Source organism: Myxocyprinus asiaticus, chromosome 49 (assembly GCF_019703515.2).
Source record: "Myxocyprinus asiaticus isolate MX2 ecotype Aquarium Trade chromosome 49, UBuf_Myxa_2, whole genome shotgun sequence".
Classification (NCBI taxonomy): Eukaryota; Metazoa; Chordata; class Actinopteri; order Cypriniformes; family Catostomidae; genus Myxocyprinus; species Myxocyprinus asiaticus.
In genome coordinates this window covers 10,231,222-10,375,400 of record NC_059392.1, presented here as the reverse complement: position 1 = coordinate 10,375,400, position 144,179 = coordinate 10,231,222, and the positions used below count along the sequence as shown (strand labels likewise).

The 144,179-nt window shown below is 37.1% G+C and overlaps 6 protein-coding genes and 1 long non-coding RNA gene across 14 annotated transcripts; 3 read left to right on the top strand and 4 right to left on the bottom strand.

Annotated features, from left to right (window-relative positions):
* Positions 1-5,506: 5,506 nt before the first annotated feature.
* Positions 5,507-50,906, bottom strand: LOC127438591 (uncharacterized). Of its 3 annotated transcripts, none has more exons than XR_007896768.1 (5): positions 50,675-50,906; positions 39,289-39,354; positions 29,073-29,571; positions 24,383-25,451; positions 5,507-5,960 (listed from the first exon to the last, which is right to left on the bottom strand). It is a non-coding gene; the product is annotated as an uncharacterized LOC127438591 (long non-coding RNA). The 3 variants fall into 3 exon arrangements; XR_007896767.1 differs by lacking the exon at positions 50,675-50,906 and adding an exon at positions 45,193-45,465; XR_007896769.1 differs by lacking the exon at positions 50,675-50,906 and adding an exon at positions 43,841-43,956.
* Positions 50,907-59,929: 9,023 nt separating this feature from the next.
* Positions 59,930-71,592, top strand: tmem161a (transmembrane protein 161A). The gene is made up of 12 exons (XM_051694023.1): positions 59,930-60,044; positions 65,407-65,510; positions 65,598-65,681; positions 65,795-65,892; positions 65,998-66,154; positions 66,310-66,461; positions 66,604-66,664; positions 66,755-66,898; positions 66,985-67,098; positions 67,197-67,371; positions 67,965-68,061; positions 70,406-71,592. Exons 1-12 carry the CDS (start codon positions 60,042-60,044, stop codon positions 70,699-70,701), a joined length of 1,485 nt encoding a protein of 494 aa, XP_051549983.1. The 5' UTR covers positions 59,930-60,041; the 3' UTR covers positions 70,702-71,592.
* Positions 71,593-83,640: 12,048 nt separating this feature from the next.
* mef2b (myocyte enhancer factor 2b) lies at positions 83,641-111,572 on the bottom strand. 4 transcript variants are annotated; one of them, XM_051694096.1, is made up of 10 exons: positions 111,479-111,546; positions 107,218-107,470; positions 100,169-100,259; positions 94,423-94,626; positions 92,108-92,236; positions 91,718-91,904; positions 88,112-88,275; positions 84,688-84,784; positions 84,422-84,524; positions 83,641-84,173 (listed from the first exon to the last, which is right to left on the bottom strand). In XM_051694096.1, exons 3-10 carry the CDS (start codon positions 100,220-100,222, stop codon positions 83,867-83,869), a joined length of 1,245 nt encoding a protein of 414 aa, XP_051550056.1. In that variant the 5' UTR covers positions 100,223-100,259; positions 107,218-107,470; positions 111,479-111,546; the 3' UTR covers positions 83,641-83,866. The 4 variants fall into 4 exon arrangements, with proteins under 4 accessions (XP_051550056.1, XP_051550054.1, XP_051550057.1 ...); XM_051694094.1 differs by lacking the exon at positions 107,218-107,470 and having other exon boundaries at positions 111,479-111,572; XM_051694097.1 differs by lacking the exon at positions 107,218-107,470 and having other exon boundaries at positions 88,130-88,275; positions 111,479-111,572.
* A 6,326-nt stretch (positions 111,573-117,898) lies between these two features.
* On the top strand, positions 117,899-122,159 carry tmem221 (transmembrane protein 221). The gene is made up of 3 exons (XM_051693624.1): positions 117,899-118,279; positions 119,206-119,291; positions 120,295-122,159. The coding sequence occupies exons 1-3, from the start codon at positions 117,990-117,992 to the stop codon at positions 120,786-120,788; spliced, it is 870 nt and encodes a 289-aa protein (XP_051549584.1). The 5' UTR covers positions 117,899-117,989; the 3' UTR covers positions 120,789-122,159.
* On the bottom strand, positions 119,382-125,423 carry borcs8 (BLOC-1 related complex subunit 8). Of its 2 annotated transcripts, XM_051693628.1 has the most exons (6): positions 125,260-125,423; positions 124,875-124,987; positions 124,559-124,623; positions 122,623-122,730; positions 122,167-122,252; positions 119,382-120,180 (listed from the first exon to the last, which is right to left on the bottom strand). In XM_051693628.1, the coding sequence occupies exons 1-5, from the start codon at positions 125,294-125,296 to the stop codon at positions 122,189-122,191; spliced, it is 387 nt and encodes a 128-aa protein (XP_051549588.1). In that variant the 5' UTR covers positions 125,297-125,423; the 3' UTR covers positions 119,382-120,180; positions 122,167-122,188. The 2 variants fall into 2 exon arrangements, with proteins under 2 accessions (XP_051549588.1, XP_051549589.1); XM_051693629.1 differs by lacking the exon at positions 122,167-122,252.
* A 157-nt stretch (positions 125,424-125,580) lies between these two features.
* Positions 125,581-130,868, top strand: LOC127438218 (DNA-binding protein RFXANK-like). 2 transcript variants are annotated; one of them, XM_051693625.1, is made up of 8 exons: positions 125,583-125,702; positions 125,837-125,945; positions 129,268-129,333; positions 129,945-130,045; positions 130,126-130,251; positions 130,380-130,446; positions 130,528-130,608; positions 130,717-130,868. In XM_051693625.1, exons 2-8 carry the CDS (start codon positions 125,852-125,854, stop codon positions 130,785-130,787), a joined length of 606 nt encoding a protein of 201 aa, XP_051549585.1. In that variant the 5' UTR covers positions 125,583-125,702; positions 125,837-125,851; the 3' UTR covers positions 130,788-130,868. The 2 variants fall into 2 exon arrangements, with proteins under 2 accessions (XP_051549586.1, XP_051549585.1); XM_051693626.1 differs by lacking the exon at positions 129,945-130,045 and having other exon boundaries at positions 125,581-125,702; positions 130,112-130,251.
* Positions 130,869-131,010: 142 nt separating this feature from the next.
* nr2c2ap (nuclear receptor 2C2-associated protein) lies at positions 131,011-134,633 on the bottom strand. Its single transcript, XM_051693627.1, has 5 exons — positions 132,671-134,633; positions 132,437-132,527; positions 132,239-132,344; positions 131,451-131,518; positions 131,011-131,219 (listed from the first exon to the last, which is right to left on the bottom strand). The coding sequence occupies exons 1-5, from the start codon at positions 132,706-132,708 to the stop codon at positions 131,097-131,099; spliced, it is 426 nt and encodes a 141-aa protein (XP_051549587.1). The 5' UTR covers positions 132,709-134,633; the 3' UTR covers positions 131,011-131,096.
* Positions 134,634-144,179: the final 9,546 nt, after the last annotated feature.

Sequence of the window (144,179 nt, the reverse complement as noted above, 5' to 3'; positions counted from 1 at the left end):
TATGATTTGAAAAATAAACTACACATAATTGAAGCCACCAAATAGAGTGACCCTTCCTGTACAATGTGAAAATGATAGACTGAGTTTCTAGAAAATGCACTGCTGTTGAATTCAAACAGTCAGCTAGTACTTGATGTATTAAAAAGACACAGGCGAACAGAATAAAATGAAAGAACCAAAATAAGGTTTTATTTAAAATAATAATAATAATAATAAAAAAACAGTAAAGTACTGTTTTTTTAGTCCACAAAAGGTAGATGTTTCTTATAGTCAAAACTGAAATATGTTCTCTTCATGAATAGCAATAATTGAAACTATACGATGAAACTATAATTGAATCATACATTTAAATGTCAAAATATCTCTATATGTAAGCATTAGTAAATACATTAGGTATCGTGAATTAACAATGAACAATATTTTTTCAGCATTTGCATAGACCTTACATTGTTAGATCATGCTACTTCATAATGCATGAACTAATGCTTACATATACAACTTTCATTAGTTTACCAAGAGTAAAAAGTGCTGTAAAAGTATTGTTTTGTTCATTTTTGTTCGTGTTAACTAATGTTAATGAATACAACCTTATTGTAAAGTGTTCCCATCTGATATTTTCAAGGTTTCATTCCAGATGAAAGTAAATTAAATATTTATTATCATCAATTTAAGGGTGGTCTAAATACAACATTTTCCTTACATCTTCCCTACATTAATTATCATTTGCACTGTTGGTACAGTCAAAGAAAGGTTAATTGAATTTCTTCCAATTTATTAGAAATGGTGTTTCCTTGTGTTGTGCAGAAATAAAAACTAGTTACTAATATATTTCTACCACCTCTGTATTGACATGCTATAGTGATCAGATCTCTCAGAAATACATGGGTGTCCCCCAACTGCATTATGAAGAGAGCTATACAGAAACATGTATGTATATGAACCCAGGGGGTGCGGGGTCTGACTGGTTTTGCATTTAAAAAGACGGGGTCCTGTGAAAGTTCTGCTCCCTGTGTGTGAATTCAATGGCTCCACCATGGTTAGCATGACAAACTGCTCTTCAAGTTCACAGAGTAACCTCCTCCATCCCCATACACACACACACACACACACACACACACAAACACTCCCTGTTGACCCCCTCCTCAAGTCTATTTCAGGCAAGTCAAAGGGCATCTTACTTCTCACATTCTTATGCATTTTAATAATGTGAACTGGTTAGGATGAAATCTTTTTTAAGATAATAGGTTTGTTTGAACAGAATTTTTAAATATTGTTTTTGAATGAACAAAAGAGGCACCTTATATGACAATGCATATAGAAATTGCTCTGCAACACCAGATATCCATTTATAAAAATGGAATGTGTATTGTGAATCTTTTTTTTTTTTTTCAGCTTACTGTTGTTGTCATCAAGGTATATTTCAAAATACTACTTTAAAATATGCAGATGTTATTATCATAATATAATATAATATATAGTCCACTTCCACTCCAGATCCTCTAAATAATTGTCTTATATTTAATGGTTTTCATAGGTCGAAGTTTGCATGACCACTCTGTCTATTATTGTTTTAATATTTATAATTATTGTTATTATATAATTATTTTTAAATATTTACATATTTTTCCTGGTGTATACAGTACATGATGCATTCAGTTAATATTTCATATTTTAATAATTTCAGCCAAATTTCACATCCCATTTCACCTTATTTTTTTAGATGTGTATGCCAAGACTGGCACCTTTATTTAATTTAATTTATTGTAAATAATATTTTTTTTCTTTTTCTTTCAGTTGTTTAGATTTTAATTTAAAATGATGTAATAATAGGAATAATAATCATCAAAAGTTCATTAAACAACCACGCAGATGTGATTAACACAATGACCACAACAAAAATGTAATAATAGAATTTTAACAGTAAATGTGATTTGTTTCAAGTTTTGAGTAATTTCAGGTGTGTTTACTGTATGTTAAGGCTTATTAGAAAGAAATATTTTATAATTTTAAAACATAAGATAACACATAAGATAATAAATGTATTATTATTATTATTTACAGTCAACCTTAATTTGAAAAATAAAGCATGTTTAATTCAAAAATCTTAATGGAAACATTTTTGTTTGAAAACATTTGTAACACTTTACAATAAGGTTGTGGTCATTAACATGATTAACATGAACTGATACTGAACAATACTTCAACAGCACTTATTAATCTTGATATTTGTTAATTTCAACATAATATATATATATATATATATATTTTTTTTTTAATGAAATGTTGTATATGTTCACATTAGTTAATGTATTATGAACTAACATGAACAAAGGTATTTTAATAAATAGCCAACATAGATGAGTAAATGCTATAAAAAGTCCTTGTTCATTGTTTGTTCATGATATTTAATGCATTTACTTAATTATATTAATATTAATATAAATACAACCATATTGTAAAGTGTTACAGAGAAATTATGTGCTACAATTACTTGTTAAAAATGTGTAATCATTGACAAAAATAAAAAATAAAAAATAAAAAATAACCTCTGAATTCAAAGTAATATAACAGAACAAATGGGAATATGTTACAATTAGTCAATTTAACCATTTTACAATGAAAATCATTTTTGTAATATATTTACAGGATCTTTACAGGATATTTTTGCAGGTAAATGCACATTCTGTCAAGTATGTATATTCTACTTTCCATTCATTACACAAATGAATACCAATTAAGAATCAATTAATATTACACTTTTTACTCTTTGTGTTCATGTTTTATTGTACAGTGTTGCTTTTTGTAGACACGACTAAACAATGACTTTTCTTTCCTTTTATGTTATAAGAACACTGAACGCATCACAACCGCACCAACAGCTAGACACTCTAGCAAGAGGATGCATGAATTCATGGCCACATTCCCTCCTCACCTCTCATGGCAAAGACAATGAACGTCTTGGCAGACCACCAAGAGCTGTTTAAAAGGAGCTGCTCGGCCAGAGTTTGAGCCCTGTCTTTGGGAAGAGGAGGGGGTGAACAGGGAGGGCGAGAGCTGCCACCCTAATCTCTAAGAAAGAGGCTTGTTGTGTGTGGGTTTATCCCGTTGAGAGTAAGGGAATCTACCATGCTCACTAAGCATGTATATCAGACCATCTCATGGCTCACTGGACGCTCCATGGGTGGCCCCTCCAGGTCAATACCACCCTAGTCTCTGCCGGACCAGCCCAGAATGGGATAATCTCTCCCTTTCGCTTTCTTTCAGGACAAAGTCTGGCCTCCTGGTGGCTGGGTCACGGCCCTGATCCCAGGTCAGGTAGTGTGAGCGTGAGGCTGGATGACCGGGAGGACTGGAAAGGGTTTTGAGATCGCTTGAGCTGACAGTTAAAGGAAAACAATAGGAAGTGGGATTGCCACCAAAGAGGGCTGATGTTTGTGTGTGTGGGTCAGGTTTTGCCCACATTTCTCCACAATGATAGGAAAATTTTAAATCAACTACATGAGGCCAATGTTCCCCACAAGGAAAACGGCTTAAAGGAATATTTCGGGTTCAATACAAGTGAAGCTCAATCAACAGCATTTGTGGCATATGTTGCATTTTGTTGATTACAACAAGAAATAATTTAGACTCATCCCTCCTTTTCTTAAAAAAAAAAAGCTAATATCTGGGTTACAGTGAGGCACTTACAATGGAAGTAAATGGGACAAATCTGTAAACATTAAAATACTCACTGCTTCAAAAGTATAGCCACAAGACGTAAACAACATGTGTGTTAACATGATTTTAGTGTGATAAAATTGCTTACTAACCTTTTCTGTGTAAAGCTTTATCCAATTTTACAGCTTCATTGGCATGACGATGTAATGTCAACAAATCCCAAAACGGCTGTAAAAATTATGATTTAAACAACTTTACAGCTCAAATAATACATTAGTTTCAACAGAAGAATTAATGTAAGTGCTTTTAGAAAATTATAAACTTCGCATTTCTGCCTTTTAATCCTCAAAAAATAAAAACTCTTTTTTTTTTTTTTAAAGAAAGGAGGGATGAGTGGAAAAACATTTTTGTGGTAATCAGCATTTTGCCACAAATGCTGTCGATTGAGCCTAACTTGTATTGAACCCAGACTATTCCTTTAATAAACATCCTAATAATGTTTTATGAAAATGTAAAATGCAAAAAGGTATAAGGTTAGGGGACAGAAAATATGATTAGCTCAGTATAAAAACAATAGAAGTCAAAAGAAAAGTCCCCAACCATGACAGAAAAACAAATGTGTGTTTGTGTGTGTGTACTTCTCAGTTCTCAGATAATGAACACTTTGTGGCCATGCAAAATTTCCCTTTTTCTTCCCTATTACAGGTACAACCGATATAAAAAACGTCACCATTTATTTTTAATTGAATAAAAAATACACCAAAAACAATGGAAGTTCTTTTTCAGCATTTATTCAAACACTTATTAATTGTTTTTACAAGGCAATAAGGCAGCCATAGTTTACAACAGTAAACAAAAATTTGTTCAATTGAATATTATTAACCTCATGACAAGTAATAAAATTATGAGATGGCAAAATCGTAAGAAAAATACGACTTTTGCTCCCAACAATGATAATAGGATTTTTCCAAAGCTTAACCCCTAACCAAAACCTAAACCTAATAATTAAATCTAACCCCTTACCCAAACCATAAACATGACCATAACTTTAATAGGAAAATCCTTGTTGTGTATCATGGAAGAAAACATGGGGTTTGGAACGAGTCAAAGAAAGCGAATAGGATTGATTGGTCTAGAAGTCGTAGCTTTTCGTACCAGGCCAAGTCGTACAATATCTTACGGTTTTGCCATCTCATACAAATTATTACTAGTTGTCATGAGACTATGTTGATATTATTGTCATTTTCTTACAAGGTAAAATACAAGTAAATAATTACAATTTTTAAGTCGCTATCATTAAATTGTCAGTTTCAGTTAATGGAATTAAATACTTAACTTACCTTTTAATTGTCCAAAAATACTTACCTAATAGATGAGGTCCGAAAAAAAAGAAAGAAAGAAAAAAAAGAACATAACAATCAAGCAATAGCTAAAAAGCAATTATATACAGTCAATTAATAAAGAAAAACAAGGAAAGAAAGAAAGAAAAGAAAAACAGAAAGAAAGAAAGAATGAGAAGAAACAAGGAAGAAAAAAAGGAAAAGAAAGAAAAAGAAAGAAGGAAAAGAAAAGAATGAAAAGAAAAGAAAGAAGGAAAAGAAAGAAAGAGAATAAAAAAGGAAAGAAAAGAAAGAAAAATAAAAAAGAAAGAAAGAAGGAAAAAGAAAGAATAAAAAAGAAAAAGTAAGAAAGAGAAGAAAGAAGGAAAAGAAAGAAAAGAAAAAGAAAAATAAAGAAAGAGAAGGAAAAGAAAGAGAAGGAAAGAAAAGAAAAAAGAATAAAGAAAGAAAAATAAAAAAGAAAGAAGCAAAAGAAAGAAAGAAAAAGAGAGAAAGATGAAAAGACAGGAAAAGAAAGAAAGAAGGAAAAGAAAAGAAAAAAGAATAAAGAAAAATAAAAAGAAAGAAGCAAAAGAAAGGGAAAAGAAAGAAAGAAGGAAGGAAAAGACAGGAAAAGAAAAAGAAAGAAGCGAAATAAATGGAAAAGAAAGAAAGAAGGAAGGAAGGAAAAGACAGGAAAAGAAAGAAAGAAAGAAAGAAAGAAAGAAAGAAGTAAAAGAAAGAAAAAGAAAGAAAGAAGGAAAAGAAAAAGAAAAACAGAAAGAAGGAAAAGAAAGAAAAACAGAAAGAAGGAAAAGAAAGAAAAAGAAAGAAAGAGAAAGAAAGAAGCAAAAGAAAGAAAAAGAAAGAAAGAAAGAAAGAAAGAAAGAAAGAAAGAAAGTTCTCTGAATGGTCTGTGATGGTCCTGGGTTAAAGGAACAACTCGTTCAGCTTTGGTCGGCATCACTTGCGTTCTTAAAGAACCTGAAAGAACACAAAAAACATGACAGAATTAGTGACACTTTAGAGGCAAAGTAGATTTTAGCAGAGATTAAGGAATTTAAGACATGGGTCTTTAAAACGTAATATTTCACTGCCTTTCACTGTACACAGTCTGAATGAGGTGTGGCTTGAGCACAGAGGCGGACGGGAAAGGGAGGGGGGTTTAGAATTGACTGACAGCACACGGATGCTGGGATGATCAACATCACGTGTGTGGCGATGACCTGCTCGTATGTGTTACCCCTATGCCATAGCATATACATGTGTGTGTGTGTGTGTGTGTGTGTGTGTGTGTATGTGTGTGTGTGTCTGAGTGTGTGTTTACCAGCAGGCAGGTTGAAGGGGCAGGGAAGCAGACTTTATCAGCCATGATGTCTGACCCCGAGCCTAAAGCCATACAGGGGTCAGGGGAAGCACTGTCTGGGCACTGGATTTGACCCCTAGGCTGTGGGTGTGGGGGTGCTTGTTGGTTCCAGCCTAGGCTCTTTAATATAACCTCTGGGGATTCAGGTGCAGACAGCTCAACGACTGACCCTGCTTAATCATCAGTGCGCAACTTCTTGTACGTCTGCTTGGTCATGGTACAAGCTCTGGCGAAGGGCTACGGCGTGATGTAAATTAAATGTGGCTGCCAGAATGTCTCTGCGCCTATTTTTAGTGACACTTCCGACTCCAATAGCAAAATAACACAGTGAACGCAAAAAGAATTTGGTCTCTGTTGTATAAAAACTCCACTGTTTGAGTGATTGAGTGCAGTACATCAAATATACGTACCTGCAAACATGTAAACAGTGTATCTCTGAAGAACATGTACTGTAGTATAAGGCCACTTAATTTCACTATGTTTACACCTCTCATCCACACTAGAACAGCATTTTCCACCACCGAAAATGGAGCGGAAACGCTCAAGATCACAGCATACTTTGGAAAATATGACATTAGGTAACTGAAAATGGAGATCTCAAACGAAAACAGATTATTGTGGATGTGGCCTGAGATTCATCAAATTGAACTAAAAACAAGCAAGACATTGTCCATTACTGTACAATTGCACATGTGTGACAGAATGTATAAAACGTCAATAAAAGCAACCCATCTTTTTCCTGCGGTACAAGATCTTAAAAGCCGCAGACAATGGTTGAAGCAAACCAAAGACGAAAATATATTTATGACAACAGAGTAACATACAGTATCGGTTTCATTTTATACAATTTTCGCAAACTAATACACAAAGAAATAAATAAAAACTTTTTAAAAAATGGCTAAAAAAAAGTATTTGGCTGGAACACTGCTATTTAATAAAAATTTGCAAGCTAAGACAATTTGCGAGACTTAAATGTGAAACATGAAAAGTTTTAAACCAACCATACAAAAAAACTTGAATGCTGAACGCGTCCTTGCACAATAAAAAGCTAGATGCAGCGCCACAAACTCAGGTGTCTTGAGACACATTTTTATTTCTTTTTTTATCCCCCTTTTCTCCCAATTTGAATGCCCAATTCCCACTACTTAGTAGGTCCTCGTAGTGGCACGGTTACTCACCTCAATCCGGGTGGTGTAGGACAAGTCTCAGTTGCCTCGGCTACTACATATCACAGAGAGCGAGAACCACTAATCACGACCACGAGGAGGTTACCCCATGTGACTCTACCATCTCTAGCATCCGGGCCAATTTGTTTGCTTAGGAGACTTGGCTGGAGTCACTCAGCACACCCTGGATTCGAGCTCGTGACTCCAGGAGTGGTAGTCAGCATCAATACTCGCTGAGCTACCCAGGCCCCCCCTTGAGACACATTTTTAACATCAGAAGTTCTTTTTAACTTGACACGGTGTACAAAAAATGTGGTGTTCCTTGTGCTAAAAAAACTTGACACAGCACCACAAACACAGTTCTCTAGAGACAAGTTCTTCTTAACTTGACACACATGTAAAAAACGCTGCGTTGGACTATAAACAAACAGTGGATCACTTAGCTATAGCATGATGCTAGGCTAGCAACTGTAGGGAGCGTGTTGGACTATAAACAAACAAATGATTAGCTAGCTAGCATAATGCTAGGCTAGCAATCGTAGGGAGCATGTTAGAGTATAAACAAACAGTGGATCAGCTAGCTAGTATGATGCTAGGCTAGCAACCGTAGGGAGCATGTTGGACTATAAATAAACAGTGGATCAACTAGCTAGCATGTTGCTAGGCTAGAAAACATAAGGAGCTTGTTGGACTATAAACAAACAGTGGATCAGCTAGCTAGCATGATTTTAGGCTAGCGACCGTAAGGAGTGTGTTGGACAATAAACAAACAGTGGATCAGATAGCTAACATGATGTTAGGCTAGCAACCATAGGAAATGTGTTGGACTATAAACAAACAGTGGATCAGCTAGCTAGCATGATGCTCGGCTATCAGTCATAGGGAGTGTGTTGAACTATAAACAAACAGTGGATCAGCTAGCTAGCATGATGATATGCTAGCAACTGTAGGGAGCGAGATATACTACAAACAAACAGTGGATCAGCTAGCTAGCATGATGCTAGGCTAGCAACCGTAAGGAGCATGTTGGACTATAAACAAACAGTGGATCAGCTAACTAGTATGATACTAGGCTAGCAACCACAGGAAGCATGCTGGACTATAAACAAACAGTGGACAAGCTAGCTAAAATTATGCTAGGCTAGCAATCATAGGGAGTGTTATGGCTTATAAACAAACAGTGGATCAGCTTGCTAGCATGATGCTAGGCTAGCAACCATAGGGAGCGTGTTGGACTATAAAAAACAGTGGATCAGCTAGCTAGCATGATGCTAGGCTAGCAACCATAAGGAGAATTTGGACTATAAACAAACAATGGATCAGCTTGATAACATGATGCTAGGCTAGCAAACGTAGGAAGCGTGTTGGACTATAAACAATCAGTGGATCAGCTAGCTAACATGATGCTAGACTAGCAACCGTAGGGAGCGTGTTGGACTATAAGCAAACAAATGATCAGCTAGCTAGCATGATGCTAGGTTAGCAACTGTAAGGAACATTTTGGACTATAAACAAACAGTGGATCAGCTAGCTAGCATGATTCTAGGCTAGCAACTGTAGGAAGCCTGTTGGACTATAAACAAACAGTGGATCAGCTAGCTAGCATATTGCTAGGCTAGCAACCATTGGGAGCATTGTGGATTGTAAACAAATAGTGGATCAGCTAACTAGCATGATGCTAGATTAGCAACTGTAGGGTGCGTTTTGGACTATAAACAAGCAGTGGATCAGCTAGCTAGCATGATGCTAGGCTAGCAACCGTAGGAAGTGTGTTGGACTATAAACAATCAGTGGATCAGCTAGCTAACATGATGCTAGACTAGCAACCATAGGGAGCGTGTTGGACTATAAACAAACAAATGATCAGCTAGCTAGCATGATGCTTGGCTATCAATCGTAGGTAGTGTGTTGGACTATAAAAAAAAACAGTGGGTCAGCTAACTAGCATGATACTAGGCTAGCAACCATAGGAAGCAAGTTGAACTATAAACAAACAGTGGATCAGCTAGCTAGCATTATGCTAGGCTAGCAACCGTTGGGAGCATGTTGGACTATAAACAAACAGTGGATCAGCTAGCTAGCATGATGCTATGTTAGCAACTGTAAGGAGCATTTTGGACTATAAACAAACAGTGGATCAGCTAGCTAGCATATTGCTAGGCTAGCAATCATAGGGAGCATTGTGGATTATAAACAAACAGTGGATCAGCTAACTAGCATGATGCTAAGTTAGCAACCGTAGGGTGCATTTTGGACTATAACAAACAGTGGATCAGCTTGCTAGCATGATGTTAGGCTAGCAACTGTAGTAAGCATGTTGGACTATAAACAAACAGTGGATCTGCTAGCTAGCATTATGCTAGACTAGCAACCGTAGGGAGCATGTTGGACTATAAACAAACAAATGATTAGCTAGCTAGCATTATGCTAGGGTTGCAACCATAGGGAACGTTGTGGATTATAAACAAATAGTGGATCAGATAGCTAGCATGATGCTAGGCTAGCAACCATAGGGAGCGAGTTGGACTATAAACAAACAGTGGATCAGATAGTTAGCATGATGCTAGGCTAGCAACCGTAGGGAGTATGTTGGACTAAAAACAAACAGTGGATCAGATAACTATCATGATACTAGGCTAGCAACCGTAGGAAGCGAGTTGGACTATAAACAAACAGTGGATCAGATAGCTAGCATGATGCTAGGCTAGCAACCGTAGGGAGTATGTTGGACTAAAAACAAACAGTATTGAGTGGTGGTGCTGTAGTGGGCAAAGCACATGGACTGGTAATCAGAAGGTTGCTGGTTTAATCCCCACAGCCACCACCATTGTGTCCTTGAGCAAGACACATAACTCCAGGTTGCTCCGGGGGGATTGTCCCTGTAATAAGTGCACTGTAAGTCACTTTGGATAAAAGTGTCTGCCAAATGCATAAATGTAAATGTAAACAGTGGATCAGCTAACTAGCATGATATTAGGTTAGCAACTGTAGGAAGCATGTTGGACTATAAACAAACAGTGGATCAGCTAGCTAGCATTATGCTAGGCTAGCAACCATAGGCAACATTGTGGATTATAAACAAACAGAGGATCAGCTATCTAGCATTATGCTAGGCTAGTAACCACAGGGAGTGTTGTGGATTATAAACAAACAGTGGATCAGCTAGCTAGCATGATGCCAGGCTAGCAACCGTAGGGAGCGTGTTGGACTATAAACAAACAGTGGATTAGCTAACTAGCATGATATTAGGCTAGCAACCATAGGAAGCATGTTGGACTATAAACAAACAGTGGATCAGCTAGCTAGCATGATGCTAGACTGGCAACCGTAGGGAGCATGTTGGACTATACACAAACAAATGATCAGATAGCTAGCATGATGCTAGGCTAGCAACCGTAAGGAGCTTGTTGGGATGAGACATTACCCCATCGCTTGCTGTTGGGAGACAGATCTAATGTGCTCAGTGTTTGGCTAGGGTGGGGGTGGTTGGGGTGCCGGAATTGCCTGTCTGGGACCCCCCTCAATAGAAGCCGTCAAAGAGAGAGCGAACGTGCCTACGACCCAGGCAGGGGGGCATATTTTTTATATTTGTAGAGGGGGCGCTGGTGGCTAGTCCTTCATTCAGACAGTCCTGTCTGATGTACCATTAAGATTTGAGCCCAGGACCAGAGGGTGAGGAGGGGGAGAGTTGGTTAACCCCCCTGGTAGACTTCTGCTACAGCCCCTGGGTCCTATTATTTGAGGCAAGCTGTTGGCTGCATACTAATTCTGCATCACTCAGTCATGAATTGGGGCTCGACGAAGAGCACAGTGTTTGAAATAAAAGCGGCGCAGAAGGGAGATACTGTATAGAAGGATAGTAGCATATGCTTGCTAAAGATTAAGACAAAAATGGGGTTTTACAGTTTTGTTCAGTTAAACCAGCTTGCTAACTGGTTAGTTGCAGCATTCTGAAGGAAAGGGGGAGGAGCTAGGAATCATGCAGCTAATGCCATTTCCACACTAATCTGTTTTCTTTTGAAAACTCTGTTTTCAGATTCCTAATGACATAGTTTTACAAAGTATGTGGCAATAAAGAGAGCGTTTCCTAAACGCTCTTAATTGCATTTTCAAACAAAAACCTACTAGTGTGGATGTGACCCAAGATGAACTGCGTGGTGAATGGTAGTTTTTCATTTTCATTTTATTTTGACCTTTTTGCCACTTAGGGCTAGAGAGAAAGGAAAATGTTGGACAAAGGATGGAAAATGGCATTGGGGCATGTTGTGAGCCAAACATGAACTTGGTCGCCCACATGAGCACCACAGTTTAATGTGTCAGGGCATACACAAACGACTAGGTCACATTCTAGTATTCCTTTTTTAATTTTTTTTTATTAGTTTTAGTTTTTGTTTAAACATGGCACAAGTTCCTTCCAAATCATTTTAATTGTACAATATTTAATTTGAATGATATATGTATTTAAAAAAAAAAAAAAAAAGTTTAATATGCAGTATATAAATGTAAAAAGTGTAATTTTTTATTAATATTTAAAATATTTTTACATATTTTTTTATTAATATAAAACACTTTATATTTCTAAAATATAAAAAAACATTTTATACTTATGTATTTAGTATTTTACATATTGTATGTATTTTATGATATGTGTTTAGATAATATGGTTATTGTAAAGGCTGCCTTCTAATGATATTATCATGGTGAGCACAAGCTATGTGTTGTTGAAGACTAAAAGAATGGCTTTTCTGTGGCCTTTCTCTGGAATCTGACCCAAGCTTAAGAGTATTTTACTTTATCCCTGTGTTGACCACAGTTTGGGGTGACTGTCATAGCCGGCCTATTTTTTCCTCCTAGCCTAGAGTTTTGTGTCCAACTAACAAAGATGTTGGTCGAAATCTTACATTACATTGGAATAGATGCCATTGGATCACAGTGTGCTTGAATCAGGTTATTCTGCTGGGCTATAAATTACCATGACCAGGGTGTGAATGGGAGACATCTGACAAGGCCAGTGGAGAAAAGGACCCAGTCCCCAAAGGGGCCATTCTTCCCATAAAGGGGGGCTCATACAGGGCTTTGTTCCCCTGTTTAACTCTTCTTTATGGACTCAGCAAAACAAACTTGAACCCTCATCCTTACAGCCAGAACAAAGAAGAAAAAGGAAAAGATAGATAGATAGATAGAGAGAGAGAGAGAGAGAGAGAGAGAGAGAGAGAGAGAGAGCACAACAAGAAGAAAAAACAGACACAAAAATGCATTCAGTGTGAACAGCCCTTAAGACTTCCCTAGAGTTGCCAGGTTTGCAGTGGAGCATTTACCTCCTGTGTTGCAGTAATAAGTGTCCTCTTATTTAGGATCTGAAGGTGACAAATAATACAACCTTAATTTAAAATGTACTTGATCACTTTTTTCTTTTTTTGCACCCACAAAACCTTTTGTTATGAACTGGTACTTATGATACTGTACCTTGTTTTAATTTCCGTGCTACTAGATTCACCAAACATTTACAGTATATTTATATGCATTTATATGGCTGTTTTCAAAATGGTTTCTGAACAGATAGTCCCGCCCCAAAATGCACACCACTGGTTGAGCAAATGTTGCTATTCTAAACCGATTGGGATTACACTTTTGGGGGAAATCAACCAACAAATGGTTTACTTATAGCTGTCTCTTCATATAAAGCTGGGATAGGAGAAAGTGTTTAACATCACAAATATTACACAGCTTTTAACCCTGTGCAAACCCATGTACACATGTGTGGACTTTGTATTTTGGCTTCGCTATTCGCATTGCATTATTTAAATTCATATAAACCGACTGATCTCAGTTCAGAAGACTCTGGGCTGTCAGTAAAGGCTTAAACTTCCGATGCACTGAGTCATGTGACAAAACAACATGCTGCCGACCACAGCGGAGTTTGTCTTTGGGAAAAACGCCAACAAAACTACATCTAGTAAGAAACCTCATTACATTTTTACATCAAAATCTGTTTGAGTAAAAAGATTAAAGTCTGTAGTTTCATCCGATATGCCATTTTTTAAATTTGAGCGATTTATATCGAAACGCCATGCTGCTAAACACAATGCACACTAATGTGTACTTTGGCTACATGTTTTCCTTAGAAATCCAATATTTACTGTGCATTATCACATGGAGAATCAATGGGTTCATCCAAAAGCTTAAGAATTTTGCTTACAGAGGCTTTATATGGAGTTTGGATAAAAATAAGGTGCATTACGAACTGTTCTAAGACCAGTGCAGATGGACAGACAGCACACTGGAGGTTAAGTCATTCACTGAATAGGGAGCAAGGAAGCATCCTATGATGCATTCACTGCTAAAATCTAATCAAAAGTTCAGTTTCAGGCTGCAGATGATGTTTGGACCACTCGACATGTTTAGCAGATGTGGGACAATGGTAATCAGTACATAGATTCAGAATTTATAATGTATCATTTTATTTTAACATCGTTGGCAGTGACTGGATGATGCTGGCCTTAATTATGCTAATTTCTGATGTAATGTCTGTAACGTCTCAAAAACATTAATAACCAACACTCCTGGAAACATAATTAACAATTTGATTAAAAAAATCGGACTTTCTATGGTATTATTTAAAATTTCACAACTTAGTCCCGTTATCCACATATGTTACCATCAATTTTTAGAAAAACGATTTGCTCTAGAAACATTTTTTTTTTTTGCATGTTTATTAGGTGCTACTAGTTACAAATCAAAAAGGGAAATGAAAAATGCACACAGCAGTCACCCTCGGTCTCAGGAGGTTAAAGACAGCTAAAATATAAAATACATGTATAATGGTATATTTTACTGCAATTAAGATAACCAACAACGTTTTAGTTTATTGCATATCTAAACTACACTATCATGTTCACATCTCCCAGTCTCTGAATATCAGACACAATCAAAACAAGCACTCATAAATTCTCATTTCAGTCATAAAATGGAGTTCGAGATATTTTGATTCCGCTGCTGCCAGACACAGTTGAATGAAAATGAAGCAAATGACCATAAACTTGGGGCGAATGGTGACCACGATGTTCTAGGAGACAGAGCATTGCAAATAGTCATGGCCACATGACATCACTCTCTTCTGTGCTTAAAGTCCACAGCTGCCTTTTGAGCACACAGTAAGTCACAGAGTACCCTCCCTCTTCCGTCTCCCTCAACCGACAGCAAGAGGACCCCTGGATACTTTCTTTAGACTGTCTGCAATGTGCCTGACTGAAATGCAAAATATCTGGGGATAACGGGGTTGACGTATCGGGACGCAAACATAAAAATGCATTATTCACTGTGGATTACAGAGCATTAAATGAATCTAATTACCTTCAGTTCCAATTTATGGAGGTTTAAGTGACCTGATCTGGCAACACAGCAATTTTCTTCTCATTATCTAACACCGGAATGTGTCTCATTTTTACAGACACCTTTATTCTGGTACACAAGATCCAGTGAAGCTGGTGGTCTCCCTTTATGTCTTCATCTGAATACATTTACATGCAAATTGTGCTACGAGGGCAGACACTAAGCACCGTTGAGAATTTGCCGAGCAAGAAAAATCATAATGTGTGAGCGGATCAGACACCGTCTCGACTGAATCAACCATTTATTTACCACAGTGTCACGATCCTACCATAATCGCATCATTTCATAATCATAACAGAGAGTTCCAGATGGGAAAAGAGCAACTAAACAGGACAGGATATGGAGAATGCAGTAGAATATAATAGAACGCTTAAGTCATTCGATTTTCATTGAAGAATAAACACAGATTTATGCTTGCATGTGGAATGTATCCACACACATAAACACATTTTACACAGTGCAAGTTCATATATGCACATACACACAGAACCCCACACAAATGCATACAAGGACATATTAGTGGTTAATTAATAAAGGGTTTTCAACATCTCATACCAGTGCTGATACTTAGAATTCAGGGTGGCTGACAGGTGAAATAATGACAAAATACACAAATAAATAATTGGATATATTGCATAATATACCGATGAGCCAAAACATTATGACCAATCACAGGTGAAGCGAATAACGTTGCTCATCTCCTAACAAGGCCACATGCCAAGGTCTGGGTAGACTAGATGGTAAGCAAACAATCAGTTCTCATAGTCAACATGTTGGAATGGAGGAGAAATGGGCAGGAGTAAAGACCTGAGCAACTTTGACAAGGGACAAATTGTTATGGCCAGATGACTGGGTCAGAGCATCTGAAATGGCAAGGCTTGTGGGGTGCTACTGGTCAGCAGTGGTGAGCACCTACCTACTGACAGTGGTCCGAGGAGTGACAAACCACAAACCTGAGACAGGGTGTTGGGCATCCAAGGCTCATCGATGCGCAAGGGAAACGAAGGCTATCCCGTCTGGTCCGAACTGACAGAAGGTCTACTGTGGCACAAGTCACAGAAAATTTAAAGGATGGTTACGGGAGGAATGTGTCACAACACACAGTGCATCACACCCTGTTGCGTATAGGACTGCGTAGACGTAGACTAGTCAGAGTGCCCATGATGACCCCTTCCACCATCGAAAGCACCTACAATGGGCACGCAAGCGTCGGAACTGGACCTTGGAGCAGTGTAAGAATGTCACCTGGTCTGATGAGTACCATTTTTTTTACATCACATGGACGGCCATGTACGTGTGCGCCGTTTACCTGGGGAAGTGATGGCACCAGGATGCACTGTGGGAAGACGATAAGCCGGTGGAGGGAGTGTGATGCTCTGGTCAATGTTCTGCTGGGAAACCCTAGGTCCGGCCATTCATGTGGACGTCAGTTTGACACGTGCCACCTACCTAAACATTGCTGCAGCCCAGGTACACCCCTTCATGGCAATGGTATTCATCATCAGGGAATATTGTTATATTTTTGTCTATTGTCAGAGCTATCACTATATTTTGACACAGTTATTGGCAGATGTATCAGCCTGGCCAATCTATCCCTAATTAAAATGCTTAAATAGATATTGATAACTTAGTATTCTGCTCGTCTATTAATAAGAATTTTTAAGGAAAATTACAAAAAAGATTATTTCAGTAGTTTTTGATGCTGTTATCCTTAATTGTTTATATTTAAGAATTTAGTGCCATTTAACTTAAGCTATTTAACTTTTAACTTGTGCTATTTATGCATTTAACTTAAGCTTTCAGCTTAATTAGCTAGACATAACACTTTATAATAAGGTTGTATTTGTTAACATTATTTAACACAATAGTTACATCTTGCTTAATGTAAATTTATACATATACTAATACATTTTTACATTAAAAGTTGTATTTGTTAATGCAATATGATGTATGATTTATAAACGCAATATTAACAAACAATGAACAATAGTTTATTTGTAAATTAGCATTTACCAAGATTCTGATTCTGTGAATTCTATAACAAATCATAATTCGTTGTTAGTTCATGATACCTAATCCATTAGCTAAAATTAACAAATAGAACCTTATTAAAAATGTTACCCAAATAACTTGAATTTATAACTGAAAATAGCTAGAACTTTTTAGAAAATACATACATTATTGGGCCTACAAACCACAGGTATTGGATTCTATAAGGAACAATTTGTGATACAATTAATGTCGCACACAAAGTATGGTTCAATCAGTGATTAGTTCAACAGAACAAATGAACATGAGGGACTGAGGGGGTCAGTGAGGAGAAGGTGAAGCCCCAGAGGCTAGCGAGTGTCAACCCCAGCTGGGCGGACATTTTGTTGACATGCTGATACGGATTTAAGCAGTAGGTGGGTGGGTGTGCATATGTGTGTGTGTGCTAGGTGAGAGAATGAGCCAGAAAGGGGGGAAGGATTGCAAGAGGCTCACAACAGTGGCGTTTCTAAGCTTGATTTCAACACGAGCTGAGATGATTAGTGGGAATGGGGGAGCTCTCTGAGAAAGATGGGAATGGTTCCATTGAGATGCTGGTGTGGGGGTTGGTGGAGGTGTGGGCTTTTTCAGCTGAGCTAATGAAGCATAGGTGAAGATGAATAATAGAATCTTCCAAAGAGTGGGCTGGTGTCTTCGTCCGCTTGGAAACTTGGTTTCTTTGGAAAGACATGTTGAGAGCATGAAAAGCCCTCCTCTTAAAGGGATATAATTGTTTACACTGCAGGAGTCGGACAGTGGGAACAAATGTGGCATATAGCGACGGCGCAGATGAATACGAAACTGCATTCGGGCGAAAAGATGTTTCCATTGGACACAAGTTATTCATTTTTGCCTTGCTACTGATGGTTTAAATAAATGGTTGTGGACTTGGGTCAGTAAAATCTTGCACATGACCATGATAATGAACTGAAAAGTGAAGTGTATAATTTCTGCATCACCAAAATTCCAAAAATAATGATCGTCTCCAAACGCGTTTCTGGAAAACTCCCATCATCTGTCATTGGTTGACAGATAGATTGACAGACTCACGCCACTGGTTGAGCCACTGTTTCTATGTCGGCCTGGTCGGGATTCTCAAAACAATGTTAGAGTTGAAATAGCCAGAGTGTTTACATTTTTGGTGAAATCAACCGACTAATGGCTTACTTATATTTGTCTTTGCATATTAAGCTCGAATAGGAGAAAGTATCGACATCAAAAAAATTATACATATCAGGTTTAACATATGAAACAATTTTAACAAAAACATAGCAGCTACGGCTATGTACACATTAATCCTGATACATTTGAAAACAGCATTTTTTATTTGTATTTTTTATTTTTTTTTTGCATGCCCAATTCCCACTGCTTACTAGGTCGTCGTGGTGGTGCAGTTACTCACCTCAATCCGGGTGGCAGAGGACAAGTCTCAGTTGCCTCTGTTTCTGAGATAGTCAGTCCGCGCATCTTGTAACGTGGCTCGCCGTGCATGACACCGCAGAGATTCATAGCATGTGGAGGCTCATGCTATTCTCCGCAATCCACGCACAAATTACCACGCGCCCCATTGAAAGAGAGAACCACTAATCGCGACCATGAGGAGGTTACCCCATGTGACTCTACCCTCGAAAACGGTGTTTTTGTTTTCAAAATGCTCTCCGTCCACTCGTCCACACTGAAATGTATGAAAACTGTTAATTCCCATGTATAGTCTGAAACGCCACTGTCCTTGTGTTCTGTCGCCGGACAGCAATTCCGAATAAACTACTCGTCACCTTTGAAGGAATATGATGTATAGGTTGTACAAAGTAACATTTATCTTTAACAACGCTATCAAAATGAATAACAACTCAACTCAAAAAACAGGCACAACAATGCCGCTACAACATGTTTTGTGCCGCCATCTTGATTGTTTTGTGTTGAATGGATCACATGACTGCATCACATGACAACAAATATGTCATCGTTTTCAGATATCTCCATTTCCCCTGTCCAAACTACAACGCAGAGAAGGCGTTTTCAAATTTATCCACTTGGGAGAGCAGTTTCGAAAAGCTACATTTTCGCTATCAGAAACGCAGTCTCAGTGTGGATGGAAGGCAAAAATGTAGAGAAAAAGATACATTTTCAAAAGAAAACGTGGACGTGGCCTAAGACTTCCCTAGAGTTGCCAGGTTTGCAGTGGAGCATTTACATCCTGTGTCGCAGTAATAAGTTTCCTCTTATTTGCTAATCAAATACGTTTCAGGGCTACGTGTGACCATACAACAACCCCCCTGTCCTTGACCTCTAGGGTCTTTCCTTACCTGCTGCTGAATAGAGCAGCTGTGCCGTCTAGCCAGCGTATGACTGAATATTTTACACTTTAGCCAGTTCTCATGCTCAACAGAGACATTATAGTCTTTGCTAGTGTGAGTAATATTTACTTTGTTTATTGTACTGTGGCGGCCATTATCTGATGTCTCGCAATATCTCTCCTCATTTAGTCATATATGCAATCTTAATAGCAGGATCTGAGGGCGACAAAGAACACAGCCTTAATTTGAAGTTTACTTGTTCGAAACCTTGCCCTTAACATTATACTTCCTGTCTACATCTATCCATAACCTATACCCCGACAAAACCAATTGCTACGGAACGCTACTTTCTCATTCCCTGCCTCTTTCTCTCTGTCTGTCTATCTTGTTCCACGTCTCCTTTCACTTCTCGCCGTGTGGACAGACCCGAGCTGGACTGAACATTTTGAGCGGGTGGGGGTGCAGTTTGGGGGCATTTTCATTACAGTCAAATCTCAGGTCCGGCTCTTCAACGTGGCCTGTGCCACCGAGCTGACAGTTTAATCATACAAACAGCACTCCATTCCCATTTCCCCCTCTCTCCTTCACACAGTCCACTCCTCGCTTCATAATTCTATGCCCCACACAGTCTGCACGCAGCATTGTGTTATGGGGGCTTAAAAATGACATAATCAGTGACTTGGATAAATGCCTGTTTTCCCTCCAACTGTAATCAGCCGCAGTTGACGCTAGCAGATTTTTAAAGGGCTAGTGCCTCCCTCCCCCCAGTGATTCTTAAAACATTCTTTCTCTACTCAATAAATGAATCAAGTTGTGTAGATTTAACAAAATTTGAAGCTTTTTGATAATGAAAACATATTACAGAAAGAGTCACATGTTAACTAATCAGCTTTAAATAACACATACAGTGAGCAATACTGAACATCTTTTGGTAAATCTTGTTGGTTTATTTATTTTTCGCTATGGGATAAAAGTCACATTTTTGTACAAGCCAACGATTTCATAAAATTTTGCCATGAAATACAGAGTTATCGTGCAAAACAAAAAAAAATTATGTTTAAAATATTATAAAACACATAATTCTATATTTATATACAGTATATATTATTAATATTATATATATATATATATATATATATATATATATATATATATATATATATATTAATAATATAAATAATATTCTGATACTATGCATGCCACTGGAGATATATGGATGTTCAATGGGATATATGTGCGTATCATGGACACGTATTTTAGTAACCATAAATGCATTAGAAGTCTTCCGTAGATTCAAGATTTCGTTAGAAGTCTTTAGCCAAGCAGGTCACTTGTCAGATCACAGGAGGAACAAAATCAAATCAAATAAAAAATAAAAAAAACCTGCATATCACCCTTGCAGAACTGAGCAATGCCAATAAATGCTTTTAGCAACTATTACTTCTGTGGGTGGACCATATTCAATCAATAACCAAGCAAATAAAAGCAGCGGGCACTCAGAGCACAGAAACCCCCTCATAACGGGGAGAGACGCCACTAAGGCACGGCGAACATTAAAACATTAAACATGTAAGCCGGTCACTACACAGTGGGGCACTAAAACAGACTCCTATGATGCTACAGCACTAGTGGAATGTTAAAGCGGACTGTGTTTCTTCAAAAAAGCTTTCTGTTGATAGGTTGATGATATTGTCGTTTTTATATTTTGATGGAGTGCTAGAGCCAGTATACCAACCATTTGAGATAGTTTGGTTCAGTTATTAAGCTTTAAGACTTTAAGGCCTTCAAGGTACTGTAGAAGTGTAAAAGGTTTACAAGCTGACATGTAAGACAGCCAGAAGAGGTGAGATTTCTTATTGTGAGAACAACTGTAAGCCCACCAACGGTTACTAGAAACAGTAAAAAAGGTCTAGCTTTTATAATTTCATTTTAACACCCTAAAATGTTATATTTTTAGCATATTTGCTGAATTACTTTAATAAATATCATTAAAAAAATTCACTCTTAGGAAACTGCCATTTGCGCCTGAAAATTTATTTAATTTAAAAATGTTATTGCTGAAATGAAATGTTACTGAGAAATTATAGTTTCCCACCATAGATATTGGGGTAACACAATTAGAAAATGTGTCCCCCTACAATATTTACATTAGTGGTCGAAAAACATGGGGTTGTCAATGGCCAGTTCTTAAACTTTTCCCCCAAACATACAGTAATTATGTGGTTACAGCCAATAATTATTTATGGTTACTAATCCTAAGAATAACTTAAAACCCATTACTAAATTTACAAACTGAGGGACCATTTTCCAGAATGGGGGGGGGGGGGGCACACCTGGGCACACCAAATGTGTCTTTACAATGAATAATACGGGTGGGGGCCCATCCATAAAAATTCAAGACATCACAAGGCTAATCACGGCAAAAACAACAGCTTGTGACACCTAAATATCATGCCGTCCACCATTGCTTAACACCTGTTCAGAAGGGGTGGTAGGTTAACATAAAATGTGACCTTCGTTCTGTCACCTAATGGGCAGAACAATTGGCCCATCCTCCCTTCCTTTCCTTTCCCGCCTTTGCAGGCTACTAACAGGATTTACTGTACTCCCTGCCTAGCTTTGTGTTGAATTATGCATAATTGCGCTAGTGTACTCACACACATGGCTAGGAGTGTGATTAGCATAAAAGCTTTTTTGTTTTTCCTTTTTTTCCAGCTGGGAAGGGGTATTTTTGTGTTTTGCAGAGAATTTAAATGGCACAAAATTTGTGGCGTGAGAGAGAGAGGGACAGAGAGAGAGAGTGTGTGTATTTGTTTAGGGGGGCCATGGGGTGTGGTAGCCTTGCTAGCGTGTCAGGCTATATATAATTTTGTCTTGCTAGGCTAAAACATACGGGTTCCTCATCTGTTGTAAATATGCAAATACAGAACAAACACAGACTGGCTGACCCAGACGTATGACTCAGCTGCTAATATGTGCTTTAGACATGAACTGTAGTTGTCCAGACAGATGCGAAACCCCAAACCCCCCCACCCCCACCCATCCCAAAATATAACTGCCCTCACATTCTAATTTAAACCACTTCATCCTGCCTGCACAACATTTTTTACCTATGAACTACAAATGATGACCAATGAGAGTAACTGCTGTTCTAGACAGCTAACAGCACTGTTAGCCACTCTCATTAGCATCCAATATGTTAGTATAAAAAAAAATGCACGGGCGGTATGACCGAAACCTTATGGTATGAGCAAAAGTGGCATATGTCATGATAAGGTCACTTTGTACAAAAACAGCTTCAAATTAAGTATTACGTAACACTTGAATAAAAAACAAGTTACCAAAAGAGTTAACAGATTAAAAGTAGACTTGAAACAAGTCTTAAATTTTAAAAATCAGTTATTGTCGGCTCGGAAACTTCTCACTACGCAACCGTAAATAAATAAGCTTCATGTTTGCCCTAACAACACCAATATGCTAACTTAAAAAAAATACATAAAAATAAAATAAAATAAAATAAAAAACAGGCAAATCAAAACAAGTAGCTGATCTACAATTCAACGAGTCTGAGATCCATTTCCGCTATCATTATAAATAAAAATGATAAGGGTTAGAAACTAGGCAGTTTTAACTGCTACAATGATTTCAAGAACAATCGTTCTGAGATATTCAGGACTTCTTTGTGTAAACAGCACATTTAGTGTATATCTTAACTAAATTAAACTAATCAATTAAAGGAATAGTTCACCAAAAACATGAAAATTCTGTCATAATTTTAATCAAGTTGTTCCCAACCCGTAGGACTTTCTTTTTTCTGTGGAACAAAAAAGGAGAGATGTTAGGTAGAATGACAGCTTCAGTCACCATTCACTTAATTGTATGGAAAAAACATGCAGTGAAAGTGAATGTGACTGCCAAATCTAACATTCTGCATTACATGTCCTTTTATGTTACACGGTAGAAAGAAACTAAATTTGGCTCTGAACAACTCTCTCATTAACCCAACTATAAAAAGAAAAGCAAAGATATTGTCCACGGACTCACTCAGGCTAACTGCCTAAGCCCCATTCAGATCTTCAGCTTCACCAACATGATTGTAATAAAACAAGTGTGAAGTTTTGTATTGTAAGGAAGAACACAATGTTGCACGCCGAGCGATTGTGTGAAGGGCGCGGACTGTCGGGTCCCACGGCACAGCAGTGCACCAGGGCCTACTGTGAGGAGTGCTGCGCATGCTAATGAGGTCATTATGGGAAACTGTCTGGACCTGGGCCCTGTGAGAGAGGGATTTATGTGGCAGACCCTAGCTAGACTACCCAGTCGCAGATGTCACAGATGTCACAGGCATCAGATGCCTTGTGTGTATTAACGCCATATTTTTCTCCCATTTCAAATGACAGAACGTTGCCATGGCTTTACATTAAGAGGGACAGACTGTAAAAGGATACAAATGATAAAGGAAATGTGCGCATATGCTGTGCATGTTTAAAGGCAGGGACACGGCATGAATTACAGCTTGTGTGCTTTTTGTGCAGTTGCCCTGACCAATAACTGCAAGGAAAATAAGCATATGCAAATGCAATTATCCGGAATCTGCATATTCGCCCTTGATTAGGCAAATGGGCTGAGTTTAAGGCGCCACCATTTTGGCGGGGAGACAGCTGGCAAGCAGTGGCGGCCATTTTGTCGGAGACACTGCCCATCGGAGACGAGACAGCATTGCATGCATCTATATGTTTACAATGGCAATCTGGCACTTAAGTAACATGGGCATCATGTTCATTTGCAAGCCTATGCATAACACAATATAAATCATGAAATTGGACAACCCAGCCCTGCTGAAAAGACCAGAATTTTCATGCTGGTCCACACTGGTTTATGCTGGTTAGTGTTGATTTGGTGCTGGTCTATGTGGTGGACAAACATTGCATTGTTATTCACCAGCAAAACTTGTGAAGATGGTCAACCAGCATTCTATTTCTAGTTGCTAGTTAAGAAGCCTGATAGGGATACCAGCACACCAGTATCCCATGGACGGGGACCAGCATCCAAAGCACAACATATTCAGTAGGAAGTTTATCCAAGCAGCTAGACAAGCAAATGCAAAGCTGACGTTAATTAACTCATGCATAAAATATTACCAAAATCCTTCCTTACCTAATTCACTTCTTTTTTGAAAGGGTTACTCCATTTCCAATGGGCATCCACAGATACGGGAACTATCTTCTGCAACCAGCATGCAATGAAACCAATATCCTTGCATTCATCCATTTTTGAGTTGTCTGCATCTTGTTTCATGGACATTTCAGAGTCTTCCACACCCCAAGCGGATCTTGGGCCTTGCAGGCGATAGCAACTTTTGTGGCACTTGCTCAAGAGGACTAATCAGGAGACTTTTCAACCTCTGAGCTCTATGAATCACTTGCATTGTCCTTCCCTTGGTCTGCAATGTTGTTAATACCCATCAAATGCCATGGTCAGGGGTAAAAACCGTTATGAAGTACCAAGCAAAGGTGAGTGCCAAGCCCTTCCCTACAAATCAAGGCAAAGTCCTTTTCCAAGCTCTCGAACGTTGGTGATTAGTTAAAAAAATCATCTGGAAAAGGTAAAAAAAAAACGATTCAAACTGTTCTCTCATCCTCTTGATTTATTGTAAAAGAGATCTCCATCAAGCACTCATTCAAACAGTCAGGGGGAATGTGCACTCATGGTGAAAAAGGAATCAAAGACAGGGGAAAAAAGACCTTTGACATTCTTTTTCTATTCGTTCTCCGAATTTTATCAAGTGATGCCGGGTCTGGAAAGGCCCTCTGGTAGAACCACACATAAACTCACTGTTGCATGAAGAGCAGCAAGACTCTTGGCCCTCTCTTTAGCTGATGTGAGTTGACTGAAATTGGGTTGAGGAAGAGAAAGCTGAGTACATGGGCTCCCATGGCTCCATGGCTGGAGGCAGTGTTGGGCGACCCCTGGCAGCATCTCTCCTCAGTATTGATTTCTCTCCCTCCTCGCTGCAGAGGAGTCGGTAGCCGGCGGGAAAAGCGAGCTGCCTCGGCTGCCCACACTGATGCTCCCTGGCTGGCCCCTGCCGTCTTTCAGAGACCCGAAGATGGAGAGTTGGGACCGATGGAAGAGAGCCCATGGCGGTCCGCAGCTGCATTCACCTGCTCCGGGTTGACTCCTCCACCACCATCGCAACTCCCACTCTCCACTCGTCTTACGCCTTCTGCCAAAACAACAACGCAAGAGAGGGAAAACAACTTTAGCGTAACTTTCGGTATTCTGCCCGTTGCAGATGTTAATCCACGCTTTGATCAGGGAGATGTGCAAGGTGAATGTTTTGACATCTGCTCTCAGTTAGTAATGTGAACTTTCTAACCTTGGAATAAAAAAAGCTGAGGCAGGAGATTTTTTGAGTTAAGGATGTCAGGCTGAAAGAAACTGTCTGCCAAGTGCACTTAGAGCCCCTGTGCTGATGCTTCGCCCATATATTGTAAGAAACTTGGCCTTTAAACAGGCTTTTTTTTACATTGATGATAAGTTAGCTACAACGCCTGTAACACCACAGACAAGGGGACATTTTTCTTGCTTCTGTGTTACCTGAAATTATTTAAATGATTTCAGACACCTGTTGTCATGCAAATTAGTTAAAAAGTACAATCCTTTATAGAGTCTCCGACTCATTGTGCATTTAAACCGTGAACATTTTTAGCCAAACCCAGGGTTCCCACACCTATTGACTAATGCATTTCCATGACTTCCAGTTGTGTGTGATTACTTGCTAAGAATTTTACCAAGATTGGCACAACAAGCAACTTATATATCCAGGTTTTTCATGACCGGGGGGGGGGCCTTTAAACCACCCAAAACATTTGGATTTTTCCAGTTGCTAAAACTACAACTTACTATTTTAAAATGTGGAGAAAACCAATAAAATGCTTTTTGCGTGTTGCAAAGAGGAGAAAGTTGGGTCTCAAAATGATGTTGGTTTAAAGTAGGTTAAGTGACAACAAAATGGGGGACTGAACTGGGGTTGGGGGGTAGGGTGCAACTGTGGGGGCGAGCTGCATGTCTCAGAAACAATAATACTATTCATTGGGTCCAGACATGGGTGTTAACACCCCTCTGGCAGCACACAATGGGGCTCCCTGGCATTGAGACAGCCTCGCTGATATTGTTAGTTCAGGGCAGCGTTTGGCTGGCCGCGAGAGAAAGCGTCGACATTGTGCCGGGCCAGCAGGACGAGTGGAGGGAGGTGAAAGGCGAAGAAAGGGAGAACAGTGTATCTGTCAGCTTGAAGGGAGAGGGCAGGGGAAAAAGGGGGCTTGGAAGGGAATGGAAGGGGAGCTGGGTCACTCCATGGCATTGGACTTGTGAAAAAGAATAGAACAAACCCTAAAAAGAAGAAGGGAGTGAGAAAAAGATTGCACTATAAATATTATTGAAGGGGGGATGGAGATGGGGAAGGAGGCGGAGGGGACCAAAGGGGTCCAGGCAGAATCGGGGACGAAGGCTGCGGCTAGGGAGCCGCTTTCGTTGTTTAGATGGATTTCATGCCTGCCATAGTTACAAAGCACAGGGGAACAATGAAACTGTGTGGCAATGGAGAAAAAAAGAGAACGTATTCAGGGAGCTTACAAGCGAGAGCGTGAGAGAAAACGAGGGAGGAAAACAGGGAGGGCGCTGCTGCAGTCGCCTCATGGTCGAGATCAGGTACGGCTCTGACATCCAAGTACCGCGAGATATACATCTTGCCAGCTTCCCCCATCTCTCCTGTGTCCACGTGTGGAGCGAGAGAGAAAAGAGGGGAGGAAAGGAGGAGGGAGGTGACGAAAAAGGAGATGGGGTGATTTTTTAAAAACTATCAGTGGGCAAATTAAAGGGACAGTTCACCCAAAAATCACAATTTGTCATTTACCCGCCCTCTTGTCGTTCCAAACTTGTATGACTTTATGTCTTCCATGGAACACAAAAGGAGATGTTAGGCCACAGTCACCAATCACATTCATTACGGAAAGAGGATGCTATGAAAGTGTATGGTGATTGAGACTGTCAGTTCCTCCCAGTCCGTCTCCTTTTGTTAGAAAACCTCAGAATTAAACACTGTGCTTAAATTGAGCTTTATAATTTAAAAATATTGAATATGGGTGAAAAGCTAGAGGACCCCAGAACTATTGCTTAACAAACTGTACTAAAGGAAAAAATACCAAAGCATTGCCTCTTAATTGTACAAGAGCAAGCCCAAGCAATCTGTGAGTTCCTACCTGATTTTGCACATCAGAAAATCTTTGCAAAACCTGCAATCTGATTCTTCATGCATACAATAATGCAACTTCGACCAAAACTAAAAAACAAAAACAAAAAAACAAATGCACAACTAAATGGCACCAGTTCTGTCCATAAACAAATAATGCACAAATAGACACTCATACAGGAGCACACACACACATTTGCTAAAGAACACTAGTTTCAAGTGATCTTCTCTCTCAGCACAACACAAATCCTGCTTTTCAAGAACACTACTTTATGAAACGCTACTGTTTGTTTCCCATCTGGTTAACACCAAGCATTTGTTCCCATGGCAACCTCACCTCCTCTTCCGTCTCAGACTGGCAGAGGGTCAGCGGAGGCGTGGCCCTGCTGAGGACACACACCCCTCCATCTCACTGCAGCCAGCGGAGGAGAAACACATCCTCAATCCCATTCAAAGCCCTCATGTGAATTTGATCCAGTTATCCAGTTAAAATTACATCTTTAAATTTAGATGCATTTTACTGCAACTATGCATTTTACTGCATAAAACATTGGGCATTTTCAGGTAAACAATTTAACATTTTGAATTTAGGCAATAAGGTACAAAAGGTTGAGCTAAACTGTGAATATAGTCATGGATAATGGGAGTTGTTGGGAAATAACAAAATAAAAATATAAAGTAAAAAACATTAAAAAAAAATATTAAAATAAATTTAAATAAAAACTCTTATTTATTAAGCACACTCATTTGGGGAATGTTCCAGGTTCAGTACAAGTTAAGTTCAATCGACAGCATTTGTGGCATAATGTTGATTACTGTGGAAAATAATTTCGACTCGTCCCTTGTTTATTAAAAAAAGCAAAAATCGTGGTTACAGTAAGAGTAGTGAATGAGGCCAGTCCATAAATGATACACACTGTTTTAAATGTATAGCCACAAGATGTAAACATTATACATGTTATCATGATTTTAGTGTGATAAAATCTCTGTTCTACATTATTTTAGTCATATAAAAATCGTTTACCAGGTTTACAGGGTTTACCGGGGTTACGTCATCATGACAGTGTACTTATAATATTAGAAATAACTGTACTCATATAAGGTTAGTAAGTGATTTAACACACTAAAATCCTATAACAATGTATAATGTTTATGTATTGTTGATATGCATTTGAAACAGTGTGTATTTTAGCATTTATGGATTGCCGCATTCACTTCTATTGTAAGTGCCTTACTGTATCTGCAGTTTTTTTATTTTATTTTTTTTAAACAAACGAGAGACAAGTCGATATTATTTCTGTGGTAATCAACATTAGGCCACAATTGCTGTCGATTGAGCTTAACTTGCATTGAACCTGGGACATTCCTTTAAATGTCACCCTTCCACTAGGAGATGTAGATAGACACTGTCTTGTCCAATCAGTGTCCAGGACCAGAACTCCATTTTATAATTTATCATAATACTGAAATTCAACAATACTGTTGACCCATCATGTCTGACATAATCTCCACATCACAAATGCTGCAGCACTGCTACAACAGATCACAGTACAGTACACAGTCGGCTAAAGACAAGCTGTGGGCATCACTCACTCTGATAACAGGCTGCATTACTGGGACAAGATGTTTGATGTAGGGGTCAGATATCCCCTCATCGTTGCAACATAGATCACAGCTCCAACCAGCGCTGACTCTGGCTTTTCTAACTCCACACTTGAGACCACAGGGGAGCTGTTCCGTAACGCACATCAGTGTGGGTCTCCTTGCCACTGCTGTTTCATCTCCACGGACCATCTCCGAGGCCGACATGAATAAGTAAACACACACACGAGCTGAGCCATTGGCTTTGATGTACCGGGTGCCATTAGCAGTTAGCCGGGCTGGATGAAGGGTGCTTGCTAGATGGTAGGCTTATGCATCTCTGTGGCCTGTGGGCAGGTCCATTGTCCTGGTGGAGGGGATTACACTGGTGGGAGAGTGGCAGGACAATGTGACCCTCCTGAGAAGGAGGGGCACCAGGATTCCCTGCCATTGAGCAGGGTGGTTAACTTCTCACTTACTCAATTACCTAAGCTGAGAAGGGGTGGTGGACCTGTAAGGAAGAGAAAGATTATAAACACCTGAGTGAGAGGGAGAGAAAGAAGTTGGACTGCAAGATAAGAACAACCTAGTCTCAGAATGAACGTTACTATAATTAAATTTTTGCAAACTGAATTTTATGTGCCGCTTTCTACATTTTGCTGCAGTTTCCTGGTGAAATTAACACTAGAGGCGCTACAACAACTGTGTGTTTTACTCACTTTCACACAAATCACAGGTACCATGCCTGTTTATAACTTTATAAACACAAAATTTCGCTCTATTACTCACATACTGCAATGTTATTATATCAAAACACTTTTACTGTAACGCATCATTTAAAAAACTATACATTAATGCTTGTATAACAGACCCACCAACATTTACATGCTTCGTCCAACATGATTAACTCCCGTGGTAGCTCACCTGATAGTGTTGGACTTTGGCATTGGAGACCCAGCTTCTAGACTAACCAAGGACACTTGGAGTGAAACTAAAGCAAAAGTGCCATAGAAGCGGCACGAAATTATGTGGTTTCTTCAAAACATTTGCTTTATATGTTGAATTTGCTTTTAAAACACTTGTCAATCGGTTAGGTTTAGGTTAAAGTTTTAGATTAGAGAGGGACGTTTTACTCATTAAAACATCCATCTAATATTCACCTTAAGAACCTTGTCTGATTACAACATCATTTAATTCGCTTTGGGCGCCCCCCGCTGGACATTTCACTGGGAAACTGCAGCTAAACGTGTTTTTGGTTTGCAAAAATTTTGCCATTGTCACGTAAATTTCACGAGATCAGGCTGGATTTGAAACAGTGTAGATTCAAACTGACATAAGGGAGGCTGAAGAAAGTCCAAAATCCCAATTGAAAGTTAAGGTGAAGTGGGTTGTTTCTGCATTAACGTAATTGCAAACATTTTCAAGTTTTCAAACAGGTTTCCTGAACACTCCCCTCTTTGCCATTGGTCGAACAAAATAGAAAGTCCTATCCTTAAAGTGTAAGAAGAGGGAAGGCTAAGGTAAAATCACTTCAAGGAAAGAACACTTCAAGAACAAAATGTGCCTTAGAACAGACCCTTGAGACACTCCCATAGAAAAAAGCCTTAAAAGTATCTTTAAGGACAACAGAGCCAACATGAAACAGACATGGACATGAAGCTTCGGCCACAGAGCATGTTAAATCTCAGAAATCTTGGCCAACAGGCCAGACTATGTGACTGCTGTGTGTAAAGACATTCGAGAGCGGAGGAGCTAGCTTAAGACTCTTTATGGCCCTCAGTTGAGTTCTCTTACACCCACCACCCTCATTGACTGACTATCCAGGCTCTCTGTTAGCGTTATTGATCTTGACAAGGAGCTTTTCTGTACCTACACTCTAACATAGCCTAGTCACATGTGTCTTCTCTCCAACCCCTTTATCTTGCTCATCAAGGTTAAAGAACTCTCCAGAAAAGAAGGAAAAGAAGGCTATGGTGGTACTCAAGGTGTGTGGTGGTTGAAAGAAGGAGGGGGGTTTGTCACAGTGATCTTATCTGTCTTCATGAAAGTGACCACCTCGGGGTTCCACTGTAACAGAAGCTAATAAAAAAAAAAGGATGAGCCCTTCGAGATGTCCTGTCCCATCTTCTTGTTTCAATAGGAAATGTTTCCATACAGGAAAGAAAGCTGTGCTCATTGCAACAATTTCTTGGCATCGTTGCACAAATAAAAAATTTGCATTCACACCTCCTCGCTAGCAGGTTCAGAACACTTTCTCTTTAATTGAAATGCATCTGATCTATTACGCCGGCCAGGCACTCAACAAAAGGCTATTCTGGGCCCTGGGAAGCTTGCTACAACCCCACGCCGAATTAACATGCTGTACGTTTCCCTCATTGTGCTGGGTGATTGCCCCAATGCATCTTCTCGCTCAGCTAATTAAGTGAGTCTCTTCTTTGTCTTGCTGTACACTAAGAGCCTCTGAATAGGAGAGAGAGAAAGGCAAAGAGAGGGATTGCCTGCGCCTGTGCTTGTTTATCAAAAGAATGGGGCTTATTGCAGTACAAATGTGCCATAAAGGAGTGTAAATGGCACAAGGTGGGTGGGGAGAGGCTGAAAAACTGTGACACAGTGGCAGAGTTTGTAATACGCCTTTAACAAGATGGCACCTTCTATTGAAGACAAATCCAGGGGAGAGGCAAGGTCTTTATTCACTAATGGACTGCATGTATAGGGCCATAAACGTGTATTCAGGCGGGTGAGTTGTATGGCACGGCAAAAAACAAACATGCAATTAAAACTAATGAGCATTTTATGGGATTTTAAACAAAAAGGCACACAACTTAAAATGGTTGCTCCTCTCATTTTTTTTTTTTTTTTTTTATGAAACATTCCAGAAATATGTACATCCACAATTAATTTTCAGAGCATTTCTCCTCAGTAATACATATTTCAACATATATGTAGACATTTAGATAGACCAAATTTTCTCTGAATTTAAGGCAATGCATTTTCATGTGCACCATATGGGCCATAACCACTATAGACATTGAGGGAGGCACATCCCCACAATATTGTTTTCAAGAACACTACTTTATGAAACGCTACTGTATTCATATTGTCGACCAATGTGCTTTTCAAATGTTGATTGTAAAATTATTTCATTTCAGAATCAGAATCAGAATTATCTTTATTGCCAAGTATGCTTACACATACAAGGGATTTGTCTTGGTGACAGAAGCTTCCAGTGCACAAACAATACAACAACAAGACTATTCAAAAAATAGAATAAAAATAAAAAGTTAATAGAAAATATAAGTATATATAGAAATACACAATAAGACCATATATATATATATATATATATATATATATATATATATATATATATATATATATATATATATATATATATATATATATATATATGTCTAAATCTGTTATATTTGGTATCGCAAATCAATAATGGTTATATCCATAGCACCATAAACCTCTATGGAAAGAGCCCCTCTACAGTAGTTTCTTGGAGAGTGGTTGTGTGTTCTCGCCTTCACCTTTCCTCTCTCTATTGTATAAAGTTGCTGTTTTTCACCATTAGCCCAAAGCAGGCAGTCTTACATATGCTATATTTCAGCCTTCACTTCACTTGAGCCTATACTTCTGCTATATTTCAGAGATTCGTAATTTGACAAAATCTTCCCAAAATCCTCTACTATGGTACACAAGCAAAAAATGCTGGCTTTATCGACTTCCTCTTTCTGCTAAGATTTGAATAAGGCTACAAACAAAATAGAACGGCTTCAAAATGAACAGAGTAATCTGATTCTGACTGCATTTAAATCAATATGATGATCTATCTATCTATCTATCTATCTATGATCAAAATATATGACAAAATAAATATATATGCCAATATTTGGGCCACAGACACATCTCTGAACAGTAGGTGTGCCCAAACTCCTACCGGCTAACTTGTTACTTCGCAGAATCTTAGACTGTTGGTCTAGAACTAGACAATGGCCTCAATGTGACCGAAATTAGTGTCAGGGTCTTTCTTGCTGCCCACCCTACCTCTGTCTGAAGGTGGCTGTGTGTACACAAGAGTGCAGGTCTGTCTGTGTGCACACACCAAATAAATGAGTTGTGTGTATGCATTGTTTGAGTACACAGCCCCAGTGTATATATTAGCAAAGTGACTTGACCCTGGCAGACTCAGGCCACTGTTTTACCCATTGCTGGGTCGTGGGAAAAAGGGGAGACCTCCTTTCACAGCTGCTCTGGCTGTTGCATTGAACCAATGGAGGTGCGGACCCTGCCGCCCCCCTCCCCATCAGTCCCATTCACATCGCAGACTGCTGCCTTTTCATAACGTTCCCCCTAAACTGCGCTCCCCCCACCCCCCCCCCCCATCTTCTTAAATACACTTCCCTATTGAAGCAGTGTTTTGCATGGTAATGTCATAGAGGCATTACTCAGCTTGACTAGCTATTCTCTTCTTGAGTAAATCAACCACACGTCGCCAGTAGACAGTTGCCACTTTAAGCAATCCACTGTAAGAAAACTTTGCCTTTAATTAGCTTTTAATACAAAGTAATATCAATCAATTTTCTCCATCAGGCGAAAAACATAAATATAGACTTTAATTTATGTTATCATATACTGTACGTAATAGCACTACCAGCACCCCTCAACCTCATTATCTGCATTCATTGAAAGAGATTTATTTCCTATCAAGATGCATAATGCAGGGGGTATAATACAAATGAACGTACAAGTGAATGTACAAATGAATAGAAGCTATGGAACCTCGTTTATAAATTCAAATCTCTAAAGAATTTTAGCTTCTTTTTCAAAGGACCAGAGGCTTTCAAGCAAATGAAAATTATCACAAGTAATACATCTACAGTTTGGTTTGGATCAATGCCTTCTATACAACGTTTAGCAAGCCTGAGAAAACCACTGCATAAATCTCATAATAAACTGTTGCTTAGAAACTTTCAGCCAGCTGAGAACATTTCAATCACAAAAGAAATCAAAGTTTATGATGCTGAAATTCTATTAATGAACACATAATTGTAATGCTAATATAACCAGTACAATCAGCATAGACACAATTAGTGGTCTACCAATATATATATTTTTAATGGCTGATACCGATATACAGTATACATGATATAATGATAGCAAAAAACATGTACGCAAAATTGCTGAAATTAAATGCACATTTTTTACAAGATGTACGCAAAAGTACTCTAAATATATTGGAACATTTTCATTCTCCTTTGATAAAGCTGTCTGTAGTATTCAAAATGACAAAATAGAAACTAACACATCTAAGAAATCAATCTAGGGGTCACAGTTATCAGCCAATGTCGATAATTGCAAGATGAAGAAAAACCAGCCGATTAATCAACTTGGCCAATGTCTATCACTAAAAAGAATGTCCTCTAACTATCAAGATATTCTAGACCAAATTAGTCCCATTACAACTTGTAATGTACATGGCTCGTACAAAAAGGTGTGACTTTTAGACCAACCAATCAGATTTTAAAGTCGATATAAAACAGGGATACAATTTTAGAAAGGAAACGCCTGTGAACACATTTGGCTACTCATTTTATATTTAATTATGCAATACAAATGACTGTTGTATGTAAATAACCTGTAATACACTTCCCTCATCTCATTTCAAACCCAATGTTTTCCTTATTTCGTGGTACACAAACGTTATTGTTCTATTAAAATCATGGTTAGGTTTAGGTTAGGAGTTAAACTTCGATTTGTTTGATTATTTTTCTCTATGGAAGTACAATTTAGATTTCATAAGATTCCGTCATCTTGTACCATTTTTTACAACTGGTCATGAGACTAGGTTGACTGGACTTGATTAAGAGCACTAGCAAGGGGGAATTTCTGTATTTTTTACCCCACGTTTATCCATAAACAGTGAGCTGATATGAACCATAGTTCTAATTCCGCAGATACAAGTCTGGAGTATACAAGTTCTAACTGAATATCAATAATTCCTGATACATTTTCGAAGCAATGCACTAACAGCACAATCTTCTGTTGCATTTACAAATGTAATGGTGCAAGTCAACAGACAGCACATCTTGTTATTCAGTCCTATAGATTTTTGTGTGCATGTGTGTGTGTGTGTGTCGCAGAAAATGTGTTTATGTATGCTGCCTCATCGCTCTCCTACGTGCATTATATTGAGTTCCTCTATCAATGTGGGGGCTCGTCCGGGTATGGCGAGAGGCAGCAAAAGCACTGGATGAGGGTGAAAGGTGGCTAGCTGGTATGGAGAGGGGGGGCTCATAGCCAAAGGGTGCTAAGTCCCCTCTGATCCTCAGTTTTTAATTCTTCAATTCAATTCTTCCTCTGGGCGATCGTGATCTAGAACTAGGCCAATGTCACAGACTTTTCTAACATAAAGGAAGGTAAAAAAAGACTCTCCCTCTCTTTTCCACCACTTTCGCTTTCTCTGACAAGCTTCTTCTCACTCAAGGATTTGTTGTGACTTTAGATGGTCTTCCGCTTCACTGTTAGCTTGTTAGCATAGTCACATGGTTCCAGCGCAGTACAGAGTGCAACAGTCTGGTTCCGGAAGTAAATATCCCATTTATTTTTTCCCTAGGCTAAATTATTTTTAACGATAATTTATAAACCTTTAATGACAGACTTACCTTGAGCTTCGAGGTTGTTAATCGATGGTATATGCTTCTGTATAAGCCATTAGTCCGTGTTGTTTCAACTTACTTTTTTATATATCGTGTTTAATAGCAGAATTCCTGTTGAAGACCTACACTACTAACAAGCTTTGCAGCGACCGCCAACTCCCATGACACATGGTGAATGACGAAATCGAGTAGGTCCGACACTCTCAAACAATTTATTTATTTGAAAATAAATATATTGCTTCGATACTTATAATCATCGACTTCAAATCAATAGTTTTATATTTTTCCATAGTTTTTCATTCGATTACGTCATTAGCAAAGCTTCATGGGATTGTAGTTTATGCCCTCATGAAAGACCTTATGTATGCAGTCTTGTATCTCTGTGTTTTTGTACGATTTTCAAATACTTTTTTGCATCATAGCGTGATTCGCTTCGGAGTTAGTTGGTTCAGTTCATCGCTTAGAACACTTTTACGAAGGATTCTATGAAATCCCTATGGAAATTATAAATGGGAAAATTACTTCCGGAACCGTGATGGCTGAAAAAGTGGGCTCGTACTGTTGTGCTCTATTAGTGTAGAATGCTGCTTAATGGCTAACAACCAGCCTAGATCAAGTCAGATTCCTTGTGATGTAATAGTAATCTCTTTGTCAGAAAGACCTCTAACACTCCTACTATAAAACTTAAAAGCTAAAGAGCATTTCAGGGAAGTACTCTGAAAGCACAAAGACTTCCACACTCTATGTATTATGTATTTTCTCAGTATGATACAATATGAAATTATATGAACTGTAGTGCTGCTTACATGGACTGCTTTCTGACTTGCTCCACACTGCCTTCACAAGAGTGCCATAAAATGAGGCTACTTTCTTACTTCTGTGCCGGTGTTAGCACTCTGAATACACTGCGTGGGAGAGAGTATGTGAGTTTGAGAATTTCGTGTTAAAGCAAGAGGAGAAAGAAAAAAAGGTGCTCATTTCTTTTTCAATCTGTGTTTCACAATGCATGTGTGCCTGGAGAATTGCAGCTAAAGTTCACATGGGGGAGGGAAGGTACCTGCCCCCATCTTGCAAAACCCACTAGAGTCGGGAAGGGGGGGCTGGAAAAAGACTGAATGAAAAAAGTGCCATTGAACTCTGACTTGAAATTGTGAAGGGAGAGAAAGAGAGAGGGGTTTGAGTCTGAAGAGGGTTAGAGAGAGGGCTTTAGATGGGGGGATGGAGGGAGCGATGTAGGAGAGAGAGGAAAAAGAGTGAGGGAGGGAAGGGAATTAGGAAGGTGAAGGACTGAACCACCCTCATAGCCTTTCCACATGAGCACACCTTATATACACACACAGCACCAGAACTTCTGCAATATTTTAAAGGGATAAGAGTCTGAACAAAAGAATTAAATATAGATCACACAAACGGCCTTCCCATCTCTTGTCTGGCAACAGTGTGGAAACAAATTGGATCAGAGCATTATATGGAAAGGAGTAAGCGAGGGAATGAGTAATGGGCTATACTGTCATGATTAGGGTTGGGTAAGTAAAAAAGTAATCCACTACAAATGAATAATTACTTCTCTAAAAATTGTAATCAGATTATTTTACTGTCTAAATTAATTTCCAATTAATAATTATTTTATTTGAAGTTACTTTCTAAAACACTTTTCACAGAAAAGGTTGTTTTTCCACTTTTTTTTTCATTCCTTCAGCTGTCACAGAAACTTAAAGGATAGTTCACCCAAAAATGAAAATTCTCTAATCATTTACTCACCCTCATGCCATCCCAGATGTTTATGATTTTCTTTCTTCTGCTGAACACAAACGAAAATTTTTAGAAGAATATCTCAGCTCTGTAAGTGCTGAATATCTAAGTGAATGGTGACCAAAAATGTGAAGCTCCAAAAAGCACATAAAGGCTGCATAATAGCAATTCATAAGACTCCAGTGGTTTAATCCATGTCTTCTAAAGCGATCCAATAAATTTTGGGTAAGAACAGATCAAAATATAACTAGATTTTTACTATGAATCTTGACATCAGCAGTCTCCTTCGCTATCATGATTTCAATCTTGATAACATTTCCTAGTGCCATGTAGCACTCTGCACATGTGTCAAGCACTAGGAAGTGTAATCAAGCTTGAAATTATGATCATGCCTTGAGACTGCAAAGGCAAGATGTACAGTGAAAATTAGTACATTTTTGGCCTGTTCTTGATTGGATCGCTTCAGAAGACATAGATTTCACCACTTTATGCTGCCTTTATATGCTTTTTGGAGCACCATTCAAAGTTTTGGTCACCATTCACTTGCATTGTATGGACCTACAGAGCAGCTATTTTCTTCTAAAAATGTCAGTTTGTGTTCTGCAGAAGAAAGTAAGTCATACACATCTGGGATGGCACGAGCGTGAGTAAATAATACGAGAATTTTTATTTTGGGTGAACTATCCCTTTAAACAGATGTACATAAGCACATGTGTATTGTCCATACATATTACTGTTGTAGAAATGTGTAACCCGAGTAATGTACTTAAAGGTAATTATCTTATATGAAAATCAGTAACTGTAATCTGATTACAAGAATTTAAAATGTAATGTGCTACACTAATTTTGACCTAAATACAGTAACAAAATACTTTGTAATCAAATTACACCCAACACTGGTAACGATCATAAAGATACTGATCTCACTTTTTATGGTTCAAAACAGTTATAAACGAATATGACCAAAGCAACCTATAAATATTTAATTGGATCCTATTCAATGTCAATATAATCTTGACCAACCGTTTTCAACTTTAATGTGGTCTTATACTATAAGAATTTTAGACATTTTAATATTGTATTATATTGTATTGTATTGTATTGTAAATTAAACTAAACAAAAATCCAAGAAGAAAATTTCAACTCTGGAGATGGACAAAAAAGCAGTAAAACTGTATTAGATCTTAGCTGGCCACCTTCCTGATTCAGAATACCAATTACAGTGCATCCCAGCGTCTGTCTTCTTGTTCCAGGGTAACACACAAACATAAATTTGGAAATGAACATGTAAGCCTTTGCCTTGCAGGATACTGCTCGGACTGGAGTCATGTGACATACAAGTCTGCTTTACTCCTTACCACCAATGAGCAAGGGCAAACACTGTTGCCATAGTAATCCCTCCTATATTTGCTACCCAGTATTTTGGGGGGTAAAAAGAAACCTGTTTTTATGTCAGAGAAAGCCCTGAACAATTTCACACCAAAATTGTTAATACAAATCCTAAATATAAACACTATATCCAAGCACAAAATGTTCCTGCTTCATATACCCTTACTTTCTCAAAACAAATATGGTTATTCATTATTAAGGTTTAACAAGCACCTACATACTGTATGTTCAGAATTTGTACATGAATACTTAATTGTTAGTGCATACACAGAACAACCATCTTCTACAGGTCATGCAATGGAGGACTAACAGATAGAGAACCTGTTACTTATCTGACTGTTTAACAGGTCTGCATGCAACCACATGCAGAGTAAAAATCAAGGTTAAGAGCGCATGACAATGCCTTAGGGGTCCACAACACTCACCTGACCTCTGTGGTCATTTGATTGCCGTGTTTTATTATTCACTTGCAGCATCGAAGTCTCCAGTACCTGCAAAAAACAGATAACTGGATCTTACTATATTCAACACAAATTAAAGTTTAAATACTCAGAAATACCCATACAAGTATAGCATTAGGCTATATAACTTCTGCTAGCTTTGGCTGTTTGATGCATGATGCTGTTATAATTTTATTTTATAATCTGGTTGAATTTCACTGATCTTTCATTTTTGTGAGGCCCATAAATTATCATACATAGTGCAACTATAAATAGGTAACTAATTTTAAAACACTATTTTTTATATGCATACTGCATGAACTAAATGAACTTAAAAGGCCATCTGAAGTCAAGTTCAACAGCACTTCTTTAGTCATGAAGATTCAGAACATAAAATGACAATTATGCAAGACTCAAAAACACAACATAAAGGCATTAACAGAATAGAACTGAAATTCACAGCTTGTTATGCAAGAGGATCCCATATAAATCTTCTTACATAACCTCTAAAAACCAGTGCTGGTTTTAAATGTTTGTGATCCCTGGATTAATAAACTATGTAATTCTCGAGAAAAAAAATAAATAAAAAAATACATGAAAATGAAAATTCTCACATTGTATATAGGGAAAACAAATAGTTCAATGTTGCCATAAATTAGAAACGATTAATGTAATATGAGAAGCAAATAATTTACTAGATGGATGACTATTTGAATTTCGATATGAAAAAATAACTTTCTTGCCTGCTTCCTTCAATCAAAAGCTATCAGCTTTATAGAAGCTATATTTTAATACACCCATACATATACAAATGCATATATATCTTTTATTTTGAATGATACGTTTGACATGTTTTACTCACGCGGAAATATAACGTGAATTTTGAAGATTTGCGGCTTTGGAGCGCAAACAAAACTTTAGAGAGACGAACTAGTAACATAAAAAGAGCATGTTATTAGCTGTTCCTGTTATTATACTCTTACACGTGTATGACAACTCATAGGAATAAGTTGTTTATTTGTTTTCAAAAATTAAAGCGTCTTAAAACTTCTTACACGATGCTAACAGAATAAATATGTTAAAGTCATTGATATTTTCGCCAACTCTTCGGCTGTGTGTCAAAATCTAGTGAGCTACCTACTTAGACGGCGTTTTTAGGTAACACAAGCGCGCTATGAATCAGCTGAGAGTTTTTGGCGGGAGTCGGATAACCGTTTTGGGCATCAGTGGGTGTCTAGGTCGGTAGCTCGGTAGGTTTTGAAACACAACCGTCGTGTTGTTTATTTAACGGCAAGTAAATGGACGAAATATTTCGTGCAATACTGAGGAAAAAAAAAAAGAAAAGAAAGAAAAAGGGCGCTAAAAAAGTACAGAAAAATTAGGCTAGGCTATATATGGCCTATATGATTATCAGTTAGCAAACAGTCGGTTAAAGCTAAAAATAAAAAATAATAAATAAATAAATAAATAAATAAATAACACTATCGCTTTAAGAAGAAGAAAAAAAAAAGAGGTACCAAAAACATTTATTTTAATATGAAGAAAAGGGCGAAAGAGGTCTTTTTAGGCTTTTCTCTGTGTGAACGTAAGCTTCTAAGCTTATGCTTTGCGTAGACATTTAAATTTTTCTCATTATTATCCTATTAGACAACGTGCAATATTTTAATACGACGTTTTACCAAGGCCCTAAACAGCCTCATTCATCGTGACTAATATTCAGCCTCAGATATTGAGATTTAATAAAAATAAAATAAAATAAAATAAAAAAACTTTAAAATATGTTCTCATGCTGCATTAGGCTGCACTGAGCCCTGCCCATGTAAGAGTCCAAATAAAGGATGATTTTCGTTCCCTTTTCATTGCTTGGATCAGAGGCCGTTGCTAAGATACCACTCTGAGAATTCATAAGTTCAGAGGAGAAATGATTGACATTTTCTTTTTGAAGTAAAAATGAAAACTGAATAATAATAGAGAAAAAGTCCCGTTTTATTGTGAATTACAGTACCTGTTTGAAGCCTAATCTGTTTGAATGAAATTCATGACAGCAGAGTGCAAACAAAATTAGACAAAAGGTTAAATATACAGTAGTGATTTATATGTGCTTTAAAAATAGATCTTGTCATGCACAAACTTCAATTTTAATATTTTAATACAGTTGCATACAACTCCTCTATACTATTATTGTCACTTTTGTGCTTTCTAAAGGCTCAACCACTGCTGCAGTTAAAATGCATTAGAGATGTCAACATTAGAGAAACAAAGAGGTGTTAAATTTGACAAAAATGACTGGTCTATTATATTACTAATATTGACTAATTGGATTTGCTCACAGAAAGAAGATGATTCTAAAGAAGCAGTTTTTTTTCCAAATGAAGGAGTGATTAGTGGGCAAAACAAATACATTTTATTAGCACTTTTTTTAATGTGAATTAACCGTGGCATATAGTTTAGACAAAACTGAAGCTGAAACACCCTCAAAAGCCACTTTGCCATTCTCTAACAATCCTTAGAGAATGAAAATGCAACAGTAGCAAATTTTGAGGCCTCCATAAATGGTAAAACCCTGAATCTTGACATAATATCAGGGATGCAAAGTCCTGAAACACACACACTATATATATATATATATATATATATATATATATATATACACTGTATCTGTACTATTTATTGTTGAATAAATATGAAAAATCTGTCCTCTCATAGACATGGTCAGGGCATTATCAGAACAAAATATAGGCAATATATAAAAAACGAATTTGTAACATTTTGGACGCATTTAAATATCCCCCCCAAACCCCCTCTGTGGCACCCTTTTCGCACATATTTTTAATCTGGAGTGAAATTGAGATGCAGAGTTGGTTACATTTCATTCAGATTAGTATTAGAAGTAGACAATGGCAGTGCTGCATATGCCAGGTGCTAAGACAAGACTCCATCTGCTGGGGCCCCTAAAGCAGGACCAGACACATATTAATGTGGGAAAATGTCTGAGACAGGCCTCTTGCTGCACCTCAGACTCTATTTGTGTCATGCATCTATTACACGTCTGTGCCCACCATCATAAATTTCAACATCTGATGATTTGTGTGAGACAAACAATAAAGGTGGACATGGAACTGAAGCGATCAGCAATTACAGACACTATTAGAGGTGAAGGCAGTGATGTTACTGATGCTAAAAATGTGTGTGTGTGTGTGTATATATATATATATATATATATATATATATATATATATATATATATATATATATATATATAAAATTGAATGCATTTAGCAAATGTTCCATTTTGTGCAAAATCTCAGGGAATACTGACACCAAAATGTTTAAAAAAAGAATATGCATATGGAGATTTTTATGTTCGCCCTTATTGGGTCAAAGAAGAGCATACTAGACATAAATAAAAGTGTTTCTAGGCTATTTAGAGAATGAATAGATTGTAAAGATCTAAATGTATCACACACAGAAGCTAATGTCTCGAATTCATTTACCTACAGTATTCATCATCACACTCCAGGATCAAAAGTGACCATGTATGATGTAGTGCTGAGACTGGGATTAATGAAAATATTACTTAAAAAAACTACAATAGATAAGCCTACACAAACAGGCCTAAAAAAATAAGGGGCCTATGTAGTCTACTAAAGTCTATTCCACTAAGAGTCATAAGTATAGCCTGTTTAAAATAGCATGATGTCATAAATGATGTCCTATTGACCATCAAAATTTAGAACAGCAGAACAATTCTAAAAACTAAAAAGCATATTTTAAACAAAGACACATTCTGTCAATCATTCTAAAATGACAGGTGTACAAAAAAAGAGAAAACATTCTATAGGTTACATTCTACAATAAACAATACACACGCATTATTGCCTAATGGCAGTACAATAAGACACAAAGAGTGTCGAACCACACACACACACACACACACACACACACACACACACACACATCTAAGGTTTGACTACGCGTTCCCATATTATATGACGACCACGTGACCCACAAGATCCGACCAATCGGTTGCAGCACCTCCATTAACCGAATCCTGTAATCCCGAATTCATACATCAACACCATCACGTCTATGATGGAATGTTGCCCGACACAAACACACTTCAAAGTATGAACACAAGTATCTTTCCGCCTTCATATCACTTCGGAAGCGGAGGAACTGTCCGCGTCTGAACGCTTACTGCCAACGTACTAAGGGGTCGTTCACACAGAACGCATTTTGAACGCTCGTCCGGGTTGTTTCCACTGACATGCCTGTTTTTTTTGCGTTTTGTAGATGCCGCATCAAGTTAAAAAAAGACACCTGCGTTCTCTTCTATTCGTTGCGCTGCGACTATATATTTTTAGCGTATGAACACGTTCGGTGTGAACGGCCCCTAACGCGTCCTTATATGTAGCTTGAGGCAGATTCCAGCATGAACGACAATAGCGATGTTTAAAATCCATTTCGTCCACATAAGATATTCCAAGTCATCCAGACCACTGAAAACCATTGCTACAGCGCGAACACGCATGCCTACCGGACTGGATGCTCTTTGAAGCGGACATCGCCGTCTCCTCCATACCCCTGCGCTCCATCCTCCGGCTTTCCCATTCAAAGCGATCCGAAGATTTTGGAATTAGTTTATACTTTCGGTTCTCTAGCTTTATGATATCACATAAACTCATACAGCTAGATAACCAAAGAGAAAAACTAACCCGTGTCTCTTAAAGGGACCGCCGCGTACGCCAGATGCTGCTTCTGTTGTGGTCACATGGAGCTATTGCATTCGCTGGTGCTTGTGCAGTTCCGATACAGTCTTATTCTTTCACTCGCACACACAATCTCTCTCACACACATGCACGTGGGTTAATAAAAGACGCTGTGTATTTTTGTTACTTTTTTTTTTTTTTTTTTTTTACATTTTTATAATGGACTGCCCATGCATTTGTTGGTCCACTATATCACCATCGTTTGAACACCACTGTCAAGTTGTGTCTGAAACACACATCTATCCTTATGCTGTTGGCCTAGCAACGATGTTTAAGTCGGGCCATAAAATCAACATCCACCACAAAAACGGCCGATTACAACAGAACACGTGCTTTAATGAAGCATAGAGAGCTTCAAAACGTCCGTGCGCGTCTGGATTGCCATTTACGCATCAATTAAGGCACTCAGTGGTTTAAAATGACAATTCTTCCCATCCTGTTTTAAAAGTAGGGGGGAAATACTTCTAAAAAAAAAAAAACACAAAAAATCACTATTAGAAAAAAATCTGAAGAACAAATGTACATATTGTATCTACACTCTCAAGGATGCTTAAGGATATTTAGGCCCACATTGGGTAACTGACATACAATATTAATAGCTAATTTCTTACACTGAAATAGGCTAACGGGCCTATTGAAATATATATATTTTTTTTTAATCCTCTAAAATTCCAAGACTTCAAACTGTTCTACTCCAACTGATTTGTTTGGAATTAGAAACACTGTATCTAAGAGGCAACCACTTATAGATTTGCTGCAAACAAGCAAATCAAACGAATGCAAGCAAATAAACAAACTTAAAACACACAAAATCTCCAAAAAACAGCTGATGCGGCCGTTAATTCCAAAATCACATAAATCAGTGAAAACAGCTTGTGTAATAAATCAATCAATAAATAAATGCAAGTCTTAGACTTAAGACTAACATTATAGGACTAAGCATGTGGCAACTGATTAAACCTTAAAAATTAAATAAATAAACAAAAGTATTCAGACTAACACATAAAATGAAAACGAAAAACGCGTAGGTTTAAAGACAGTTAGCAACACACGGCGGCAACCTAACTATCACATAACTCTCACCAATGAGCGTTTAATGCCATAACAAAAAAGTACTCACAATTACATTTCACGTCCATTTATCCGAAGTACTTCTCTCCATGTTCTCCCCAGTGTTTACTCGCTCAAAAACGGAACAAAACATCCATTTCACACAAAAGCGTGAGTTGAATCTCAGACACTTTTGATTTACGGAGCACTTTTTGATGTCTTTTATCTGTTGTATATTTATCTGTATCCTGCGCGATTTTCTGCTAAAGCACACATCTTTTAATGTGAAATCTTAAACGGATAAATAGCAAGTACGAGTAAGCGCGAGGCTCCGGCAGCGACACTGACGAGGCGAACGGAAGCAGATTGAACTGAGGGGCTCCTGGGCAGGGCCACGGGGTCACACCGCCAACAGAACTGTGATGTCACCAGCATTAACCATTAATGCTTATTGATACACATGGCTGAACGAGCACTATGCATCTCTAAATCTGACCTCTGTAACCTGCAACTGAAAGTACTTTTTAAGCAAACATCCAGGAATCTAATACGCTTTAATAGACAATATGTGGGCTTGTAAACATGTTTAAATAGGCAACACAACCGCTTTCGGTTGGAGTTTTTTTTTTCTCTCGTGACAAAACTATATCGGCCTAAAAAAACACCATTAGTTGTTTAAAATTGTTTTAAATTTCAAGATTCATTTTAACGAGGTGTCACTGGGAAAATCGGTTGCTTACGCGCAAACACGCGCTGCTACGTTTCTTTGCTTGCTATTTAAATAATTTGTGTAGTATGCATCAATTGCATCTGTTGTATTAACGCGAGATCGTGATAAAGAATGAAGTTTAAATCCAGTTTGTGGTTCTGAATGTGGCCGAATATAAGAAGTCACGCGGCAATCTTTATGAGGAAGTGATTTCGCATTTGTGGCCGAATTATACTTTCTATTGGTGTTGCTTGCAAACGTTAAACTCGCATAGCTACATTATACGTATATAGAGCACGAGAGCAGCAAACAGTCCATTTAATTATTATTATTTTTATTTGTTTTACAGTTTCCCCCTGTATGCAGTTACAGGTTTGACTTTGGCATGATTTGAATACTTTATAATACGAGTGAGCCATAAATGACCAGAATTATTAACCATTCTGCAAACCACCAAGGCAACGTTAAACACCTCAAAGCAAAGCTGAAAAACTGAAAGAAATGTGCGCGAATTTGTGATGAAAACTAAAGGCTAAAATGCAATTTAATTCAATTCAAATATGCAAGCATGCATGCAGACAGACAAGCAGATGGAGTCTCTTTTCCTCCTAGTCTGTCTGTCTGTCTGTCTCTCTCTCTCTCTCTCTCTCTCTCTCTCTCTCTCTCTCTCTCTCTCTCTCACACACACACACACACACACACACACACATTTGGCCATAGGCCTATCCCTGTTTTCCCCAGTTTATTTGAAAATGGGATCCCCCGGTTTCTCCATGTAAAATAGAATGGAATGTTCCATTTTGTATGAAGAAAACAAGAGAATATTTCGGGAGGGGAAAAACAACACTGTCGTGCAAAGCAATAACCATCTGATATTTCCGCTCATAAACTTATGTGTGAGTGAATTAAGCAAAGATAAAGAAGGACGAGTAGAATAACATTACAGGCTTATATTGCACTCTAAAAATAGATATTAGCCTAAACTTGAACAATAAATCTCAGATAGCACTAAACAGTTTGCACGTGCAGGTTAAACAACACTAAGCATTTGAGCAATTGTGTATTACACTATAACATTTAATTTCATTAAGATTCGACTTAATGTATGTCTTTGGCCAAAATGTGTAATTGTATTTTTTTTTTAACGTTAAGGAGAGTATAAAGCAATCTGAAAAATAGCCCAGTAATGGTATAATGTAAATGTGCAATACTTTAAGTATTTGTGACAGCCACAAATAATAAATGTATTCGAAAAGTCATGCACTGCATTCCAGTGAATCGAGTTAGTTCTCGGGTTATAGTTATAAAAGAAAATGAAATGTAAAATAAAATTTGTTCATATACGCTTCGTATATTTTTATTGACATATCAATAAAAATTGTATTCGGATGTTTTTTTTTTGTTGTTTTTTTTTTACATATTTTTTAAACATTTCGTGAGGCTAAATCGAACAATAAGATACCTAAATAACGTTGTTTATTTTTAAATTGTAGGTGGTTGCGTTAGTTAAGATGTAGCAAACAAAGATCTCTCCCATATTTACACATTTGTATACACTCACACACACACACACACACACACACACACACACTCTCAAAGGTGATCACATGCTAAATACACAGCCTCGGGCACGCGCAAATAAACAGTTCATTACAGACCGTTTTGATGCGTACAGAAACCCATAAGAGATCAAACGATCAAATCCCATAGAGAAAAAGTGACAATATTTAGGCAGAACAGCAGACCCCTATTTCTATTCCCATGCTTATTTCTAATCATTTTTCAGTTTCCTTTTCAGGCCTCAGTGTTTCAAGCCATTAGATTTTGTTTGAACCTAAAGCTTGATACCGATTTTTATAGGCCTTATTATAAGGGCTTATAGCAAATAACAATGTACAACTTTAAAATATATATTGTTTTTTCTTATTCAAACCTTAAACACAGTTATTTTATTCACTTACAATGTCTCAACACATGCATGCATACAGGCTATAGGTACAGTATGCATGCATATATCATGCTTTGCCCACCCCCGCCCTCTGGTACACTCACATGCATACATACACACACATATATACACACCTCCACATGATTTAGACACTCCCGCTATTTGCGTCACGTCCTGTTTCGAATATCAGATGCAGCATGCTCATTATAGGTTACAACCACAGGACTGCATGCCCACGTACTGTAGCTGATAAGTCATGAATATTCTCGTTTCATTTCTCAATTTACATTTTGAATATATATAAAATCACATTTTATAGTTTTTCAACAGATTTGGTATTAGACCATTTAAAGGATCACTTATTACCGGGTGGCTCAAAGAAACGTTTTTAAAAGCAATAAAAGAGTAACGAATGTTATACTAGATATTCTGTTCAATGACCTGTAAAGAGATATAGCTATACAAAATAAATAAATAAATAAATAAATAAAAAATAAAAAAGATGTAGGAAATCTCACTCACTTATTAAAGCCAACAGGTAAAATGGAGCTGTCCATGGTGCTGAAGTTAAGCACAGAAAATCTTTGCTGAAGTTCCTTTAATCTTTGTTGATCATGTTGCTAACAAACTGTATGTGCAACTTTAGCATATGTATATTTTTTTTAATTAATGCATTTTTACTTTTAATATTTGCTTCACCATAGACATTTACTATAACTTTAGTCAGTTTAACCTCTATCTGCATTTCAACACCAAGAGGTCGTCTAATAAATAAATTATATATATATATATATATATATATATATAAATTAGGGCTAAGTGACTACTGAAAATTCACATTTCGTTTTCAGTAAACAAACTTATTGAAGATGATACACAAGCAATTCTCTTTCATTGTTTATCCTTTGAGATAAATTGCTGTATTTATTTGGATCTTCTAGTCAAAAGAAACTCTCATATATAAATCGTATATATAATACATTCTCTCGTAAATCGGACTAATAATTGTAATTGTAATTTAAAGTGGCTGAAACAATTTAAAAGGTTTTAAAGTCACTGTAAATCATTATCTAGAGCTTCTAAAGACAAAAATCTGTTCCGTAAACGTGGGGTAACTTGCAACAATTACACTTACACTATAAAGAATACATTAATAAACAAATAATTATAGAAAATCGGAAATAAATAACATTTTAAACATTGACAAAACATGACCGTTTTGTCTGTCCAAATTGTTTTAGTTACGTTTTCTCACCTATAGGCTGACACTGATGATCTTCTATAAGTGAACGCCTGTAGATTAGAAACATATGAAATAATCAAACTCAATTAACAAACAGGGATTCCTGTTTCACGCTGGTATGTTTATGGTAATTCCGTCACGTATGGCTATGAAACATATTTTACCTAATGTTTCACTAATTTTAAAATAATATGTGTATCAGGCTATATAATTAGCAAAACCATAGTCAAATGGGAAGTAAATTGTTGATATGGAGCATTGACACTCTGTGAGTTTACAAAGAGAAACACGTCTCTCTCTCTCTGTCTCTCTCTCTCTCTCACACACACACACACACGTTGGTGCAGCTATCATTATGAGGACTCTCCATAGCCATAATGATTTTTATACTGTACAAACTATAGATTCTACCCCCTAACCCTAACCCTAACCCTACCCCTAAACCTAACCCTCACAAAAACGTTCTGCATGTTTTTTAAGCGATTTAAATTATGGGGACACTACAAATGTCCTCATAAACCACATTTATAGCATAATACCCTTGTAATTACCAGTTTGTAACCTAAAAATAAAAGTCCTAGTAAACCACTTAAACCTGCCACCCCCCCCCCCCCCCCCCCACACACACACACACACACACGCACACACACACACCACAAACTCTAGTTTTATTTCCAAAAACGTAGGCATATAGGCTACTTTTTAAATAGGGCTGTGATATTGTGCCGATACTTTAGATCCATGTATCGATATTTATATTCAACTATTTGTGCATTCATATCATGTAAACAGACAAAAAAGTTGTCACACTGTTTCTTCCAAATCAATTTAATGAGCTCCCCAAGAGACAAAAACGAGCTACATGCTCTTCATCAGACAACATTAGGTTTTTAATTTAAATATACCCACATAAACTGGAATTGAAATCGGAATTGATTCGTAATCGAATCAAATTATGATATCGTGATGTATCGCAATATATTGTAAAGTGAGGTGCCAGGCAATACCCAACCCCCCAATTTTTTTTTTTTTTTTTTTTTTAAGTATCTAAAATTATATACAGTGTAGCCTATACTGAAACTAATTCTTAAGTCGTTGTGGCTGGGTAGAATACAGTGTAGAAAAAAGGGGGTCTGGGGCCTTTTGTGGGGTTCCAGGGATCCTCTTGGTCTCTTTTGTTGGTCCCTCCAAAAGCCTGATTAATTAATTTCACAGTGTAGCTCCGGAGAAGATTTTCCCACAAACAAGTGAGCGAAAAAAAAAAATCAGCCCTAAAGAAAGAAGTCAACATCAAGTTCAACAACGTGCGGGCTGCTCATTATCATGACAATAACGTCTGGGAGCACAGAAGTCCCCTTAACAAGAGCGTCTGGCGTCAATACACTCCACCTCCCGGACCCCGGAACATTTTCCCAGGCTCCTGGAACAATCGCACAACTGTTTGCTCCGCGGGCTCGCTTAATGATCACTTCTTACAACGCTCAAAAGATGATTTAGTTCAAATATACGCTACATTAACTCTGACAAATGGAAACTCTTTTTTTCCCTTTAACAAAAATAGCATGACAATTAGACTGAGTAAGGTAAAAATGAAGTTAGATTGCAATTTGAAGTTCGAAAACTTGTGTGACGAGTATAGGCTACTCACTTACCAAACTTGGGTTGATCCATTACACCACACAAGATCTAATCCACATAAGACCAAGAAACTCGTCCTAATTGCAATACACAAGAATAGCGCGTCCACGTCACTGTGCAAAAGTAGTAGTCAATTCATTCCGGAGCAATAAGTTGCAAACAGCTATTGGCTTTGGCTTGAGTGGTCTGACACGGCATCGGTACACAACGTGTTGTCCTACTCCAAAAACCGGCATCGCGTCTGTCGTGGGTCCCCGTGCAGCGCGAGCGAGCCCAGTGTGTCGTGGACGTGTGCGGAAACTCAAGCAGCTAAAACGGCGTCCCGTTGTGAATTGATGATTTATTGTTGAGAAGTCAGCGTGCATGATCCATTTAGAGTTACGCCCATCTTATGTCTCGCGCTGAAATAAGTACGTTTTGGATTTGCATATGCGTGGAATGGGAAAATAATGGAGGCTTGTCGGTATCAGGATTTCCGTAGGCTATATAGACTATATGAGAAGATAAAAGCCAGTTATTAACAAAATCGACTAAAATTTTAGGCAGGAAATATAGTAAGCCGACAAAATACAACTGGGTAACATTTGACAGCATTTATTGCTCCTTTAGCTGCTAAAACCTGCACATGATGACGTTATTTAATGGCCAAACAGTTTTAATAGACATTAATGGCTTGCTTTAAAGCGTCAGGTGTGTACGTTTACTAATGTAAATCTGAAGCGTGTTCCTCTTGGAAACGGCTGCGATATGTTAACAATGCATTCACCGATGCTCAGACGCTGCGATTCCGTGCATGATTGCGTCTTGACGTCATAGACCGGGAGAATGCACACGTAGAAGGTCGACGTTGGCGTTGGATTGGTAACGTCTTTCAGCATTTTCTATTTTTCTTTCTAAACATGGTAATATCACTCCAGCTAAAACATCATGCAAGCACCAGAAAAGTTATCATTCTCGGATGATCCACACACTTAAATTCATCTTTAAAAACACATTCTAAGATTTGGTAGAGAGACTTAAACTTACAAAAGTGTTTATTTAAATACTTTATCACTGGTGGCAATAGCTATAGGCTATAAAGTAAATGTAGGCTACTAAATGCACACACTTAAAAAACGAAATATGGTAAGCGATTTTAGACTGTACACTCTGACAACTTAAACGCTAAACATTAGTAAAACATAATGGCCTGTTCTGGAGTATAGGTCTTGGTCTACATCGAAAAAACAAAAAAACATTTTAAACATTTTAAACATTTTAATCATGTCAAAGACAGCAACATACATAACACTGCTGTTCTATTCCGATTTCTTTCTCATGCAATTTATTTCGGCCTGTAATCATCACGTCGTCACTGAAACAACTGGAAAACAGCGACACCCGTCGGTTAAAAGGTGCATGAACATGAACATGATATAAGACGCTCTCAAGGATTGAGCAAATAAAGCATGTTTGGATGTAAAAAGGCAATTTGTGTTTAGCATAATCGTCTTAGAATACCCACATTATATTTTTATTTGAAAAATAAATAAATAAATATTTGAAAGCAAAGAATGTTGGGTATAATTTTTTTTTTTAAAACCAATTTAAACATCATAGGTCATTTAAAGCGTTTTTGTTTTTTTTTTTTTTACATTAATTACATTAATTAGCCTATAAACGGAAAACTGTGGTAGGGTCAACCCGTTTTAAACAGTAACACGACATGATTTACTGTAAACGTTGTATAACACTGTATCTTCCTTCCTTCCAAAAAAAAAAAAAAAACTGCCTCAGTTGGGCCTATATTGCCAATGGAACAAATTATGTAACGCCATCGGTTAGTTATATTAACTAAATTTAAACTTTTGTCGGCTCACGCATTATTTGCTTTATTTTCTTAACGACTGATTATACTGATGTTACATTTCGGAGCATGGTTACATAATGTGCAATGCTTGAATGAGCATCAACTTATAAAAAAATTAACAGGTCAATATTTTAATTTATAGGCCTATAAATATTATGATAATAGCCTATTAAACCGTTGCATAACTTTAAGAAATGACAATAATGGAGAACATATGCAGGTTTTTATGCTAGCAAATTATTTAACAAACCTATTTTAAACATTTATTTAAACAAATACGAGTTTTTCCTTTTAACATTATTAAATAGGAAACTTTTCGATTTGTAAAAGTTCAAAAATGTAACTGTCATGAGGTTAAAAAATTGGTAAGACGCAGCAAGTACGGCTTTTTTTAAGGGTAAATTCGGAACCGTCTAATGTAAGTAGGCGAACTCAAATCTGGATTCAACAATGACACTGAAAAACACAATAAATGCACATCAACACCATGTGGTCCATTAATAGGCCAATGCAATCAAAACATGACGGATTAGTTTTACTATAGCCCTATTTTTCATTACATCGTGCGGAAGTAGTCTTCTGTACAATTTACGAAATATCTGCAACCAATTTAGAGAGCAACAAAGCTGATAATCATTTCGCCTAATATTTGAAATTGCGACAGAATTACGTTGCAATAACAATAAGAAATTAGCTCCGACATTTTTATCTCTAATTGAGGTGAAAATAAATACATAAATAAAACAAAAAAGTCAAAATTACCTAATTCTGATCAATTGTTTTTCTTCATTATGACTAGTTATGCACGCAATGCAGTGGGGACAAAAAAAAAATAAATAAATAAATAAATAAATAAAAAATTAAAATTAAAATTGTATATGGTTCATTTAGCTTTTTATGCATTACGTCTATTTAACACATTTAACCCCAAATTCGTATAAATTATAATAATGTATTTAATGGTTGGTGTCCTCTATGATAACACAGCCTAATTGTATATAAGCTTTTATACTCTGTCAGGTCAGACAGATACATGCAGACTTATAAAACACTTGACCATGTGCTCAAATAGGCATTAGAGAAGTCCTGTCTGACCTCAGGTCACAAGGTCAAACACCAAACATAAGACTAAGAAAACAATGTTTTTGGTGTGACGTGATCTTCCCTAAAACACTTTAGAAAATACACATTTTCTATAATCATTCAGATCTTTTCAAAAGACTATGCGTTGTGTAAAAAGTCCTCAGGAGAAATGACTCCATGTCGCTCGTTGTTTAAAAGCCTGTAGTGCATTACAGATATAATGCATCGTCGTGGCAGCTGTCAGTCCCATGTGCTGAACAATGCCCAAAATGTTCGCCAGTGTCTCCAAAAGTACTGCGAAAATTTGCACGTTGTCTCGTCTCGACGTTAAAAGTTAACCATTATTAAATATTTATTGAATATTAATTGTTGTAAGCCTATATGTAAGTGTAAATCTACTGCAGGGTCTCACATATTTCTTACACTATATTTTCTGTATCGTAAATTCAGGCAACGTGGCATGCACATACTACTGAGAATGTTTTAAAGGTGATTTTTCCAACATTTAAAATAATCAAAAATAATCCAAATGCATTTATATAATTTAATTCGTGTCCTTTGTTTCCGATCAATTATGAAAGCGAGCGGAAATATTCATTCAGGTTGCACGTCATGGACCTGCGAGTCCTCAGAGGCTCTCATTTATTTAAAAACGTTTTCACATCACTGTAAAAAAAAAAAATACAAAAGTTGAGTATAAACTTTAAAAAGTAAGGCAACCAGCTGCAAAGCATTTTTGAGTTTACTCAACTTTATTTTACTCAGTTTACTCAACTCAAATTAGTTGTACCAACTTAACAACTCAAGTTAAATTGAAGTTGGATATTTTTTACAGTGCTACTTAGACAGTGATGCATTTAGGAAACTCGCAGAAGAGGTTAAGTAATACTAAATAAAAATACAAAATAATAAAAAAATTATGTATAACTCTACGCTATGCGCAATATCCAATATCCAATAATGTTCAAGCAAAAACATACATTTATCGACATTTAAAGGAATATTCTGGGTTCAGTACAAGTTAAGCTCAATCGACATATTGAGGCATAATATTGATTACCACAAAAATTTATTTTGACTTGTTCCTCCTTTTCTTTTTAAAAAGCAATAATCTGGGTTCCAGTGAGACACTTACAATGGAAGTCAATGGGGCCAATCCATAAACGTTAAAATACTCACTGTTTCAAAAGTATTGCCACAAGACATGAACAATATGTGTGTTAACATGATTTTAGTGTGATAAAATCACTTACTAACGTTTTCTGTTTAAAGTTATAGCCAATTTAACAATTTCGTTGCCATGACAACATAATGCTGTAAACCCTTAGTAGTCCGCCACAAAAACTACGATTTAAACAACTTTACAGCTCAAATAATACGAGTTGTAACAGAATATTTAATGTAACTGTTTTTATAAAATGATAAGCTTCATATCTGTGCCTTTAAACCCTCCAAAAATTGGCCCCATTCACTTCCATTGTAAGTGCCTCACTGTGACCCAGATTTTTTTATTTAATTTTTTTTTAAATAAAAGACGAGTCGAAATAATTCTTTTGTGGTAATCAACGTTGTGCCACAAATGCTGGCGATTGAGTTTAACTTGAATTGAACCCGGAATTTTATTTCAATAATCGTAAAGATGGCACGTTTTAGTTTTTTTTTAATTGAAAACAGTTATTGCTTCACCGGGCAGAAATCATCCAGATTTATATGTTAATCAAAAGAAAACCAACAGATGCTAAATAAAATCACAGATGACGTCAGAAACCCAGCAAACGTCATATTCTATTTTATTTTCTGGCCGAACAACAAGCGATACACGAAATAATAACCTAACTTTCCTCATTCTACACAAATAAAAACGCTTTAACACGAAAAAGGTCATTTAACTTACCTACATTTCTTAGCGTTGTAAAGAGAGATGTTTCCACACTGGCTGTTTCGTGGGAAAAGACTCACTTTAGAAGTTCCCAGTCCTTTAATTGGATACGGACTGGATTTTATGGAAATGAGCATTGAACATGAGTCTTAACGACTGATTGTCACATATAAGAAGAGTGCAAGGGGCATATTCACGTCTTTTAGCAACGCAATTCAGAAGGTCAAGTTCAAGCGCATATCTCAACTCTATCAATGTGTGTGACCAATTCTCATGCAAGTCGCTTGAAAGCCGTGTGTGTGTGTGTGTGTGTGTGTGTGTGTGTGTGCGCGCGCAAGTCTATACGGGGTGCGTTGTAGCTGACAAAGTTCAACTGGTGGAATTCTTCATTTAACCTCTTTCAAAGAGCTGAAAACTAATATTTTAAGGCGTGAACGTCATAATATTTGTTCATAACTAATGAACAGATATGCAGCATTATAATGCATACCTGTTCATTAGTTCATGTGCATTGATATTTCAATTTAAACCTGATTCAAAGTTTAATTTGTAATTATATATTTTATTCTAGGGCCTGTTGTCTCAACAATTGTCTTTGTAATTAATTAGACTCTCAATCTCCATGTTTGGTGGTACTATATGAAATGTCTAAACTCATACACAAACACATAAGAGTTTACTTGTATGACTTGTAAAAGGGCAAGCTTATATACACTCTATTGTTGGGAGTGGAGAGGCCTACGGAAAAAGAAAAGTGGTCCAGGAGCTATGTACATTGTGCCCTTGCCATGAACTATGATATTAGCAGCATTATTTGGGGTTAGGGATTACATTTGAAAAAAAAAAACTTTGAAGGTTCTACAGTCCACCAACAACTGAGGGCAGGATTTAACCCATTAGTTGATAAAATAAGAATTAAATAAGTTCACTTTAACATAGAGAGCAGCAACATCACACCTGTAGAATAAGCAAACAGAAATATGGTTCTGTTTAGCAGCCACATTCAATTTAGATAAATATGAACAAATATTGCTGTTAAAAATCACTGTAAAATGTAAAACTTTTCAGTAGAAAATTTTAATATGCTGCAAAAAAAGATGTGTTCCTATAAATGTGACTAAGAAACAAATAAAGAAATAAAGACAATACTAAAAAGGGAGAAAGAAAGAAAGAAAAGAAAGAGAGAAAGAAAGAAAGAAGGGGAGAGAGAGAGAAAAAAGGGAGGAAGAAAGAAAGAATAAAGCAGAGAAAGGAGAGAAAAAAGGAAGAGAGTAAGAAATAAAGAAAGAACAGAGAGAAATAAATAATGGTTTTGATGTCTATTTGTCCATATAATGCAAGTGAATGGTAATTAAAACTTTGAAGCTCCAAAAAGCCCATAAAGGCAGCATAAAAGTAATCCATAAGACTCCAGTGGTTATCTCAATTACTTCTGAAGTGATCTAACTGATTTTGGGTGATAACAGACCAATAACTCCTTTTTCACTTTACACTTGCCATAGCATTCTCTAGGCACAGTCATGATTTCAAGCTCGATTACACTTCCTGCTTGACGCTTGCACAGAAGTGTAATCGAGCTGGAAATCAAAGGCGACTGCTAATGTCGAAACTCATAGTGAAAAAATATATTTATTTTGTTTGTTCTCACACAAAAACGATTGGATCGCTTCATAAGACATGGATTAAATCTTATGGATTAATTTTATGCTGACTATTTGGAGCTTCTGGAGTTCGGGTCACCATTCACTTGCATTGTAAATGCACAAACAGACATCATATCTCCATTAAAATATCTTTGTTTTTGTTCTGCAGAGGAAAGTCATTCGTGTTTGAGATGACATAAGGGTGAGTAAATGATGAGAGAATTATACATTTTGGTTGAATTATCCCTTTAATAAATTAGTGGTGCAAGACAAAGACATCAAATTTTTGCTCTATGCAGATGACCTGGTGCTGCTGTCAGCTGACTGAGAGGAATTTTTTCAGGGTTCAGTTCCTGAGTTTGTAGCGCTTTAAAATTAGCAATACTGTGGGACTTGATTTTAAATGCTTCCAAAAATTTAGAGATCTTTTTGTATATTTATAATCAATGGGAATGGGCCTAATTCTACCCTACATGCATCAGCTCTTATCACTGAGTGGACCCCACACCTCACTTCCATACAATGCTATATAACACTATCAATGATTGTCAATATAAAAAACACCAATCTGGAACACTAGGATCAAGAAACTAAAAAAACAAACTAAATTACAATACTATTTGACTCTAAAATCAAACTACAAATTGGAAGGGTATCTCCTGTATACCCCTCATTTTATGTGTATATGTTATAGATATAAAGACATTTTTGAATTTGAATTTGAGAGAAAGAAAAGAAAGAAAGAAAAAGAAAGGAAAGAAGAAATTAAAAAAGAAAAGACAAGAAAGAAAGAAAGAAATGTAAAAAGAAAGAAATTAAGGAAAAATGAAAAAATGTAAAAAGAAAGAAAGAGAAAGAAAGAAATGAAGAAAGAAAAAAGAAAGGAAGAAAGAAAGAAAGAAGAAAAAAGAAAGGAAGAAAGAAGAAAGAAAGAAAAAGAAAGAAATGAAGGAAGAAAGAAAGAAATAAGAAAGAAAAAAGCAAGAAAGAAAGAAATGAAGGAAGAAAGAAAGAAAGAGGGGGAGAAAAAAGAAGAAAGAAACAAGAAAGGAAGAAAAAAGAAAGAAAGGAAGAAATGAAGGAAGAAAGACGAAAGAAAAAAGAAAGAAGAAATGAAGGAAGAAAGAAAGAAAAAGAAAGGAAAGAAGAAAGAAAGAAATTAAAAAAGATAGAAAAGACAAAAAAGAAAGAAAAGTAAAAAGAAAGAAAAAGAAAGAAATGTAAAAAAGAAATATTTTTTTAAAAGAAACAAAGAAATAAAGGAAAAAGAAAGGAAGAAAAGAAAGAAATGTAAAAAGAAAGACAGAAAGAAAGAAAGAAATATTTTTTTAAAAGACAGAAAGAAAGAAAGGAAGAAAAGAAATATGTTTTAAATGACAGTCATAAAGAAAGAAAAAAGAAAGGAAGAAAAAAGAAAGAAAAAAGAAAAACAATGTAGAAAGAAAGAAATGAAAATTATGAAAGAAAAGAAATAAAAAATGTAAAAAGAAAGACAGACAGAAAAGAAGAAAAAAGAAATTAAGAAATGAAGAAACAATGTAAAAGAAAAAATGTAAAAAAAAGAAAAAGAAACAAAGAAAGGAAGAAAAAAGAAAGAAACAATGAAAGGAAGAAATGAAGGAAGAAAGAAAAATTGTAAAAAGAAAAAAGAAAGAAAAAGAAAGGAAGGAAGAAATGAAGGAAAAATAAAGAAAACATTTAAAAAGAAAGACAGACAGAAAGAAAGAAATGAAGGAAGGAAGGAAGAAAAAGAAAGAAAGGAAGGAAGAAAAAATAAAGAAATGAAGAAAAAATGTAAAAGAAAGATATGAAGAAAGAAAGAAAGAAAGAAAGAAAAAGAAAAAGAAATGAAGGAAGAAAGAAGAAAGAAAAAGAAATGAAGGAAGAAAGAAAGAAAGAGAGAGAGAAAAAGAAGAAAGAAACAAGAAAGGAAGAAAAAAGAAAGAAAAAGAAGAAATGAAGGAAGACAGAAAAAAGTAATAAAGAAAATGAAGGAAGAAAGAAAGAAAGAAAAATGAAAAAGAAAAAATGAAGGAAGAAAGAAAGAAGAAAAGGAAGAAAAAAGAAAGAAAAAATGAAGGAAGAAAGAAAGGAAGAAATGAAGAAAGAGAGAAAAAGAAAGTAAGAAAGAAAAAATGTAAAAAGAAAGAAATGAAGGAAGAAAGGAAGACGAAAAAAGAAAGAAAGGAATAAATGAAAAAAGAAAGAATGAAAAAGAAAAAATGTAAAAAGAAAGACAGACAGAAAGGAAGAAATGAAAGAAGAAAGAAAAATGTAAAAAGAAATGAAGGAAAAAGAAAGAAAGACAGAAAGAAATGAAGGAAGAAAGGAAAAAAAGAAGAAAATGTAAAAAAAAATAAAGAAATTAAGGAAGGAAGAAAAATGTAAAAAGAAAGACAGGCACAAAGAAGAAAGAAAGAAGAAATGAAGGAAAAAAAGCTTTAACCAGGAATGTTGCATTAAACTGCAATAAGCTCCATTTATAATTTAATTGTATATTGTATAATTATCATTGTAATTAAGTCTTTGTAAGCGAATAATCCTCCACATCTGAATTTGAAACGTACACAAAATAGCCTAAATACAATTAATGGATTAAAATATCTACGACAGGTCAGAAACGCTATAAGAGTTTCAGCGTCTCAAAGTGTCTGATGCCACAACACCTCACATTTATGGTTGCACATCTTCTCCCTTCAGTTTTATTTCTGTCCTTGAAGACCTTTACAGTTTCACCACGAGGACCAATCGAATTGTAGATCCTTTTCTCAGCTCTCATGTGGCGTCGAGGACAGCCAATCAGAGCGTGCGTTTCTTCCATACGTCATCAAAAATACTCCTTCAGCTGTTGGAACACTCAAGTGTCACCACCACGAGTGCGCTGCTACATGGGACACAAACGCATTAATTAACAACACCAAACGAAAATGGTCAGTATGTTTACTTAAGTTACTATTAAACTGACTTTTAAATTGGTCTTTTCCCCCCACAGCTGATCAGGTTGAGTGTTGTTTGTAGCCTTAGTATTGCTGTCGTTTTAGCATCCAATGGTAGCTTACAAGCTGGTTTGTGTTGGACTGGGTAGTTTTTGCATTGCTATTTTGGATCGATAGCACAAAACTTACTTGTTTAAGTGACTTTGACAAAGAAATGGTCCTGATACGTAGTTTTGGATCTCAACTGTGGCTCAATATAGGACAGTTAGCTGTAGCATGCTAGCTTAGTACCCATGTCTCTCCATGTATTGGGGGTTTGCAGTGTTACCACCTGCTCTCACTTTTACAGCATGTTGATCTTGAGTGACTGGGACAGGCAGGGGTTTCTGAGCCCACTTTGTGCAAAAGAAAGCCACCAGTCAAGCAGCCAGCTTGGATAGTTAAATGCTGTAAAGTATCAGAAATTAGAATCGGAACCAATGTTAAAGGCGCTGTAAGCAAATTGTTTATGAAATAATATGCAGAAAATGGTCATTCTCTCTGAAAGATATCACTGAAATAAGAGTCCTGAGATAACTCACCAGTCACTGACAGCACTAGACTCTGTAAACAGCGAACAAAAATGTGGCCGTGGAAAAGAGAGGGCGTGTCTAATTCAATGGCTTAGTCTTGTGGAAGTTCCAGAACCGCTAAAATCGCTTACAGCACATTTAAAGCAATGCTCCAGGTGCAAAACAAATTAGGTGCCCTTAAGATATAAAGTTTTTTTATTATTATTATTATTTTTAAAAAGTGTCTTGAGACACATTTTAACTGTTGCAAGTTTGTTTTAACTGGGCATGCCGTCAAAAAACGAGCCACTTCTGCACGAGACACTGAAAAACAGTGAGATACAATGGTTAAAGACTTTCGTCCACTGCATGTTTACATATAAAAACGAATAAAAACCCACCCCCTGCAAATGCATGTTTGAACGGCCCCTTTAAGCTAAATCAACAGCATCTGCTATCTGTTTCCTAAGGAAATAATTTCTACTTAAAAAAAATGTGTTCATGGGGTTGTTGCGCCGTGATAAACATTAAATACACCGTTAAATATAGCATACTGTTTCAAAAGTATTACCACACAGGGGGGCCCTTACTACCACCCCTGGAGTCGTGAGTTCGAATCCAGGGCGTGCTGAGGGACTCCAGCCAGGTCTCCTAAGCAACCAAATTGGCCTGGTTGCTAGGGAGGGTAGAGTCACATGGGGTAACCTCCTCGTGGTCGCGATTAGTGGTTCTCGCTCTCAATGGGGCGTGTGGTAAGTTGTGCGTGGATCGCGGAGAATAGCATGAGTCTCCACATGCTGTGAGTCTCCACGGTGTCATGCACAGCGAGCCATGTGATAAGATGCATGGATTGACGGTCTCAGAAGCAGAGGCAACTGAGACTTGTCCTCCGCCACCCGGATTAGGGTGAATAACCGCGCCACCACGAGGACCTACTAAGTAGTGGGAACTGGGCATTCCAAATTGGGAGGAAAGGGGATAAATATTATTAAAAAAAAAGTATTGCCACACAAGACTTAAACATTACACATGCTAACATAAGACTAGTATGATAAAATCACTACTAACCTTGTATGTGCAAAGTTAAATGTGAGTTTTAGCTCATATCTTGATTGTGATAAGCTAGCAACTGCTGAAACTTTCAAGTAGTTATAGCTGCAGACCAGAGACCTCCAAATGGGGGTGGAATCTCCAAAAAAGGGTGGAGTTACTCTAGAAGCGGATGTGGTTACCCAAAAATGGTTGTCACTTCCACTCACGGTTAAGATTAGGGAAAGGGTTAGATAAGGGGCTCCCTATATCTTTAATGGCGGTTTGGAGCTCCCACCCCATTTTGGAGCAATGCCTGCAGCTACAATTGCAATCGAAATTATTCAACCCCCCCAAGACAGTAAGGATTTACAAAAATAAGCTTTTCTGATGACCCAGAATTTTTAAACTTTACATCTATATCTGTTTAGTGACTCATTCAAAGTCATAGTGTGAATATATAACCAAATATTTGTAAATAGCAGGATTTTTTTTTTATTTCAGCCATGTCATAATTATTCAACCCCTATTGCATGTAGCTGTTTCTTAAATATTTAAGGCTACACAAGTAATTGTTTTAAAACAAAATTAAGTCATCAATCTGCAATGGCACTTATTTAAGTTTTAAAATGTAAGTTTAGCGTTGTAAGCAAAAATGTATTTCTATGCAAAAAATGCAATTAAAAATAAGATGTCTCAAAAGCTAATAGAGGAGATTATTTCATTACACAAGAAAGGTCATGGCTAAAAGTACATTTCCAAGGCACTTCAATTTCCAATAGACAAAGTTGGCAGCACCATTCATACATTTTTTAAATATGGTACAACAGCAACCTTCTTGGGGTGTGGAAGAAAGCAAAACTTCAAGGGAAATGTTGACTCCAGTTGACTGAATATTCAAGAAGTAATTAGGAAAGACCTGTGGAGTCCTGAAAGAAGGTTTTATAGACGTATGACACTAAACTGAAAATGAGTTTTAGACCCATGGGTCAGCAGTATGTCTGGAGTAAGATGACAAGGTGACAAGAACGACACCATCCCCACAGTCAAGCATGGAGGTGGGTCAGTCCTGTTATGGGGGTGTTTTGCGGCTGCAGGAAATGGCTATCCTGACTATGTGACTGACACCATGGATTCTTTCAGGTATCAGGCCATTTTGGCATGAAAAATGTGATGACTTCAGTGTGTAAATCGAAGCTCGGTGATCACTGGACTTTCCAGCAAGACAATAACACCAAGGATACATCCAAGTTGTCCAAAATCTGGTTCAGGGATAGATCGTGGAATGTCCTTAAATGGCCCTTTCAGTCCATCATTAAAATCCCATTGCAAATCTTTGTTGGGATTTCAAGGAAGCAGTGGCAGCACAGAAACCAAAGAATGTCAATGAGCTGGAAGCTTTTGCTCATGAGAAATGTGTATATATTCTAATAGAGAGGTGTCCGCAGCCTGAGAACACTTACCTGAAACATTTATTTGCTGTTATTAAGGATAAAAGATGCTCCACAAATGATTGACTTTGGTGGTTGAATATTTTTGACATGACATTTGTGGAGAGAATTAGTTATTTTTTATTTTAAAATTTGGGTAAACTGAACTCATTGTTCTCAAAATCACTCAAGTGTGTATTAAAAACTTACTTTGTAGGGCTGAAACGATTAGCTGACGTTATCAACAACGTCGACAATAAAAAATTGTCGACAAAAACGTTTGTTGTCGAATAGTCGTTTGATCTTAACGTAACATAAGATCATATGAAACTAATGATTGCACACAAGAGCAGCACTGCAGCTCGCGCCTGACTGAGGAGAGGAACACATCTCCAGATGTACTCTAAACTTTCCAAACAGCTTCAGGTGATGTAGATCGCAAAGTATGAGGATTATAATGCAAAAATACAAAATTAGTAAATACAGAAACAATCTTGTTGTGGAATAAGCAGAGCCGGAGCTGACGCTCAGCTTAAGCAAAACTTGCGTGTCTAGCGTCTTTAAAGGAAACACCCTGGCTTTACATCTTTAATGCAGTTATATTTAATGCGTTATGGCTTTATTAAAGTTAAAATAATAAGGAAACTGGCATTTCTCTGTGCGGTCAGCACCTCTTCTATGAGTTGCGCGAAGTGTCCCGATCTAAGGGGGAGAGATTGAAACTGCACCCGGCTGATGCACACTCTGTTGCGGGGATGCTAATCCCTTGAGCGCATGCGCTTAATGCAGCTAGATTATAACGTGATGGCTCTCGACTTATTGAATCATAATATATGTCACTGTGCATTTCTTATCGTGAAGAAAATTGGCAAAATGCAGATTTATTAATAAGAGAGAGTTTGTTTTTTTGTGAGTTAAAGATGGATTGAAGTGAACAGAAAGGTGAGAGAGGGTAGTCTTCGCCCCATTATACACTGCAAAAAAATATGTTTTTGATTTGTTTTTGTTTTGGCTTGTTTTCCAATATAAATATCTAAAACTCCTTAAACAATGTACATTTACTTTAGCAGCTATACTGCAGAATTTTCTTTTTCTTTTTTACCTGGGAATGTTGAATATAATATTAAAAATACAAATATTTTAAAATATCAAAAAATCCTTTAAAAAAGATGCATTCACCTGAGAGGCAGCATATAAGATATTTAGACTTGCTTTTAGAGAATAGATCTTGAATATAAGTGTATTTTGTCTTTACTGCACTCGCAGAAGTAAAGTGAAAAAATACACTTATATTTAAGATACGTTCTCTTAAAGCAAGTCTAGATATCTTATGTTACTTCTCAAGTAAATATCTTTTTTTAAGGATTTTTAGACAATTTTAAATGGAAAAAAAGACAAATACACTTGATAACAATAGGATTTTTTTGTAGTGACATTTTTTCTGAATTAAACATAATAAAAAAAATGTTTTCCCTTTAATTCAGTGAATGTCATTTAGAGGTATTTTTAAAAGATGATTTTGTCCTCTATTGTTAGCAAGCACGTTTAATATAACCTTTTAAGGCACAAGCTGAATAGTCGGTTTAGAGCTGCAATAATCGCACGAATAGTCGAATAATCGTTCTAATAATCGTTAGATTAGTCGATTATCAAAATAATCATTAGTTGCAGCCCTACTGTTTACTGAGGTTTTAGTTGATGTGTTTTAATTCACATCACCAGAATGTATTGCTGGTCAGGGGGGTTGAATATTTTCGATTGCAACTGTATATCCTTCTCGAAACTTTCACACAATGAAGTTCATCTGCCTAGAACAGTAGTCCCTTTGCAGTACAGGTCAGATACTACACATTTTGTTATGGAAGAACTAAAATAAGCACTTCAGCAAAAAATATGAGCTGCATATTTCTGCTTTTAAAGGAATAGTTCACCCAAAAATGTAAATTGTCTCATTTATTCACCCTCATACCGTCTCAAACTCACATGGCTTTCTGTCTTCTATAGAAAGCAGTATGTTGTGATTTTGTCCTTACAGTGTAAGTCAATTGATCCAAAACTTGGGGTAGTCGCCCTGATAGCACACTGCATCACCCAGACGTCTATTTTTTTTTTTTTTTTTTTTAAACGTTGTTTGCTCATCTGCAATATGTCTATAAGACGTATGTCAATAAGTATGTCTTGGATGTCAATAAGACATTCAGCAGATGTCTTTGAGATGTTTAGCACGTTAATTAGATTGTGATGCTTTCCAGATGAAACACTCTTAAACAGACATCTCTGAGATGTACGTGTGCTATCTGAGATGTTTAAATGTATATGTCTACATATGTTTATGTATATTTCAAGGCTTTGATGGGAATTCAGTTGGTGGTGAGCTTGCTGGCGGTCAGCATAATGCAAAAAATGGCCCCACACCTTTCCTTTGCACGCTGGCTCTTATGTAATGGCAGGTAAGTAATTCACTTAACATTATCACATAAACATGTTTGATGCGGGCTTTGATTCTTTATAATCCCCCATCTTGTTCATTCTCTCAGCCTTTTCAGGTACAAACATCCATCTGAGGATGAGCTGTGCGCCCTTGCTGGAAAGCAGATTCCAAAGACCAGCAGACGAGACAGGTGTGATTCAGTTGCAGACTGCATGCAACAGTTACATTTTACCTGTACATTTTACCTGTTTTTTGGGTGGATTATATAACCTCTGTCATTCTGTGATCTCTTGTGGTTTCTAGGAGACAAAATGGACATGGAGAAGCCAAGCCGCTTACAGTACCGAAAGACATCGATCTTCAACTGGAGAGCGCGCCAGTAAATGTCTTAGATGCTCTTGGTAGGTCTTGGTAGAAGAATCATGTTTAACATGATATGACCCCTTTAAAGAGTAAGTGCAGTTAATTTTGTGATCTTGCCTTGTGGCTTTCCGAATTACCCACAGTTCTGCGGTTCTTTGTGGAGTACCAGTGGCTGATTGACTTTGCTGTATATGCCATGGGGATCTACCTCTTCACCGAAGGCTACTACAGTGTGGTGGATGCCAGCAAAGAGGTCAACATCGCTGCCATCTGGTGTGTGCTGACCATTTTCTTCTGCCTGTATCTTTCAGTTCTGCTGTGCTTTGGGGTAGAAGACCCTAAGCCACTTGAGATATTTGTCTCCCGGATAATGTTAAAATACAGCAAGTTGCGTCTTATAGAAATCTATCTGTAGATTTTTTCACAGTCTTGTTGTCCTTGACTGAAGTTCTCAGGAGGACGCTTTATGTTCTTATGAGCCACTACTTTCGCTCTGAGGAGGGCGGTGAGCGCTCGGTGTGTCTGGCTTTCGGCTTCTTATCTCTGCTTGTGGCCATGCTGGTTCTAGTAGTGAGAGAAGACTACCTGGAGTTCGGCCTCGAGCCCGGTATGTGGTTATCTGGCCCATAAACATTCATTCAAGGAATTACCAGATGTCTAATGGTGCTTTGATGTTTAAAAAAGTTGCTAAATTGTCATTATGATTGTAGTAAATGAATCTGAACTTGTTCCTTCTCTGATTTTTGCAGGTTTTACCAGTCTCTTTGATAAATTTGAAGTCTTTGCCAGACAGCAAGGATATGAGTGGTCGTAAGTAGTGAAGTGTTGGTTAGATGCCATTTGAAAGTTCTTAAAAAATATTTTATCATCAATAAACTTACCATTCTTTTTTGGGATCAGAATTCCCTTCACCAGGCTGTCAGTGAAGTTGGGTCTAGCTGTCATTTGCGCCTTCATTGGAGCTCTCCTTGCTTTCCCTGGACTCCGATTGGCCCAAACTCATCTAGACGCAGTTCAGATGAACGCAGACCGTCCAATCATTCAGTAGGAGACTCCACATTTTATTGCAAAACAATTGAACATGAACAAAAATGAGCATGCTGCAGCACGTCTTTTTTCTTCCTTTTTAGGATCCTTTTGCACATGAGTTTTCTCTCTCCATTGGTTATTCTGGTATTGTGGATTAAACCCATTGCTCGAGACTTCCTTGCAAACGCCCCCATGGGAAATACCTCAGTTACCTTGTAAGTGTCTGTGACCAAATAAATTATGAAATATAAAGTACGCTTTTTTGTTATTGTTGTTGTAATGACTAAAATAAAGACATTGTTTTGTCTTTCAGACTCTCTAGTTCAACATTTAACTCAGTGCGTCTGTGGATGATCGTAGTTCTGTGTGTTCTGAGGCTGCTGCTCACACGCTACCACCTGCAGGCCTACCTCAACCTGGCTCAGAAGTGGGTGGAGCAAATGAAGAAAGAAGCAGGGCGAATCGCTGCGATTGACATCCAGAGAAAGGTAAGTGTGAAAGTTGAATTTGTTTATTTAAGAGTTCACTATATCTTTGTAAACTAAAATATACTCTCGTGTTATAGAGAGGTTTTCATATTACCTAAGTGATTTAAATAATGTTGTATTAAAATTGCCAAACTTAAAGGGATAATTCACCCAAAAATGAAAATTCTCTCCTAGTTTACTCACCCTCATGACATCCCAGATGTGTATTCTGCAGAAGACATTGTTTTTGGCAATTCGCATTCTTTATGCATGTCGCCAAAAACAAAAGAAGAATATGAAAGTAAAAGTGCAGATTTATAGTATAAAAGGACTTAAATATTGATCTGTTTCTCACCCACACCTATCATATCTTATGGATTACTTTTATGTTGCCTTTGTGCTTTTTGGAACTTCAAAGGTCTGGTCACAATTCACTTGCATTGTATGGATCTACAGTGCTGAAATATTCTTTTAAAAATCTTAATTTTTGTTCAGCAGAAGAAAGAAAGTCATGCACATCTGGGATGGCATGGGGGAAGAGTAAATGATGAGAGAATTTTCATTTTTGGGTGAACTATTCCTTTAATGTCTTTAAACTTCTTTATGCACTGCAGGTGACACGAGTTTTCTGCTACCTGACTGTGGTCACCATGCAGTACCTCTTACCTATCCTGCTTGTCCTGTTCTCAACCTTGGCACTCAAGTCTTTAGGTGGGACAGTACATTCACATTAGATGCTTTCACACGAACAACTTTTGCTGTAAACTTAATGGAATGTTCTGGTTCAGTACAAGTTAAATTCCGCAGACAGCATTGCAGAATAATGTTGATTACCATAGAAAATACTTTTATTTAAAAATACCAGTTGCAGAGGAAGTGAATGGTCAATGTTACATGTTTACATGATTATAGTGTGATAAAATTGCTTAAAGGGTTTACTGCCGATGCATCGTCATGGCGACAAAGTTGTAATATTGGATATAGCCTAACTTTACACTTATAAGGTTAGTAAGCAAAGGATTTTGAAAGCGCTAACTAGCACAATTGTGTATTCAGCTCCAAACTATTTGAGCCCCACCATTTTTTCATACTAGTAGTAACCTGCTATATTTCCAATGTGAAATATTGAGTTTTAATGGCATTGTGGTGGTCGCATGTCAATGGTAGCAATATGTATAAAACCCATTGGTTGTATGAATGTGATAACATTTTGCAGAAAAAGTCAATTTTACAGCAATTTAAAGGGTGAAGTGTGAAGAGGCTGTTGAATATTATTTATTGGTTTACATGCACAGATCTCTTTGACATATTCTTTGAACCATGATCCACCAGATCATCAACGTCTTCCTTACTAATCTGTTTTCGTTTGAAAATGCATTGATTTTGGTTCGTTTATGCCTCTTATCCACACTGGAATGGCATTTTTCTCCACCAAAAGCAAAAACTTTCGAAAACACACTCTAGTATGATATACTATTGAAAACGATGACATAGTATACTGTGATTGGTTCTCACAGATCACGATGACATCCTGGTTCCTAATAATCACCATGACAACAACTCCTTTGAGTCTTAGACTATGTCCACATTAATCCGGATACATTTGAAAACGGCGTTTATGTTTTTGAAACGCTTTCCGTCCACATTGCCATTTTCAAGCATTTTCCAAAAGTTTCTCATCCACAATGAAATGTATAGAAACCCTTAAATCCTCTTACTGCGCATGCTTAAAATTGCCGTTCTGTGTACGGTCTAAAACGCAATTGTCCTCATCTTCCATCGGCGTAAAGCAATTCAGAGTAAACTTCCCGCCGCCTTTGAAGGAATGCAATGTGAAGGTTGTACAAAGTAACATTTATCTTTAACAACACTATCAATGTGAATATCAGGCACAACAACGGCGCTACAACATGGGCCACCATCTTGATTGTTTTGGGTTGAATGGATCACATGACTGCTTCACATGACAATAAATACATCATCGTTTTCAGATATCTCCGTTTTCCTTGTCCACACTACAATGCGAAGATGGTGTTTTCAAATTTATCCACTTGGGAGAGCGTTTTAGAAAAGCTCAGTTTTCGCTGTCAAAAACGCCATCTCCGTGTGGACGGAAGATTAAAATGTAGGGAAAAAGATGCATTTTCAAACGAAAACGTTCTGCGGACATTTTGAAAATGTAGTAAGGCCAAAGTATACTTCAGTTTTCCGCATGCAACTAAGCCTCGCTTAGGGCTGGGTATCGCCAGCCACCTCACGATACAATGCGCATTGTGATACACGTCATGATACGATATATTGCGATACATCACGATATCATGGTTCAATTTCGCTTTTAATTTCAATTAATTTGGGTATAGTTCAGTTATAATGCTTGCATACAGTATGAAAGAAATTCTCTTTCAGCTAATGCTGTTATTCATTATACAGGGGACCTTCTAACTTGTTTAATTACGGACATATCAATTTAAAAAAATTTATTTTATCATTAGTTTTTCATCATTCGACATTTTAGCTTTTTTTTAAATGTAGTCCATGTATTACATCTATAAATATGGTGTATTGAAATTGCAGATATTATATTGCATGTAAACAGTATATTGTTACATGTTTGATGTTTACATGTCTAATTTTTACTATATAGAAGTATTTACTTAGCTATGTAGAACAAGTGCTAAAATAGTACTGTCTCTTTAAGACCTGTGGCAGGGACTTAGTAGTGTTTGTTTGGTCGAATGACTTCTTTACAGCATCCATCGCGATATATCGATATTTGATTGTATCGTGCGCATTCCAATTTTTCGATGCGCAGACTGTCTGAATCATGTCCACATGCACTTGGAGTTGACTGTACTATAAAGTCTCACAAAGCAGTGATAGTACACATGCGTCGAACGCATCCGTTTGGGCTCCTGGTCAAAAGAGTATACTCTCAAAGACTGAGCGCTCGACTTTACACGAGATGGAATGACGAGCGGAAAAAGGAAGTATACCCTGGCCTTTAGTGTAGACATGCCCTTAAAAGCCAATCTCTTTTATGATTCACTTTTCTTAGGTGACTTCTCATGGGGGCTTGGAACAGAGACCCCGGGTGTCACCCCTGCTCCTATAATTTCTACCACCCCTCCGCCAGCCCCTCAACTTGAAGATGATGAGGACATGGAAGACATGGAGGAGGACATCCAGGCCACCGTGGCCCACCTGACCGAACTGTTCAGTTCCTTACGTGGAGTCCTTACACCCATTTTCTTCAGGGGCATCTTTGCCTTTCTCACTTGGTGGGTCGCAGCCTGTCAACTCATTAGCAGCTTATTCGGTATCTACTTCCACCAATACCTGATGCACAACTGAAATGAAATACCCTGAAATTAAGCTCTATGCACCAAATCCAATTCTTCAAGCCTAGAGATACTGCAGCATCATTAACAGTCATGCAAACTCCTTTGTCGCATTAACAAAGAGAAGGCTGGCACTTCGGAACAAACATTGAAGTTTAAACATCTAAACCTGCTGTATTTCATTATCTTTATGTTTAGGGGCAAATTGCTGTTACACCTTCGAAAGCAAATTATTTGGTACTATCAACAAAGCAAAGACGTTAGTGAAAAGGACAATTCTGTCATCATTTACTCATCAACAATCTGCCAGACGTGTTTGTACGACAGAACATTTGGAACTTCATCAGAACTTTTAAGTCATTTCACATGCTTTAGTGTACCTTCATCCTCTGGTGTGACGAGCTTTGAATTGCAATGTAATTCTAACGGCCTGGTAACTCAGGGATGTGATCCGAAAAAGTGTTTTTTCCACCAGCACAATATCATTAAGTGCAAATGAGCAATTTGAACATCACAGAACAATTTCTTTAGCACTGTAGTGTTAACAGACTGGGTTTTTCAAAAATGAAATTGCCTTGGAATCATTTTTTTTTAACAGAAATGTATTTTAAATACTGTGTGTGCTATATGGCCAATGACAAATGTTGTATGATGCTAATTGCAGTTCTAATCAATTGCCCATATGATTCATGAATAATCATATGTGAGTTTTAATTCTTTTGCCATCATTCTGTTCACTCCATTAGCTGCCAAACTACTGTGTAAGAGGAAATGTCCTCAGGGAATAATATTACTTTAAAGATTTTACATTGAAACATTCAGTTTTATTTATTCATTTTCTAGTGTCACTCAATAATTCGTTTGATTCGCAACAATGAAAAGGCAATAAAAAAAAGAAACCAGAGGCTGTTTATTTTTATAAATGATTTAATGAGACTATTTGGCTTTATACTAATTAATAATGGTCAAACGATGTGGGTTTTTTGATGGCAAATGCTGACACTGATATCTAAAGAGCTACTGTAGGAGGATGATGGCCTTTATAATAGGCATGCACCGATAGGAAAATTTTTGGCCGGTACCGATTTCAACAAAAACCAATAGGCAGATAACGATGCCGATAATTTGCATCTTACCTTATTTTGTCATCAGATCACTGTGTAAATAGGTACAAAAGCTTTTTCACTGTTCTAACAATAAATAATTTCCATTGAACATTGGATCTGTTGAACACATGACAGGCCAAAATTTAAAAGAGCCACAGTGAAAGATACATAAAAGATACAAAAAAATTACTAAATATGATAACATGATGACTGATATGGAAAAAGGGTTATTTTGTACTTCTAAAACATCTTTGCACTTCTGTTTTTGCAGTTTAAAACAGCCTTTTTAAGGTTTAGTAATCGCACAAAGCCATATTGCAATTTCAATCTTAATTCAATTAATCATGCAGCATTAATGGATATCATACCGATATCTCAGAAGTCAAAGTCTGCTGGTTTCAAAGTGTTTTTGGATGGTTTCCCTCATCATGTAGCCTATATGTAAGTGCCACTTTCACAACTGTCACGTCCATATATTTAATTTTTTTCCACATTAAGGTAATGTTAGGAGTGCCAACCCTTTAACATATTGTGGCTATTATTTCTGGATTGTGCATTTGAATTCACAGATTTTTTTTACAAAGTGTGTTGCTAATTATAAATAAACCATTGTTTTTCATATCTGCGTTTTCATGCTTATTACCGGTATGCCGGTAAATAATCAATAAATCAATAATTGGCCAATAAATATCGGCAGCCGATACATCGGTGCATCCCTACTTTATAATGCTGACATAAAGTATATAATATGTTTTAAAGGGATAGTTCAACCAAAAAAAGATATTCTGTCATTATTTACTCGCCCTCATGTCATTTTAAACCCATGACTTGCTTTCTTCTGTGGAACACAAAAGGAGATATTTTAAAGGATGTTCCATTCACTGATTTCAACTGACTTTAAAGCTTAAAGGAATGTTCTGGGTTCAGTACAAGTTATGCTCAATCGACAGCATTTGTGGCATAATGTTGATTACCACAAAAATGTATTTAGACTCGTTACTCCTTTTCTTTAAAAAATCAAAAGGATGCAGTGAGGTCCTTATAATGGAAGTGAATGGGTACAATAAAAGTAAACTTGGCCAATTTTTGGAGGGTTTAAACAGAAATGTGAAACTTTGAATTTTATAAAAGCACTTACATTAATTCTTCTGTTAAATCTCATGTATTATTTTAGCTGTAAAGTTGTTTAAATTGTCATTTTATGGTTTGTTGACATTACATCATCATGGAAACAAAGTTGTAAAATTGGCTATGACTTTACACAGAAAAGGTTTGTGATTTTATCATACTAAAATCATGTTTACCCACGTATCCTTTATATCTTTGGCTATACTTTTGAAACTGTGATTATTTTAATATTCAAAAATGTTGTCCCTATTCACTTCCATTGCAAGTGCCTCACTGTAACAGATTTTTACTTATTTTATTTTTATTTTTTTTTTAAGAAAAAGAGGAACGAATCGAAATAAATTTTTGCGGTAATCAACATATGCCACAAATGCTGGCGATTGAGCTTAGCTTGTACTGAACCCAGAACATTCCTTTAAGAAAGCACCAAAAATGTCCTAAAAGTCCTATTCCAAGTCTTCTGAAGGCATAGTCGCTTTGTATGTTCAACAAGACAAATTTAAAGTTGCACTTTTCCTCATTAAAAAAAGTTTTACTCCTAAAGACATGAATTGTAATTTTGCAATATCTGTAGGCAATCATAACCACTCGCATTAAAATGAAGACTCCAGTCATATTAGTAATGTCTCCGGTTACTCATGTAACCTCGGTTCCATGAGATGAAGGGAACTAGACATTGCAATGAACGCTATGGGGAAATTCCTTTTCCATGACCTAGTTGAAGCCCTTGTATCATAACACCAATCTTATGATTGGCAATGATATTTGTGCCCCGCCCCTTTAGGCACGCATTTGCCCTATATAAGCGGGCGCTCAAACATAATTTCTTCAGAATTTTCTGACTGAGGGACAAGAACGCGTCGCTCGATCTGAGGATCTATATGAGTCATATAATACACAGAATAATTAACCCCTTCATAACCAGAGGTAGGGAAGGTTTTATTTTATTGGAAGTGCTTGTGACTTCTAGTGGGAGTAAATTGGATAGCGGCCTACACAGGCGGCTGTATTAAAATTATAACAGGCAGCTCACCTGTAATAAGGAACTCGGGCTCACCTGATGGGTGATGGAATAGTAAGCTCTCTAGATAGAGAGGACTCACGAAGCGATGGACGCCACGTCTAGGTTATAAAACCTCACGAACGTGTGCTGCGAAGACCATCCTGCTGCAAAGCATATATCCTGTAGGGATATACCGTATGTCCATGCCCATATGGAAGCCGTGGCTCTAGTTAAATGTGCCTTTATCTAACACCCTGTGACTCATAAGCGTGGGCGATCGCATCAACGATCCAGTGAGAGAGCCTTTGTTTGGAGACGGACATGCCTTTTGTGCATCCTCCATAAAAAAATGAAGAGCTGATCTGACAGTCTAAACGTAATAACTGCGCTAACTGCTCCTCATCTGAACTAGAAGGTGGAGAAGAGAAAGTTTGTAGGTGCACTATCTGAGCCCTGAAGGGTGTGGAATGCACCTTAGGCACATGGCCTTTTTTGGGTTTGATGGTGGATTTTGAAAGCCCCGGACCGAATTCCAGACATGAACTGTCAACCGACAGTGCCTGTATATCACCAACATGTTTAACTGAGGCCAGAGCCAACAGCAGTCCAGTCTTTAAAGAGAGCACACGTAACTCAACAGATTCCAATGGTTCGAATGGGGGGCTCGTGAGCGCAGTCAGCACCAGATTTAAGTCCCATGTTGGAACCGTAGCAGGGCGAGGGGGGTTCAAGCGCCTCGTTCCCCTAAGGAACTTTATGATCAGATCATGTCTGCCTATAGAGGAACCAGCCTCTGGGGTGTGAAATGCCGATATGGTCGCTACATAGACCTTAAGCTTTGACAGAGTAAGACCTGCGTCCAACCGCTCTTGAGGGAATGGAAGGATCTCCATTATGGAGCAATTCACTGGGTCTTTGCTGCATGAAGAGCACCAATCCACAAACACATGCTATTTTAGTGCATAGAGGCATCTTGTAGATGACGCTCTAGCCTGCAAAATGGTGTTCATTACAGACTGAGCAGTTTGGACTTGTTCGCTGTGCTCCATTCAGGGGCCATACGTGTAGGTTCCACATCTCCGGCTCGGGATGCCAAGTTATGCCCTGCGCTTGGGAGAGCAGATTCCTCCTCAGTGGTATTTCCCATGGAGGCCACCTAATATCTCCATAATTTCTCCATGGCTGGTTGGGTCATTTTGGCGCAACCAAAGGAACCATTTCCTTGTCCTCTCGGACTTTGCTGATGACAGAGTGGAGACGTACCGGGAGTAATGGGGGCCATTTGTGGGCCATGGCATCCACTCCCAGCGGGGCTTGGGACATGGAGTACCAAAGAGGGAAGTGGGCTATCTCTGTGGAGGCAAATTGGTCGACTTCCGCTTTGCCGAACATTTCCCAAATCCTCAGAACTGTCTGAGGATGAAGTCTCTATTCCCCCGCCATCAGTCCCTGGCACAACAGCATGTCCACTCCGCAGTTCAGACAGCCTGGAACATATGTTGCGTGCAGGTAGAGATGATGCATGCTCCACATGAGGAGGCGTTGCGCCAGGCTCATCACTGGTAACGACTGAGTGTCGCCCCAGCGATTTATGTACACTACCACTGACATATTGTCTGACCAAATCAGAACATGATGATTCACTATGTCGGAATAGAAAGCTTTCAGACAGCTAAGAAGACAGCTAGCATTTCCAAGCAGTTTATGTGCCACGCCCATTTCGCACCTGTCCCAGTGCCAAAAGCTGGGCGTCCATCACACAGCGCGCCCCAACCCATGTTGGATGCATCCGTGGTCACCACTTTTCATCTGAAAACCTGACCCAGCATCACACCCTGCTGATAAAGAGGCAGTGACGAGTCATGGTGACATGCACCCGACGCCAGGCGTGACTCGGTACATGGTTTTTAAGACAGCACTGGAGAGGTCTTGTGTAAAAGACGGTATGACGGCGGATGCTGTCGCCATAAATCCCAGCATTTTCTGAAAAGACTTCAGTGGAAATGCTTTCCCTAGCTTGAACTGAGAGAGACACTGGTGAATAGTCTGAATGTGCTCGCTTGTGAGGTGCACACGCATGCTCATGTAGTCAAGTCGAACTCCCAAAAAGGAGATTTATTGGCTGGGAGAAAGTTTGCTTTTCGCCCAGTTGACATTGATACCCAGGCTGTTCAAATGGTGAAGTATCAAGTCCCTGTGCTTGCATAGCAGAGCCTCTGATCAGGTCAGTAATAGCCAATCGTCGAGGTAATTAAGAATGTGCACGCCGTTCATCTTCAAATGTGTGAGCGCCGCATCGATACATTTCGTGAACGCACACGGGGCCAGAGACAATCCGAAGGGAAGGACTTTGATATGTCATCCCTTTGAATGTGACTCTCAAGAACAGCCTGTGATGCGGTACAATTCGGATATGAAAGTACGCGTCCTTTAGATCTATTGACACCAACCAGTCCTGAGGGCGGATGTGCGATACGATCTGAAGTATCGCATGTGTTGAGGGGAGCTGCCGTTTATAAGATGGGAGCATTTTGTGTGGAGTGTGGTTTGATCTCTGAGATACCCGGAAGCACGCCACGCGATCGCAAAACACGTGAGTGGGCATGGATAACGAACACAGATAGCTGCAGCTTCTCACTCAGGAGGTCATCACATGCGTACTGCAGTGGCGAAGACGCTGCATAGGAAGAAGATCGAGGGGCTCGTGGGCAGGGGCAGACTGGGATGAGAAATCGGCCCTGGATTTGAAATAAAAACCGGTCCAAAAGTTGTTGTGGTAGTTGCCAAAAAGTTGTTGAGCAGGTGTTTGGCCTCATTCGGCCCCGTTTCACAGCCGGCCCACCGGGAAAAGTCCCGGTTCTCCCTATGGCCAGTCCATCCCTACTCGTGGGGCTTGCGCCTGCACAAGATCCTCCTCGGGTTCTTCCATTTCTACCTCGTGGCCCCGCTGTACTTCCTCATGTGGTCCATCGAGACTTAACACAGAGGAAGCGGTCGTGATGGTGCAGGAGGCGGAATCATCCCTCAGAACGAGGGCGACCCTAGAGCGGAGAATCTTGAGACTCTTGTCCTCAAAGTGAGGGCAGTCTGTGCCCATGAGAGCTGCTTCGGCGTGGGTGCAGCCCAGGCAGTGAACGCAGCTCTCATGTTGGTCTGACAGAGCGATGTATCGCTCACAGGAACACTTGCGATACAACATCTTTAAAAAGACGCATACACACAAGGGGCTCTTTTATAAAGTGTTTTACATCACTTGGAGGGAATATTACATATATACATATATTGTATATATCAAAGGATACAGCTCCTGCCTGGATGCTGCGGGAAGCGGGTAGATGTCTCTCTGAGTGAAGAACCTGATCCGGCGGTTGGCGGAGAGACTTTTTCGCCAGAATACTAGAGGGGGCGTGTGAATCTTTTGCTGCAGGCGCTGAGAGTCAGGCGAAGAACGTCCTGATGCATATGCAGGGAATCCCGTCTGCTGATGGGTGTCCATCAACTGCGAAGAGAGGGCTGGTCCAGATGCGTAGTCAAGACGAGACGATGTCGGTCTTGAAGGAAGAAAATTCTGAAGAAATTATGTTTGAATGCCCACTTATATAGGGCAAATGCGTGACTAAAGGGGCAGGGCTCAAACATCATTGCCAATCATAAGATTGCCATTATGATACAAGTGCTTCAACTAGGTCTTGGAATTTCCCCATAGCGTTCATTGCAATGTCAAGTGAACTGAATCAGTAGGGAACCTTATTCACCTTATGCACCAGAGAAACTACCGCGCAGCCATCTTGAAAATTTTGTCTCTGAACTTCCGTTCTAGCAGTTCTATATAGATATCAATGTACACGATGTAAAAGTGTAATTAGCTAGCAAAGTGGATTTACTAGTTATTGAGTTGTCAAAAGCCATTATGAGTATTTTAAAGTGTTCAGAGGATGTCATAACAATTGGAAGCAGAGCCGGGAGATTTTAAAACAAGAGTACTTCATTCATAAATACACAAGATCCTACCTTCATGCAGTGGATGTACTGATGTGCCTCTGTGCTCACTAAACTACAAGAGATAACACAAAGTCATTTAAAATATCTCCTACAACACCTCTGACCATCTTGTCATTCACCCATCGGGTTATAGATTTTTGGAGTGTTTTTTAATCAAATTTAAGCCTCCAAAAAATGTAGGGTGACAAATTAATTATAAAAAGTATAATTGTAATTTTCTTTAATGTTGAATTTGCATGTGTAATAATACGAGCTGTCACTGTTGGAAATTTCATGTCAACTACATATTTAAACACAAATTATTAACTACTTAAAACCTAAAAAAATTAAGCAGTATTACACGTATAACAATTAAACGCTTGTATTATGAAGTGCAGCGTGTCATACCCCCGATTTTACCGGGTTTCTCCCGTTTTTCACCCCTCTCCCGCTGTACTGCCGATTTACAGTTTCTCCCAATAAACTCACCATTTTCCGCATCGACAGTTTGCTAGTATGTATTAGATTATTATTTAAATATAAAATTATGCGTCCCGTAAGCTGGTCAGATGGCGTCAAGGCGAAATCTTTCCAGATCGTTAATTTAACACTGATTTAAGTTAGACATTTTTCACACGGTGGAGGGTCGTCTGAAAAGTCCACACATTGTGCTGAAACGTGCTAATACTATGGAGGGTGTGGTAAGGGACCATCTAAAAAGTCCACGCATAAAACTAAAACTATGGATATTTTTTTATTTATTAAAAAACAGAAGGTTCAATATAAATGTTCAAAAAGACGTACAAAATTACACTGATCCAACAATATATGGATAAAACCAATGAGTCATAAAGACAAGAAGTACAGATGAAGGAAAAAAATACATAATTAAAATAAAGTAAATAATTTTATTACATACATATAATACCAACACAGATGTATACATAAGATAAATAATTGAAGAAATATATTTGTATAAATATTTTTTAAAAGTCATGGGTCAGGAAAGTTCTCAGCATATAAGAAAGGATATACACTTTTTATTATTAAAGTGTGTGTATGTGTGTGTGTATATATATATATATATATATATATATATACACACACACACACACACACATTTTATTATCAACTCAAAAAGCATTTATTGCAAAAAATGTGAAGGATGTGGCAAGAGACTATCTGAATACATTTCTTGGTATCATTCATCATCAGTGTAGTATTACTGACCGGTATTGCCACTCCCTATACACATATAACGCAGTCTGTAGTGCACCTACTCCCTATGGGTGCATCTTACCTATAGGGGGGCACCAGAAACTCCACCAGCTGCCGTTCCTCGCACATACGAACTACATACGAAATCTCCCTATTTTTCACAATCCGATGTTGGCAGGTATGGTCACAGCTGTCTGAATGTGCCAGGTCCAATTTACCTTTGTGGGTGTCAGAAAAACAAACATTTTAGAGTGACAGAATAAACACCTCATGAGCATTTTCACATAGTAAAGGGGTGCTGTAGACTCACACCATCAACTATTGGGGAAAAATACTTTCTGTGCTCCCACACGTAATCCATTTTGATCGACTCTTCGCAGTAGCTTCAATACAAACAGGAAGTTAGATTGCAAATTCAGAAGAGCGGAAAAGGGGTGGGACTGAATAAGTTGAATAAAAGCTGTTTTATTCTACATGGAGAGGGTCCGCACATGGGGGCGGCCATGTTAGAATCACATGACCAGCCGAATACTGCTCGCTTAATCTCGGTAACCATCCTGTTATTTGACACTTTCACTCATTTTGGGGTGTTTAAAACAAAGTAGAAAATAATTTTGTCCAACAAAATGTCATTTAATTCATAAATAAAGAAATAAAAACAATGAACATTGAATTTTTTTTTTTTAAAGACTTGTTTATCAGCCGTAACGACCATCGACATTGAGTGGAATGGTGTTCGATATGGGTTTATCACTAAATGGGTTTTTGTTCTGATTCTTAACCTTTTAAATTAATAAGGTTGAGAAAAGTTTTGAATATTTTATTTAGTCACGTACTTGAGTAGGAATATTACTGGTTTAAAGACACTTATTTTGATCTGAAAACACTTCAATAGCTATCTTCATATTATTGTTGACATTTTAACCGTACACTTTTACAAAATGTCTTTATGAAGAAATTAATTTGGTTGTGTATTTCAAACTAAATACAAATACCATTGAAATATGATTCGATTTCCATTTTTTTATTTTTTTTATTTTTTTTATCATCATAATTATTTTGATCCTTTATATGTATTTAAATGTGTTAATTGAGGAAAAAAGGGTCAACAAATCATCATGGACCATTTAAACCATTTACTATTTTTATTTTCTTTACATATTGATTTACAGTATATAATTATTCATCTCGTAGGAATATTTGAGGAATTGTGGGTAGATATTCATTAATAGGTTGGCATATCTTTATCATTTGCATATGTAACGTCTGTCTCGCCACCAGACCCGTCCTGCCCCAAAAACGTCTGATCTTGAACTGATATTATTCCCCACGTCAGTCCGGCTGATGACATGTCTAGAAGCGGTGTCTGGGGTAATGAAGTGAAGGGTGACGGGGTTGACATATCTATATAATCATATTAATTATATGCATCTGTCAGGAGGCCCAGTCTGAGACCCACTGCAGCCCTGGCTGTTGCTATAGGGACTGGACCGAGGACCATTCAGATGTGCCCTGCAGACTCGCCCCATTGGCCCCCCGAGACCTGCCCAGACGTGACCTCTGTAGCCCTTCTTTTGAACTGAGGAAGGGTAGGCTGTGCTGACGAGCTGGAGAGAGCCATAATTTCAGCCAATTTTCAGTTTTTTTAATGACTGAAGGGGTTCAAGATGGTGTGGATGGGTGTCTGAGAAATGGTATTTGAATGTAATTGTGCATGGACATAGTGGAAGTGTGTGTATGATAGTGGAGGGCATGTGTCTTGATTTAGAGTATGTTAAATGGTTATTACAATATATAGTATATATATATTACAGTATATAGTGTTTAGACAGATCAGAGATATATGGAGGATATTAGACTGACAAAGAGTCAAAGTGGGACGTGTTTTTTTTGTTTTGTTTTTTTTTTCATGAATATCTGATAACACACATTTTCAAGTGCAAATTGGATTCCACTATTGTGAAGATAATCTTCAATTCTTGCTGGTTCGTGTGTCAAACAACTATCAACAATATGCTGAAAAGAAAATGTGGAAAATGGAACTGGTTGTTATTTCTTCCCAATATCATAACATCTTTTAACAAGCTAATGAGCTTAATAAAAATCATCATTTCCTTTCCACTATACTGTACAAGTTTTTAAAGGGATAGTTCACCCAAAAATGAAAATTCTCTCATCATTTACTCATGCCATCCCAGATGTGTATGACTTTCTTTCTTCTGCAGAACACAAGCAAAGATTTTTAGAATATCTCAGCTCTGTAGGTCCATACAATGCAAGTGAATGGTGACCAAAACTTTGAAGCTCCGAAATGCATATAAAGGCAGCATAAAATAATGCATAGTAATGCAGTTTACAATTTGTTGTGGGCCCCTCTGTGCCTGTGGGCTCCTAGAATCGTTACCACCTTTCACCCCAATAGCTAGGGCCCTGCATAGAGCTGGCAAGAGGCAAGTTTTCAGATCCCTGATATATTTTGAGCCATGTGCTGCCCTCGTGAGGACATAACAGCAAATTCCAACTGACAATACTTCAGGATAGAAAAAAATATTACATATATGGAATACATTATTCATAAAACAAGCAAAAGTGGGAAATAACACAAGCTTGGAAATAAAACTTGGTAAAATAAAAAGTAACGGCAGGTAGAAGAAATACTGCAAAATTTTGCGTACAAAATTGTTTGTTCATAGTTAAGTCTTTCTAATGCAAAGCACAAATAAAAACAGCACATTAATGCAAGAAGCAGAAACATGGCCATGTTACAGCCTTTAACATTTTGAATATATTTACATTGTGTATCTAAAAAAATAGTTTGAAAGTAGAAAATGAGCCCATCCTGACTGAAGATCATTTTTACATGAATATAAATTATGATCCTACAGTAATTTACACTGTGTGAAGAAAATAGAGGGGCAGACAGCATCAATAATTTGAATGTTGCTCTGGTAAAGTGGTAATATTTTTGATATGGCATAACTTTACTTGGATTGTTATTGGTTCTGAGTAAAAATGCTATTTACTGCATATATTTGGATACTGCAGTTGACGGTTTGAAAATTACCTGATAAATCTATGATCTATGAATCTATGAATTTATTTTTTTTAATGTATGTGATGCATCTTTAAATAAACACATAAGCATTGGGAGATCGCACCTTAATGTTTATTAAAAAGAGAAAACGTGACATCAAAGGTGCTGTCTATCTGACATTTAAAGGTGCACTTTTTTCTTTGTGTCATCTTGGACTTACACTGACACCTAGCGGCTTGGATGCAGCATCATTTAAAATCAATAGTTTTCAGTTTCAGATGCCATCCTATAAATGTAGTATTCACAATCAGCCATGATTACTTTAATCAATGAGTGAAAGTGTCAAATAACAGGATGTTTACTGAGATTAAGCAATCAGTATTCGGCTGGTCATGTGATTCTAAAATGACAGCTCCCATGTACGGACCCTCTCCATATAGAATAAAACATCTTTTATAAGGTTACTGATATAACTGGAGTCTTCATTTTAATGTGAGTGCTCATGATTTCTTACATATATTGCAAAATTACATTTCATGTCTTTAGGAGTTAAAATTACTTTAGGAAAAAATTACTGAGTGCACATTTAAATACCAAATGAACACATCTTTTTAAAGCATGCCATTTTCCAAAAATGGGATCCTATATATTTGAAGTTGCACAAGGAAATAATGCTAGTCTTCTTCTTTCTGAACAAAATGGTGGGCTCACTTTTATGTGTCATAGCGCAGCATCAAAAACATAACACACCTTTCTTTCTTAACCTAAACACAACTCAGAACCTCCGAATGAAACCAATAATTCTGATTTCCCCTCATTTGGCCCAGAATTCCCATTTTTTATTATGAATATTTTTATACCTTGTCAAAATGTTTTGTAAGATAACTTATAAAATATGCTTCTAAATCAAACTGGTTGTATTCAAGTCAAAAATATTATTTAATGACTGAATCAACTGGACTACATTAGGTTACACCAATGAATTTAATCTTTAAGGGTTAAATCAAGTAGAAATAACTCAAAGGGATAGTTCACCCAAAATAAAAATTATTTAATCATTTACTCACCCTCATGCCATCCCAGATGTGTATGACTTTCTTTCTACTGCTGAATTACAGGTTGCCAAGTATTCTACTGCTGAACACAAACAAGTGAAGGGGTCCAAAAAGCACATAAAGGCAGAATAAAAGTAATCCATACGACTCCAGTGGTTAAATCCATGTCCTCTGAAGTGATATGATAGGTGTGGGTGAGAAACAGATAAATATTTAAGTCCTTTTTTACTATAAAATCTCCTCCCTGCCCAGAAGGTGACAATATGCATGAAGAATGCGGATCGCCAAAAACAAAAAAAAGAATGTCGACGTGAAAGAGGAGGTTGATAGTAAAAAAGGACTTAAATATTGATCTGTTTGCCACCCACACCTATCATATTCAGAGGACATGAATTTAACCACTGGAGTCATATGGATTTATTTTATGCTGCCTTTATGTGCTTTTTGGACCATCAAAGTTTTGGACCCCTTCGCTTGTTTGCGTTCAGCAGATGAAAGAAAGGCATACACACCTGGGATGGCATGAGGGTGAGTAAATGATGAGAGAGTTTTCATTTTTGGGTGAACTATCCCTTTAAGGTAAAAACTGCACCTATCCACGTTTTACAGCGTAGAGAGCCATACATTTGTGCTGAAGAGGCTTGGGCAACTAGTTATCTTATCCATCCATTACTGATCCTGGGTTGTTTCAGAGGCTGGTCGCTTTTCTCTTCTCCAGGGTCTCCAGGTGGACCGTGCTGTCTCTCCATAGCCGTATTTTCTTCTGCAGTTGTGTGGCTCGTCACTTTGGGCTCTTCCATTGGTGAGTGCTGTACCATGTGATGGCCGGGGGGCGTGGCCGAGAGCGTGCGCTCAGGAGAGGTGCGTTCTGATTTGATGGTCATGTTGAGGGAGGGGTGTGGTGGGGAGGAGGGGGAGGAGCACTGGGAAGTGTATGAGCAGTTTCCTCCTGAGGCAATCCTAAAATAAAGCATTACCATATGAAATGACAGTATGCACACAATGGTTGTGTTTTAAAGCCTAGGGATCTACAGTACCTAACTAGACAGGTTTTTGGGCATCAGACCACATATCAGAGGTAACATTCAAATTGAATGTATCTAAGAATGTTGTCTAGGTATGTAGCTTACTATGTTTTGAATCACTGCCCATTAATGTATTAATATAGGCTATATAATATTTAGATATATCAAGAGAAGACATCTCACCCAGGGCTAACCATTGACTGCTGGGCATCCTGATGAGGCACAGGTTGCCAAGTATTCATTGAATTACGCTGAAAACCCACAGTGTAACCTGGGTGGCTGTAGTCTAAGAGAAAAACCACCCATAAATACTTCATTTTAGTTTGTTACCTTCATACTCGCACATTCATTTGCTTCAAAGAAGTACTCTGAATCTATTTGTGTGTCCTTGCAAGCACTGGTATTTCATGCATAATTTAAATACATACAGTAGTTAAACTGGCCCTCACCTGAGGCCCCGTAGTTCCCTAGATTGTGGCCCAGTAAGCCTGTCTTCCCCATCGCCATCATGTGGCCACCGGCATGCATACTATGATACAGCGCTCTCTAGATATGAACAAAGAAAGCACAATTTAAAAAACCACTAGATTTAGACTTTTTCAAATTTTCAGCACTGGGTGAAAATCTGCAGAATTATGTGTAAGGGATTTAAACATGGTAAAATTTGTTAAATAGAGCTCAGAGTGCTACACTATTATTGGTGGCTGGAAACATTATATAATTAGCCATAATATTTACAAACACATAAGGGAGGGGGCCTGGGTATCTCAGCGAGTAAAGACGCTGACTACCACCACTGGAGTCACGAGTTCAAATCCAGGGCATGCTGAGTGACTCCAGCCAGGTCTCCTAAGCAACCAAATTGGCCCGGTTTCTAGGGAGGGTAGAGTCACATGGGGTAACCTCCTCATTGTCGCTATAATGTGGTTCTCGCTCTCGGTGAGGCACATGGTGAGTTGTGCTTTGATGCCTCGGAGAATAGCGTGAAGCCTCCACGTGCGCTATGTCTCTGCGGTAACGCGCTTAACAAGCCACGTGATAAGATGCGAGAATTGACATCTCAGACGCAGAGGCAACTGAGATTCGTCCTTCGCCACCCAGATTGAGGTGAAGCACTACACCACCACAAGGACTTAGAGCGCATTGGGAATTGAGCATTCCAAATCAAAAAAAAAAAAAAAAAAAAAAGGGATGGCGGTGTGTACAACTTTGTGAGTGACAGAAAATCCCAATTCTGCAGACAATACAATATATAGTATTTGTTTTATAAAAATATAATAACTTTAATAATATACGTAATTATGTTGGCATGACAAAGCCAACATACTGTGATTCTAAAGACTTTGTTTAGGGTTTTTCCAAAGTCCCTAAACCAAGACCAAAATTATCAATTGTAACTTCTCTGAAAGCTTTCAAGCTACATTCACTAAACTTGACACAGACCTTCAGAATGTTCTGAGTCGTGTTGCTATATCTTTTCTAACTGATTAGAATTATGGTTTTTGACAGAGTGGATGATCATAAATCCGAAAAATCCCATGGATTTACATTGATGAAATGCTCAAATGGGCCAAGACTATTCAATCTCCAACTGTCAAAAAATTCAGACAAACACATGCAAAACACATGTTTTAGCTAAACATGGCTTGACATGGCTCATTACAATATATAATCTATTTGTCTATCTATCTATCTTGCTGAAGAGTTTATCTGAAGGTTCACTTGATTATCTATTTATCCATCCATCCATCCATCTATCTATCTATCAGTCATCCATCCAGCTATCCATATTTGATCCATCTATCATCTACTGTCCACCCTCTCTACTCTGGGCATCACAGGAACTGTGCTTGACTGGTTTAAGTCCTATCTCTCCGGTAGGTCCTTCAAGGTAGCCTGGAGAGGTGAGGTGTCCAAGTCACATCAGCTACTTACTGGGGTACCTCAGGGCTCAGTGCTTGGGCCACTTCTCTTCTCTATATACACAACATCACTGGGAACCAACATTCAAGCACATGGGTTCTCTTACCACTGCTATGCCAATGACTCACAGCTCTACTTGTCTTTCCAGTCCAACGACACCATGGTGACTGCTCTAATCTCTGCCTGTTTGGCAGACATCTTGGCCTGGATGAAGGAACACCACCTGCACCTTAACCCAGTGTTGACGGAGCTCCTTAGCTTTCTAGCCAACCCTGCTGTTGAATACAACATCACCATTCAGCTGGGTGACTTGTTCAGTCACTTGTCATAACTAGACTGGACTACTGTAATGCTCTCATTGCAGGCCTCCTAGCATGCACAATTAGGTCCATGCAAATGATCCAGAATGCAGCAGCACATCTGGTCTTTAATGAACCAAAGAGTGCACATATTACACCACTCCTTGTCTCTCTTCATCGGCTGCCGGTTGATGCAGGTATCAAATTCAAGGCTCTGATGCTGGCATACAGAACAGTCAATGAGTCTGCTCCAGAGTACCTAAAATCAGTTCTGCACTACATTCCCACCAGAAGCCTGCAGTCGGCTAATGAGTGGAGCTTTGTTGTACCAACACAAAGAGGCACCAAAACACTTTCCCGGACTTTCAGTTTCACTGTACCACATTGGTGGAATGACCTTCCCAACTCCATTCGTGAAGCAGACTCTCCGTCTTCAAAAAATGGCTAAAATATATTTTCCATGAGTATTTAACCATTCACTCATAAAAATTAAAATAAATTATGTATATTCTTGTTGCACTCTAATCTGTCAGATGAAACTTTGTAATGCAGCACATTTCGTACCACTGCCTCCTTAAGATGAATCGCTTATGATGTATTATTCCTCTTTTGTAAGTCGCTTTGGATAAAAGCATCTGCCAAATGAATAAATGTAAATGTAAATCTATCATCCATCCATCCATCCATCCTTTTAAAACTTTCAGACAAGTCTTTGTCAAGCCAACATTAAAGTCACCTACTCTATCCAGTTATGATATATTAAACAACAGTTAATTCCGGTCCTCAAATCTGATTGGACGAGGCATTCCAAGAGTGCTCATATACAGTCCAACAGCATTGGGATGCTTCATTATTTGTATCACTCCGTTTACGTGTTTGCGGTTTTCACAATGGGGATTTTAATTTAATTTGCTGATTCGTTCAGTGACCATTTTTTGGAAATTGCATATTTATTCCAGTAGGTGGCAACAAATGAGCGTCTTTTATGTTATTAGAGAGCCATTCAATCATTAAGTCAACAGATTTGTTAAAAAAAAAAAAAAACACTGAAACAATGAAGCTGAACGAGAATGATTCATTCACTTCAAAGATTTGTTTAAAAGCACTGACTTGTTTATGAACAAAACACTACTAATTCTGAGTGCAGTGCAGAGAGCAGAGTTGTGGTTGATGCTTTGACTTCGTTTGAAACCATTTTTGCTGGCACAGAAGAAATGTTAATGAAGAACTTAATGGCCAGTTTTTGCCAAATGATTTACTTGATTGTTAAACTGCTGTATAAACCAATATCACACTTGTAACCATGCTGTTGTTTCATATGATTTACAGGAGAACAGCACAATTACGAATGTGATCATATAATATAATATTGTAATCAAGGTCACTGAAAATTCAAATAGAAATGTCATGAAACCAATTTTGAAATCATAATGATGAATGAAATATAATTTCAAAGCTACTGAGCAGATCTGATCTGCATTATAAAATGCAATGAGTGACTCATTCATAAAAGTTACTATAATGAGTTTGCAGGAAATGTATGTGATTTGCAAGATAACACTGCATCTTCCTCTATGTGATAAATTTATGTTCAGTGACACTAGAACAAAAGAGACAAAAATGTATTTTTAATGTATGTGTAAGAGAGTACTTTGGTAGACTCTCTCACAGCATTTGCCAAATTGTTGTGGGTTCCACACAGTCCAGCCTGCGCATCAAGGCGCCGTCCATCACTGGTCATACTCAGAGGAGGCGGTGTCTTTATCTCCAACGCCCTGCTCAGGTTGCCATGGGAGAACATCGAGTAGCCCAGACCTTCACAGTCATATGGGAAGTGAAAAACAAGATGTGGGTGAAATTAATATTTCGAAATATAAAGTGAAATATAATATCTCTCTCTGGTTCTTTTGACCTCCTCTGTCCGCTCACTGAAAACAGAAGTTCTCCTTCCCAGATTACTTTTTTTTATTCACTATCTAAGCTTGACACCTGTACAGTACATGAACAGATTTCACTGATAAGTGTGAACCTGCCTTGAACTGACAACTCACAGTTCATTTGACATTTTCTGCATTTGGCAGATGTTCTTGACCCAAGTAATTTACAGTGTTTTCAAGGTATACATTTATCAGTACTCCCTGAAAATCGAACCCACAACCTTAAGGCTGAAAAATACTTTACACGTGCACTTCTAGCTACGCAAGCTCGATTTCAGGCGTGGTTGCGTTCCAAAACGTGTCAGACTGAAATTCATAGCAGAATGCAAGTACCTGTTGCATTCTCAACGTGGCCACAAGTCTATTTTGAAGTCTAAAGTGAGTTTTATCTTTCAAGCTAGCTACTGCCATGGTAGAGCAACAGTTTGAAGACAATATTGTTGAGCAAGTAAGTTAAAATCAATATATGTATAGCAACTTACCTGAATAATAACATCAAGTTTAATGACACAGACTTTTGAAGGTAACTCTATCACCCCCTTGAGTACTGAGGTTTGTTACCACCACAGTAAGCATGTTCAACCAGACCGCGCATTGGCAATGCATTGGTCAAGCGCTCACATTTGCGTACACGTACTTGCGTAAAGTACATTTCTGGCTTTACCAGCTGAACTACAGGAATTGATGTTCATGCATTATATTTGGCAATTATTTTGGAGTATTTTGCTATATTATATGGTCCAAAAGTCACTGACTATTTATACATAGAAATAAAAACAATTTTTTTTTAGAATTTTTACCATTTTAACCCTTCCTTGGTTTTGCGGGACATTTTGACCCATTTTATTTATTGTTCTAAATGGGTCCGAAAGTTCCGCAAGGCCAAGGAAGACTTGAAACAAAGAAATGTTTTTATGTAAAATGAAAAAAAACAACAATTCTGCTCAATGTCTAGGTCACTAATTAAACGTAAAAAGATTTTTAACATTGAACATTTGTTTGTAAATTATAAAAGAATAAACATTAGAAATTGTGGACCAGGACTTTTGTACGCCACTGTGTTTTACATGTCAGCTAAGTTAAAACGCTAGATTCTGACATCAGCGTTTGGCAGGTATTTAGTCAAGTTGCTTTAAGTAGAAAATTCCCATGCAGTGCTACTAACAGTCATATGAAGATGAAGAGACGCTGCTTTACGAAGTCCAACAGGTGTGACATTCTGCCTAGAAACCACAGTTCTGTCTTTAAATACTGTTTCGTATGTGTGTGTGTGTGGCTGAGAGGGTGAGCTGTTTCACATATGAGAACTTCCTGTGTGCAAAGTACTAAAATACTCCACTCGGGCAGCATTCCCCACTCCCTTTCTGTGTAACCCTATCAGAAAATTACTATAATAAGTAAAAGGTATAATAAGTTGAACTGTTTAAGTGGTTCTATGAGTGAAGATACAGTGCAACAGAACCACAGTTATATAGACTAGTATAGTTTATATGCAGTAGTTTAAATAGTTCTATATTGTAAATGTGTTCAACAAATGTCCAAATGTCTCTACTCTTATAAATAAAGGTTTTCAGTGGTTCTTTACAGCCCTCTTCTTATCAAGAACCATTTCCCGTTGTACATGGTTCTTGAGTTGACAACATGGTTCTTTGGAGCTTATTGATGTTCTTGCCGTTACATAAGAATCAAGTTCTGCTGTTGAAGTTGGTCTGTGCTTATGGAAATTCTAATTACTACCCCAGTGGCCGAAACTGGAAGTGTTGTGAGGTGAAATTGCCACAGGGTGGTGCCAAAAGTGAGTTGCATTTTTAGTTTTAAATGACATACTACAGTCAATAGAAATGTGTATTTTATTAACTCTACCCCCTAACCCTAACCCAACCCTAAAATAAACAGAGTAAAAAAGTCATTTTAGATTGGAAATGTCATTTCCGAATCACGCTGACAGCTGTTTATGTGAATGCAATTACTTCCTGGTTTTCATGTGACCAGAACCCGCATCTTGGAGTTCCGGACATGAAACAAGACAGACAGAAGAGCGCACAGCAGGTAATTTAACCGAAACAATGCGCTCACACAAAGACAGACAATGAAACACAAGACAGACATGGGACGATGATGCCACGGTCCTGTCAGACAAAAACCAAAACTTTCAGAGTGACAGTGCGTGGTCTGGTTGAACATGCTAACTCTGGTGGTAACAAACCTCAGTGCTCAAGGGGGTGATAGAGTTACCTTCAGAAGTCTGTGCCATTATTCAGGTGTCTGGATCCTGACTTCCAGTAGCACTACCGGGAAAATTTAAGATGTTTGAATTAATGCAAAAATGTATGATGGAGATGGCGCTCCAATAGTTTGGCAGAATGTGGTCGATATCAGGATACATGAACATTTGGAAGCTATATGTCTATTTCCTGTGTGATTATGTTTAAAAACATGGGCTATTTGAACACTTAAGAATACCCCATTGTACAATTTAACACAATATCAAGCCAAGTGGCACTTTTCATGCAAAATATTTCACAAGCAAGCTTTAATTGATAAAACAATAGATATACCATTAAAAAAAAAATTACTTTCTGGCTGTCAAATATCAGTGGAACATGCCCATAATTAATGTGATGACTTACTGTGCTTTGTTAGAATACCTGTCTAATCTAATGAAATGACATTCATCCATTTTTACATATGGCTTAAGGGTCCAAATACATTTCTTAGGGCCACTGTAGGTGGTTTTTGTAAAGGACTGTGGAACTTAAGAAGGTTCTCTGGGCCTGGGTAGCTCAGTGAGTATTGACGCTGACTACCACCAATGGAGTCGCGAGTTCGAATCCAGGGTGTGCTGAGTGACTCCAGCCAGGTCTCCTAAGCAACCAAATTGGCCTGGTTGCTAGGGAGGGTAGAGTCACATGGGGTAACCTCCTTATGGTCGTGATTAGTGGGTCTCACTCTCAATGGGGCACGTGGAAATTTGTGCGTGGATCGTGGAGAGTAGCATGAGCCTCCACATGCGGAGTCTCCACGGTGTCATGCAAAACGAGCCACGTGATAAGATGCACGGATTGACTGTCTCAGAAGTGGAAGCAACTGAGACTTGTCCTCCACCACCCAGATTGAGGTGAGTAACCGCGCCACCACGAGGACCTACTAAGTAGTGGGAATTGGGCATTCCAAATTGGGAGAAAAGGGGATAAAAAAAAGAAGGTTCTCCTATGGCATCAGACTGTAAAGCCCTTTTTGGGAACTTTATTTTTAAGAGTGAAGTAAAGTTAACTAATATTTGGAAATCTTTTGCCAATTTTTAAGGACATGGGCCGTACCTGCATGTGGTCCCACAAGAGCTGTATGGGAGTTTGATCCAGCAGAACCAGCTGACCAAGGCCTGGTGCACAGAGGTTTGTAGGATTGAGTCCGTTGGGCCCCTTGGTTTGGATTCAAGGAGTTGGTGTAGCCATTCTCACTACTCGCACCCATCATCTGAGCTTCTGTGGGGAGGAGTGAAGGAGCCTGGGAATATATTTAAAATATTCAGCTTAATGTGCATTGAAGAAGAGCGTAAATACAGCATACATGAATGTATACACATGCATATATATTTGTGCGCATGAATGGTTTCTATGTAGGTTTATAATGCACTACGATATAACAATACCACAAAGAAACAATCTGACCGCTGGTTAAGTAATTGTTATCAGAAACACAGTACTAACGTAATAGCGCTGGCGAGAGATTGAGAGGTCCATGCCATCGCTGAGCTGATATTTCTCTGTCCCCATCACCATGCTGTCTTCCTGATCGAGCTCAGAACTATCCATCCCCAGTCCTTTCCTTTTTAAAGTCTGGAGCACTCAGAGAGAGAGAGAGAGAGAGAGAGAGAGAGAGGGAGAGAGAGAGAGAGAACACAGTGAAATTAAAATTGTAATGCTGGCAATATAGTTCGTAATGAATGCAAGATGCATTCTCACTAGTGGTCTCAGACTTTTATTTCTTCTCCCTTTTTCTCCCCAATTTGGAGTCCTCGTGGTGGCGTAGTGACTCGCCTCAATCCGGGTGGAGGAGGACGAATCTCAGTTACCTGAGACTGTCAATCTGCGCATCTTATCACATGGCTTGTTGAGCGCATTACCGCAGAGACGTAGCGCGTGTGGAGGCTTCACATTATTCTCCGCAGCATCCCTGCACAACTCACCACACGCCCCACAGAGAGCGAGAACCACACATTACAGCAACCACGAGGAGGTTACCCCATGTGACTCTACCCTCCCTAGCAACCGGGCCAGTCTGGTTGCTTAGGAGACCTGGCTGGAGTCACTCAGCACACACTGAATTCGAACTTGCGACTCCAGGGGTGGTAGTCAGCGTCAATACTTGCTGAGCTACCCAGGCCCTGGTCTCAGACTTTTAGACTCCACTGTATGTTTACTTTTATATACTTCAAGTATATCTTTGAACTCCACTGTACACTTCAGGTATATTTTATATACTTTTATATGCTTCAAGAATACTTTTGAACTCCATTATATTGTGTTCCTCAAGTAAACTTTTATATACTTTAAGTACACTTTTTGACTCCACGATATAATTCAAGTATACATTTATGTACTTCAATTATACTTTTGGACTCCACTGTATTCTTCAAGTATACTTTTATATACTTCGCAATACCCCAAAATTTAAAATGGTACGATATCATCTTGTTGTTAATTTCGGTACCATATTAAAGTATGCTGCCATCAGCAAAATGTAATGTAATGTGAGTGTTTTAAGATGAAATCAAAGACCATTTGAAAATAATTATAAAAAAGCCTCTATATGGCCAAGTGTGATCATTAAACAGCAGAAGGATGTCATTTAATGAAATAATATACAGTCACATGCGCTGCGCGCCACATAATGAATAAGAGGCGCCTCTCTGCCCTGTCATCTCCTTCACACACACACACGCAACACACACTACGAATGCTTGATTTTCATGCAGTGTGTCCAAAAGTATCCATCTGCAGAGCCACAGATCAGTGTGTTGAGTGTATAAATGGCTGTGAACTCTCAAATGAACTCTTTCTCCATTGCAGCTCGGAGATTTCAGCTCCGAGTCACGGGAAGCTTGATATAACAAACTCTTCACAAACAGGAAGAACTTCAAAGATCTTTTAAAATAAAAGTCCCGCTGAAATGAGAGTGTGTATGTATATATGTGTGTGTCTATGTGTGTGTGTATGTATGTGTGTATGTATGTGTGTGTGTATGTATGTATGTATGTATGTATGTGTGTGTATGTATGTATGTGTATGTATGTGTGTGTGTGTGTGTGTGTGTGTGTGATATATATATATATATATATATATATATATATATATATATATATATACATACAGTATATACATACATATACACACACATACACACACACACACACACACACATATATATATATATATATATATATATATATATATATATATATATATATATATATATATACACACACACACACACAATAAAAAATTGAATAAAAAATAAATAAATATTGAAAAGAAAAATAGACATATATATATATATATATATATATATATATATATATATATATATATATATATATATATATATATATATCTTGTTGCTGTTTTGTATTGTTGTGTACTGGAAGCTGCTGTCACCAAGACAAATTCCTTGTATGTGTAAACATACTTGGCAATAAAGCTCATTCTGATTGTGTGATTCCTAAACTCCTCTGTATACTTCAAGTATACTTTTATATACTTTGAGTATACTTTTGGACTCCACTGTATACTTCAAGCATACTTTCAAATCTGCAGACGTACACATCTACATACTATACAGTATGAAATAATCTACAGCTTTGTCGATAAAATTCAGATCGTATATCTACTCCTAATTACAGTTCCATTGTTCCATTGCAATTAAATAACATCAACAGAAACATTAACAGTACCTGATAGCAGTATCTGATTTGATGATATAGTATTAATAAAAGACCTTCAGAATGGAGATTTTTGCCGTGTACCTCTAGTATGTCAGTATTTGTACGGCTCTCGTGAGGTTCACTGTATTCGGTGTACTTCAGCAGCACTTTGTCCATATCAGTGCTGGCGTACTGGAAGAGACGGTTCGTGCTGTTGAAGATGATGAGAGCAATCTCGCAGTCGCACAACACGCTCAGCTCGTAGGCTTTTTTCATCAGACCAAATTTGCGCTTGGTAAATGTCACCTTGAAAAAGAGAAGAAAAAAAAACAGGAGTATTGCTATAGAAACCTCTGAAAGATACAATGCTATGATGGTTTAAATTCTCACTCTACGTCTTTTAGGAATCTTTTTTTTGGACACGTATTCACCCATTTTCACACCTTGAAGCAATGTTTATTGGATGTAGATTTCTATCAAATCAGGTGTGGAAAAACCCCCTAGTTCTGCTCTGGGTACAAAAAGGCCTGAAGACAAAGAGAGGCCCACATGACCCTTTTCACACACTGTGAAAAGTGTGTGGAAGAAGCATTTCCGCCTTAGTTTAACACTGTAAATCTAGAAAACTTTTTATATTTATTTTTAAAAAAATAGTTTTTAAGTAAATGTATAATTTTCATTGTGTTATTTTACTTTAAAATAAATTATAAAAAATAAAAAAAAGATAAAATAATAAGTTTATTTTATATAGCGCCTTTCAACAAACTCAAGGTCGCTTTACAAGTAGCAAGCAAAAAATAAAAAATAAATAAATAAATAAAAAACAGAAGAGCAGATCAATTAAGAGTCAGTTTTTTAGTAAATGTATAATTTTCATTGTGTTATTTTACTTTAAAAACAAATTATAAAAAAATGATAAAATAATAATAATAATATGTTTATATTATATGGCGCCTTTCTACAAACTCAAGGTCACTTTACAAGTAGCAAGCAAAAAATATAAATAAATAAATAAATAAAACAGAAGAGCAGATCAGTTAAGAGTCAGAATGACATAGGGCAAAGAGATATGTTTTCAGGTGGGTGTTGAAATCATGTATGGTGTTGAAGTCATGGAGGGATTGTGGGATAGAGTTCCATAATGTTGGAGCAGTAGTGCTAAAAGCCCTGCCACCAAGTGATATCAGCTTGTAATATGGGATGAGTAGTAAACCGGAGTCAGAAGACCTGAGTGAGCGAGATGGTGTGTAGGGATGAATAAGATCTGTGATGTAAAGAGGGGAAAGACCATGTAGATCTTTAAATGTTGTGAGGAGTAATTTATACTGAACGTGGTATGAAACAGGTAGCCAGTGCAGTCTACGTAAAATGGGGGTGATGTGAGATGATTTCTTGGAATAAGTGAGAACCCGAGCTGCATAATTCTGAATATATTGCAGTTTATTGATTGCTTTAACGGGGAGACCGGAAAAGAGAGCATTACATTAGTCGAGTCGTGAAGTGATGAAAGCGTGAACAAGAGTTTCTGCATCTTTTATATTAAAATAGGGCGTAGTCTGGCAATATTACAGAGGTGAAAGGGAACAGCTTTTGTGAGAGAAGAGATGTGAGGGAGGAAGGAGAGTGAAGAATAAAAAGTAATGCCAAGGTTCTGACTGTAGAGGAGGGTCTGACCAGAACACCATCAATATCAACGGACTGATCATTGTGGCGAGATGTAAGATTTGTGGAACCAACTAAAAGTACATCACTTTTGTCAGTGTTAAGTTTGAGAAAATGATTGGTCATCCTGGTATTTATGTCACTGATACATGCAGATAAGGAGCTTGTGGATAAGGGGGCAGTGGATTTTTGAAAAGATATAAAGCTGTGTGTCATTAGCATAACAGTGAATGTTGAGTTCATGCCGGCAGATGATGTGACCCAGGGGAACCATATAAGTGATGAAGAGCAGTGAACCAAGAATAGAACCCTGAAGGACACCTTAAGAAACAGGAGCTGTAGTAGATTTTGACTGACGAATAGAGATGTAGTGTTGACGTTCAGAGAGATAAGAATTGAACCAGGATAGTACAGTACCATAAATGCCAATAGCAGAGAGGTGAGAAATGAGTATGCTGTGTGAGATAGTGTCAAATGCAGAACTGAGATCTAAGAGAACAAGAATAGTGAGGGCACCAGAGTCTGCGGCCATTAGAAGATCATTAACGACTCTAATGAGAGCAGTCTCTGTGATATGGAGTGGGTGGAAACCAGATTGAAAACACTCAAAGAGATTGTGTGAGGCCAGATAGGATTGTAGCAGAGAGGCAACCACTTTTTCCATCAATTTGGACAGAAAAGGGAGATTTGAAATAGGACGGTAATTTTTAAGGTCAGAAGGGTCTAGGCCAGGCTTTGCCGTTTTTGTTTTTTTTTTCTCCCCAATTTGGGGAGAAAGCGTTGTTACTCGCTGAGCTAGCCAGGCCCCGGCTTTGCCGCTTTTAGTTCTAGTGGGACAATGCCAATACTAAGAAGTCTGTTGATGAGGAAGGAGATAGGCATCAAAATGGCAGACAATGTTTAAGCAGGGCAGTGGGGGCCGGGTCTAAATGACAGGAAGTAGAATCAGATTTCTTGATTAACTCAGTAATTGTAGGTGGGCTAGTAGGGGCAAAGTCAGAAAATGTGCCAATCATGAGGTCAGTGAGGAAATCCTGTGGTGTGTCTGGAGATACAATAGGAGGGAAAAGTTTGTATAGTGAATTAATTTTATTTTGAAAGAAGTGAAGAAATGACTGACAGAACTCAGCAGAATCGAAAATAACAGACACATGTGGGTTGGTGAGTTTGTTAACAGTGGAAAAGAGTATTTTGGGTCTGGAAGAGGCATTGTTGATAAAGGAAGAAAAATTTTCAGAGCGTGCAGCATTTAATGCAGATTTGTATGTCTGCATATGGACATTGTAGGCAGATGAGTGAACAGTTAAACCAATTGTCTTAAAGAGATGCTCAAGGCGGCATCCTGCAGCTTTCAGGGTGTGAAGTTCAGGTGTAAACCAGGGAGATGAGTGAGTGGAGGGGACAAGTCTACTCTAAAGAGGGGGCATGTAAATCAAGGGCATTAGAAATGGATGTATTGTATCTAGTAATATCTATTAGGTATGAGGTTTGTACTGATGCAGAAAAGGCTAGAGGATCAATAGATTTAAAGTTGCGGTAGGTTATAATGGATTTCAGACATGACCTGGGGAGAGGAGTTTCACAACTTAGTTCAATAAATGAATGATCAGTCCAATCTGAGAGCCGAGCACAGAGACATTACTTAAACCAGCAGTAAAGACTATTTCTAGAGTGTGGCCACAAGAGTGTGTAGGGAAGTCAACGTGTTATACTATTTTAATCGAAACACTCCAACACAGACGTGAGCTCATAGGCAGCAGCGCAGTCAGTATCTACATGTACAGTATGATGAAACCACCAAATAACAATACGGATGAACACATGGCACATGTTAGAGTTAACAGCTCACTCAGACGTAGTCACTCAGTCACGACACGTAGATCGGTGTTGGTGAGCTATAATTTCTCCCACGATGAGCAGCAGGCAGCATAGAGTAACAAGTATCCATATGATTTGATAGCAGAAGGTGACGAGCAGTGAGATGAGCGGTAGTGACAAGGAGATTGATGGATGTAGCGCGGCTGTTGGGTAATCCCAAGGGATTTACAGAGGCAGTATCGAGCCGGGGACGAGAGTTCAAGCTGTGCAGTTGCAGTGGTGAATAGCTAAGGGCCATGACAAGGACGCAGCTGATCAACAAGCCTAGAGCAGCCACTCTAAGCAGGCAAGGGGTGAATGTTTTGAGTACGAAGATGTGCATAGTTAGATCAACGACGAACAGCAGGGGAAGCACAACATCACTAAGGGTTGCGCAACATAATTGCTACTGTGCACCGGAGTTTAAACGCTCTGTCGCCATTTGTAAAACACCAGCGAGACACACAGATCTTACCAGTGATTTGAGAAGCCCACCAACCAAATACTGTCCACAACAGTTAAACAAGAGAGTAGAGACCAACTATGCGGTGAGGTACAGCAGAGAATCGCGGAGGTTGGCAGCTGGTGGCAGAGATGCACAGTTAATAGCAAAGGAGTCCAAACATTCAAACAAGACTCCTGGCTGGAGTCAAACAAACACGAGTACCGACGAGAAGCGGCAGCCAGGTGCGCACAGTGTTCTCTCACCGGTATCAACTGCTGCGATTTCAAATAAAGAGTCTTAGTTTCTGAGACCGTCAATCTGTGCATCTTATCACGTGGCTCGTTGTGCATGACAACAAGGAGGCTCCGCATGTGGAGGCTCATGCTACTCTCTGCGATCCACGCACAACTTATCACACGCCCCATTGAGAGTGAGAACCACTAATCACAACCATGAGGAGGTTATCCCATGTGACTCTACCCTCCCTAACAACCGGGACAATTTGGTTGCTTAGGAGACCTGGCTGGAGTCACTCAGCACACCCTGGATTCGAACTCGCGACACCATGAGTGGTAGTCAGAGTCAATACTCGCTGAGCTACCCAGGCCCCCCTTTCTTTTGCTCTTTGAGCAAATGGGAACACAAAAATTATATTTGCTATGGCCTCCGATGTACCACTATAGAACTTTACTGTGCTATAGTTTAAATTCTGCATTTCAAAACCCGGAAAATGTTAATTGGGTCCATTAATGGTATTTCAACGTGAAAAAATTAACAGATATAGATTTAAAATTAGTGCTGTCAATTTGTGAATTTATTTTAATTTATTTTAATTTAACTTAACTGATTAATCAATTTAATTCATCAATTGATTTAATCGAATTAATCAAATTAATCGGATATCAGTATTTGTTGAAAAAGAACCCCAAATAAAGATAATTCAATATAAAATAATCTAAATAATTTTAAATATAATACATAATAAATATAATAATTCTGATAGTTTCAAGACATTACTATATTGTGGTAGATGAGTGATTAGACAATACAAAAAGTGGCTTTAGAAGTCAATATATTGTTTGTTCTATTTCTATATCATAGAACATATGCCTTTCACTTTAATTGAGTTTGTCAATCGGTTCGAGGTATGTTTCTTGCGTTTCATTTGCGCAATTGTTGTAGGACACTTTTGGAGTGTCTCACTGTGGTTGCGTCACATTTTATTGGTTTTATTGGTATCAGCATCTTTAGCCATAAATGCTGCGTTTTTCATTTAAATGTAGTTTGAAACTTTGAAAAACACATCTCGACACCACTGCATTCTTTTGTGCTCAGTCCGGCTGTCTTTGAACAGCTGTCGATTTTCTTATCTGTACAACTGGAGTTGCCCTGACTGCCCCCTGCTGACTGTGACTCGCAAAAAATGTAAGGTGGCACTGCAGGCTTGGATTGGAAAATTTCTTGTTACGGAATGTAACAAGACTTGTCTTTGGCCATGATTAATTGTGTTAATTTTTAACCCTGTTATTTTTATACAATTATTCACACTGAATTTACATGTTAAATCGACAGCCTTAATTGGCATACAACAGAATCAAAATTCGAAGAAAAATAAGATCCTTGTTTTCATAATCTGTCATTGAATGTAACTTTCTCAGCCACTGATATGACTTTAGCTTTTAAGGCTAGGCTGCAAGGGTGGGGGAAAATTATGTTAAGCAGTGATCTAATTGCCTAACATCCACAATTCAATCAAATTCTACTGGATGAAACCAAGTCCCACCCTACATTATTTCTTGAATATTCTGCTTCACTCTGAAATGTTTCATATTATAGAAGTGAAATATGTCTTTAAACAGTTTCAAAGTAAAAACAAGTACAAACCTGTCGATTCCGCTGGTCAAGAATCCGAGAAATCTGTATTTTCTTCCGTCCCATTATATTATGTGTTTGGAGCAGGTTTGTCTGTAATCTGCTAAAAGACATAAAGTGAAAAGTTTGTGTAGTGCCTTTCAACATTTTTTTTTTTTTTTAATGCCATTTACTGTATGAAAAATAACATGTGTGTGTTGTGTTTAGCCAATACCGACTACCAAGTAAACTTCCCAACTGTGGATCACAGCAGGGTGTTTACTTATGCCCCCATAGAGAGTCAGTTGGGAGTAAAGCTAGCATGGGCACATGCTAGCACCCCCACAGTCTGAGTTATCCCAACAAACATGAGCATTTCCATGGGGCATGGGTTAAAAATATGTCATCTCCATTTAAAGGTAAAGTAAAGTTAGCATGTGTAACAACCACACTTAGAATAATAGCTTCAATAAAGGGAACATTTTTGTCCACCCCCTGTTCTCCCATGAGTGAAATGGAAACAAACGAGTGAAATGGAGCATCATCAGTCATTGAAAGATGTGAAATGTTTTAGCCAGAGAATGAGTGATGCATTGTAGAGACCTTGAAGGAGCCTGGTAGAATGCTATTAGATAGTAAAGAAGGTTAAACACTCGTTCATTGGAAAATTTAAAGGTGAAGTGTGTATTTTCTGCACTACTAGTGTCACCCAAATGGTCTTGCAAAAATAATGGCTGTTGTCAGATAGGTTTCCAACTCCCATGCCTTCTAATGGTTGGACAAACAGATAGTCCCGCCTTAAACTCACACCATTGGTAGACCCAATGTTGCTGGTCTGGATGCTCAAACAACCAAGTAGAAAATGTTTATCACATTGTAATTCAAACTAACCTATTGTGGCTTGCTTACAGCTGACTCTGCATATTATGATGAGAAAGGAGAATCACTCTTAAACTCTTAAACTTGTAAACTAATTTTATTTGGTTTTAAAAAAGGTGTAATTTCTTCAATCAACAAGTGTTGTTGGTTTACCTGCTCTACTAGTAGTTTGCTACTTCAGTGCACCTTGTTTGATAGTCAACCAAACTTGGACAAAAATAACTACTTCAAGCTATATTGCTAGTACCTCACAAACACATGTAGAAGAAAGTATCTTTACATTTCTGCACAATAGCAATTATTTTCTGTCAATAAGAATCAAAATTAATTTGATGAAAGTATAGTAAAATTTGGTAAGGAAAAGACTTGTAGCTAGAATTCGGAAGCTAAGCTCTACACTTTTGATGAGTTGGAGTTTTGCAACTTTGCACTTACGACAATTAAGACCAATCAGAAAATGACTTTATAATAATGCATTTAATCACAATTTATTTGATGTAAGTATAGTAAAATTTGGTATCTAAAAGACTTGTAGCTAGAAATCTTAAGCTATACATGACGCTTTTGTTGAGTTGGAGTTTTGCAACTTCACGCTAACATCAATTAAGTCCAATGAAAAAATTAATTTACAATAATGCATTGCCATCAATCCCACTGGGAAATTAGTTGTGTGTTTTTCAGTGCACAGACTGGCCCTTTGCCAAGCACAGACGGAATCTGCTAAGGTTTTTGGCATTTTCAGTGCTGATTTTGTTGGAAAGTCTGTGGAATGGATTTAAACATAGGAAAATAGGTTAATGGCTGCTAGCTAAAATGTTTAATAAAAATAAAAAAAAAAACACACAAAAGTGGAGGGAGATTGTGCAGATTCATAATGTCACATAAACAACAATGAGATTACACTTTACTCCACTGCCGATAGGTTTTAGGGTTGGGGTTTGGTTTAGGGTGTAGGGTTAATAAAATATACATGTTGACTATTTTGCATAATTTAAAACAAAAAATTAGGCTTGGGATCGAAGCCTTTTCACGCAACGATATTCTGAAGATTTTCCCGATGATTATCGATATATATCGGGATATTTTTTTCACATATAAATAGGGCTGTTCATTGCACAAAAGTCTTTGTCTTTTCAATGACAAGGTAAATTAAAGGGTCGCACACCGTAAAAAACATGGTGCATTCAAAAATGTGGAATAATTATTTTCTATGAAGGTACGCACACACCGTCTACACTCAGTGTTAAAATTCTCGCATAGTTTTCAATTAAATTTGACCCAAATCATTATTAAAGGACAAATATTATTTACTCTAGCCATCACTGGATGATATATTGTGTATAAGTATCTTTCATAGAGCCTACACAATGTAGTTTCAGTTACAAGTGTGTCGTTTTGTGGTTTGACAGCTTGAATGAAAGACTTGTTCAATGATACATATAGAGAAATTGCATAATAAACATCGCTATTTGTAATTGTTCAGTTTGCGCAGTTACAGCAGTTTTATACACTAACCTGCAAACTCATCAATGTCACTTTGTTCATTTATGAAGAAGTACTAAAACCTTCACAACTTTGGACTGCCATCTTCTGCGCTACATCAGCTGTCCTGCGTGTGTGATACCGGTGCCTTGCCCACCTGAGACCGGCTTCAGTAGATGACCCTCTTGTGGTCTCCCAATGCTATTACGCCAGACCATTAATCAGAGGCCAACTGAGTGTGTTGGAAAGCATGCAAATTAGGCTTCTAATTTAAATTTCAGCAAATTTATATATATTGATTCCTCAAAATATATAGATAAAATAACGTGATTATCAAAAGTCAATATATCGATATTTTATGACATCCCTACTAAAAAAACTCACTTTTGGCACCCCTCTGTGGACATTTCTCCCAGAAACTGCAGCTTCAGCCACTGACCGATTTCAGCTAAACAACTTTCGACCTACTGTCACCAAGTTCACAGTGAGATCAGTCTGCTATATTCTGAGTTTTCTGCATAATTCTGTGCCCATGATTCCGTATGGGCCTTTTCCTTACTACTGCTCTTAGTAAAGTGACTAACTGCTGATGTAAAATCCCCAGGGGGTTTGGCCATTCTTTTTTCTCTCATATTAGACATGTGTGACCTCATCTATTTTTAAAATCTCAAAGGCGATGGTTTGCGGAGAGAGCAACGGCATTCCCACGGTCCACGAGTGCCCGTTGCCCTCACACCCACCCCTTGGTACACAGGCGGAAAAGTGATCTGGAGAAATCCTTGTTTTGTCCCATTATAACCATATAAAGAGAATACTGATATGAGCATCTGTAAGCAATCTTGCACACACACACCTAAAGGTTTTGACAGGTGGCTTGTATCAGGGCCGGGCAGTTGGTCATGAGATATAAATGTATCGCGAGGAAGTGAGAAGAATTTGTGACGAGATCTCTATCACCAAACGATGTGTTGGTCGCTAAGTTTAAAGTTCCTTAAATGTGTAAAAGCTGATATGAAGCACACAGCCTTCACTGAATGAAAAAGAACATGAAAATGCTCTCAAAGTAATGCACATATAAGCACATAAGATATGTTTTGTTGTTGGTTTGACACTTAACTTATTTCTTGAGCTTCCAAGAATCAGTTATCCCAACTAAAGTTGTGATACTGTGGTAGACATAACCACAGATACAGCAGCAGGGTCTGCAATAGTCAGATGTGAGTTTAATTCAATTTAAAAAAGTTATGAGTACATTTTTCAATGATGTTCAGAAAACCTGCCATTATCTTTGCAATTTCGTTTGATGACACTTTTGGCGCAAAGAATACACACTTTACCTTTAATCTCTAGTCATGTTTGTAAAAACACAAATAGTAGCTAACCCAAAAATAAAAATTCTGTCATCATATACTCACCCTCATGTCGTTCAAAACGCAAAAGCTTTAGAACAACATAAGTTTCCGAAAATTATGGCAGAATTTTAATTTTAAGGTGAACAAAAAGCATCCAGATAATTATAATGAATTAGAATATTTTCTTTGTTAAACATCTTCACAAAGGCCAAATGCAGTAACTATGCTAACACTATAACTGAGAAAAATGCCTGTAAAGTTACTTGGTTTTAGAGTGTACTTTGTAGTTAAACTTTCTGGAGAAAAAAATTGATAAAAAATTTAAAAAATAAATAAATTATATATACAGTTGTGCTCAAAAGTTTGCATACCCTTGGAGAATTGGTAATATATGTACCATTTTTAAAGAAAACATGAGTGAGCAGGCAAAACACATTTCTTTTATTTCTTATGGGATTCATATTCAACTGTAGGTTATAACAGAATGGCACAAGCATAAAACAAAACATGGAAACAAAGAAAAAAATGAAATGACCCCTGTTCAAAAGTCTGCATACCCTTAGTTCTTAATACTGTGTATTGCCCCCTTTAGCATCAATGACAGCGTGCAGTCTTTTGTAATAGTTGTCTGTGAGGCCCCAAATTCTTGCAGGTGGTATAGCTGCCCATTCGTCTTGGCAAAATGCCTCCAGGTCATGCAAAGTCTTTGGTCGTCTTGCATGAACCGCACATTTGAGATCTCCCCAGAGTGGCTCGATGATATTAAGGTCAGGAGACTGTGATGGCCACTCCAGAACCTTCACCTTTTTCTGCTGTAACCACTGGAGGGTCAACTTGGCCTTGTGCTTAGGGTCATTGTCGTGCTGGAAAGTCCAAGAGCATCCCATGCGCAGCTTTCGTGCAGAAGAATGCAAATTGTCTGCCAGTATTTTCTGATAACATGCAGCATTCATCTTGCCATCAATTTTCACAAGATTCCCCGTGCCTTTAGAGCTCACACACCCCCAAAACATCAGTGAGCCACCACCATGCTTCACAGTGGGGATGGTTTTCTTTTCACTATAGGCCTTGTTGACCCCTCTCCAAATATAGCACTTATGTTTGTGACCATAAAGCTCTATTTTGGTCTCGTCACTCCAAATTACAGTGTGCCAGAAGCTGTGAGGCATGTCTAGGTGTTGTCGGGCATATTGTAACCGGGCTTTTTTGTGGCATTGGCACAGTAAAGGCTTCTTTCTGGCAACTCGACCATGCAGCACATTTTTGTTCAAGTATCATCGTATTGTGCTCCTTGAAACAACCACACCGTCTTTTTCCAGAGCAGCCTGTATTTCTCCTGAGGTTACCTGTGGGTTTTTCTTTGTAGCCTGAACAATTCTTCTGGCAGTTGTGGCTGAAATCTTTCTTGGTCTACCTGACCTTGGCTTGGTATCAAGAGATCCCCGAATTTTCCACTTCTTAATAAGTGATTGAACAGTACTGACTGGCATTTTCAAGGCTTTGGATATCTTTTTATATCCTTTTCCATCTTTATAAAGTTCCATTAACTTGTTACGCAGGTCTTTTGACATTTCTTTTCTGCTCCCCATGGCTCAGTATCTAGCCTGCTCAGTGCATCCACATGAGAGCTAACAAACTCACTGACTATTCATTCACAGACACTAATTGGAATTTAAAAAGCCACAGGTGTGCGAAATTAAACTTTAATTACCATTTAAACCTGTGTGTGTCACCTTGTGTGTCTGTAACAAGGCCAAACATTCAAGGGTATGTAAACTTTTGATCAGGGCCATTTGGGTGATTTCTGTTATCATTATGATTTAAAAAGGAGCCAAACAACCATGTGATAATAAATGGCTTCATATGATCACTATCCTTAAATAAAAGAAATAAAAGAAATTTCACAATTTCTGCCAGGGTATGCAAACTTTTGAGCACAACTGTATATATATATAATAATTTTATGTTTTTTAAGTTGAGTGGGTAGAAAAAAGATACACTGTTAACCTAATACAAAGTAAAAATTTTCTATATATTATCTTTATATTTTATATTATCTTAACTTTATTTTGGCTTTAGTTCAACTACAGTATAAAAGCAAATTTATAATTTTTCATTTAGCAAATTACTTAAACAGCATGTTGTCTTTATAATACTGTAGCATGCCTGCTATTTTCCAGACATAATATAAATGGGTTTTTATACATGAAAATATATAAGTCTCTTTATATTTTTGGAAAGCCCTCATATACTCTTGGTATAAAAAAAAATTGAAAGCCCCCAGTCTAAGACCTGGGGCCGGATACATGAAAATCAAGAAAGTTTAGTAGGATAAATAATAAAAAGTTTGTAAGAAGGTTTCTAGATATAAACGTTGACCGTTTAAGAAAAAAGATAATCACATTCTTAAGATGTCTTTGGGGAATGCAAAATATTCTCACGTTTTGGCTTAAAGGAATATTCTGGTTTTAATACATGTTAAGCTCAATCGACAATCGAGAGCATTTGTGGCATAACGTTGATTACTACAAAAATGTATTTAGACTCGTCCCTCCTTTTCTTTAAAAACAAAATGCAAAAATCGAAGTTACAGTGAGGCACTTACAATGGAAGTGAAGGAGCCAATTTTTGGAGAGTTTAAAGGCAGAAATGTGAAGCTTATAATTTTATAAAGCACTTACATTAATTCTTCTGTGATACCTCATGTATTATTTGAGCTTTAAATCGTCATTTTTACTGTCATTTTGGGGTTTTAGGGTTTGTTGACATTACATTGTCATGGCAACGAAGTTGTAAAATTGGCTATAACTTTACACAGAAAAGGTTTGTAAGCGATTTTATCACACTAAAATTGTATTAACGTATAATGTTTATGTCTTGTGGCTATATGTTTGAAACAGGGTGTATTTTTACTTTTACGGATTGGCCCCATTTACTTCCTTTTGTAAGTGTCTCACTGGAACCCAGATTTTTGCTTTTTTTCAAGAAAAATACATTTTTGTGGTAATCAATATAATTACACAAAAGCTGTCAACTGAGGTTAACTTTGATCAAACCTGGAATATTCCTTTAAATTAGAAAATAAGAAACAATTAATAGTTAAGAATTTTGGCTCTACAAATGTCTAGTTACTGAGTTTTTCCTTTGCTTTGCATGTCAGTGTAAAATGGATTTTACATGGATGAAATAAAAATAAATAAATGACAAAACAATGGTTTTATTGCATTATAGTGCAACTCTTGCACCTCTGGATCCTCTGTGTGTGTTCGGCTTCCTGCGGGACTCTCCCAGAGGCCTGACAGTGGAAAAGAATACACACAAACAGTGGCTATGCTATGCTGACACAGTCTCCCACAGAGGAGCACTTACTCTGGGGCAAGAGGGGACTAATTGCTGGGTCCCTCATGAGGGCCAACATGATCACATGGGAGGTCGGTATGTTGTTTCCGATAGTTCTGATGCACTAGGATCGGCGACATTATGCCGACTCACGGACCACGGTCATGTCCTCACAGGCATGTCTGCAACGGCTCCAGCTCAATTGCTTTCCCCTGTGGTGCACCCAGAAGCGTGTCGCATCTGGATGCGCGTCATGTCAGTGGGGAACACCGTGGATTGAATCCTGTTGTGACCAAGGAGTAATCGCAATCGCATAATCAGTGACGGCCATGCTGCAAACGTTGCATTTTCACATCTAACATTACATTTTTTATACACTAATGGTTAAGGTTAAGTATAGGTTTGGGTTGTAGACTTTATAAAACAGGCATTCCTCATATGTGCCTGTACAGCAGAAAACAACTCGCTTCGTGGACATTACACCCAGAAAATGGCACTCCCATGTGACCATATGCCCAAGAACATTTACCGCTTTGGCCACATGGGGCAGTGTTCTGAATTTCGGTAAGTATACCACAATTTTAGATAAAGAAAAGTCGACCTACTCTTTCCAATCTCACTGTGAGATCAGTCTGTGGGGGCAACACCATCAGTGCACCAAAAACAAACACTCTGTCAAGACAAGTCAAAGCTGTTGGAGCATGGGAACATAAATAAATGAGCTCTAGAAAATATTGCAAGCAAGTAATGATTTTATAATGGAGGTCAAAACTGTTTCAAAACCATATGCAACTGCCACCTGTAGCATACAGGCACTTCAGCTGTTGGTGGCTGAAGCTTATGGTTGTTACACTTATGTACAGTATTGACGGATGGAAACCTATGTTTGCCAAAAATAGCAAGTAAGACTTGTATTTGCATACCAAATGAATACAGCAAACCTGCAAGTGCACAGCTGAGAACCTCAGGAAGCAAGAGGAAGACAAAGAGGGTGATTCTCATTAAACCCTGTCAAGAAAATGGCCTGCTTATATTTAAAACTAAATCGGTATAAAAAAATATGTAATTATATTTTGCATAAAGAAAATGAATCCTGCATTTAGGACCACTAAAATGTTTTGCATTTTGACATTATTTTCAGGCACATTTTAGCTCACAATTCTCTTTACTGTAACTCATTGGGACGTTTTAATTTTCCATTTTTACTGTATTTAAATTATAATCAGCAAAAATGTATACAGATGTACAGTATGGCCATAAAAATATGCTTAACTGACTATATGAAAAATATTATTTCTTATTTGTTTCATTTGATTTTAGTGCACATTGGGACCAGGGTGTTTTCTTGATAGGTTTTCTGAGAATCACCCAAATATATTTTCTCTATGATTAATGCTAAATATCCACATCAGTGGTACAAAACTATAAGAGATCGGCTAGGTTAATGGGTTTCCATGTTCTGCAAAATGCATATTCTTTAGGTTTAAACTTATGTCCAATTAATCAGATGCAAAGAATTTAATAAGAGCTAAAAGTGTTTTACCTAGTTGACATTTGTAGACTGTTCCACTGAGCAAGCTTAGCAGCAATTGTGTGTATTCATATAAAAAAGGACAATAATTCAATAGCTCATTGATGGTAATAAAAACGGTAAGTATCGTCATATCGAAGACGTACAGTATTATTAAACATCTAAAAATGTAATATGAAGCAACTCTGAAAAAGAAAATGCTGTATATCTTCACTTTGCATCAATTGAACAAAACCATTCCATACTATTCTATTATTTGCACAGTTTTGTACTATAATGAAAATTATGATGATTTCGCCAATGATGGATTTGATTACGTCAATGCGCCACAGAAACCACTTGTCAATTAAAACTCCTGGAATCTGTTAACTTAAGTGACAAAACAGTTAATTCAATACATAATATAGTGAGGCTCTGCTGAAAAAAAGGTGTTAACAGTGCTTTGTGTAACAAATAAAGGTTACACATCGATGGTAGCTTGCTTAGAACAACGAGCGAGACCTACTTTTTGTCATTTCTCCTAATCATCTATGCTTTAAAGGAATATACCAGGTTCAACACAAGTTAAGCTCAGTCGACAGCATTTGTGGCATAATGTTGATTACCACAAAAAATAATTTCGACTCATCCCTCCTTTTCTTTAATAATAGCACAAATCAAGGTTACAGTGAGGCACTTACAATGGAGGTGAATGGGGCCAATGTTTGGAGGGTTTAAAGTCAGAATTGTGAAGCTTATAATTTTATAAAAGCACTTACATTAATTCTTCTGTTTAAACTCGTATTATTTGAGTTGTAAAGTTGTTTAAATCGCTGTTTTTATGGTCGTTTTATGTTTTTAATGTTTGCGGCATTACATTGTCATGGCAACAACGTTGTACAATTGGCTATAACGACACAGAAAAGCTTAGTAAGCGATTTAATCACAATAAAATCATGTTAACACACATATTGTTTACGTTTTGTGGCCTTGTGTATTTTATCGTTAACGGATTGGCCCCATTCACTTCCATTGTAAGTGTATCACTGGACAGTATTACTAACTCAAACGGTCAAGTACAGAACCGAGGTTGTGGGGCATACCAATACACCCTTGAATAATTTAAGCCAGTCAAGTCATTTTTATTTGTATAGTGCTTTTCACAACACACATCTGGGGGGCCAGTTCCCCTCTGGCTTAAGTACGTTTGTTTGGTCATAAGGAACTTATTGGGGCATTTAATTAATTGTTATTAAGAAATCATAGAGATTTCAGCACTTTTTGGTATTATTGATGTTGTTTTACTGTAATTAGTTGTTTTGTGTAAAGTCACTATTAGGGTCATTAGTGTTTCCTTTGGTGAATCCTGTTCTATACATGTGATTTTTCCTTGCGCATGTGAATGTGTGAAGCTGAAGTACAGCATTATCTGCATTTCTCTGGGGAATTATGTTTAATGACTGACCTCAATCATTATTGTCTTTTGAGACAATTAAATTAGGTAGAAACAATAATATTACAGTTAATCTGAATTTAAAGTATACAATACGTATACATTTGTGTATATCTAACAAAGGTTTTTTAGTTATGCGGACATGAAATGACCATAATTTGAATTTACTTCAAAAGCGTGATGCAAAAACGCTACATATACAGTATACAGTAAATCCAACACATATTTTTTTCAGTGATATATTTTACGGTCCACTACCATTTATATTATTAAATGATATAAACTTGATATACAAAACCTTTTGGAACTATATAAGTTTGTTTTTTTTTATTTTTAATATGTATTGTTAATCACCATAGTAACTACAAAAGGCCACTTGATGACTTAAAGTTCATCAAGAATGGCCCTTCCTGTAGCAATAATAAATACACATGGATGAGACATGGATGCACAGTGTTAATCACACAAACACAAACACCATCAGGGTAACACACGTGACACTAAAATAATGCAATAAGAATGAACTAAACTACATATAACACAGAACACCATAACATGCATAACTGATTTAAAAAAAAAAAAAAAAAAAAGTTAAAAATAATGATATAAAAAAATAATATTCCCATAAAATATAATGAAATGTGATGGGTCATGCAGGGACTTTAAGGAACGGACGGTTATTGTTTTTCACCGTAATTTTAACAATAGTTTATCGTAAAAAGTACATGCGTTCTCTTGTTAAACATAATATAAATTTTTACTGTTAATTATTTGGTAAAATGTTACTTTTTACATTGAATTATTTATTTATTTTTTTTATTTTTTTTTAATACTGTAACGTAAAATTACATATATTGTATTGTTAAATATATTATTCTTTTTTTAAAAAAAATATTTTTACTGTAGTGGCTATTTTTACATGCTTTTACCGATTAATTTACTGATTTTTTTTTTTTTTTACAGTCCATTGCAAATTGTATTTACTATGAGATATTAAATATTAAGCCATCAAAACTTGTATATTTGACATGTAAAATGCATTAGGATGCTAGTTTTCTTAATGTAAGAGTAAAATTACATGTTACTCCATTGAGGCTGCACTGAGGCTGTCATTTCAACTAGCTCTGCAGTCCGTTTACACTAAACACTATACAGTATACACTATACAGTATACACTATACACTATACACTATACAGTTATAAACAAAACTCTCTTGTTGTTTTAGTGTTAAAGTTTGCAAACTATATAAGGTCGACTCGGTATTAAAACGTATTTTTTACAAGTAGTATCTTAATTTTCCAAAAGAATAAAAAAACATTAATCTTACCTGCTTTTGTTAACAAAGTCACCAGTCTGCAAAGCAATGACTCAGATGAACGGTCGTGTTGATTCAGCGCACGTCACCTGTTGATCGTCGAGAGCTTTTAACAGCAGCGCATCTCCAGCTGTTCATACAGTAGCAGAATCATGCCGAAATAACCACGCCCACTCGGCGTTTCCATTGGCTTACAAATACGCCGATCATCTCCAGCTGTTCATACATTAGCGGCGTCAGAAACAGAAGAAAAATACCATAAACCCGCCCCCTTTTAAGCTCAATTGGCTGAAAATGACGCCAATCATTTCCACGCTTAAGGGCCGTTCAGACCGAAAACGTTTACGCGTCCGTCCGTGCTGTTTTTCAATTGGGTTCTAAGTAAACATGCGCTAGACGGGCGTCTTTGACGGTTGCGCCGCGTTTTGCCGATTTGTCATCGTCTCACGCGGGAGCGCCGCCTTTTTTAAACGCAGTGTTAAGTTAAAAAAGAACGTCAACTGTTAAAAACACGTCTCGAGACACATGCGTTCTGTTTTTATTCGTCGCGGTGAAAGGCCCCTTATTTTCGGTCATTCATTGAATTAGAAACGTTACAGACCACACCTTAAATAGGCAGATCAAGCTAAACTTAATGAAAGGGCTTCAATTTAATGATACTGTTACACTGTATATTCTCATCGCGAAGAAGCAACTTGAAACATTTAGCATATTCAAACATAATGAGGTCATTTTAGGCATATAGCCACGAGAGCATAATAATATTGAAACTGTGTCATAAAAGAGAAAAGGCCTTTATGTTTGTCACTTCCATGACAATACTGCCGATGTGTTGTGCACTCATAATAAGGATTTTTGCTGCTTGTTCAGTTTACTTGATTATAATGAAAGAAAGCAACAGAATTTTAGAATATTGAGTCACAGCTTGATTTCACCGTGTTCTATCCTTTTAAATTTGTAAAATGGGAGTTTACTTAATCCATTTGAGTTGGGACTACATGAATACTCTTTTTTGGTGTTAATGTAGCATTGATGAAACTGGGCAGGGGATTTCTATTTCCCAGCATTCGTTTCATGTGACTCAATAGGGAGAGTAAATGTTAAAATTAAGTGTTATTTTATGTGTTTTTGTGCAAGGTAAATATAAGGGGGATGCTTGCTAGCATTTAATGTTTTGTTATGTTGAGATTTAGAAGAGTTTCTGTAATGTTGGAGGTTTGGGGGTTTCCATTATGAGGAAGAGTGGAGCCTAAGATAATGATGAGGACAGGTAGACCACGCACATGAAATTGATTACTTGCTTCATTAAGCAGTTACTAATGTACTCTCTGTAGTGCTTCCAACCAGCATGTATTTAGCATGCTAACATTCACTTTCACTAGTTAGTGCATAAAAAATAAAAGAGATTTATTTGAGGGGGCCTGGGTAGCACAGCAAGTAAAAGACGCTGACTACCACACCTGGAGTCGCAAGTTCGAATCCAGGGCATGCTGAGTGACTCCAGTCAGGCCTCCTAAGCAACCAGTTGGCCCGGTTGCTAGGAAGGGTAGAGTCACGTTGGGTTAACCTCCTCGTGGTTGCAACATTGTGGTTCTCGCTCTCGATGGGGTGTGTGGTGAGTTGTGCATGGATGCCGCGGAGAATAGCGTGAAGCCTCCACACACACTACGTCTCCGCGATAACGCGCTCAACAAGCCACGTGATAAAATGCGCGGATTGACAGTCTCAGACGCAGAGGCAACTGAGATTCGTCCTCCGCCACCCAGATTGAGGCGAGTCACTATGCCACCACGAGGACTTAGAGCGCATTGGGAATTGGGCATGCAAAATTAGGGAGAAATGGGGAGAAAATCCCAAAAAACAAATACAAACAAAAAATGAGATTTATTTTAGTTACATTGACATGGCTAATCTTGTTGAGTTTACTCAATTCAAATAGGTTCGTTCTACACAGTGTTTGTGTTGAAAGTACATAGTAATTTTAAGTTAAGAAAACTCATTTTAAACATGTGAAACTACTGTCCACATTTGATTCAAGTCCAGCCAAAGAGCTATATTTTTTTTTCTGAATGTGTGTTAGGGGATATAAAATGTACAAACAGGAGATTATTCATGCATTAAACTTATTTTGGTCCCTCATTTTTAAGTTGTTTTGCTATAACTGCTGACTTTAATTAGTCTAAAATAATCAAGCATCACCTTTGTCTATTGATGGACTACACTTTTGAAATGGAATACATAGACTATCAATAAATTGCCAACAAAAGCCTTCATCAACCAACTAACAAAGGACAATGCATCTATATGAATTTCTGAGGTTAATCCAGGATGGACTTCAAAGACATTAGTCATTAATCTTAAAGTCAATAAAAAAATAAAAAAAAACTTTTATTTTTATTTTTAATACACTGGACTTGAACGCTTTCTTAATTTATAAAATTAAAACCATGCCTTGCACTGCACATAAATAACTAATATTGGCATTATATTCATGTTGTTTAGTCAGAGGGGAACTGGCCCCAACAGTGAGCCTGGTTTCTCTCAAGGTTATTTTTCTCCATCTTATGGAGTTTTGTGTTCCTTGCCACAGTCATCTTCAGCTTGCTCACAGGGGTTCTAAATACAATTATTTAATTTCTATAAACATTTTATTATCATATTTAATCAAACTACACAATGATCACTGTAAGACATTATAGCTATTTCATTTTTTTTTTTTTTTTTTTTAAATGCATGATTTCCTGTAAAGCTGCTTTAAAACGATGTGTGTTGTACAAATAAAAAGGACTTGACTTGACTTAATCAGCTATGATGAAATTATTTTTGGCCCATCAGATCTGCTTCATAATTTCATACGTTTACCCACAAGTTGCTGCATGCTTTAAATAATTAATACATTTTGGTCTTCTGAGAGTTGTTTGCTTGGTAAAATGCTTGCATTAAGTAGGCTAGAGTGAAATAGTTGTAATGAAAAAACAATGATTTAAACATAATTCAGGTAAATTAGGACATTTTAAGCGACACAACAAACGTCTGCTAAAATAAAGCATGTCTTCAGATCTCTGTAAACAGTGTCTTTACATTTTTCACTCTTCAGAGGACAACACTTGCATAATTTAATCTCAACAGGTGTGTAAATAAGGGTTCATCTACCTAGTTGCCATTTAAAGTGTAAATTATTGTTTTGATATTGTCATACTATTTGTCACAGCTACAGTCTGTGAACCATTTTACATAAAGTGTACTGTACATGCCATAAAGCAGTTACCGCTGTCATTTACTCATGAACACAGTGGCTTTAGTTTCCCCCTGAGAGCTTAATCTGCATGTCATCTGATGCAAGAATTAGCAACCTCCTGCCATGTTCCCGATAGACCCTCTGCTGTGCAGCATCCCTCCTGCAGGAAGCTCGGTGCTTTAGATTTTTTTCCAGCCCAAAAAGAATACATAAAGGCCTTGATCTGTACAAAATGGATGCATATAGCCTAAACCAGTGGGTCTCTACTCAAAAATAGGTCACAGGTCTTGATAAAGTCGTGGAGAGCAAGACCTGAACATACTGTATCTTTTGTTGTTGATGCCAAAGGCTGTGCATCCTACAGAACTTTGGAGCAAATTCACCTGTCACTTAGTAATATGGCTAATACTAATACTTTATTCAGCCCAGTGTTTGTTCCATGACTGGTATATGTATACATCCTATTTTAAACAGCATTTTGCAATTGCATGCAGCTTTGATGACCTCATATTGATATAGAGACTTCATGGAATATTTATACTTTTTAAAAATTCATTTGTCACATCGCAGTACCATTTAAAATTAACTAGTAAATGTAAAAAGTAATAAAATAATGGAGGGGGGTTAACGAATGTAAATTAATTACAACTCTATGTAACTGTCTAGGCCTCATGTTAAATAAAGGAAACGCTGGAAAGTTTTGAGTTAGCCTATACAACTTCTTTTGTTTTTTTGCTTTCCTGAAACTTCTCACTTCTGCTTTTGACAACATCAGCGGGTTAAAGTTTTGTACATGTGGTGAGTCTCTCGGATTCAGAAATAGCCTTTCTGGTCAGCGTTCATGTTTAGGCAATTCTTCAGGCGATCCTTTTTTTTTTTAAAAGAGTCAGGCTTATCGCGTTAAACAGCGGTAGACCTTGAGTTCTCATCAGCCCATTCTGAGCAAGAATAGCCCACCTGCTCACTCAGGGTTAAGGTAACAGTCAATGTTTCAAAAGCATGCAACCAAGCCAAAATGTAATGGTTTGGAGAAATAGTCTATTAAAGGGATAGTTCACCCCAAAATGAAATTTCTCTCATAATTTACTCACCCTCATGCCATCGCAGATGTGATTGACTTTCTTTCTTCAGCAGAGCACAAACAAAGATTATTAGAACAATATTTCAGCTCTGTAGGTCCTCACAATGCAAATGAATGGTGACAAAAAATTTTAAGCTTCAAAATACACATAAAGGCAGCATAAAAGTAATCCATATGACTCCAGTGGTTAAATCTATATCTTCAGAAGTGATATGATAAGTGTGGGTGAGAAACAGATCAATATTTAATTCTGTTTTACTATCAATTCTCCTCCCTGCCCAGTAGGTGGTGATATGCACAATGAATGCGACTCGCCAAAAACAAAAGATGTAGAATGTGAAAGTGAAAGTGAAAGTGGATATTGATAGTAATAAAGGACTTAAATATTGATCTGTTTTTCAGCCACACCTATCATATCGCTTCTGAAGTCATGGATTAAACCACTGGAGACATATGGATTATTTTAATGCTGCCTTTATGTGCTTTGTTGGATCTTCAAAGTTTTGGAGCCTGTTGACTTGCATTGTATGGACCAACAGAGCTGAAACATTCTTTTGAAAATCTTTATTTATGTTCTGCAGAAGAAAGAAATACACATAAAATAAAGTTTTAGGATTTTTTTACATTTCAAAGAATATTTCTTAATATTTATATAATTTCTGCAATATCAAAATAATGTAACATTGTTCCTGAACATTGCTTCAGTTTAATATTTTAAGCATCATCATCATATATATATATATATATATATATATATATATATATATATATATATATATATATATCTTTCATTTAAATTTTTATCATTATCTCTACTACAGTGTGGGCCACTTTTAGACTTTTTAGTGATTTACATGCTCATTACATTGGGGAGAAGTATTGGACGAGTAATAAACCACTTTGTTTAGGGCTAATCATGTCCATTGTTGCATGAAAAAGTTCTTAAAACGGGGGTTTTAAATCCACTATATTGTAGTATCAAGATGGGTGTTATTATGTGGCTATACAGTATAAAGTTACATATAATATTTGATTAAGCATAACATATGTGGCTAGAGCAGATGCTACAAAAAATGTTACTTTTACGTTTGTACACTGTAAACCCTAAAGTTGTCATTACTTGAAATATCAAGTTGTCTTAATTTAGTATTACTTGAAATTTCAGGATTTGGGTTCATAACTCAAATATATTAAGTTAATTGAACTTATTTATCTTATAAAATCCATAGACTAGACAAAATTGAGGCTATGGGGTATCCCAATAATGCTTTGTGATTAATTTCTTTAATTATGTTTCCTTGGTCAAAGGGAAGTTTCAGTTTAAATAGTTGCGATTAAGAATTTATTGAGGTTTTAGCTCTTTTGTAGTATTACTTTTGCTGCTTTGTTGCAAATAGCTGTTTTGTGTGATGTCACCATTAGGGTGATCATTGGCCCGTTTGGTCAAGTTGGACCCTGTTGACTAATTCTCTTTGTGTATGTGCAGTTAAAGCGCAAGTATGCATTTCTTTAGAGAATTAACTTTATTTAATGTCTGGCCTAGAATCAGCTATGATCTTTATTTGAGCTGTGCTATTGTTTCTGATATCTAAAACAGAATCAATCAAGATCAGAATATGTGACATTTAAAGCAAAATAATGGAAAAATCTGGTCATTTTTTATTGATTACAAGTGTAAACTCACTTTTAAAATGTAATAATACTGGCTATTGTAAAAATCACTGCAAAATTACTATAGAATTGCTACTATATTTACTAAAACTATGCATTTGCATCCTCATTTATGATGATTTTGTCATGCACTACCAAAAGGGGAGCCAGTTTTAGACTTTTCCTAGTGCTTACACCTGTTGAACGTACTAGAGAGAGAGAAAAAGGATGCCATGTTATTATGCTTTTTTCCCTTTGCAAGAGGTTATACCTCTCCCTTTATGTTGCGTGCATTGTTTAGGCAAATGAATCCAAATAAAAAGTCCATTGTTGCATGAGAAGTTTTTAATCTGGGATTTGTAGATCACATGCCCAGTCTAAACAACCACACAGCGCGAGTGCACGCGCATTCCAAAGCAAGCCTCTCGTGCACCGTTTACGTGGCAAAAAAACAAAACAAACAGAGGTAAACCGTGAATCTTTTGCGCTGTGTTTGTGTACCAACTCTACTCTTAAGAGCAACACTTTTATGGGACATACATTAGCAATAGGTGATGACGCATTCCTACAGTCAGAGTTCTCTCGTGGTGCTCGCGTTTTTAGGAATTGTATCCGCTATTATGTCCATATTATCGGTCATTTTGATTTTTCAGCTGCAAACGCAACAGGCTGTAATAAAGAAGTCGCTTTCTTTCATGTCGAGTGAGATCACAGCGGTTTTGATGCCCGTTTCTCCAGTGCTCTCAGTCTTGTCTCTGTCGCTCAACTTGAGCTCTGTTGTCGTGTGTCTGCTCAACAGTTATTTCACTACTGAAATGTGCAGAGAGGAACAAGATACGCAAAGGTAAATGGAGAAGCTGACTATGTTGTGCATCAACCGATTCAATAATCTGTGTAACAGTGTCCCCACAAAAAGTGTTTGGACACTTGATCAATTTGAGATCTAATGCAATGACCCAAGTGCCTTTAATGTTAAAGAAAGATAATTAAAAATTGTACGTACAGAACAGCATCTTGCTCCTTAAAGAGATAGTTCACCCAAAAATGAAAATTCTCTTATCATTTACTCACCCTCATGCCATCCCAGATATGTACGACTTTCTTCTGCAGAACACAGATGAAGATTTTTAGAAGAATATCTCAGCTCTGTAGGTCCATACAATGCAAGTTAATGGGGTCCAAAAAGCACAAAGAGGCAGCATAAAAGTAATCCATACGACTCCAGTGGTTTAATCCATGTCTTCTGAAGCGATTTTACTGGTTTTGGGTGAGAACAGACCAAAATATAACTCCTTTTTCACTTTACATTTCAAGATTGATTACATTTCCTAGCGCTTCATGCATGTGCAGAGCGCTAGATGGAGCTAGGAAGAGTAATCAAGCTTGAAATCATAATCACCAAGGTGACTGCTGATGTAAAGATTTATAGTGAAAATTGAGTTACATTTTGGTCTGTTCTCACCCAAAACAGAGTGGATCGCTTCAAAAGACATGGATTAAACCTCTGGGGTCATGTGTATTACTTTTATGCTGCCTTCATGTGCTTTTTGGACATTCAAAGATCTGGCCAACATTCACTTGCATTGTATGGATGCACAGAGCTGAGAGATTCTTCTAAAAATCTTAATTTGTACTCAGCAGAAGAAAGAAGGTTGAGTAAATGATGAGAATTTTCATTTTTGGGTGAACTATCCCTTTAAACTTGTTTTATTCAAGTAGATACGTGTTTGACATCACAATATTATTTCACTTTTTTGTTTGTACCCCAAGGGCTGATTGGTTTCTTTTGGAAAGCAGGGCTGTCCGGCACGTGGCCATTGGGCTGTTTTGCCTTGGAGTTTCAGTTTATTTAGCTGGTAAGTATGTAGACCTACTGTACAGTACAAAAAAAAAAAATACAAATAAAGTTGTGAGGGTAATTAAATGATGACCAACCAAATACATAATGTAATTAAAAAGTTTAATGATTACAGATATTTGTAGAACACAGTTACATTAAACTGTACATGATTTATTGTGTGCACAAAGTGTAACCAAAAAACCTTGCATTTCAAAACAGCTTATAAATATCATTATCCATCCTGATATCTTTTATGCCTAAATGGGAAACATGGTTAAAAAAAGACCTTGTTTTTAATCAAGGCTTCTTAAGGCTGAAACAAACTCTACACAACTATGTGAAGGCAGACACTTTAAGCAACGCGAGCTGGATTTCGTGTGTCGTTGCGTTCCAAAATGTGTCAGACCGCAATTCATAACACAACGCAATTGTGCATTGCATTCTAAACATTGCCACAAGGGGCACTATAGCAGAAATTAGCTGGAACTTCTATGGAGCAACAGTTTGAGGACAACATTACTGAGCAGGTAAGGTTAAGTCAATATATTAATAGCAACTTAACTGAATAATATAAAACTTTTAAAGGTAACTCTATCGCCCCCTTGAGTACTGAGGTTTGTTTGGCACCACAGTTACGCAAGAACGCATGTCATGTATGTTCAGCTGAACCACACGTTAGCAAAGCATCAGCCAAATGCTTTAACCTGCATTTGCGTACTTGCATGAAGTATGTTTCTGGCCTTACAGTCATCATCAATATGAGGAGGGTACACTCTTTGGAGATGGTATACGATCTTATCTAGGCCTAAAATTCCTTCATTGTGCAAGCGAGTGCATAAGTTTATATCCCAGAGCTGTGCTTTTCTCCTCCATCCTTAACCATGCCAGGATCCAAAGCTCTTTTCCTGTTAAAACAAAATATATTAGTTTATATTAGTGTATATTCAAAAACATATAATATGATTGAATCATACACAATCTCCATTTATTGACTCTGATTTGTCTTTTTTCTTTCACAGCCATGTCCATTTACATGTTGCTGGTGTTTGAAGTTGAGACTGGAATAGCCAGCATGTGCGTTCTCTCTTCCGGTGTGCTCATCCTGCTACTTATCATTATTCACTCTTTTATACGGGCCGCACGCACAGCCAAACACTTCCGAGATGAACAGGCCCACACCATGTACCAAAATTACCCTGAAAGCAGTGCTGGAATTCGTATGTCGAACTTAAGCCTTACGGACAATCCGTGGAGGCAGCACAGCTTAGCCAGTCTGCACAGGCATTTCGCCAACATTGAGCAGAACACTAAACAGAAATCACAGTATTCGCCGTCCAATGGGCCTCACATTCTCTCTAGTGATAGCGATGGTGGAAGCGGCCAAATGCACCGGACCCTTTCGACTGAATCCGGCCTGTTTCATGACCAAGCAAAACCCTGGAACAGGGTCAACAGCGAGATGAGATCTGTACTAGCACGCAAGGCCACGGTCAAGGATTCCACATTAGTATGAATGGTGTCAAGATGGACATTATATGACATGTGGGTATATACCCATATATAACATGTAGACCCTGATCTCGGGAAAATTACGTGACTGTGGCAATAGTTTTGCAAAATGATATTAAGTGGTTCCTTAGATGTATTGCAGCAGTTCCTAAGTAAAATGTCCACTGAGTGGGGCTAATGAGGATTTAAGGGTAATGCTCAATTGACTTTCAACAGATCCTACCTCCCTACCCTAAACCTAAACGACAGTGTCTTAAAATGCAAATGTGTTATGAAAAACTCAATTGCTAAAGCAACCACGTCATTTTGTGGTGCTTCTATGACAATTTCGGCTCACGTGCCGACTTGCATGCTCTTTAGGACTCGTACCCCATTCCTGTGCAAGTGCAACACTCTATCAGTTGAACTACCGTGCAATTTGAATGCGATAACAAGCTTGTTAATGTAATTGGTTATGTATTCCAAACATTAATATATATTTGTAGTGACTCAAGCCAGGTCTCCTAAGCAACCAAATTGACCCGGTTGCTAGGGAGGGTAGAGTCACATGGGGTAACCTCCTCGTGGTCGATATAATGTGGTTCGCTCTCGGTGGGGCGCATGGCGAGTTGTGCGTGGATGCCGCGGAGAATAGCGTGAAGCCTCCACATGTGCTATGTCTCCGCGGTAACGCGCTCAACAAACTTTTTTGATTTGTGTGAAAGTAAATAGAAGTCATTGTTGTTGTAGCGCCTCTAGTGTTCATTTCACCAAGAAACTGCCATGATACGTATAACGAGCCATGTCAGATTCATTTAGCAATAATGTAGTTATAGTAACATGTTGCTATGAGACCAGATTGAACGTGCCTATGAGAAAACAGGCACCACAAAAAATATTGTAAAATATCTTAAGTGACTTGCCTTAGATTCTGACAGCCAAGTGAAATTTAAAGCAGAATGTGAAAATCTGACTATATTTTTTGTACACCTAATATAAAACAAGTGTTTGCAAACCATGCACACTAACTGTTAAAATATAAGATGTTGAATTGCTGTTGTAGATTTGTTACAAGATACAGTTTTCTTTTTATTTACTAAAAAGATGTATGAGTTTTGTATATTCAATGCAATGTAGTACCTGTGATTTCTACAGACAAATGAAAGTAAACAAATTAAGATGAGTTGAAAAATGACACTTAAATTCCATATACCACATAATAATTCAATTAAACATGTGGCTGAGTCTGAATTAGCAATTGTAATGTCTCTTTATCATGATGAAACTTAAATAGTATGTAAATGTTTTTGAAATCTGAAGAACAGTTTAACTGGTGATTTTGTATATTGCATGCTTAACCTAGAAAAAAAAAAAAAAACTAAAATGCCTAAAGAAACACCAACCTTGGCAAAAGATTTCCATGAGTCAAGGTGGAGTGACTGAAGCATGTGTGGGTGTCTCATTTGGATTATTTTCAGATTTCACACCACTGAAGCAGCATGCATGTTTAAAAACAGAAAGAAGTGAAGCAAACAAGCAAAGAAAAATGAAAGAAATCCCAAAAAAATGTCACACTTAAATTTAGCAATAAAAGAGATATATTAAGCTACTGAAAAAGTGAATGCAGTGAAGTAGCAAAATTATTTGATGTGAAGTAAATATGTGAAAGGCAAGAATGAGAATACATCACAATGTTTAAAACATGCCTCTTGGAAAACAATATGTGTTTAATTGGTCTATTTATGCAGACTAGTAACTGATACAACAGTTTTGAATATCTAACAGGCCAATCAATATTCCTGGATGGTGACTACAATGTTGTGATGGCCAGTACTGTATTATGAACTCATGTCCTCTACCTGCGTCCCTGTGAGTTGCTGATCTGTTCCTTTAGTGAGATTGCTTGCCGGAGCAGTCCGTCTATGTTCTTAAAATACTGGCTACTATTTGTCATACTTTTAACAGCACTGACAACACAGAGAAAGACAAGACACATAAGAAACCATGTTAAAAAAATAAATAAAGGTTTATAAATACTAAAGTCCCTGTTTATTTAATACAACTCATAAACATACTGCAAAATAAATACTAAAGTCCCTGTTTATTCAATGTAAATCACAAGTAAACATATTTATAGTTTATACTTAAGAATTTATAAATCTAAATATGTGAGTATTTATACATATAAATACTAAAATAGTTGTATTAAATACTAAAGTATTTAAAAGTACTGAAGTCCCCGTTTATTCAATGCAAATCACAAGTAGATATATTTACAGTATTTATAAATCTAAATATTAAAGTATTTATACATATAAATACTCAAATAGTTATAATACTATAAATATTAAAGTATTTATAAATACTAAATTCCCCATTTATTCAATGCAAATCATAAATAAACATATTTATAGTTAATATTAAAGTATTTATAAATCTAAACATTAAAGTATTTATAAATACTAAATTCCCCATTTATTCAATGCAAATCATAAATAAACATATTTATAGTTAATATTAAAGTATTTATAAATCTAAACATTAAAGTATTTATACACATAAATACTAAAATAGTTCTAATAAATACTATAAATATTAAAGTATTTATAAATACTAAAGTATTTATAAATCTAAATATGTGAGTATTTATATATATAAATACTAAAATAGTTGTATTAAATACTATATTAAAGTATTTAAAAATACTGAAGTCCCCGTTTATTCAATGCAAATCACAAGTAGACATATTTGCAGTATTTATAAATCTAAATATTAAAGTATTTATATATGTATATATATATAAATACTAAAATAGTTATAATACTATAAATATTAAAGTATTTATAAATAATAAATTCCCCGTTTATTCAATGCAAATCATAAGTAAACATTTATAGTTAATACTAAAGTATTTTTAAATCTAAATATTGAAGTATTTATACATATAAATACAAAAATAGTTATAATAAATACTATAAATATTAAAGTATTTAAATATACTGAAGTCCCCATTAATTCAATGCAAATCACAAGTACACATATTTACAGTATTTATAGATCTAAATATTAAAGTATTTATACATATAAATACAAAAATAGTTATAATAAATACTATAAATATTAAAGTATTTAAAAATACTGAAGTCCCCGTTTATTCAATGCAAATCATAAGTAAACATTTATAGTTTCTATTAAAGTATTTATAAATATAAATACTAAAATATTCATAAGCACTCAAGTCTCTGTTTATTTAATGCGTACAATCGTAAACACATATATTGAAAATGAATACTAATGAATTTCTAAATACGAAAGTCCCTGTTTATTGAATACACCTCATAAAACATATTGAGAAACATATTGCAAAATAAATACTTCAGTATTTATAAACACTAAAGTCCCCGTTTATTTAATGCAAAATCATAAGAGAAAAATTGATAAATACTAAAGTATTTATAAATATCAATACTGAAGTATTTATAAATACTAAAATCTTTTATTGAATGCAATAAATAAGAAAACATATTGAAAAAACAAATGTATTTATACATACTAAAGTCTCTGTTTAATTCAAGTAATAAGAAAACAAACTGAAAATAAATACTGAAGTACTTATAAATATTAAAGTCCCTGTTTATCGAATGCAAATAATAAATAAACATTGAAAAAACTAAAGTATGTATACTTACTAAAGTCCCTGTTTAATGCAAATCATTAGAAAACATATTTAAAATAAATAGGCTACCACAGTATTTAGAAATACTAAAGTCATTGTTTATTTAATGCCAATCTTACCTGCATGCATATTCAACAGTGTATATCGCTCCTTGGCTTTGTTCCTCCCAGCTCTGCATGTCTGTCTACAATCAGAAGGGAAATTATTCACACACTATATCATATCACTTTCAAAGTGTCACATTTCCTATACCACAACCATATACTTGGAGGTTCAACTTCAATATTTAGTACGTTTGATATCAATCATTAAAAATATCTTCCATAATAAGCAATAAAACCAATTTTAAGAGGATCAAAATGTCTTTATCTCTGTAATCTGTTATTAATAGGCATAACAACATTATTGAAGAACACTGAAGTACCAGTAATATACCTTGTGTTGCACCAGCTCTGGTAAGGACCTCCTGACATGCTCTTGTAATCTATACAACGCTATAGACGGTTCATTGGCCAACACATACATACTCTCTGTGAATTTATCAGTCACTGAAGGACAGATAAATAAAACAATAATCAATATATCTCCTTTAGGATCATTACACTGATTCTACTGTGATCCCAAATCAGGCTATTAAGAATAAATACTTAAATATTGTACCACTTTGGTATTATTTGATTAATTGTCTGATCAATGCCAAATTTAAATATCAAGAAAAACAAAGGATAACGATTTTTGATCCAATATGATGCAATCACATTATATTTACAAAATGTGTATGTGCCAACACACATCAGAAATTTAAATCTAACCATTGTACCTCTTTTTACTTTCAACTGCATTTCCTGATCGTCCATTTGATCAAATTATAAAAAACAAATAATTTTTCTCCAGTATTATCAAAGCGCCCCCGTGTTGTTTCCCTTGGCACGTGCAACCGGAATGAAACAGTGGCCTCATAAATCGTTCCTAGCCACTTGGAAAATAATTTTTCAATCGGGATGAAAAGAAATATTACTGGCAAAAGTCGAATAAATATTGTCATAAAAGTACTGTACTGTTTCATACTATGATATATGACCCATGAAACCTTCTCTATGTGTCATGTGCGTATGCTGACACATTCATGGATCCTATTTCAGTTTCACTTTTGCAAACGAATCAGGAAATAAAAGCAGAATACGATCTTACAAGCCCGTCAAGTGTGATAAAAACCCACAATACTCTAAGATATCTGGGCGCATAAATTGAAAGGAATCGCAGGCAAGACACGCATGACATGATTATTTGATTTGATATTGACTATCAGTATCCAGAATTATACATTATAATTAGAGATTACCTTGACTAGTTTTACTTAAGCTTTATATTTTCTCCTTGTGTGCTTTTTAATGCAGGTGAAATGGTCAGTGATGGAAAACAGACTTGACGAGACTGCAAACTCGACCACTCTGACTAATAAACAGCGTGGGAATGAGGTCACAGTCCGACCCGCCACTTTAGATAGTGAGTACATCATCTCCAACAGAGCACAGTTGAACTTTTGTTCAGTTCCTTACAGAAAATGTACTTGGTAACCATAACTGGCCGAACACCATCAGTTTCAGTTGTTATGTTGGCTTACTCCTCCTATAGCTTTCAAGCTACATCCACCAAACTTTGTACAAACCTTTAGACTGTCCTGACCTGTGTGCCATGTCTTTTCTAACTGATCGTAAGTACAGTTTTCACACAGGGGACAATCAAATAAATCTGAAAAAAATCCCCATAGACTTACATTCACATAATGTTTAAATGGGCCAGTGGAATGCTCGTAAATTTAAACTCCTGCTGTCAAAAATTCAAATGTAAACAAACCCCCAAAAAGATCGGTCTGTCTATCTATTTAATGGTTTATCTGACTACCTATTTGACAGTTAGGCTGACTAACTAGCTAGCTGGCTGTTTTTCTTAAAGGTGCACTCAGTAATTATTCTAATCCAATACACTTTTTGTCAGATTCTGCAAATATCTCCTCACAGTCTGCTAGCTGTCCATTCTGTGGGTGGGCTGAAAAAAACATGTAGTATTTGTACACAGCCCTGGCTCTGTAAATGGGACAAAAACAAAGTGGATCGGACCGATCAACACAACACTACACCAGCCAATCAGCAACAGGGTGTGGTTCTTGCGTGTGCACAGGATGGGGGGTGGGGGCAGAGTGAGAGGGAAATTCATAAGAAGAGCAACGGCAAATCTGGCTGATGTAAATTCTAAACTCCAATGAGAACAAATGGCTGAGAAACAGACCAAGAGAAAAAGGTCAGACGAATATAAACTAAAAAAGAAGGATTATTTTAAGTCGAGGGCTAGGAGCCGCGTCAACATAGGCAAGGTTTTCCAGTGGTGGAGAGACCTCTGAGAGGTAAAAGGAATGAATTTGTGTGCATGAATTTGGGGGGCGGAGCTTCCAAAGGAGCACTGAAGGGAGGGGTGTGTTTGTTTTGGCAGTTGAGTTTGAATAGTGCACCTTTGTGAGAGCTGAGTGCACCTTTAATGTAATGTCTGTGTAACCATCAAACATCACACTTTTAAAACTAGCTTAATACTTTCAGACAAGGCTTTGTCAAGTCAACATCAAAGTTTTATCTTGACAAACTTTAGCAGGTTACTACAATACTGGGGAAACTAAGTTACCATAACTTTGTACTACCATCCAGTCATAAAAAATACAAATAAAAAAATAAAAATTGTCATTGAACAAAATCATAGAAAGCTTCTTACACTGTTTGAGTTCCCATTGCATTTTATTAATTTTTTAATTTAATGTACAGAACCAACAATAACTCTAGTAACTATGGTATTTTTAAAACTGTATTTACCATGGTAAGTACTCCTTGATACATGCTGTTTCTATAGTTGTGGTGAAATCATTATTTATAGTAGTATTAGCTAATATTACCCTTTCAAAGTGTAATGTGTCAGTATCAGATGGTAATACTACGGTACTTGGATATACACAGTGGTGCTGGATGATTTACTTATTCATGCCCCATGGTATTTGCATAGCACAACATTTACAAAACCATGTACAAAAACCCATAATAATAACAACACATAATAAAAAATATATATATACTGTATATACACTCACCGGCCACTTTGTTAGGTACACCTGTACATCTACATATTCATGCGATTTTCTAATCAGTCACACATGTGGCAGCAGTGTTATGTATAAAATCAGGCAGATATGGGTCAGGAGCTTCAGTTATTGTTCATATCAACCATCACAATGGGGAAAATTTGTGATCTCAGTGATTTTGAGCATGGCATTATTGTTGGTGCCAGACTGGCTGGTTTGAGTATTTCTGTAACTGCTGATCTCCTTGTATTTTCATGCACAACAGTCTCTAGAGTTTACTCAGAATGGTACGAAAAACATCCAATGAGCAGCAGTTCTGTGGATGGAAAAGCCTTGTTTAATTTTTTTTTGGGGGGGGGGGGGATTTTTCCCCTTTTTCTCCCAATTTGGAATGCCCAATTCCCAATGTGCTTTTAAGTCCTCGTGGTCGCGTAGTGATTCGCCTCAGTCTGAGTGGCAGAGGATGAATCCCAGTTGCCTCCGCGTCTGAGACCATCAATCCACGCATCTTATCACGTGGCTTGTTGAGCACGTTGCCACAGAGACATAGCGCGTGTGCATCACGCCATCCACCGCGGCAACCACGCTCAACTCACCGTGCGCCTCACCGAGAACGAACCACATTACAGCGACCATGAGGAGTTTACCCCATGTGACTCTACCCTCCCTAGCAACCGGGTCAATTTGGTTGCTAAGGAGACCTGGCTGGAGTCACTCAGCACACCCTGGGATTCGAACTAGCGAACTCCAGGGGTGGTAGCCAGCGTCTTTTACCACTGAGCTACCCAGGCCTTGTTGGGGAGAGAGGTCAACAGAGAATGGCCAGACTGGTTTGAGCTGACAGAAAGCCTACAGTAACTCAGATAACCACTCAGAATGGCATCTCAGAATGCACAACACATCGAACCTTGAGGCGGATGGGCTACAGCAGCAAAAGACCACACTGGGTTCCACTTCTGTCAGCCAAGAACAGAAAACTGAGGCGGCAGTGGACATACCATTTGTGTACCTCAGCAGAAATCCAGATTTGTCAGACCAGGCGATGTTTTTCCAATAGTCTACTGTCCAGTTTTGGTGAGCCTGTGCCCACTGCAGCCTCAGTTTCCTGTTCTAAGTTGACAGTAGTGGTACCCTGTAGCCCATCCGCCTCAATGTTCGACATGTTGTAAGTTCAGAAATGCTTTTCTGCATAGCACTATTGTTACGCGTGTTTATTTGGGTTATTGTCACCTTCCTGTCAGCTTGGACCAGACAAGCCATTCTCCTCTGACCTCTGTCATTATCAAGCCATTTTCGCCCACAGATCGCTGGATGTTTTTTGTTTTTGGCACCATTCTGAGTAAACTCTAGAGACTGTTGTGCGTGAAAATCCCAGGAGATCAGCAGTTATAGAAATACTTAAACCAGCCCGTCTGGCACCAACAATCATGCCACACTCAAAATCACTGCGATCAAATTTTTTCCCCATTCTGATGGTTGATGTGAACATTAACTGAAGCTCCTGACCCATATGTCACATGACTGGCTGATTAGATAATCGCATGCATAAGTAGATCTACAGGTGTACCAAATAAAGTTGCCAATGAGTGTATATTAGAGTGGCAGTTTGTCATTTTTATAATTGCGGATTTCAAATGACAAAAAATTCTATAATGTCTTTTAGTTATACCTCTGAGTCTAATGAGTTTGAATTATCTCTTGTAGATCTCTCAATTCATCAGCTGGCAGCCCATGGAGAGATTTCACAAGTGGAGACACATCTAGTCAAAGGTACCTATGGCACTTGCCGTCAAACTTAAGTAACCAAAGTTTAAATGTTGCTTACACAATATATGATATACACTCACTGAGCACTTTAATAGGAACACTATGGCCCTGCATGGTCTTCTGCTGTTGTAAACCATCTGCCTCAAGGTTCAACGTGTTGTGCATTCTGAGATGCTATTCTGCTCATTACAGTTGTACATAGTGGTTATCTGAGTTACCATAGCCTTTCTGTCAACTCAAACCAGTCTGGCCATTCTCCGTTGACCTCTCTCATCAACAAGGTGTTTCCGTCCACAGAACTGCCTCTCACTGGATGTTTTTTGGCACCATTCAGAGTAATCTCTAGAGACTTTTGTTTATGAAAATCCCAGGAGCAGTAACATATATATACTCAAACCAGCCCGTCTGCCACCAACAATCATGCCATGCTCAAAATCACTGAGATCACATTTTTTCCCATTCTGATGCTTTTTGTGAACATTAACTGAAGCTCCTGACCCATATCTGCCTGATTTTATGCATTGCTGCCACATGATTAGATAATCACATTAATGTTTACAGGTGTACCTAATAAAGTGGTTGGTGAATGTATATGTGTATGGTTACTCTCGTAGACAACTCTGTGTTAAACAGTCAAGATGAGCGTGGTTTCACACCACTGATGTGGGCTGCTGCATTTGGAGAAATAATGATGGTGGAGTTTCTTCTACAGAAAGTGAGGAAGACACTGATATTATAGCAGTTTAATGAGCTGAAAAAGTGTTTTGTCATTAATGTTTAGTTATTTTCAATCAGGGAGCCGATCCGAAAACACAAGCTCGGGAACGAGAAAGCGCCCTGTCTTTGGCCAGTGCTGGGGGGTTTGCAGATATTGTCAATGTTCTCTTAAAACATGACGTTGACATTGACTCCTATGACTGGGTATGTATAATTTCATTGTTTTAAATTAAATATTCATAATAAAAAGAACCACTGAAAAAAAAAAAAAAAAACCAACATAAAATGCAGCAGTTTTAAAGATTCACCATCATCCTGGCTTTCTAAAACAGAATGGTGGGACCCCTCTTCTCTATGCAGTTCGGGGTAATCACATGAAATGCGCTGAAGCTCTCTTAAGTACGTTTTTCTTTTTAATTTTATTTGTCATTCATTTATTAAGCGTATTTGTGATGAACTTAAAGTAACTTTATTTTATAGGATATGGGGCAGATATCACGTTTGAAGCAGACTCTGGATATAGCCCTGTAGCTCTTGCTGTTGCACTGGGACACAAAAAAGGCAAGTATCAATCATCACATTGAAAACAAATGAACCATTCTGATTTATGTGTTGAAGATAAGAACATACATCAGTACTCGAGTGTTGAATCTACCAATTCTTTTGTAGTGCAAAACCTTCTTGAGGAACACATTCTGAAACTGTTTCGGGGACCAGTTTCAGTATCAGAGAGCATCTGAAGCACAGGACTGCTCTTTAAAGACCCTGGTTTCAACTCTAATCATAAATCATTTATCAGTGTAATTTAAAATGGGATAAAATGTTTTTCTACTTGTATTGACCTGAAAAGGCATGTGAATATAATCCTAAACCATGACAAGTGGTATATTCAAAACCTCTGTAGTACAAAATGTGATGAGCAAATTTATCATCAGTAGGTGGGAATAAATTCCAGGTCCAGAGGTGAACACAATCTCTCCATCACCAAGCGGGGAAAAAAGTGGTTGGCATTCCCTCCTCTTCTTCCTTTCAATCCTTTTCTCAAAACATTACAAAATCTTTTCCCCCAGGATATCTAAAGTGTAAACAATTATTCTTCCAAAAAAGTCAGCACTGTTTTCAAACACTATTTTAAGTCTCTGCACCAAAGGGGCATCTTGAATGGGAAAACTGTGGGTGAAGAATCAAGGATTTGATAAGCTTGGGATAGATACAAGACTCTGGCCATTGGCCAGGAATGGAGAGGAAAGCTACATTAAGTAGACATTGTACTGGAAATACTCACTGACTTTGATGTTATGTGTTCAGCTGACAGTCATTGCAGAGAATTCCATATTACATAATGGCAGTAGCAATTTGTAAAGATGAATATCGTGTATTTCAGTAGAAGCATAGAAGGATATTTGTAGACAGTTGTTGTCCTCTGGATAGAAATCTAAAATAGGTTTAAAATCCTCTTCTTTGACACCTCCTGTAGAAGAATATTTAGATGAAGTTGTTGATAGCACATGTACGTCACCCAGATGTCTATTTTATGTGTGTGTTTACACCTGGAAGACTTTTTTTTTTTTTACATTGTTTGCATACCTGTAATACATCTATAAGACGTTTCCTCTCGAATGTCAATAAGACATTCAGAAGATGTCTTTGAGACGTTTATGATTTATAATGTTTGTAAATCTGATCTTTTTAAGATGTTTAGCAAAACACTTTGATGTGTGTGTTTACATCTGGAAGACGCTTTTTTTTTTTTTTTTTTAGGTTGTTTGCTCCTCTGCAATACGTCTGTAAGACATTTCCTCTCAGATGTCAAGAAGACACTCAGAAGATGTCTTTGAGACGTTTATGATTAAGAATGTTTGTAAATCTGATCTTTTTAAGATGTTTAGCAGATGTTAATTAGACTGTGATGCTTTCTAGATGAAAAGACCTAATACAGACATCTCCGAGATGTACGTGTGCTATCTGGCATCTTATTAGACGTATTGCAGATGAGCAAACAACATAAAAAAATACGTTTTCCAGATGTAAACACATACATATACACACACACACACACACACACACACACACACACACACACACACATCAAGTAGACGTCTGGGTGAACATCCTGGAAGTTCGTGGTACAGCATGTGTTGAAAAGTTTATGATATCGCTTATAAGAGATGTTGTTTGTGTTGACAAAGACCTTCTAATCGGCAAGATTTCCCTGAAAACCCTCCTTGGAACTGTAGTCTGAGTTCTGATACTTTAACAGTCTGTGGGAACTCCACGATAACCCACTGGGATTCTCCCTAGTAGAGCACATACAAATAATAAATACAGTGGAAAAGGAGAAGTATTATTAAGGTAACAGGAAAGCTCGCATCAGGCTCTACAAAATTACCTGGTCAGAATTCCAGCACGTCTCCTCATTGGAATCGAACATAAACTTTTTGCCGAATTGCTTGACATCTCGGTTCAGCACAGAGCTCACCCTGTATGACAAAAACTACATATAGCAATTTGTGGAACCCACTAAAAAAAATAATACAGCTAATAATGCGCATTACATAACAAATGCATGTAATATGACAATCAGGCACGTGTTTACATGTTGTATAGCCCACGTTTCCCCTACCTGCTTTGCGTCTGGTTACAAATCAATGAAGCTGCCATCTTTTCGTCGACCTTTCAACTGTGGGCAAAATGGAGGCATGTCGGATTCAATGTACGCAATTGTCTTTTATACCGCTAGATGTCCGTGTCGCTCCTCTGCTTGTGCGTGGAACGCAAGGCTAGTTTGTCTGTGTGGACATCAATCGTACAGAAAGAAACACATCAAAATGTACTGAATTTGGCCCATTTTGTCCTCAATCCATAAAGAACAAGGCTGCATTTCAAGAAACGTGTTATCAGCTATTTAGTCTCTCACCCTGTCCATTTCTTATAACCCATCCTTAATTGGAAGCTAATAGTAGAAACAAATGAATAAAGTTGAGACCTGTTCAAACTCGCCCTTGATAGCACAGGTACGTCACCCAGACGTCTATCTGAGGTGTGTTTTCATCTGGAAGATGTACAGTACTGTGCAAAGGTCTTAGGCACATAAGATGTTTCACAAAAGCATTTGTCTTAAAATGGTTATTTATATCTTCAGCTTTAGTGTGTCAATAGGAAATATAAATGTTAGACTCCCAAACATTACTTTTGCAAATAGAAAAGATTAGAAAAGAAGAACAGGGAGCCCTGCAACAGATGTCATGGCCCCCACAAAGCCCCCCACTGAACATCGTGTCAGTCTGGGATTACATAAAGAGACAGAAGCAATTGAGACAGCCTAAATAGATAGAAGAACTGTGGTGAATTCTCCAAGAAGCTTGGAACATCCTATCTGCCAACAACCAAGAAAAACTGTCCAGGTTTACCTAGGATAATTGGTGCTGTTTTAAAGGCAAAGGTGGTCACACCAAATATTGATTGAGCTTTTTTTATGTTTACTGGACTTTGTATGACATTAAGCGATAAATTAAAACTATTTATGTTATTATTTTTGAAGACATCCTCACTATGCAACATTTATGATAAGTGCCTAAAACTTTTGCACGGTACTGTATTTTTTAGGTTGTTTGCTCATCTGCAATACATCTATAAGATGTTTCCTCTCAGATGTTAATAAGACATTCAGCAGATGTATTTGAGACATTTATGATTTATAATGTTTGTAAACCTGATCTTTTTAAGATGTTTAGCAGATGTTAATTGGATTATGATGCTTTACAGATGAAAAGATCTACAACAGACATCTCAAAGACGTACAAAGCTATCTGAGTCATTTATTTATCTTTTGAAGGCTATATCCTCTGTACTTTGGCGGTGGCTTCACACAATTCTTAAGTAGGATTTCTCTATCTTCTGTCTTGTCTGCTCTGTTAAAATTTAAAACTACTGTTTGTGTGTGGCTATTTTTGGAATAAATATCCCTCCTTCCCGTAAAGAGAATCAGGATCAGAGAGAGTGAAAGGGATATGTGCTTCTGACATCAAGATCGCAAATAAGATTGATGTCTCTGGGCCGTTTGATTGGTCTCAAGGTTTATGATCTATGGGTACTTGAGCAGATTGCCCCAAAGAGAGAGCCAACCAGACTTTCAAAACAACACTTTTAACAAAACTGCACTCATTTCCAGCTCTGTTTGTTCTGAAATATAATCCAGTACCGATTACAAATTACACTGCCAACAACTGTACTCAGTAACATAATCCTTTGGATTTTAGAAATGTTTTTGGTAATCTAATCTGATTACTTTTGGATTACTGATTACATGTTTTGTAATCTTTAATTTGACATATATTAAGTGCCAAATTTGCTCTTATTATTGAACATTTGTAATAAACAAGAAAAGTCCTACACACTGTGGATATATTTATTTGCACAGATCTATGAAATAAAAAATAATAATAATTTAATACAAAACAATTACTTCTATAATGAACATGTTTTCAATAACTGAGTTCACAGTTATTTTGATATTCCTTTTCTGGGTCTTAAAGTTAAAAATGTGATATAACCATCCGGAGATGGTAAAAAAAACAAACAAAAAAAAAACAAAGTCTCATTAAAAGCTGAAATTCTTGAAAAAAGAAATGTTGTGCAGAGTACTCTTTTTTTTTTTATTTTTTTTTTTATATTTCTTTTAAAAAATCGATGAAAGTTTTTTGTGAAAATTTGAAAGATTTTGATCACCAATTCAAAGTGTAACACCACCTTGACTTTGAATTGGTGTTCAAAGTTTTTCAAATTTTGTTATGTGAAAAAAACAACAACATAAAACCGAGAGGACTCCTATATTTTTATGAAAAGGCACATTTTATTCAGGTCATATAGAGCATTTTTTTAAATTAATGATTAGTTGCGTACAGTCATGTTTAAGTCCTTTTTTACTATAAATCTCCACTTTCACATTCTAAAAAGTGAAATTGGAGATTTATAGTAAAAAAAGGATTGAAATATTAATTTGTTTCTCACCAACACCTATTATATTGCTTCAGAAGACATGGATTAAACCACTGGAGTTGTATGGATTACTTTTATGCTGCCTTTATGTGCATTTTGGACCTTCAGGTCACCATTCACTTGCATTGTATGGACCTACAGAGCTGAAATATTCTTCTAAAATCTTTGTTGGTGTTCAGCAGAAAAAAGTAAGTCATACACATCTGAGATGGCGTGAGGGTGAGTAAATGATGAGAGAATTTTCATTTTTAGCTGAACTATCCCTTTAATACCTTTTACTTGATGGTTAAACCATTTGACATTTTAACTTTTGTAGAAAACGAAACTTTTTTTTGTTTTGTTTTTTTGTTAAACCAGTATAGACATAATGATTACATTTCTACAAACTTGATGCAATTGGTTTTAAACTAGAATTGAAAAGATTTATAATTTTTATCACCTTGGACAACCTTGTCAATTGGCCTTATTTGAGCAAATGCAATGAGATTTTATTTGGCGTGCAGAGTTTGTCTGGAGTTAATTCGGTTGTAGGTGTTATACAGGTAAATAACCAAATTCTGTGTGTACAGAACACAATAAAGCACATTTAGAATGACAACCGTATTTAGCTGCAGTGTGTATGTGGCCCTTGTGTAATACGCCGAGCATGAAGAAGCCACAAAATCTTTTTGTGTTGCTGTTGATTTTCAGTTATTGCTTTGTGTTGAAAATCATTGCACAAAGGATCATTTATGGATGGGATTCCTTTTTGCATGTTGTCGGCTGATACGATATTCACAGCCAATCAATTATTCCGAATGCCATTTGATGTGCCACTCTGCAATTTGCTTGCTCTGGAGCAATTAGTGATGTGTCTGCACCATTCCCTGTTTTGGGCAAGGCTCCGCACCAGAATTTCCTGCAACAATATTAACAGGACTCGTAATTAAACCATTTAGGAGCAAAGCATTTGCACAATATGCTCAGCTGCTTCAATTATAAAGTGAAAGTGTAGTCGCTTGTGCTTTATTAGCTTACAGATGCAAGCAAAGGATTTCGATTTTTGCCTCTGCTCACACACAAAAGTTGGCAGTCATTATTCAAGGTGAACATACATGCTACTTCCAGCACTAAATTAGAAGAAAGATTGATGGATAAGGAAAAGTAGATTGATGAGAAAAGCAAATATTCATCTTGTGCTGTAATTGCCTAATATTTAGGGTTCATTACAAGTTAAACTCAGTTGTCAGCATTTGTGGCATAATGTTGATTACCACAAAATCTCGTCCCTTCTTTTCTTTAAAAATAAAGAAGCAAAAATCGAGGTTACAGTGAGGCAATTCCAATGGAGGAGAATGGGGCCAATTCATAAACGTTAAAACACTCACTGTTTCTAAAGTACTGCAACAAGACGTAAACAATGTGTGTGTTAACATGATTTTAGTGTGTTAAAATAGCTTTTTCAGTCACTGTAATGGAGGATTTAGTCTATAAAATGATGTCATTGACAGCTTTAAGATGTGGTGATCAACTTGGTAAAAACTACATTAAGTTTCCTGAGCTATGAAAGACATCTATACAACATCTGAGCAATAAAATTGTCCTCTTGGTTGGAACATATAAACGGCTATACAGCAATTTCTTCAAACTAGATTTATCTCTAGCATAATTGCAGGGCTTACAATCACCTATTGGCAAATGACAGACCTCAGCACCCTTGTCCTGTTGTCAGGCCATTGCACTTTGTCATGATACCTTGTGCAGAGAGCAGTCAATCCCTCTGGCTATTGCTTCTACTGTAAAAATAAATAAATAAAAATAAGGGAAGAAAAAAAAGGGAGGAAAAAATAATGACTTGCACCAGTAGGGTTTATGAAGTGTGCCCACTGTGGTTTAATTACTCCACTGGTGCTGGACCTAAAACTCCCAAGGGCTGGTAGCATAAGGAAAAAGTATTAATTTTTTTTTTTACAGACCTTTAACTGCAACTGTTATCGCTGAGACTCAAGCTCTGTTCCAAACCCATGTGAGCTGCCTACCTAGACAGCATTTTAAGAAATCACAGGCATGCTTCTGAAGCAAAGGCTGTTGTAAACAATAGGATATACTAAACATGTATCCTTCATGCCAAGGAAATCCCAGAATGAAATATTTGACGAAATTTTAATACTTATTGGAGTATCACATTCTTAGCTTTGCAGTATGTTCTAACAGCAAAGATTATCCTATCAATTATCGAGTTTCATTGCTCGTAAAGTCTGCACATAAAGACGCTTCACGTTAGGAGCGCTGTTTGTGTTTCGCAGAGCAACCCAGTTTCATGACAAGTCATAATAATTAGTACAAGATGGCGAAATCATAAGAAATCGTACGAGTTGGCTCGTACAAAAACATATGACTTTTACTCCTTTAGAGAAAAATAAACGAACCAATAAACAATGTTATTACAGATTTTTCCTAAGTTTAACCTCTTCAACTCTGGGGCATTTTTGAGCTGCTGTCTGCAATTTTTCACACTCAAATTTAAAAGTTCACCATTTGCACATACTGTGGACTAATTGCCAATTTTCTTTCTAATTTTTTAGCCACTCCCAATTAAAAAAAAAACACTCCAATTATTCATAAACAATATTATATTTTTTTACAATCTTATGATGAATACATTTGTTTTTTGTCCTAATTTTGTTAGCATGTAATTCTGGTTTAGTTCACTCAGTCTCTCTCCAAATAGTCTTATTTTATTCCACTAGATGTCAGAAAGAACTAAAAAAAAAAAGAATTTTTCCTCTATCACCTTCCGTCACAAAATGCCGATCTGAAATATAGGTGGCGCTCTAACGCGTTTTAGCTCTCACAGATGTGCTGGTCCTTAGACATTCAGTCTAACTTTCAGTTCATGCACCACCTCCATTGTTTCGAATATCTCGGCCTCTGAGTGGACTATAAGCTCAATCATGATGTCATTAGAAAGCTGAGATCCTCCCCTTTGTGACTGAAATATTTCTTCATCAGTAGTTGATAACATATATTTCCGATGATTTGTTTAGCATGCTTTTCCTGCTGGACCGCATATTTTGTTCTGGACATCTAAGATATAACATTAGATTATTCACACAAGCAAGCTCACAGACAAGTAAAAATTTATCTATTTATTATTTTTTTTAAATGGCCTAAGGTAATAGCAGATATAAATTGTTTTAGCTATTTGGGGATTACAGCAGCAGTGATCAACGCATAAAAGAGACGTTTGTATTTGATGTCTTACAGAAATCATATTTCACTTTGTGATTCTTTTGAAAATCTTTTGAACTGTGGTATTAGTGCTATAAAATAAACTGTACAGTCATATTCCTGGGAACGAGAGCTTTCATTTGATATATTATTTTTCTATTTAAGTGCTATTTGACAGACTTTTATATTCATATTAATATTTATACCGCATGACTTTTAGGTGGCGCTGATTTGCAACACGAATGTTTTCAGGCCTTATTTTGTAATTTTATGTAACATAAATGCAGAAGTGATGGTTATCTATGAAAAATTTAGATTCTGAGCTTTCAAACAATATCACATATGCCTGACTTATGTATTCGGAGACTTGAACATTTTAAGAATAAACTTTTTTCGCAACACAGCGCACAGCGAAGGGGTTAGACTTTATGATTAGGCAACACTTTTGGACCCGCTGGTACCACAGAAGAAATAAAAAGCCGAGGTTTGAGACAGATGAGGAAAGCACATTACAGGTTATTGACATATGTCAGTCATTTGTACTGCATAAAAACACAGAATGAGTAACAAAATATGTCCACATATGTTCCTTTTCTTAAAATAAAGTGTTGAAGGCCAGCTAAAATTTTAATGCCTGTATTGTATTGATGATATTGATTGGTCTCTACTGGAACAAAAAAAAACTTTCATACAAGCAGAGTCTTACGTTATTTTACGATTTCATCCTCTCGTACAAATTATTATGAGTTTCCATGACACTATGATGTGCAAAGAGTTGCTGTCTGTGTAGAGTGTTGAAAATCGGTCACACATGAGAATCCATTCATTAAGGATGCTGCCTTAGAAGATAGCTGGCTTTGTAGGCACTACGCAGATAGCTCACTAGGGCCAAATTCGGAATTGCATACTACCATATAACTTACTAGATATGGCAGAAACAGTAAAATGTGATTCTGAATCAAGCCTACTTAATTACTAGGTTTTGAAACAGAGCTTCAGTGACCCCTCATGCCTTTAGTTATTTTAGAATTCATGCAAATTAGAAATCTAGCTCAAATGAGGTCATTTGTTGTAATGGTGATTCAATTTGTATGTTGTTAAACTGTTGCACTCTATGGAACAATACATACTGTAAGTGCAAGTAATATATGTGTTCCAGGTCAAATGGAAAATAAACATCTAGAGTGCAAAATAAATTAATACGAGCACCGTTTCTAAGCTATTTTACTAAAAAAGGCCTTCACAGATAATAGATGGATCATTTGTTGAATGGACTGAATGCTTAGATGGACATGTTACTATATAAACAAATTGACCACGGTGTTCTTTTCGAAGGTCCTTTGTGTACTTCTCAGACTGTGTCATTTATTCAATTACTAGTCTCTCCTGAAGCATTTTCTTCCTTTAAGGCTTGAATGAAAACAGCTGCTTTTCACGGCCGCCTAATTTCGCGAGACACAAAGTGTAAATCCTTGCTAGATTCTCTCTGGCTGGATGCCTTCATGTGCACTTCAGTGTAACCCTGCAAACTGCTTTTACTAAGATTGTCGCAGAACAGCACCTTGAAATAAAAGGACTCCATCTCATTAACCCTGGTGCACGCATACCGTGGCAGCTGTGAACACCTGGGTGGCTCGACGTGTTCTTTGTGTGATGTGTTTGTGTGGAGGAACCTTTGAGAGCCTGAGCATTAAACTCTACCTATTCTCAATTAGCAAAGATAATACAATAATTGGACTCATGCAGAGAGTGCACTGCTAAAGGTGCAGTCACTCTGAGCTTTAAGAATGCAAAATTACTTCGGACCACACAACGAATATAGGCAACAGAATATCATATCATGCTCTAGGGCTTCTGTATTTAAAAAAATAATTAATCATAAAGTATAATAAATTCAAAATGTTGGATGTTTGTGTTCTTTGAATTTAGGGAAGAGGTCAAACTGTGGCGATTACTAGGCGCATTGCGAAAAGATTCCAGCGACAAGCAATTTGTCCACACTGAATGTGAACGAACACGACGTTGCATAATCACAGCCAATCGGAACATGCAGTGGCAAGAAAAAGTATGAGAACCCTCTGCATTTGTTTAAATTTATCATCAAATCTGGTTTAATCTTCATCTTAGTTACAATAATGAACAAACAATCTGTTTTAACTAATCACACACATTATTGTATTGTTCCTGTACATGCTGAATAAATCATTCAAACATTCACAGTGTAGGTTGGAAAAAGTATGTGAACCCCTAGGCTAATGACGTCAACAAAAGCTAATTAGAGTCAGGAGTTGGCAAACCTGGCACCCAATTAATGAAACGAGATTGGAGGTATGGGTTAGAGCTACTTCTGCATCTGCTGACGTGAACCATGCCTTGCAAAAAATTGTTGCTTTGCATAAAGCTGGAAAACAGTAGTGTAGTCTAGGGCATACGCAGGTATACGCCATATGCCCACCTATCTTTCTTAGTATTTTGCTAATGCCCACTTGAAATAAGTGATGATACGTATGGCTGCCAGAACAACGAGTAATCTTTTGACCCGGAACTTTTTCAATCTACTAACGCGATGCAGCAGCACCGTTGAGTGAATAATGTATATATACATTATTTATATATATATATATATATATATATATATATATATATATATATATATATATATATAGTACTGTGCAAAGGTCTTAGGCACATAAGATGTTTCAAAAAAGCATTTGTCTTAAGATGGTTATTTATATCTTCAGCTTTAGTGTGTCAATAGGAAATATAAATGTTAGACTCACAAATATTACTTTTGCAAACAGAAAAGATTAGAACAAATGAACAGGGAGCCCTGCAACAGATGTCATGGCCCCCACAAAGCCCCCCACCAAACATCGTGTCAGTCTGGGATTACATAAAGAGACAGAAGCAATTGAGACAGCCTAAATAGATAGAAGAACTGTGGTGAATTCTCCAAGAAGCTTGGAACATCCTATCTGTCAACAACCAAGAAAAACTGTCCAGGTTTACCTAGGAGAATTGGTGCTGTTTTAAAGGCAAAGGTGGTCACACAAAATATTGATTTAGCTTTTGTTACTGGACTTTGTATGACATTAAGTGATAAATAAACTATTTTTGTCATTATTTTTGAAGATCCTCACTATGCAACATTTTTCACAAGTGCCTAAAACATTTGCACAGTACTGTATATATATATAAATTGTCTATAAATGGAGATGATTTAGTACTGTAGTACTACTCTCCCTAGAATTAGCCGTCCAGCCAAGATGACTCAAAAAGCATACTGCAGATTGCTCAATGAGGTAAAAAAATAAATAAATAAAAATAATAATAAATAAATAAATAAAAAAGAACCCTAGAGTGACAGCTAAAGATTTTAAGGAATCATTGGAACTGGTTAACATCTTTGTTCATGAGTCTACTGTCTAGAAAACATTAAACAGGCATGGTGTCCATGACAGGACACCACGAAGGAAGCCACTGCTTTACAACAAAAACATTGCTGTGCAAAGACCACCTTGACACTCCACAATGCTACTGGGCAAATGTTTTGTGGACTGATGAAACTAAGGTTGAATTGTTTGGGAAGAACATGCAGCACTACGTATGGCGGAAAATGGGCACAGCATACCAACATGAAAACATCATCCCTATAGTGAAGTACAGTGGAGGAAGCATTACGATTTGGGGCTGCTTTGAATTCCCAAGTTTATCAAGATATCCTACAAGGTAATGTCAGGATCAAAGACATGAAAGATTATAATTGTTTGTGTGTTGTTATTTTAAGCATATTGTGTTTGTCTATACTTCTGAATTTGATGAAGATGAGATAACATTTTATGTTGAATTAATGCAGAAAACCAGCTAATTCCAAAGGGTTCACATACTTTTTTTGCCACTGTATATGGGTAATTCTCTCAAAATAGTTATTTCATTTAGATCACACTCAATTAAGGATTTCATTGCTTTCTCTTATTTTGAAACATGAAAAGAAAAGTCTGAAGACATTGTAAACTGTGTAATATACTTACCGGTATATAAATTATATAATAATTTGTACAAATTGATTCATACTTTATTGTCAACATTTAGTAGAGGCTCCAAAAAAAAAAAAAAAAAAAAAAAAAATATCATTACTCACCAAATTTGTTTAAAAATAAACAATCTCATTACTGAAACACGGCAACCAAATTTGCACTTTGTTTTTTATAATGTTTTTTATATTAATCCAAAATGTTTTTCATAACTATATGTTTAATTGTTGACCTAAGGATAAATGTTTAGATTTGGCATTTAATCATTATTAAAATATTCTTATGTCTAAATTCTTAAGCTATTGAAACATGTTTCAGTAATCATAAGAAAGTTGCGGTAATGAAAATGATTTATAATTTATAGTTAAAAATCAACTCAAAAAATGTAGACTATCTCTTCTACCCCCTTTCTCTCACACTTATCCGGCACGACGTCGCAGAAAGAGAAACCAAGCCATTGACTTGTTGATTTGATGCTTGTAGTGGCTGTTTAGGACAAAAACTCTGATTATTATGAGAGAGATACCTTTATCGCATGTTGCATTATCACTGGTAGTCTGGTTAGGAAAAGGTGTTCGAGCCTCTTTTGGTCAAATGTCTTATGGCCATATGCATTCATTTTCTGGAAGAAAAAAAAAGATGCGATGAAAGTAAATGGTAACTGAGGCTAACTTTCTGCCTAACAACTTCTTTTTAGTTCCACAGAAGAAAGAAAGTAATGAGTTTGGAACATCATGAAGGTGAGTAAATACTAGAATTTAGCATACAATAGTTTATCTACAACATCTATAAAAAGGTAAAAAGGTAACACCTAATTAATAAAGGGCTAAATTATTCTGTAAGTGTGACTGAGTTGGCACTCTAACAGATTCCTTTCATCAGGCTATTATTAATAAAAGGTCAGTAATCTCTTGGAATTTCTGGAGGCAAACAAAACCAGTTATATTTTCCTACAATCAGAGAGTATTAGAAGAGAACCGATTTTAGACAGAAGGAAAACAAGCTTTGTCCACAATTCACAAAGGTCTGGGCTTTAAAACCCTTGATTTTATTTAGGATTTGTCCTTATGAAAGTTTACCATAGGTTTTTTAAAACAGTTTTAACAGTGGTATTTGTTACAAGACTATGGTAACCACTGGTAAAACAAAGCATGGATCTTGCATGGCTAGATGTACACTGAAAACAATGACTGGTAAGATTTACTAAATTTTTATTTAGCAAGTTTTTGCAGTCCTTCTAAGTAAAATTAAATGGTATAAAATTAAGTAAAATCTACTTAACTTCATGACTTAATACTGATTAAAGTGAGTGAGGAAATTTTACTTAAAAATTTTAGTTAATACAGAAACATTTACTTACAGATCTGATGTATGCATGTGGTACTTTATTATACTTTGTAAAATTTAAATGAATATTTTATTAGAACAGTACTTTCAGTACTTAATCTTTCTGCTACATCTTTTTTATTTTATTTTTCATTGTAGGCCTACCATGATTTCTATAAAATAACTTTGGCACTTTTGTAATAAAAAAACAGGACCCTAAACACATTTAAAAACTATAAATACAAAATATGATCATTTAGAAACTACCATAGTTGTAACAAATAAATTATATTTTAAGTTGATATATTAAAGTTGTAAATCCATTACATTCCATTATGTTATTTTTCCCATCATATTGATAAAGTTTATAACATTAACTAACTCATTTCAAACCAGATTCAATGTTATGGAAAAGAATATTCACAAAATTAAAAATTTCTAAAAATAAAGAAGCTAAAATTTGAGTCCAGAAATGCTTTGTGTAACTGTAAAGGCAAAAATAAATCCTAAATAAATGCCTGTTTTAAAATGTATTTTTCATTCTAATTTGGAATGCCCCAATTC

Bases quoted from the DNA above. Each gene is read 5' to 3' on its own strand.
- nr2c2ap (XM_051693627.1), bottom strand. From the start codon at position 132,708: ATGGCAGCTTCATTGATTTGTAACCAGACGCAAAGCAG. The intron at 132,528-132,670 runs GTAGGGGAAACG...TTTGTCATACAG, and splicing joins TGTAACCAGACGCAAAGCAG to GGTGAGCTCTGTGCTGAACC. The intron at 131,519-132,238 runs GTCTTTGTCAAC...ATTCTTCTACAG, and splicing joins GAAATCTTGCCGATTAGAAG to GAGGTGTCAAAGAAGAGGAT.
- borcs8 (XM_051693628.1), bottom strand. From the start codon at position 125,296: ATGGACGATCAGGAAATGCAGTTGAAAGTAAAAAGAG. The intron at 124,624-124,874 runs GTATATTACTGG...TTCTGATTGTAG, and splicing joins CAGAGCTGGTGCAACACAAG to ACAGACATGCAGAGCTGGGA. The intron at 122,253-122,622 runs GTAGAGGACATG...ATGCTGCTTCAG, and splicing joins AGCAACTCACAGGGACGCAG to TGGTGTGAAATCTGAAAATA.
- mef2b (XM_051694094.1), bottom strand. From the start codon at position 100,222: ATGGGACGGAAGAAAATACAGATTTCTCGGATTCTTGACCAGCGGAAT. The intron at 92,237-94,422 runs GTACACGGCAAA...TGAGTGCTCCAG, and splicing joins CAAATACTGACATACTAGAG to ACTTTAAAAAGGAAAGGACT. The intron at 84,174-84,421 runs GTGAGATGTCTT...GCTTTATTTTAG, and splicing joins CAGTCAATGGTTAGCCCTGG to GATTGCCTCAGGAGGAAACT.
- tmem221 (XM_051693624.1), top strand. From the start codon at position 117,990: ATGACGCATTCCTACAGTCAGAGTTCTCTCGTGGTGCTCGCGTTTTTA. The intron at 118,280-119,205 runs GTAAATGGAGAA...TTGTACCCCAAG, and splicing joins GAGGAACAAGATACGCAAAG to GGCTGATTGGTTTCTTTTGG. The intron at 119,292-120,294 runs GTAAGTATGTAG...TTTCTTTCACAG, and splicing joins AGTTTCAGTTTATTTAGCTG to CCATGTCCATTTACATGTTG.
- tmem161a (XM_051694023.1), top strand. The intron at 66,462-66,603 runs GTATGTGGTTAT...TGATTTTTGCAG, and splicing joins GGAGTTCGGCCTCGAGCCCG to GTTTTACCAGTCTCTTTGAT. The intron at 67,372-67,964 runs GTAAGTGTGAAA...TATGCACTGCAG, and splicing joins CGATTGACATCCAGAGAAAG to GTGACACGAGTTTTCTGCTA.
- LOC127438218 (XM_051693625.1), top strand. From the start codon at position 125,852: ATGGAAAACAGACTTGACGAGACTGCAAACTCGACCACTCTGACTAAT. The intron at 129,334-129,944 runs GTACCTATGGCA...TTACTCTCGTAG, and splicing joins GGAGACACATCTAGTCAAAG to ACAACTCTGTGTTAAACAGT. The intron at 130,609-130,716 runs GCAAGTATCAAT...ATTCTTTTGTAG, and splicing joins TGCACTGGGACACAAAAAAG to TGCAAAACCTTCTTGAGGAA.